The 143,866-nt window shown below is 47.6% G+C and overlaps 2 protein-coding genes across 2 annotated transcripts; one reads left to right on the plus strand and one right to left on the minus strand.

Annotated features, from left to right (window-relative positions):
• The first annotated feature begins 3,976 nt into the window (after positions 1-3,976).
• Positions 3,977-62,940, plus strand: Cdhr3 (cadherin related family member 3). Its single transcript, XM_041658686.1, has 20 exons — positions 3,977-4,022; positions 10,032-10,231; positions 13,701-13,866; positions 16,600-16,697; positions 24,255-24,349; positions 25,002-25,106; positions 27,667-27,815; positions 30,473-30,662; positions 38,755-38,926; positions 39,831-39,933; positions 44,416-44,514; positions 47,530-47,756; positions 50,364-50,535; positions 52,474-52,724; positions 55,250-55,431; positions 57,701-57,714; positions 59,027-59,058; positions 60,653-60,701; positions 62,179-62,309; positions 62,559-62,940. Exons 1-19 carry the CDS (start codon positions 3,977-3,979, stop codon positions 62,304-62,306), a joined length of 2,478 nt encoding a protein of 825 aa, XP_041514620.1. The 3' UTR covers positions 62,307-62,309; positions 62,559-62,940.
• Positions 62,941-122,514: 59,574 nt separating this feature from the next.
• Positions 122,515-143,353, minus strand: Sypl1 (synaptophysin like 1). Its single transcript, XM_041658752.1, has 5 exons — positions 143,197-143,353; positions 134,003-134,127; positions 131,280-131,487; positions 124,720-124,911; positions 122,515-123,541 (listed from the first exon to the last, which is right to left on the minus strand). The coding sequence occupies exons 1-5, from the start codon at positions 143,263-143,265 to the stop codon at positions 123,407-123,409; spliced, it is 729 nt and encodes a 242-aa protein (XP_041514686.1). The 5' UTR covers positions 143,266-143,353; the 3' UTR covers positions 122,515-123,406.
• Positions 143,354-143,866: the final 513 nt, after the last annotated feature.

Raw genomic sequence — 143,866 nt, forward strand, 5'->3', positions numbered from 1 at the left:
AAATCACTCTGAGGCAGAGCTAACATAAACTGTCCTTTTTCACAAGCTTCTTCCATTTCTTTTGGTTACAGTGACTTTAAAGTAACTAATAACAGACATGACACCCTGCTCAGTTGCTCATATGCAGTGAGCTATACCAGAGTAATGGTTGTCTGTCTGCATGGATGAATGGATCATATAAGCATGCGCCAGTGGACGGATGTGTGCACCAAAGGATGGATGCATGCACCAAAGGATGGATGAATGCATTGATGGATGCATGCATGCATTAAAAGATGGATGCAAGCACCAATGGATAGATGCACAGATGGGTGCATGCATGCATGGATGCATGGATGCATGGATGCATGGATGATGGAAGAACAGTGCTTCCATCATCTGGCCAAGCAATTTTCGTCTGTTTTTTTTTTTTTTTCCTGCTTTAACCTTATCATGTATAAAGGGGACACAGTAGGTAATCAAATTCTGGTAAATGAAAAAATAAACATCAAGAAGAAGAAGAGGAAGAGGAAGAAGAAAAGGAAGAGAGAAATGGAAGCGGGTGTAGGCATGGTTGATGCGGTGTGGATGTTAGAACACGAGGCCATGCTTCACTCCTGCCTGCCGCTACACACCAATTGTGTACTGTCCCTGTTACAGTGTGGTCCTGGGAGACACCAAGTCAAGGTCCTGCAACGGCAAACCCTACACGTCCTGCCCTAGGGTCCACATTACTGGAAGCCAGAGTTCCAAGCTGGACGGAGAGGCATGCATGTCCCATAACTAAAAAGGTAAGGAGGTTCACTGTCATCTAGACCTCACACCCTCAAAATCGTTAAAGGAGCAGAACAATTGAACGTTCTCCACACAGCTTCAATTTCTCCCTTTCTATTTCCTTCAAGTCCATATAGATTTCAGGAGAAAAATGTGTTCCAGGTTCTGAGTCAAATATCAGAAGGCAACACTACTAACACACCGGACATCGAGCTACTCCAGGGAACTCCCTTGAAAAACCCCAAGGCCTGACCAGTGTGGGGCCAGCCCGAACTCACAGAAGGCTCCCTGCCCCCCCCCCCCAAAGTTCTGGCCCAAGACTACGAGGTCCCTCGTTCATCTTCCTGTGGAGACAGATTTTAGAGACTGAAATAGCTCTGCACCCTGGAATCCAGATACAAGACAGCAAGGCCCTCAGGGTTCTTTGTAGCTGTTGTGACTTCTGAGCAGGTGGGGGCCTCCATTTGAACCTTATACTTTTAGAAGGGGCAAGGCCTGGCAATGGCGTCCACTCTGGGACTGAAAACAGAGCTGTGTACATGAGAAAACAAGCAAACACACAGCCCCTTCCCAAATGTGGCCCCCATGCCTCAGGAAAGCTGGATGGAGGAGGGGGAACCGGAACCGACACGAACTCAGTGTAACAGGGCAGCATTAAAACACTGTAGCCAGGCTGAAAATTAAACAGATGTGAGTTTCTTTAATTCAAAGCCTTAATTATTCTGACGTTTTCCATAACTTAATCTGAGCCATCACTTCAGCTTTAATTATGCATAATGAAACGGATTATTTACAGTAACTAACATGACAGGGAAAACCGAGGAGTGAGAATTAGTAACTTGGTGACTGTCGTGGATTCTTCCTTTCAGTCGGCCTGGGAATGCTGCACGCCCACTATGCTTCCCTTGCTGGCCTAGCAGGTGTCCCCCTGGGGTGAGCCACTGTTGGAAGATGTGCTAAGAGCAGCTCCCTTCCCTGTCCCATTCCCCACTGCAGTAACAGTGGACAGCAGGTCCTACTTCCCCGGATCTACAGGTAGGCATAAGTGGAACCGAGATACAAAAGGTCACACAGCAGAGCCTGTGATTTTCGCCACTTAGCTACTTCAAACAGAAGCTATCCAGCATTCCGAATCTTCCTCTTTATCCAGGAAAAGTTAACTAAAGGGCAACGTGGTTTGATATTTTAGCAGAAAAGGGAAGGATCAGATTCTCATGCTCTTGTGAAATGGGCCTGAAAGCCCGTAGGCCGCCCTGGGGCCATAGAGGAGACTGTAGTGGGAGTGAGGACTGTAAGCCAGGGCAGTGACCCAGAGGACCCCTGGAGACTATGCAGGGAGAGGAGCCAGCTTTGCTGTCCTGGGCTTCTGAGGAGAGTCCTGACTGGCAGTGCATCGGAGGGGGTCACCTGTCTCTGAGCCTTGACTTCCTGTGGCCCAGGAGGGATTCATTGAACAGCTCCCACTCAGTGGACTGAAATGCTCCCAGTCCCCCTCTCCTCGATACTTCGACAGACGTCTGTTACACTGTCTGTTTCCCCCTCCCTCCCTAGCCTTCTCTCTCTCATCTGGTTTTGGGGCAGTGTCTTCCTCTGTAACCCCTGCTATCTCCACCCTCACTATGTAGCCCAGGTTGGCAATCCTCCTGCCTGAGCACTGGAATTGCTCTTGTCCCTTAGCACATTGCTTTCTGTCCCCCAGTTATCCATGTCAGCATCATTCGGGCTCCGGACAAATCTAAATTCAACTTAAGTCTCATCTCCTGCCACCCTTCACTCCCTGGACGGTGCAGCTGACTGCACAGCTCCTGCCACCTCCTCTCTGCCCTACAGGTTGGGGAAGAGGGTTGGGCAGAGAGGAGGGACAAGGGACCAGGCCCTTCCTCTACCTGCCTGCTCAGTCTGTCATCTATTCTGACTCCTTCAGGCTGACCCATCTGCATGAAGGTTTGCCTGTTCTTCAGGACCCCTGGGATTTTCCAAACCACTTCCATCCCTGAGAGACGGTTTGGCCAACCCCTCCACATCTGGGGCTGCTGGGCTACCCTTCCCCAGGAGCAGACAGACACCTGTTGTGGGGAAATAAATGGATGGAGGAGATAGTACTTCCACTGACCCAATTACTCTCTTACTGCTCCTCAGTCATCTTCCCCAAGCCTACTATGACCCATTTTTTTTTTTTTTCTGAGTGATGGTGGAGCCAGGATGTGATAATTCACCCACCTCTCTTTGTGCCTTGCCATGATGCTTCCACAGTCATGGGAATCTTGTAAAGGAACACACCACTCCCAAGTGGGCAGAAGCTCAACTCCAGTATTCCTCAGCCAGCCTGTGGACTGCGGAAGGGCCTGCGGTGGCAAATGGTGTCTGAGATAGTTAACCTCGTACGCTCACCTCCGGGGATGTTTGTGAGCTAGTTTCTAAATTGCTTCATTGAGGTGGGACGATCTACCTTAATTATGGATGGTGCCATTACACAGGCTGGGGTTGCAGATTAGATAAAAGGGAGTCAGCCAGCTGAGCGCCAGCGGTCCTCGCATGCTGTCTGACTGCAGCCGCGGCGCACCAGCTGCCTGAGGTTGCTCCTAAGCCCCCCCTCCCCAGAAGACCATTCCCTCCACCTGTGAGACAAGACCAGCCTGTCCTGCCTTGAGCTGCTTGTGCCAGGTTTTTGTTATGGCAACAGGCAAAGTAACTAACCGGTGTCAAGGGCCACTTCGCTTCACGGAGACACTGGGTCCCAGCTCTTAGCGACTGTCTGAGTCTCAGGGAGTTCCAGGTCTGAGTCCTTCTCATCTCAATCCAGTCAGTAGAGACCCCTCATGTGCAGCTCCGATTGGGCAAATGACAGCAGGCCTGGTTGGTTACAGGGAGGTTGAGACCACTGTGTTCATGACAGGGACATGCAGCCACTATCTCAATGTGTCCCTTTTGCTCTTCTGACTTCTCTTGAGCTCTCTGTGGAGACATCGGGATGAGGACTTTGGGGACAGACCTTAGGCTAGTAGCTGGCCTGTGGGACAGCAGGTTATCACACACGTAGGTCATCAAAGAACAAACAGACAACAGTGTTTAGCGTCTCCTTTAGTTACCACCAAGGCCTGTTTGACTCTCTGCCTGGCAACCAAGTCATGAGGGGAAGGAAGATTGTGGTGTCTGGAATAGAAGTGGGTTAGAAAGCTGGATGAAGATCCTGGACAGCCACACACACAGGGACCCATCCAATATGCAGGGGGCAGTTATTGTCCTTGCTGTCCTGGGAGTCACCTCAGGTAGGAGCTCTGTGCACTCTGAAGCCTTGCTTGGCCTGCTTGCATTGCTGGACACCATTTCGTGAGGATGCCCCCAAAGAGGACTTGGCCACTGTGAGGCTGCACTCCTGTGAGGGTTTCTCGGCTATGAGGGGCAACAGGCAGGCACTTTGGGGTTGCCAGCATCTTGGGGCCAGGAGTTCTGGAGCAGATGTGCTTAGAGGTAGCTGGTTTGGGGTGGCCTGCTCCATGGGGCCAGGGGTCCTGGAGTGGATACACTTAGAAGCAGTTGGCTTGGGGTGGCCTGCACCCTGGGGCCAGGGGTCCTGGAGTGGATGCACTTAGCAGCAGCTGGTTTGGAGTGGCCTGCACCCTGGGGTTCAGTTAGAGAACCACAGCAGAACCCAGGCTTGTCCAAGCCTCACTCTGTTGTGTCTGGCCTGAGCAAGGAGTCTTTCTGAGAACTAAGGTTGGGAAGGGCTTCTCAGAGCCCAGCTGTGTCTGGACATCAAGTCAGTTTTTGTGACAGTTTTCCTTCAAGGCATTAACTTGGCAAGTCATCCTTCCCGGAAACAGATATGGAGGGGCAACTGTCTCCCCAGGAGCAAAGGCTAGTCTTGATAGGCCCAAGACTGTACCTGACACTTCCTATATTCTCTCTTCCCCATTCAAGAGCTTCAAGAATCTTGGGTTATTATTTTTTTAAAGATGTATTTTTTAATTTTATTTTTTATTTATTTATCTATTAAAGATTTCTGCCTCCTCCCTGCCATCACCTCCCATTTCCCTCCCCCTCCCCCAATCAAGTCCCCCTCCCTCGTCAGCCCGAAGAGCAATCAGGGTTCCCTGCCCTGTGGGAAGTCCAAGGACCACCCACCTCCATCCAGGTCTAGTAAGGTGAGCATCCAAACTGCCTAGGCTCCCACAAAGCCAGTAACAACCTAGATGCCCTTCAATGGAAGAATGGATGAAGAAAGTATGGAATATACACATATTAGAGTACTACTCAGCAGTAAAAAACAATGACTTCTTGAATTTTGCATGCAAATGGATGGAAATAGAAAACACTATCCTGAGTGAGGTAAGCCAGACCCAAAAAGAGGAACATGGGATGTACTCACTCATATTTGGTTTCTAGCCATAAATAAAGGACATTGAGCCTATAATTCATAATCCTAGAGAAGCTAAATAAGAAGGTGAACCCAAAGAAAAACATATAGGCATCCTCCTGAATATTAACCTTCATCAGGCAATGAAAGGAGACATGTATTTATTTTTATGTGTGTTGGTATTGTGTGAGGGTGTCAGGTTCCCTGGAACTGGAGCTACAGATAGCCATGAGCTGCCATATTAGGTGCTGGGAATTGAACCCAGGTCCCCCAGAAGAGCAGCAAGTGCTCCCAACCCCTAAGCCATCCCTCCAGGCCCCATGAAGCTTGTATCTTTTTTTTTTTTTTTTTTGGATTTTTTTTGTGACAAGGTTTCTCTGTAGCTTTGGTGCCTGTCCGGGAACTAGCTCTTATAGACCAGGCTAGCTTCAAACTCTCACAGAGTCTTGTATCATTTTTAAAGAATACTTTCAGTTTGGGTTATTGAAATTAAGACTTTTAAATTAAATATTATATTCTGAGTAAGTAATAGATGCATGATAAATGGAATTTGTTCACGTTAACTTAGGGATAATTTGCAACTTTGATGAGTTATGTACGCGAAACAGTGAGAGAAGGGCCTGGAACGGAAGTGCTTAGCAAGGGTACTGTGACGGTTTGTGCCTGCGTCCCCTAACCAGAGTTCTGACATCTGCTCAAATATTTCTTTGCTTCACTCACGGGGAGGTTAGCTTCCCTTATGTGGGTATTTACATTCAGATCTCAGTATTTGTGGGTAGCTATTTTTTTTCTTTACATTTGTAAATAAAATCTTTTCTTTTCGCTGACTGTCATCCAACGTGTGGATGCCGGTTAGTGCTTCGTCTCACCATCTGTCTAATGGTTTCCCCTTGGATTCGAATATGTGGGAGCAAAGACAGTGAACATGGGGAGCCCTCTGCTCTGATGGCTCCGTGTGCCATTTCTTTCTCTTACCGAACTGCCAGCCTGTCCTTGCTGACCATTTACAGCTAATGAGAAGAGTGCTCACTCCTGCTTCTGTACCCCAAGGCAGGATGCTGGCTGGCTTTTGGTGTCAGGCAGAAATGTTTTCTCCATTTAGGAGATGGTTTTATCTGGATTATTAGTTCTAAATCAAAATGGATTTTTAAATCAAAATGCTTTTCCAAGATCCATAAAAATGAACATTTGGTTTTCTTCTTTTATCTGCTAATAAAAAAAAATTACTGGGCTTCCTCATATTGAGCCCGCTTCCCCCTGAGGCTTTAGCCCGTGGAGGGCAGACCTACAGAGTTAAAGTAGGCCATGAACAGTCCAGGTGCTTACTTGAGGTAAACATTTGAAGGTTCCCCAGAAATACAAGTTTCTGAGCTATAACTGTTTGTGTTGAGGTTACGTGGGATTCGAAGAGCAGCTTCTGTTCGAACCCTGTCACTTGGAACGCTGTCAGCAGGTGTGTGGGATAAACAGGTTGCACTGTTTGCGAGAACTTGGGTCCTTGGGATTGCCTACGGAAATCTCTCTGGCCTAACAGACTACACACCAAACACTTGTTTCCCACCTCGGCCAAGTCCTAGCTTTTTGATGGACTTCTATGATGTGGTGTGTTTATGTCTCATCTTTTTGTCTGAGTCTGAGACTCTGGGTCACCCCAGAACTGCAGAGGCCTGGGGGATTCTGGGTGTGAGAGCAAACATTGCGCACCACCTTCAGCACAGAGGAATATGAACGCAGCCTCAAAGAAGCCAAACAGCCTCCTCTTCTAGGTCTCAAGTCCTAGGTTTCTACAAGGCCCCTGTTAGGCCCTGACACCCCCAGGTCCCTCCTTTTTGCTCTGGTTCTTCACAGACCCTGGAATGGCTCTTGCCTCTGTGTGTTTTCCCTGCCAACAACTCAGCACAATGCCCACGTGTTCAACATGCTCTAAGGATCTGTCCCATCTCTGCAGCTACAATGTCAGCTTATCCCCGTCAGGTTTCACACATCTCTTAGCGCCCTGTGGGTCTCCACGATCACAAAGGCATCCACTGTGTCCTGAATTGAGTTGCTCGTCATCTCTTCGGAGTCCGCCGCACGTGCGTCTGTGTCTTTCACATTTACTGGTGAACTGTCAGCAAATGTGGAGCTCAGATCTCCTACCTACCTCACGTCTGTGCTTGACACAGCCTCCTCCCATTCTCCTACCAAGATGAGGGAAAGTGAAAGCTTCTGTTTGGGAAGCGATCACGTGACATTCTGACAATGGCTCACGAAGGAAATCCCCAGAGAGCGGAAATGAGACAAGCGCTTGGCTTGACTGTATCCACGGGGAAGAGTTGAGACCAAAGTCTTTGCTCTTCACAAGCACCCAAGGACCACATGTTCTTCACCAGCCAGAAAATGAAGGACCCAGCAGAGGGCCTTCTTGAACCCGAGGTGTATGGAAGCTGTTTATACTTTTAGAAGCCTCCTCTAGGACACTAGCGTTTGTGCTACCCCACAGCATAGTGCTGGGGAGTAAGGGACTTCCTTGGAGTCCAGAATCTGATGTGAACATAAAACAGCACCAGGCTGCTGGACCAAAGTTTTTCCATGAGCACCAGACAGAGGCAATCATGGGGGTCGTGAGAAAGGTCCCTGATCTCGTCCGCTGGGTTCAAATCTCTGCTGGAAAAGAGGCAGCCTTCAGTGTGATGTGTCTCCTTTGTGGTTTTGCTCTATAGCATTTCCCCCCTGAAACAAACTGTAGCATTGTAGATCTTGTCATTAGGCTCTTGGGGGTGATTAGCAGTCATTTGGGTAGCTCCAGCACCACAACAGAGTTGACACTGGAGTCTCACAGAAGACCGGGGTCCAGTTCAGTCACAGGGTTACGCAGGAGTGAAGCCAAAGGTTCCCTGTTTCAGGTCTCTGTCCCACAGAGCAGTTCCCCCCCCCCCCCCCGCCCTCTGTGGCTGATGGAGAAGATGAAGGACAACTCGTTTGTGTGTTTGTCATTCGTGCACATGTGGTGGGGGTGTGTCCCAGAATGCTCAGGACACTAGAGAGCTTACTCTGCAAAGTGGTCCTCTGACCTCCACATGCCAGGTCTCACCTCCCACCTCGGCGTGGGTTCTGGGGAATGAGCTCAGGTCGTCAGGCCATCTTTACCCATGGATCCCATCTTACTGTCCCTGAAGGAGTTTTTGCTGATAGTTTCAGGTGAGGGCAGACTGAGTCTCAGAATCAGAGCTATACTTTGAAGAAACTGGTCGTGTTCTACCACATGGTGTTGGGGGCCCAGGGTAGTCAGCTTCCTGTCAGTAACTGAAGCGAGGAAGGCTTTAACTGTCTCAACACTAGATCTCAGGAGGAGGCTCCAGAAGCCCATTCCCAGAAAGGCTATAATTCATGGAAAACAAGCGCTCCATGTGTCAAGATGCTGCAGCCGGCTCTGTGTCTGCCAATCCATCTTCACCTGCCTCTTCTTTGTCCATGTGTTAGATGCCAGCAAATCTAATTTGATTCTTATTAAGACACATGTGAAAGCCAAAGTCCATTAAAGCCTCTTTCCTGCTCGCCAGACTCCAAAAGAACCTTCTGGAAGGCCAGCCTCAGGATGGAAATGAGGTGTCTTGGGGAGAAGGGTTAGCTTTGAGCCTCTGACCTTTTTGCTACAGCTTGGCTGGTCACCTCTGGACACATCACGTTGAGCTGGGTGCCTTGGGAAATCCATCAGCCTTACCTGAGGGAACTGAGGGACCTGAGGGATGAGGATTAATACTCTGAGCACTGCATCTCACTAATGTACCACTTCAGCACGCAGACCCTGGCCACTGGATTATTGCAATTGCTACCATGGTGACTACTTCTCTGTTGGCAGGGGATCATGGGGAACGGGGCACTGACAGACATTGTACCACAGCTATCTTTATTGTCGGTATCTCCTGTGAATGCTTCCAAGCTTTTTATTTCATTTGCATGATCTTGGCACGTGACCTTATTCTGAGAAGAGGTCACCAGAAGGACAGGGCACCTCTTACAGGAAGTAGACTGCCACACTAGGCCTAGTTTGAGCATATCTGGGACCACAAAGCCAACCTCCACAGTGACACACTTCCTCCAACAAGGCCACACCTCCTAATAGTGCTACTCCCTATGGGCCAAGCATTCAAATACGAGTCTATGGGGGCCATTCCTATGCAAACCATCACACCGCCCAAGCTCACTATAGTTAGCAAGATTATAAAAATATGAGATAATACAGCCTCTGTAGTGGTCAAGTTTGTCACGGTATCATGGGGACCTTAGAATGTCCCTAGTCTTTTCTGGGTGAAGTATGTGCCCCCTTTAATGATAAAATTCCATATCTCTGGTGAAGTCCAAAGTGATCCATGTGCCCTCCTGACTCTCTCATTTTCTCCTCTGAAATCAGTATTAATCACACTGACTGATCATCCACAGGAAGCCCCAGAACAGCCTCCAGCAACAAACCATCGATTGCCCTTGACATTGGTAACAGCTGAGGAGAAATCCCCCATGATTCTCCAGTCATGCATACTCAATTCTCACATGACCTCATAAATCCAACATTGCCCCAAGAAGTAAAACAAACTTCCAGAATCTTCTGGGCCCCTGCAAGAGAGAAGGCGTCATCACCGTGCTAAGGCCTGCAAGAGAGACGGTGATGTCATCACCACACTAAGGCCTTTAAGTGTTTCCTTTCCTGGCTCTTCACAAGGCTGGGAGGGAGGAGGGAGAACTGGAGCCTTTGTTCCCCCTCGGCAGCGGATTTCATGGCTGCTTGGGCTGGCTGTCTCCTTGGCTCCCAGAAGACTTCACATTTTTGCTTTGCAGTGCCTGGAAAGCATTCGGTCTTGGGGATGACCAGTTCCCTTTGTTGCCAAGAAATGAAAGCCACAGCTGTGTGTTTATGTCTCCTTGTCTCTGTTTAAACCTGCAGGGGAGGCCCTGCACCTGATCCACCTGCCCGCCACTAGCACCGTGGCAGAGAATGCGCCACCTGCGACTTTGGTGCATGAGTTTTCTGTGAATTTATCAGTGTCGTTGTCGCCTGTGATGCCAGGATTTCCCATGGTCGTCAACCCAAGCCCCTTCACTGAGGCCTTCAGGGTGAACAGACTATCGGGGACCGACTTCGAGGTGAGCAGCCTCTGGCTCTTGCTCCCCATCTGCAAAGCAATTCCAGAAACCCTTTCCTCCACCACTGCTCTCAGTTCCCTTCTGCCAAGGGATCCCAGACCGGCTGTGCTTTGGCCTTTCCTTCCCTTCTTCAGCAGTCACAAAGTAACACATTCTGGCCTCATGTTTTAGTGGGTGGTAGTGTGCACGGGCTGACCCTTTTCTTTGGAAGGGAGGAGGTGAATCTTGACATTTTGGGTTCTGGTGACCTTGAACCTAGGGAGTCTACTCTGCTGTGATGCTGTGACTTTTTAGGGGACATTCTGAAAGAACAAGTATTTCTAATATGAAAGACACGCCCCATGTGTAAGCAGAAGTCTCAGTGTCTAGAGCTGCAATGTGCGTGTTTGCTCACAGACTTGAGGGTCATGCCACGGTTGCTCTCTTGTCTAGTCTGCCATTTGAGTCTTTCCCAAAGTTCTCACTTCCCCCTAGGGAGAGCCAACCTGAAGACATCTTTAGGATCCAGGGTCTGGACTTGCTGGCCTTCAGAATTCTCCTCCCCAGCCTCCTGAAGGTAGAGTCAGCTCCGCTGTGGGTCCCTGTGGTCCCTGTGAGACACACTGGGATTAGGCCTGCCTGATCCAGACTCAGTTGTTTCCATGAGGTGTACACCGGTATTCCTAAATGTAGCTCATCCTGCACCCCTAGGGGAGTTTCAGAGAAGCAGGAAGATCAGGGGCCCACAGCTGCCTTGTAGAACCCAGGCCCTGGGGCCAGAGCCCAGCGTCTCTCTACTCAGGGGTGGGTTCAGCAATCTCCCCCCATCATCCCACCATAGTTCTCGGTACCAGACGCTGGCTCCAAGACTCAGCTGCCCTGCCTATGTATTCTCGATGCCTGGCCTGCTCTTGGCTGCCAGTCTGCTCCCCTAAGCCCTGCCAACGCTTACACTCACAGACTGCATCCCACACTCCTGACGCCACTGAAGTTGACTCACACACTCCTGCTCTTGAAGTCATCAAGGTACCGTGGTTGTAGCTTTAACATTGTCTCTGTCCAGAGATAAGGAAAATGAAGCACAGTGAGGCTGAGTGCTTGGCCCTAGCTTGCACAGCCAATATGTACCTGAGTTGTGACTGGAGACCAGGTCGTCTTATTTAATAAAACAAAAACCACATATTTATTGAGCTATTAATTCACGATTAGAACCCAGTACTGCCAAGCAGAGAGTCTCCTCAACCTTAAAGGGCTAGTCATGCCCCCCCCCCCCCCCCCCCCCGTGGGGATTGTGACTCCAAGGACAGCTCTGAGCCTCCCAGGCAGGGGAGGAACAACAGGTAGGGCCCAGCAGCAGCAGCCTAGGAGCTCTCCAAGGTCCTGTGGAGACCGTGCCTGCCTCTCTAGCCTCCCAGGCCTTAGTCTGACGCTGCTCTTTTCTTGTTAACTGTTCCGAGCGCTATGGACCCAAACTCTGCTCAGCTTCGTTCAGGATGAAGCCAATGGCCACATACACAGAGTCAAACTTATTGCTTCACTCCAGAATTCTGCAGCCCAACTGAAGCTCCCCACTCCCACCCAGTTCCCTTCCCTGAACACATGAAGTGGAGCGTGGAGCGATGTTCACCAACCTACAGCTGCCGTGACAAGTAAAATACCAAAAACAGCTCAGCAAGAGGTAGATCCATAAGCATTTGTAAATGCTGGTGAGACCAGACAGTTTTTCCATTTGTGTTAGCAGCCGCATGATCCCTTGGTTCTAAGATGGGTACTTGCTTCCTACGGAGTGCCCCAGCTAGTTCCCAAGGAGAGGGAAGCTGCAGTAGGTGATGTGGAAGGAAAAGATCCATCTAACAGGATGCAGAGAAGGCGCCAGGCTGAGCAGGAAGCAGGTGGATAAAGGAGGAGGACTGGATTGTCTACAGGCCAGCTGGATGCGTGCTCCCCACCAGTTTCTGCTACCCAGGGGTCAAGTCAACCTTTGCACAAGGTTCTTACTGCCAGATGGTGTTGATCACAACCCCCAAATCAGCTCACTCAAGCTTCTCAGTGGCCTTGTGAAGCAGGTGTTATTGTTATCTTCATGTCACAGATGGGGAAACTGAGGCATGGAAAACCACTTAACAGGAAACTGAACTTTGAAGTCAGTCAATTGGCTCACAGTCCCTGCTTATGGTGTGCTATTCTGCCTCCTCATCCATAGACAGAACAGATGGCCCGGCTCTGATTAACTATACACAGACGGGCTCTCTGAAGACGCCAGACGACCTCTTCCCTTTCTACCCTCACCTGTCCTGTCTTCCACATTCACACCTGTGGCTACCACCTCTTCTTATAACCGGTCTAGATCTCACAAGGTCAAACCTGATATGTGCCACCTCCTCCATGCAGCCCTCTCTAAACAGAGACAGCCTTCAACAAAGTCCTCTCCCTCCTGGTCCTCACCTCTGCTACAAAGTGTCAGCTGCTCGCCTAGCACAGGGATGGCTCCCTGAGTTATAATCACGTGGGAACAAAAGCAGAAGGGAAAGCAACTCCCCTGAGGCACACCGAAGTCCAGCAGAGCCAAGGACCAGAGCCGAGTACTTTCATCACAGGATGCAATTGTCCCGGTATCAGCTGCCAAAGCTCTGGAAGAAAGACCGTCCTTCAGCTAGGGTTAGAGTGCGCTGGTACAGGAGTAGCCTAGTGTGTGTGAGGTTCTGGGTTCAATCCCCAGTAATGTGAACAAAACGAGAGAGATGGGGACAGAGAGGAGAGGGGGAGGGAAGATGGAGGTGGAGAAGACAGGAAAGAAAGAGGTTAATCTTGGAAGTCGGCTCACTCTGACATCTCCTCCTGTAGCAGCATGCCGTAGACTGGGTAACTTATAAAGAAAGTGATTTTTTTCCTGTTCTGGAGACCGGGAGTCCAAAGTCAAGATGCTGGTATCTGACCAGGGCCCTCTAGCTGCAGAAGAGTGTGGCCAACACACCATGGTGAGGGGACAAGGGAGAGAGTGGGGTGGTTAAACAAGAAAAGCAGCTTGGCTCTGTAACCCACTCTCGTATAAAGCATTGAGAATGTTCACCACCCACCGCCTCTAACCGGTTAGCTCACACCAGCATGATACAACACCAGTCATTCCTTTCCAATGGGGACATTTTAGGGGACAATTAAACCACAGTGATGCCCCTGGGCTTGTAGGAGTTGTGTCCAGGGTAGCTAGGGGCCTGTCTACAGTCTAGTGCTAAGTGTGGTAGGTTTTAAAATTCCGAGATTTTCCCTCTCCAGTTCATCGCACCAGAATGTCTCCAGAAGAGTTTTCTTTCCTAAGAAAAGCAGCATCACCCACAGGAGCGCCTTCTGGGGCTTATGTCGGAAGGACTAAGGCTGCCCTGTCAGAGGAGTGGGCCCTTCTGAAAGTGAGGATGGTGACCAGGAGCAGGTGGCTCCCTTCCTAGTCAGAGCCCCTTGCAAACAAACACAGGAGCCTCATATTCTGTTTCAGGTTGTCACCAGTGGGAAGGAACAACTAGACTTCGAAACAGGACCCAAAGTATTCGATTTGCAGATTTATGTGAAGGATGATGCCGGTGTCACAGACTTGCAGGTCCTGACTGTCCAGGTGACAGATGTGAACGAACCGCCTCAGTTTCAAGGCAACTTGGCGCAAGGTGAGACATACCCAGACAGTGGCATCAGAGAGGACCCTGCCGGACAGAGTCAAGCAGAGCAAGCAGCGATTTCTCAGAAAAGGCAGCTGCCTAACAAGCAGGGAAAAATGAAATTTCTTCCCCAACACACAGTCACGACATCCAGCAGCTTTTAGAGCCTTGTGTCTGTCTGTCTGTCTGTCTGTCTGTCTGTCTCTGTCTCTCTGTCTCTCTGTCTCTCTGTCTCTCTCTCTCTCTCTCTCTCTCTCTCTGAGTCCTGGGAAGAATGCTGAATGCAGGCCCCTCAAAATGAAACCTTTTAGCTGATCCTGGGCTCAGCCCATCAGAGTTTGCCACCTTCCTGCAGCCATTGCCCAGCTGTCTTCTTGTACATCATGGACTCTCTGGACACGATACTCTGGGCCTGCCTGGGAGACGGTGGGGATGCCCTAAGGATGGAAATCTGGGGACATAGCTTGGCGGTAGAACGCTTACATCACACGCATCATGCCGTGAGTTCAATCGCCAACATCATAGAAAAGGAGACAAGGGGTGATGGTTTGGCTGAACAGGGAGAGCCCCTCACTATGCAGGCCCGGCAGCCTGTTTCCATACACAGCACAGACCTCCAAGTGGAAGAAGAGCTGATCAGCAGAGCTGTTCCTGATCTTCACACACATGCTGTGGTGAGCTCACAAACACATGACACACACAGACACCGATCAAAAACCTAATAACAATAAAAATAAAGAAGATGGAAATAGGGAATTTCCCATCAGATCACCCCAACGTGCTGGCTGTGTGCAGTGAGCTCTCAGAACAACGAGAACCCCAAGTCCATTATTTCTCCTGGGCTCTCCCTGAACTCACAGCTCAGACATCATCTGTTTACCCAATGTCTCTTGGCAACTGAAGGGCTTCTTAGCAATCCTCTCAAACCAAACTCTTTACCCTCCAACCCACCCTTCTCTGTGTCCTAACCCCACCCTTCTCTGTGTCCTCACCCCTACCCCACCCTCCTCTGAGTCCTCACCCCTACCCCACCCTTCTCTGAGTCCTCACCCCTACCCCACCCTTCTCTGAGTCCTCACCCCTACCCCACCCTCCTCTGTGTTCTCACCCCTACCCCACCCTCCTCTGTGTCCTCACCCCTACCCCACCCTTCTCTGTGTCCTTACCCCTACCCCACCCTTCTCTGAGTCCTCACCCCTACCCCACCCTTCTCTGTGTCCTCACCCCTACCCCACCCTTCTGAGTCCTCACCCCTACCCCACCCTCCTCTGTGTTCTCACCCCTACCCCACCCTTCTCTGTGTCCTCACCCCTACCCCACCCTTCTCTGTGTCCTCACCCCTACCCCACCCTTCTCTGTGTCCTCACCCCTACCCCACCCTTCTCTGTGTTCTCACCCCTACCCTACCCTCCTCTGTGTTCTCACCCCTACCCCACCCTTCTCTGTGTCCTCACCACTACCCCACCCTCCTCTAAGTCCTCACCCCTACCCCACCCTTCTCTGTGTCCTCACCCCTACCCCACCCTTCTCTGTGTCCTCACCCTTCACCCCACCCTCCTCTGAGTCCTCACCCCTACCCCACCCTTCTCTGTGTCCTAACCACTACCCCACCCTTCTCTGTGTTCTCACCCCCACTCCACCCTCCTCTGAGTCCTCACCCCTACCCCACCCTCCTCTGTGTTCTCACCCCCACTCCACCCTCCTCTGAGTCCTCACCCCTACCCCACCCTCCTCTGAGTCCTCACCCCTACCCCACCCTTCTCTGTGTTCTCACCCCTACCCCACCCTCCTCTGAGTCCTCACCACTACCCCACCCTTCTCTGTGTTCTCACCCCCACTCCACCCTCCTCTGAGTCCTCACCCCTACCCCACCCTCCTCTGTGTTCTCACCCCCACTCCACCCTCCTCTGAGTCCTCACCCCTACCCCACCCTTCTCTGTGTTCTCACCTCACCCCACCCTCCTCTGAGTCCTCACCCCTACCCCACCCTCCTCTGAGTCTTCACCCCTACCCCACCCTTCTCTGTGTCCTCACCCCTACCCCACCCTCCTCTGAGTCCTCACCCCTACCCCACCCTTCTCTGTGTTCTCACCTCACCCCACCCTCCTCTGAGTCCTCACCCCTACCCCACCCTTCTCTGTGTCTTCACCCCTACCCCACCCTCCTCTGTGTCCTCACCCCTACCCCACCCTTCTCTGTGTTCTCACCCCTACCCCACCCTTCTCTGTGTCCTCACCACTACCCCACCCTTCTCTGTGTTCTCACCTCACCCCACCCTCCTCTGAGTCCTCACCCCTACCCCACCCTTCTCTGTGTCTTCACCCCTACCCCACCCTCCTCTGTGTCCTCACCCCTACCCCACCCTTGTCTTCATACCCGTTGCCTTCTGCTGGTGTCCATGTGTGTTTCACAGGTCACTTTAACATAAAAAGATAGATCTGAATGTAACTATCAATCACACTGGAGGCACTAGAGTGACTCCCAGCTTCCCTCTCATCCTGGTCCTCTTTCCCACTAACAACAGTCCGGGTCACCTCCCAGTGGAGGAGTTACTGAAGGTGTGACACCTAGCATTGTGTAATCTCCAACAGCTTGGCTCAGGCCGTCTCTCTCTGGGTCTTATCTTGGCTGATCTCTGTCCCATGATGCTTCATTGGTTCCCTTTAGTTACAGTGTCTGGAAGGCCGGGGGTTCGAGTTCCCTATCTGATGAGACACTCTTATTCCCTTTGACTTGGAACAGGTTTAAACCTCTATGTAATAGAAAGAACGAATCCTGGATTCATCTACCAGGTGGAGGCCTTTGACCCAGAGGACACAAGCCAGAACATACCCCTCAGTGTAAGTACCCTAAGCTGCCCCTGTGCACACCAGCTTTGGGGCAGAAGCCTGACGGCCAAGCCTGTCAGGTGGGTAGCGGGGTCAGCACCGGGATGTACTGCCACTTCCAAGGTCCAGCCAGGGCTCTGTGCGTGGCTCTTTTTGATCTGGGACAACTCTCAACCTTGTTGAGCTCCTGTGCTTCCTGAGTGACAGCGAAAGCAGGAGAGCGGTTGGCACAGGCAGGGGAGGTCATGTGAGAGGCTGCATGTGAAGCCACCCGGCCCAGGCCAGGCTGAGCTGGCAGCATTCCCTTTCAAGATGATGCAAAGTCATCCTGCTATTTTGAACACAAGCACAAAAGGTACACCCCCAAACCAGACAGTGACGTCCTTCCTAAGAGACAGCCGAGCTTGCAACAAAGACGTTTTCCTTTTCAAGGGAAAATCAAGTCTCAGGGATTTTCGGTGCAGACAGGGACTGGGGAGACTGTTGCCTCCCCATCTAGTCTGAGAAGGCTGAGAGCTCCTTGCTCCCACTTAAAATCCTTCCCTCTTGGAACTGGGTCTTTTGGTCCCAGCAACCCCAGGTGAAGCCTGTTAGCCGTTCCTGGAAAAAGTGCCTTGTTTTGCTTTGCTGAGGCTGAATTTGCCCTGCAGCTGCCTGGACCAGCCTGGAGGAAAACAGGAAGGTTTACCAAAAGCACAGGTGCCCAGCTGCCGACCCCGCCCTCTAGAGAAGAGCACTCTGAAATGGGGCAGTCAGGCTGTCAGCAACACTGGCAGGAAACGGCAGCTAATGACCACGCAGGTGGGATTTTTAAGAGGATGAGAAGGGAGGTCTGTGTTAGAATGGGCTAGGATGCGATGGTAAAGGAGGGGACAGGGAGAAGAGGAAGGGGGCAAGAGAAAGGGGGAAGGGGTGTTTGTCCTGGAGAGAGAGGAGACAGACGTAGCCCATAGCAAATGGCAGCTTATAAAGGTTAAGGGGGAAACCCCGTGTTAGGGTAAGGTGCTTAATTTTATTTGGGCGTGTTCATCAGGTGAACCAAATGGGGTTTTTGATTGCTGAGCTTTGGAAGTCAGCCTTTCAGGAGAATTAAGTGGCCAAATAAGGAGCAGACCTTGGTGGCTAGCTTTAGGAATGGATCTAATGGTTTTTAGCCAGGCGGGGGCGGGGGGGGGACAGTGGGGAGCAAGGTCTGCCAGAGCCGCATGCTCTGGTGGACGAGTGACACTTCGGAAGTGATACACAGACTGTGTAAACGGGGATGCCTCCAGAAGCTGCGACCTTTGCTCCTTCGTTGAGTCCTTTTAAAAGAAACTTGATCAGCACCAAATTGTATGTTGTTTCAATCACGCTTGTCCATTACAGTACTGCCCTGTGCAACCGGAGATCAATGCTGCATATGTGTTTCCCAGTGTTTTCATGAAGTCAGGTGGCGTTAATCACTGTTAGATCACAGACCCTCTATCTCTCTGTCACAGAAATCAGGTCACACAGCCCTGCAGTCTGTCCCTTAGGACAAAGAACCGGCAGGAACCTGCAGTGCTGCAGCCCAGCCCCTCCCATCCCCTCCGCTGTCCAGGACTGAACCAGTACCTGCCTCCCGGAATATAGGCTAAGTGACAAGGGGAACTTCCCACCGTTCCCTAGAAACCCAGGGCTCAGAAAGGTCACTTTGTTATATGGATTCGAAGGTTCTTTCCTTCAGGATTCTTGTCACACTAAACACAGCAAATGTCTCTCCTAAGGAAACTATTCTTTGGAACTTGAAGGGAGGACACTCCTCTCCTGCAAGGCCCTGCCATGCTGCCTACTGTAACCTCCCACACTCATGCTCCCCACCACACACACACTCACGCACGCGCGCGCGCACACACACACACACACACTGTGACTGAAAGCTGTGCTTCCTGATATAACTCCTCTGTCAATTCCTCTATTCAGGCCTGTCCTTCTGTTCTTTCTCTCTAAGTTAGCGTAGTTACAATATAGCTCAATTCAATATGTATAACATACCATCAAATGACATATGAGATAATTATTCACTTTCCCCACGATCTTAAAACATGGTGTACGCTTTACTCCTGGGCTCACCCATTAGACCAGCCCCATTTCAGATGCTCGGTGGTGACGGTGACACAGGGTGATGGCTGGTGGGGTGCCCAGGCTCATATCTTGATATAGTTAGATTCCCAGGGGTTCTTCCTGGATTCTGATGAGGACACGGGTGGCTGGGATCCAGAGGCTGCACATGAAAGGAAAGATGCTGTTCCTGGGAGCTTTTTTCTGGTACCCACTCTGCTTTTTTCCCACCTGCTGAAGAAGGCTTGTGAGAGACCCCATTCCCACGCCTCCTCCATCCCGCTCCTTGCCAACAGCCCCTTGGCTGCAGCTGAGGCTCCTTGGAGACTCTGAGGATACTTATAGATTTTGCACCTGGAGACAAAGTGATCTAGTGTAGAACCCCTCCATCAGAGGGTTTTCTCAGACCTTTCCATTAAGGAAGGCCTTTTGCATTAAAGGAAGTGTGCTTTGTCCTCACCAGGGCAGATGAAGGGTTAAATTAAAAGGGCAATAACCTCACTGCTAGGAGAACATCAGAACATCCTGACTTATATCTTCCTGCTTATGATGGTGGGAGGAGTCTAGCCGTTCCTTTATTCTAGGAATCCTCTATGCCAAATGGACACGATGAAGGTCATGGATAGACAGCATATTTTGTTTTTTTGTTTTCCTGTTTACTGTTAGTGTGTGGGAAGGTCGGAGAACAACTTTATGGAACGGGCACTTTCTCCCCGTCAGGGGATCAAACCCAGATTGCCAGGCTTCTTTGTCATTGTATGTCGTGTGGAAGGCACCATTACCTGCTCAGTGCTGAGCCATCTTGCTGGCCCCTCAATGTTCCCTGCCTTTGCCATCCCCACCCCAGTCATTGGAACTGGGGTCTTCACACACTCCAGCAAGCATTCTGTCGCAGAGGTACAGCCTCAGCCCCTTTCAGACTGGGTCTTGTTATGTAACCCAGGTTGGTCTCCTGAAATCTAGTTGTTCTGCCTCAACCTTTTGAATGCTGGGATTACAGGCAGCTGTGTAATAGTCTCCTTGGCCATCGAAACCTCCCATCCTGCTGGAAGCTCCTTATAGGGCCAGGAAGTCCCTGAAACCTACCGGATTTAGGTCCATCCCTGACAGCGTAAGCAGTAAAAGCCGAGAGTCCCTCTCAGACAGAAGGAACCAGAACTGCAGGGAAGACTCTGGGGTGAGCCATGCCAAGAAGACAGACAAACGGAAGTGCAAAGCCTAGAGACAAGCCCAGCTGCCTGAAAGAGGACTAGACTCACGGAGGCTCTTGGAAAGGACACTCTCCAACCTTTGAACTGCCTGTAGGCTCCGTAGTCCCTGGCTTCTGTGATCTGTCACTTCTGCTGGGGTGGGCTTTGGTGATGCAGTTGTCTTCGAGTCTTTTCTGCTGCTATCAGTAACCCCTCGCTCATCACCCCCCAAACAACCCCTGGGCTCACCGAGTTGGACTTTGGGGGTACCCATGCTTTGGCCTGTTGGGGATTCCCTATCTGGGGTGCGCAGGCATGTACCACACCTCCCCCGGGAAAGTTCTGTCACACAACACAGGCGTGTCCCATCATCTAGTTCTGGCTAGAACTTCCTGGTCCTGTAGCAGCCCCTTTGCTTCTGTTTGAGAAAAGGAACTAAAGCTTTGCTTGGGAACTGCACTGGGTACCTGGGACTTTCTTCCCTGTTCCAGAAGTTCTGCTACGTGCTCTACCCTTTCCTTCCTGACAGTTTTCCCACCACATGCTCCCCTTCAACACATCCTGCGTGTGCACTTCGGAATCACCCCTTGAAGTCACAGCCAAAGGCATTCTACTCCAGGTCTTTTCATGAGGCTCACAGAAGGAAAAGCCCTCAGGTTTGGTTGGTTGATTCCAGAATCAACCACGCTTCTTCTGGGCAGACCCTCCAATGGACTGAGATCATTGCCCTTAAGACTGGCAGAGCCTGGATCACAGAGACAGAACTCAGATGCCTGTGGCATTCCTACCACAGAAGGGACAACAATCGGAGCTGCAGCTTTAGCAGTGAGGTGGACATTAGTAAAATCAGCTGTGTGCGCTGGGGATGCAGCTCCCTTGGTTAAGGTGTTTGCCTAACGTACACAAAGCCCTGGGTTCAATTCTTAGGATGCCAAGAAAGGTTGGAGGCCAGCCTGGGATATGTGAAACGCTGTCTCTAAAAACAACAGCTACAGAACTCCCAATACACAAACTTGTCCATGTCTCTTCAAAACATTTAAGTGATGCCATACACACTTAGCTCTTCCACACAGGCAGAAGCCAGGGTAGGCTATAGTAAGCAGCTTTTTATTGGTCTTTTTCCTTCTGTCAAGGCTTTCTTCCTTCTCCCTCCCTCCCCGGCACCACCACCTACCACCCCAAGGGCTGGATGGGAGTAGCATAGTAAGAAAGAGAAAAAGGAATTGGTAGGAATGTTTGTTTGTTTCAAAAGATTCAGCTTAAACAGAGAAATCTAACTGACATACTACATTGTACTTCTAACCACCATAGCCTGAATGGGAGATTCTGGTCTGTGTGCTTCTCCTCTGGGTGAGGCTACAGGGTCCTGAATTCAGGCTTTAAAAAGTTTGGGCACCCTGGACTTGGGAGAAAGTGGGTTCTCGCTTCCCTCTGGAAACTGGCTCCCCGTGGGATGGATGCCCTGTTCTCTAGGACAGAAGGCTGAATTCACATTGATTTTTGTAGGATGGCTAGGAATGGCTGCGGAAGACACCAAGGTTATATTGCCAGCTTCTGCCATACTGTAGAAAGAAGCCGAGGGGAGGTTGCTGGCCCCCAGGGAGCTGACATTCCTGCAAACTGGGCCATTTCATCTTCCCTCTGCCTATACGAAAAACACTCTGCAGAGTGAATGGGAGGAAGGATGGGCCCCGTGTCTTCCAAAAGGAAGCTTTTGTGACCAAGGGCAAACAGGAACCACCGGGAGCCCTCAAACAGAACTGTGGGAGGTGGGAAGGGACGTTCCCAGAGGAAAGCAGAGAGCTTGTCTAACGAGCATTCGTTAGCTGAATTGATCTGATGACTCAGGACTTTTCTCAGCCAGGACTGGGGCAGAGGGGGCTGCGGTGCCTTTTCATTCTATTTAGTTTCTGTTTTCCAAGAATGAATATCAGGGGAGAGCTTTGATTAAACAAGCCTTTATAAAGGAGGCGAGGATGCCAGGTTTTAGAGAAAGCCTTACTGAGTCGCTGGCAAGGGGCCACCTGACACAATGTTTCTAGTCTACGGATATTATCTCTTTTCTGAGAACAAAACTGCCTGTGCATGAACAAAGTGAGGAGATGGAAGGAGAAGAAATTAGCTTAGCACCAATTGTACATATGTTCACATATATGTAAAGATTGGATTCCAGGAAAGCAGTGTAATGGAAATGAAGACAATTCTCACGCCCTCAGTGTTTGCTCCCCAAACCAGTTCTATCTGTTGCTGTTTCTTTGGCTTTTTCTTTCCTACAGCAGTTACTGAGACCGTAGGCTGAACTCAAGATCTCACTGCCAAATATACCATTGCTGCTTAAACAGACTCACAAAATGTTTGGCCCGATATTGTTGTTTTAAGACTTTTGAGGCTACCATGACTGACTTTTTGAGATAGGGTCTCATTTTGTACTGCAGGCTGCCCTGGAATCTGTGGCCATGCCCCCGGCTCTACCTCACAAGTGCGGGGATTACAGGCACAGAACACGGTACTCCGCTTGTTTAGGATTTTCCAGAGAAGGGATTGTTGGTTGGTCTCTTGTCAGAGAGAGATTGGAAGTCTTTGGATACTTAACAAAGACTCTCTGAATGCCCACATGAGGCAGCTTCTGTTACAGAGCTTACTCCATTCTTTTTAAGGTGCTGCAGAGCTGGGAATTAAACTCAGGGCCTTGTACACATGATGACTTGACTTGGTCATGGTGTCTCTTCACAGCAATAGAACAGGGACTAAGACAGACATCCTGAAGTTTCCTTCATGCAGGCTCTGTTGCTGTTATCCTGCACAAACTTACAGGGAATGGTGGAGCCAGGAGTCAAATCCAGAAGGCCTCTTCCAGAATCTCAAACATAATTTACAATCCCAGTGTGTGACTTTTATATCCCAACTGTGTCTGAGAGATTTTGGTTCCTACCATTGCCTCTATTGACCTCTCTTGGAATCCCTCATCTGCAACACTCTGTTCCCTCAGAGTCGATTTGCCATGGCTGTATCCCAAGATTCCCTCTGCTTAGAACCAGATAAGTAGATTTGTCTCCCAGAGCCTTACAAGACACACACAGAGAACCCCTGGCTCTGGTGCTTATAGTAAAGGTCTCCACAAGTCCCTAAAACCTTGTTCTTCTATTGTGCCCAGCTTGAGCCTCTGGTTACTGATACAGGAGAACTTCCTGCAGGGAGGACTCAGCCCAAAGACATAGGATTGCTCTGCGTGTGGGCAGCTTACGACCCAACCTGTTGCTGCTCAGGCAAAGAACTGGAGCTATGGCAGGGGCTTGCAAAGGTGTGTCTATAAGGGCCAGGGGATGTAGTCCTGAGAGAAGGTCACAGAGGAGAGCTCACAGGCATTTCCCAACTGGGCAGGAGACCCATAAATGAACACTAAGAGGTTGTTGTTAAGTAAACCCCATGTCTAAAATACTGTGCTGTCGTTAGCTAACAAGGCTGGTCGATCTGTGTGACAGCATGGATCTGTGGGCAACTCACACCGACCACACTTGATCTCTTCTGGACTCAGAAGCTAAACAGTTGACAGGAGACGGAAATAAGAACACAGGACTGCCATTGGATGAGCACATCATTTTGAGATTTTAGAAAGTGTGTGTTTGCACAGAAAGACCAGGAATGAATCCATCCAAATGATGAGAAATCACATGCGGATTTCAGTTAGTCACTTTTTAATGTTTTTATGTCTTCCCAATTTTTGTGTAAAAGTATAATCGCTACAACTAGAAAGAGATTATTGCACAACAAACAGAAAGTAAACGCTTCTCAGACTTTGTTTAAAGACTCTATATTGGCTCCAGAGGAGACTCTAATCTATTTTCTGGCCACTCTTCTCTAGCCCTAGCAACTCTGCAGTGGCCACAAACCATGTCTTTGGTTGGAGACATTGGCTGTGTGTCTTTGATCCTAGGCTTTGGGGGCTGTGGTTCTGGTTCCAAACCCTCCACTAATCCTCTCTCATCTAAGGCCTTGGGGATACACCACCTCTCATCTTAGCAAGCAAGAGTAAAACCTTTTAACCCACGAGCCCTTTGCAGTAAAGGGATATGAACCATGTTCTTGTTGCCCTTCATGTTTAACAATGTGCTTTCTCGTTCCGTCATCCTGATGGCAAAGCATGGAGCCACGGGTGTGGTCCCTGGGTGACTGGCAGTGGGAGGATGAGAACATGTTTCCAGCCCTTCTTCTGCATTCCGTTCTCTTGCTTCCTTGACTCCATACTCCAAGCAAGGAAGCTATCTTGACAAACACCATCGGACTTTCCCTTGTTTTACAGTATTTCCTCATCTCTCCTTCAAAAAACTTCAGGGTGTCTGCGGATGGCACCCTCTTCTCTACCACAGAACTGGACTTTGAAGCAGGACACAAGAGGTAACCTTTCCAACTACCTTCCCTGGAGAATGACTGTGTGTAACCCAAGGAAAAATAAAGGAATAGCCAGACACAAACACAAGGTGGCGGGTCCCCACGCAGCCTGGGGTGCGGCTAGGACCTCAGCTTCAGCAGGGCCAAAACCATGGTGTAGGGGAGGGCATGCCCAGAGCTGGGGGCACAGGGTCGTGAGGGCAGCATCTGGACCACTGATAGTCAGAGTGTATGACGAGAAGTCAGGCTTTGAGGTGGAAGCCACAGGCCTTGGGAAAGCCAGGGGAGGCTCCCAGCTAGACGAGCCAAGAGGACTGGAATGGTTGTTGGGGATAGGGTGTGGCTCTGTGGTGGAGTCCTTGTCTAGTGTAGTGAATGAGTTAAAATGGGAGCCTCAATTCCTGGAGAGTAGAAAAGATCCATTGCAGGGACATTGTAATGCGGAGAATATGACTTGGCTGGCTTTGACTCCAGAATGAGGAATGAGGGAGTGAGCCCCTTGGCCAGAGCTGGAAGGCAGCCCGGTAGCCTTTGAAGGTGCCTAAGAAGCAGGCGGCTGGAGAGGGGGCCCGCTCGCCTCCCTCCTTCCACTGCGTTTGCTTCCTCTGTGGCTGTGTCAGCAAGCCTGTCTCTTGCACTTGGAATGTTCCCCTGACAGCTTCAGTCTCCTCGTGGGAGTGAGAGACAGCGGGAACCTGACCGCCTCCACAGCGCTCCGGGTGACCATTGTGAACATCAACGACGAGATCCCACGCTTTACCAGGTAGGCCCGAGGGCCCGAGGACAGGGCTCAGAGAGTCTGCTGCCATAGCTGTCTGATTGCTCTGGCCTAGCCGAGAGATGAGACACAGAACTCTCCAGGGTCCTTCATGCCTCTTGGCCCCCTCTTCCCCCTTTGCTCGCCACACCTCCTGACCCCCCACATTTATTCACATGCACCATGGGACTGCGGGCATGGTGGAAAGAGGGGCAGCGGCTGAGCACAGTGCTCCCTCTGAGTCCGTGTACAAACGCAGAAGATGAATACAAGGCTTGGTTAATAGCGTTCCCAGTGTCAATAATAGAACCTAGAAGCCCATGATGGTATCTTAAGGCCGCTGGCGTAGCAGTTTCTTCTTGGCTTGGTGAGCCCAGAAAGACATTTTGCTGTGGCTGCCACATTTCTCAGGAAGGTGAGAGGGGAATTAGAGGCGGCAGATGCCCTGCAGAGCCGCCTTGCTCTCTGCTACCCTGAGTGGGCACAGGCCCCAGCCACAGGGAAACAGCGCCATCGTGTGCTCGGAGGTCAGCAGCATTAATGGCTGCGAACAAATTACAGCACAAGCTACTCTCCAAACCCAAAGGCAGGGCACAGTTATCTTTTGTCCAATGAAAGCAAAACTAGAGCTGGAAAGGTGGCGCAGCGGTTAAGAGGACGTATTGCTCTTACGGAGGTCTAGAGTTCTGTTTCTCCGTACCCAGCACCTGCCCTGGGCAGCTCACACTGGTCCATTACTTCAGTCCCAGGGGATGAACACTCTCTCCCAGCCTTCTCCGGCGCCTGCACTCACGTGTTTACATACACACAGAGACATATGCATAATAAAATAGACCTTTGAAACTATTAAAAATAGCTGGGCAGTGGTGGTGCATGCCTTTAATCCCAGCACACCGGAGACAGAGGCAGGCAGATCTCTGTGAGTTTGAGGTCAGCCTGGTCTACAGAGTGAGTTCCAGGAAAACCAGGGCTACATAGAGAAACCCTGTCTCAAAAATAACCAATATATACACATATACATATATACTTATATAATATTTATTATTACATACAATATATTATGTATTATATCTAGTAATCATATATTTGCATTTATCTATTTCTATATATTTACATATTTATATATTATATATATGTTATATATGTATATGATAGAATGAAAATATTTGAAACAGCCACAAGCATAAAAGTAAGGTGGAGCACTTGCAAACGTATTTTAAGAGGGCTGGAAAATAGGTTCCGTACATAAAGTGCTCACTGTGTTCAATCCCTAGAACCCACGCAGAAAAGCCAGGTGTGCTTGCACACTCACAACCCTAGTGCTGGGGAGACAGAGACAGATAAATCTGGGGTTCACTGGCCAGCCAGCCAAGCCTCCTTGTTTGTGAAAGGCCCTGTCTCCTCTGCCTCTGCCTACTTCTGTCTCACACTCTGAGAAGGGAGATGGCAAGTGAGAAAGAGACCATGAGGGCTCACTCAGTGGGACACCAGACAGCGAGGCCCGCACACTGGAGTGACTTCTTAGGCAAAACAAGCTTACTCCTCCCCAACAATGGGGTACTTGGTGGGAGACCACCCCCCATGGATGCTGTTTGAGCCCAGGTCTTGGGGAATAGCCCATGGGGTACGCTAAGATGAAGGCCTGGGTTCAGATTGTTTGTGCTTCTCTTGAGTTCAGCCCCAGGCTCTGTCTTGTGTCTGCTTCCTCTGGTCCATCTTGTGGGATAGCAGTGATGAGGTGGGGGCAGCAGAGTGGTCAGAGCCCTCGACATGAGAGAGCAGCATTTAGAGCTGAGACCAGGTCTCGCTTCAAGGAGGGACCACAAGGGGAAATGGCACCTTAGGAAACAGGGCTCTGCCACGCTGAAATGATCTCACTACTGGCCTTTTACAAACGCATGGGGGTCTGAGAAACGTGGGTACGTTGGGCCCTTGGAATTCTATTATACACAGTAACCCTTCGGGAACAGTGCCATGGCCGTGTGACTGCCAGGGGCGCCTCAGTTGAGAGAGCTAACCTGGGGATGATCGCCACCTGGAAAGATGCCCACGTTCGGTGTGGAAATGTTGTATCCGCGGGCAAAAGAAGAAATAAACAAAAATCGGAGATGCTAGAATAGGCAGCATTGGGCTTCTGGCAGGTTCCACAGGTTGGATTCCCCAGGGTGGAGTCATGCGCAGTGAGGAAACCTGCGGTCCTGAACGTCGCTCCCGGATGGGTTCTTTAAAAGGATCCAGACAAACGGGGAGGAGAGACGCTGACTGGGTGGCTGTATCTTTATGTGAGGGGGTGTTAAAGATAGAGGGCATCAGGCAGGTAGTCAGTGGCTGTGCCTGTGTAAATTGCCGCAGAAGCAGCAGCCTGGCACGCCTCTGCACTCGCAAGGATTTGATCTTTGGAAATACAGACGCCAGTCACCCTCTTTTCAGCCGCTGTGTTCTCTGCATGTTGATGCTACTCAAGCAATGCGGTGCTATATTTAGCACACCCCAAAATACCTACAGCCCAGTCCGCACCCTCCCCTTCCCCTGCAAATTAGCCACGTCTGCAGTGTTTTTGTTCCAGCCCGAGGAGAGAATACTCCATCCCAGAGGAAGTGCGTCCAGGAACCATCGTGGCAAACATCACGGCAGAGGATCCTGATGACGAGGGCGTTCCTGGCCACCTCCTCTACAGCATCACTACCATCAGCAGCTACTTTGCCATAGACCAGCGTGAGTCATCCACAGCATCCTATCCTGTAGCGGCTAATGCAGCTGCTGGAGTGGTTGGTAATGCTGTCTTCCTCTCTGGCACTTGGCCTGCCGTTCTCTCCATGTTCAGCCTTCGTTGTCAGGGAAAGGATATATGAAAGGCAACCAGCCAAGATCGTGGCGTCTGAGCAGGGCTGACTGTGAACAGCTAGCTGGGTCACCTGTCACCTTTATGGAGGGGGGTGATTTTTTTTTTCTTCACTGCCATTAAGATTAAGATTGAAATCCCTATAAATAGAATTTATATATCTCCATCTATGTGGAAATGAAGACTAAAGGATACAAGGGAAATGTATTTTATATTTTTTTTTGTTTATTTTGAGACGAGGTTTCTCTGTGTAGCCCTGGCTGTCCTAGAACTCGCTTTGTGGACCAGGCTGGCCTTGAACTCAGAGATCTGCCTTAGTGCTGAGATTTAAAGGTGTGTGCCACCACTGCACAGTGCCTTTTTTTTCTGCAAGGCTTGGTATGCTGCTCTGTCTGAGCTATGATTTGCTATGAACCAACTCAGGACAATCCTCCTGCTTAAGCTTCTTGTTTACTGGAGTGACAGACATTAACCACTAGTCCTGTCTGGAAAACTGAATTTCTATACCATTTGATGAGAAAGTAAAGGAGTAATTATGATTGGGGAACCAAGTGTCTAAAGCTGGTGTTCGATGTCTCTGCCCTTCTAGATGGTGACACTTACCAATCTCTGGGCAAATCTCTCGAGTGAAGGCCTGATGGCTTTCTCTTGGGGAGGACAGAATGAGGGGAGAGAGGCCCCCCTGCTTCCCCTGTTACCTCAGATTTCAGGGTGCTCTGTGTGAGCCCCCTCGCTCCCTGGAAGGCGCCTGTAAAGATGCTTGATCTCCTGCCCTGTGCACACATTTCTGAGGATGCAGAGTGGTATGAAATAAAGTGAAGGCAGATGTGTAATGTCAATGTCTTCAGTAGTTGCATTAAAAAATGAAATTACAGCCAGACAGTGGTGGCGCACGCCTTCAATCCCAACACTCGGGAAGCAAAGACAGGCAGATCTCTGTGAGTTCTGGAACAGCCTCGTCTACAGAGTAAGTTCCAGGACAGGCTCCAGAGCTACAGAGAAAAGCCCTGTCTTGAAAAACTGAAAAATAAACAAGTAAATAAATAAATAATAAAATCACTCTTTAGATCCAAAATATTGTAATTACAGCATGATTGATATTTAAAAGCAGTTGAGATAGTTTATATTATTTTGTTTGGAAGCTTGCGTATTTTATACTTTGAGCACATCTCAGTCCAGACTGGCCCCATTTGGGGGTTAAACAGCTTCATGTGGCTAATGGCGGTGCACTGGACAAAGTTGGTAGATCATTGGCGCTCGTGTTCCTGCACCAGCAGCCTGCGCAGAGCATGAGCTTCCTCTCCTCCGGAACAGCCACCTCACTGAGACTTTGTCCTCACTAGGTGTCATGCTGAGCAGCTGCACGTATCCTTCCCAGGCACTTACACAACCCAACGCACTAACGTGGTTTACAAAGGAAAACCAAGGGCTTGAGGGAGACCTAGACAGACAGGTTCAGTGAATTTTCCCAAGAGCCCCAGCTCACAGAAGGACTTGGAAGTCCACGCCAGATGATTCTAGAGTCTGTCCTCTTAGCCACTATACAAACCCATCTCCATTTATCCAGGCCACATCAGACCTTTGGACTTCACTTTAAATAATGCCTTTGTGGAAACCAGCATCAGACTATCCCAGACCAGGTATCACTGGCCCTATAAGCTTTTGAGTACACCTAGTCTGAGCCTGGTGATGAGCATGCAAAGCCAGCACCTGGGATCTATGTCTGGAAACTTCTGAAAGCTTTTGATATTGACAACCTCACAGAGCTAAGAGTGTAGTGATAGATGATCTTAGGTGAAAATTCTGTTCACTCTGGTGTTGCAAAAATTAACCTTTACAAGCACGCACACAACCATGCATGCACGTACGTGCGCGCGCGCACACACACACACAGCAGACACACACACACACACACAGCAGACACACACTAGTGCTGGGGATTGAACCAAGGATGCTTTCCATGCCAGGCTGACACTCTGTCTCAGAGTTAAATTCTTGCCTCCCCCTTTTTTTGAGTATTTATATTAAAACTGGTTCCAAGTAATAAAAATGAAAGCAAATCAAGCTAAACATGAAACTGGGGAAAGGAAGAGAAGAAGAAAAGCGAACGGGCAACAGAGGAGAGGGGAGACACATCTCATCAGAAGGAGTCAAGTGATCAGGGCCGAGGAGGGGTGTGAGCCAGTGCTGCCCCAAGGATCTGGGCTTTCACTTGTAGCTCCAGCGGTAGCCTCACTCCTTCTCAAAGTGTGTTTCTTAGCAACAGATTCTCCAATAATTGAAGTCAGTTACCCACCTGTTCAGTCAGCTGTGGACAGTGCTGTACCCATGGCTCAACCCTGGACAGCAGGGTCAGGTCAGGTGTCCAATAATGTCAAATAGAGAAGCACACATCCTTTTACAGAAAGACATGTCTATATAAGGCTATACCCAGGGTAAACCAGCCATCATTCTAGAACCGTCATTCCTGTGCTCCCCATGTTCCTTGTGCCTTTGTCCTTCATTTGACCTCTAACCTCTGCCTTCTTAGTGACTGGGACAATCCAAGTGGCCCAAAGGCTAGATCGAGATGCAGGTGAACTGAGACAGAATCCCATCGTTTCTCTGGAGGTTCTGGTGAGGGACAGACCCTCTGGGGGTCAGGAGAACCGTATCCAGATAACCTTCACTGTGGAAGACATCAATGACAACCCTGCAACCTGCAGCAAGCTCACCTTCAGGTACTGGTGTTGAAATGTGTTACCTCTTGGGTGGCCCTCGATCTCTGGCTTCTCTGACCTAGGATAGCATCAGGGAAATGACTCTTGACAAGCAGGTTCGAGTGTCCCATTTTATTCAGAGGTCTTTTCTTATTCTTTTCCCTTCCTCTTTCATTCCATCCCTCTTCACTACTTTTCCTCTTTCTAAGTGTGCTTACAGTTAATTTTCATTTCATCCCTTTGGCACCAAGGGTCCTCTCTGGACTGTGTCTTGTCTTTATTTATTGCCCGCAGAGGTGAGAAAGTGCTGTTAGTGGTTGTAATGGAGTCAGGATTGCTAACGAGGATCTCCCAGAGATACCCATAGTAAATAATATGAATAAACCAAACTAAGTACTGGGGTAAAGCAAAGGAAAGCATCTAATTCATCTTCCATAGCTTAATAAATGAGAGGGAAATACAGATGCATGTGGGACATGAATTATTTTATATATGTATATATATATGGGTGTGTGTGTGCGCGTGTATATGTGTATGTATATATATATGGGTGTGTGTGCGTGTATGTGTGTATGTATATATATGGGTGTGTGTATGTGTGTATGTATATATACATGGGTGGGTGTGTGCATGTATGTGTGTATGTATATATATATGGGTGTGTGTGTATGTGTGTATGTATATATATGGGTGGGTGTGTGCGTGTATGTGTGTATGTATATATATATGGGTGTGTGTGTATGTGTGTATGTATATATATATATATGGGTGTGTGTGCGTGTATGTATGTATATATATATATATATATATATATGGGAGTGTGTGTGCGTGTATGTGTGTATGTATTGCTCTTTGACTCTAATTAATTCACAATAATTTTAAAATAAAGTCCTCTAATAATGACTTATTTTTATTTTATGTGTGTTAGTATTTGACCTGCATACATGTCTGTGTACTGCATGTATATTTGGTGCCTGTAGAACTCAGAAAAGGGCATCAGATCCCCCAGAACTGGAGTTATGGAGAGTTAGTTATGATCCGCAGAGGTGTTAGGAGATGAACCCAGGTCCTCTGGAGGAGCAGCAAACTGCTCGTACATGCTGACCATCTCTTCAGCCCCACAAAGTCCTTTTTGATTCTGGGTTACTATGCTTTCTTTTTCTTAAACCATAGTATTGTCTTTTTTTGCTGTTTTGACAAAAGCCACAAGATTGGGAATTTGTCCACAATAGCTTCAGGTCTGTGGTTTTCATGTTAGCCAGTCTTTGGAAGTCTGAATGGGGGCAGTGTTGGGGTGGGGTGTGCATTAGCAATGACCTTTGTGGGCTGAGTCCCGCGTCCAAGGTAGGGCTGGAAATCAGAACTGATCTCTGTGTTGATGACCCTATAGACAAAGGCTCTTGGGTTGTCTTGACTGGGTTTTCAAGTTTGCTCCAGGTGGCTTTGAACAGACCCAGTACAGAGCATGGCCATGCAAAAGATGAAGAGTCCCAGACAAAGACCATCCCGGGTGAGCGATAGCTGTCAAGTTCACGTGTTATGGTTATGAGCAGCTCCCGACTTCTACCGCTTGCCTGCTCTGCTCAGTGTTCGAGGGTCAGTGTGACGACTTCGAGTCTGTTCTAACACATCCCAGATCCACCATGCACCTTGCCCTATTCCCTGGAAGTCAGCCTTCTTTCACCTTCTAAAGGGTCCGTCCCTGTAAGGCATCCCTCTGCGCACAGCACTCTCTGGCCCTCAGTTTCAGTTTTAGGGTCTTCTCTCTCCACTGGTACTTTCCAGTCTCTTGTAGCAAGGATGCTCAATTCTGTTTTTCTCCCCCCCGCTTTCTCTGTGTAACTCTGTAGATCAGGTTGGCCTTGAACTCACAGAGATCTGCCTCCCGAGTGCTGGGATTAAGGGTGTGCACCACCACAACTGACTGCTCCACTCTTATTAACCCCGAGAGATGTGTCGGCCTTGCAATTCCTACACACACCAATACACCCACCCCTTTGTAATCATCTCTTTACTAAATCTAGAATCATCCTTATCTGCCATCTACTTCTTGCTGAGTCCTGGTTGACGCAGTCACAGGCTGGACCATGTTGTAGACTGCTATCCAAACTTGTGCATTCCAGATGCTCAGTCTCTTTGATGGGCAGGGATGGGTGCCACAGACAGTTAGGATGTGACTTTCACAACACCACAGGCACAGTCTAAACCCCATCTGCTACCGGAATGGCCCTGTAGATGGAGCAGAGCTCTGCTGAACCACTCACGTCCCTTGGAAATCTCCATTAATGCTGGCCCTCTGCAGCCGCCCCAGTAAGTCCTGGAAACGTCTCTTTATCCCAAATCTTCAGGCTCTTTGTTACTGCACACGGAGGGGTATCAGTGTCTGGAGCAGACTGTGCTGTCTCAAGTCTCTTTGTTTGTTTTCTCCTTTGCTCGTATCTGTTCATCGAATGTTCTGGCTTCTGTGGTCTAAAGTCCCCTGAGGTGGTAGGGCAAATTACCCAGTGAAATCACATTTCGAATGTCGCCGGTCCTCCAGTCCAGGCAAGCCCACAGAGAGTCCTGCTCTTGATTTTCTCTCTAAATTAGCCCCGAAGTCCATCACACGAAGCCAGTAACTGTGCTAATTATATTCATGTCTGAAGATAATTCTAAATAATGCAGTCGCCACCTCCAGGCTTCTCCAAAGATGATAACTTCTGTGGGGGGCGGGGGAGGGCTGTTGAAGGCTGAGAGGAATTGTAAGTGAGGTGGGTCCTTGAGAGGCTCCTTCCTTTGAGCTCTAAAGTGGAAATCTTCAAGAGCTCAGCCTGCATGTCCACGACGCCCGAACATACAGACCTGTGGTACTGAAAGCCCTGTCCGTGTATCTGCCATCCCATCCTTCATCCATTCTCCATCCCAGCCATCACAACCCCAAGCATAAAAGCCAAACAAAACCCCAGGACAAGGAGAAAGGAACCACATAGTCTCTGACATTTACACTAGAGCACTGTGTCTTGACGCGTCTACAGATGGGCTGGAGGGTGGGAGGGCTGGGTGCCAGCATTCATGAAGAGCAGCTGCGTGGTAGCTGGAGGCTCAGAGGCTGTGGGTGGGTGGGGCAGGACAGCCTGGAGAAGGAGGTCCTTTCAGACGCCCCCATCTTTGCACCGGGAGGCTGCGGCGTTCCCAGATTGATGATGGATGGGCCCAGGGCTCCAGTGGAGGCATCGAAGGCGGCGAGATGGTCTCTGGTCAGGCTGTAAATTGTCTAGCCCTTGGCTGGAACTGCTTTGCAAGCTGTTCATGAACAGGAGGCGGATCCAGAAAGCTGCTGGGCAAGCCACCTTTGCGGTGAGGGCCTCAGTCTTCTGTTGGCTGTGAAGGAGAAAAGCAGCTTTCCTTAGAGGCAGGGATTGACAAATGAGGGGGAGTGGCTTTCCAAGAAACAAGAAAAAGGGGGGGATATCAAGTGTTGGGGAAAAATGAAAAGAGCGTGTCAAAACTGTTGATGTAGCTTACGGTGATTGCCTAACGTGCAACAGGCCCTGGGTTAGATCTTCAGCAGCACATGCATGCACGCGCGCGCGCGCACACACACACACACACACACACAGAGGGAGGGGGCAGACAGACAAACAGACAGACAGACAGAACTGTGCACTCTGGTACCAGGATCCTGAATTGCTCAGACGACCCTCTCTACCAGATCCGCAGTACTTTAATCAATGCTCCACAAACATCCATGGTTTAGATAAAATTATATTATTGATGGTGTTATGGGGAGCTCACTCAGGCATAGTGTACAGACAATTGGAAGTCTCTATTCTAGCGTCTAGGACCACACCCAAGCGCTTAGGAACCTGGGTGGAACCCCAAGTGTCCAGAACACGGGGCTTTTAAAAGCAGACTCCACATCCGGCATCTCGAGGGCTTCCCAGAAGTAAAGCAGTCTTAGCAGACGCTAAGGTAAGTTAGCTAGGACATCCTGACCCTGGGTTCCAAGAATAGAGTTGGGTAGGTTCCCACGGGGTTCTTCTTCAAGGAGACCAGATTCCAGTTAAACCTGGGATGGCCTCAGCAAGAATACAAGATGGAGGAACCTCTGCACTGTCTTCCCCCATCACGTTCCCCACTGGTTCTATGGCATGAGTAGTGCAGTTGAGGATGTAGGGTCCCTCTGTTAGCCCAATCGGGTTAAGAATCACGGTCTGGCTAATTCTGACAGTAAGGTGATCAGCCTTGGTGACCAGGTGACCAAAGACTGATAGCCAATTATCTGATCTATGCCTCCCTTTTCCCCTTTCTTTGAGGTTCTCCCTGGACATGGCAAAGTTTTCTATAATTAAACATAATTGGTCGGGATAGAAACAGCAGATTTCCCCTAAAGTCATACATAATCCTCTCCATTTCATCAAGAGAAGATGTAAGCCACTTCAGCTACGGAGTCTGCTTGCTTCTCTAGTCTTGACTTGAGGCCTCTTGTCCTCGTCCACTTGTTCAGTCAATTTTCTCAAGTTTTTATCACTGATTGTGAGGACTAAAGTTCCTATGACTGTCGCCCAGGCAATACTGGCCCCAGTCAAGAGCAGGACAAGGATGGGAGCAGCTTGTTTTTTCCACTGCAGCCTGGGTCCTTGTTAATGTGTGTACTTCCTCCCCATTCTATAGGCACACCTGGGGCAGGGTGCACATGAGGACACAGAGGAGGGACCTGGTGTGTTGGGATGCCTGAGGAGACACGTTTAGTTAAACCATTGGTACATGCCCACCAACTGGTCTCAGGGGCCACAAAGTTTGGCTGCTGATGGAAGAATTGACCTGGAGAGTGGACTAGCAAGCGCTGGAGTAAAGTGAGGTTTCTCCATCAAAAGTCCCGGACTCCAGGCAGGTTCCAGCTCCCTGCATGTCCCCCAGTATCAGCTTACACTGTTCCTAGTTGGAGTTGTTTGTATTTGCTGGGGGACCGATGGTCTAGTTGGTGACTAGCCCTGTGTAGTAAGGGGTTGAGGGTTCAGCACAGTCAGCAATACTGACCCATTCCATCAGATAAACTGTAAATCTTGTCAAGGGTAGAGAGTACAGAAGGGGGATCCCACCCGTGCCAATGGGGCCTAGTGTGGTAGTGCTGTTGGTGCTGGCTGCAGCCAATCTCACAGAGGGAATGTTGGTTGCAGTTGACTTCTTTCTCTTAAACTATTGGGACCCATCAGTCTGGGGTCTGAAGAGGTGGCCTCCCCAAAAGGTAAACATTTCCTGGGTCTGTTTTGGTAGCAAAATAGAGTCTTACTTTCCAGGTTCTTCCAGTGTCCCACAGAACGTAGTCGTCCCAATGCTGACTACAATATTTCAGAATTATGGTTATGGGATTGCAGGTCCCTATCATGCAGTGTTTGAGAGGTCCCCTCTTTGTGTGTGTGTGTGTGTGTGTGTGTGTGTGTGTGTGTGTGTTCGTTCTTTGGACACAGATAGAACTGGGTTTCCTGTTTTTCTCTCTATACAACCATTGCTTCTGTAGTTTAACCAAGTTCCATAAACGGGTGTAAAGAACAAAGGTCTATATGGAACTGGGGTTGTAGCTGATTGATGATCAATTTTCTGTGCCTGTTATTCTTAATTCTCCAGCCCAGAGAGGGCCCAGTGAGAGTTGTGGGCTCCTGTCCCCTACAGAGAAAGGAAAAGGATGAATGCAGTGTTCTGGGTTAGTGATCTCAGGTCATTCTTCTACTGAAAGGGTCTGAAGTCACATGACGGCCACCTGTCCATCATCTTTGACAGCCTTCTTTAATTGGGAGGGGTGGATCCACGGAATGACTCCAGCCACATTCACAGCTTGGGTGGTGGGGACATGTGGGCAGAGAGTCCCTTCCAGGCTGGTTCCAGAGTCTGTGTGGGGATCCTCTTTGTCCAAACAGAGTGTCCTGGGTCCTGGGTAGAACTGGTAGGCACAGCAGGATTCCTTCGCTGCCTGGTCTGTGGCCTGGCACCCCACCGGCAAAGCCACAAGGGCTTGGGAAGGGAATGATTAGACGTTTCTGCCTGGGGAATCGCTCAGAGCCTGAGGAGGGTGGGAGGTGGGCTCCCGAACACAATTTTGGAATATTTTTGGGTTTGTTTTTGTTTTTCGGGTTTTTGTTTGTTTGGTTGGTTGATTGTTTTGGTTTTTCGAGACAGGGTTTCTCTATGTAACAGCTCTGGCTGTCTTGGAACTTGTTCTGTATACTGGGCTGGCATTGAAGTCACAGAGATTCACCTGCCTCGACCTCCCAAGTGCTGGGATTAAAGGCGCGTGCCACTATCACCCAGCTTTTCCCAAACATGATCTTAAAAGGAGTGAGCCCCTCTGGCAAGCAGCCCTGAGCAGGGCAAAGGAGAGGAGATGGCCGGGTTTTCACCAGTTTCAGGACCAGTTTGCTCAGTCTCCTTTAGAGTTCTTTTCAGCCTTCCTCTCTACCTGACCTCTGTGTCTTATGTGCACAATATAGTTTCCAGTTCATGTCTAATACCTTTGTCAGATTTTGAGACACTTTGGCCACGAAGGGCAGGCCATTGTCCTACCCCTAGTTTCGGGGTAGGACATTTCCAGAAGAAGTTTCTTAGTGACTGTTGGGGCCGTCTCTGTTTGGGTGGGACAGGCCTCCAATCATCTCAAGAAGGTGTCTACAAACACCAGCAAATAGTTATTGCCTAAAACAGTTGGCCTGATTTCAGTAAAGTCCAGCTCCTTGTGTTCCCCATGTCCACTTCCTGGATCCTCAATCCCTTGTGGAATCTTCCTTCCCCCTTTGGGGTTTACCTGAGCACAGGTGGCATCTACACGTGGTGACATCATCAGGCTTCTCTAATTTGGGATATAATAATCGGATCTGAGGAATTCAGAAGGTTTTGTGTATCACTAGGTGGATAGTTAATGGGATTCTGTAACCAGTCACCTCCAGAGTCACAGAAAGGATGGGTCTGTTGTCTGGGGGCATCCGATGTCCTTGTTGGGATTCTGTAACCAGTCACCTCCAGAGCCACAGAAAGGATGGGTCTGTCGTCCGGGGCATCCGATATCCTTGTTGATCCTCTTTGGCTACTTCTCATTTTCACCTGGGATGTATTTTGGCTGTATTTTGGTTGGTCTTGTAAGCTGGGCTCCCACTGGGCTACGAAGACTTGGTTCAGACTTAAAGTTTGCAGTGATCTTAGCACAGACCATGAAAAATCATGTCCGGAGGCTTGAACTTCCTTTGTTAAGCCTTGAGCCCCCTCCAAGCTTCTCTGTGGTTTCTGTAAGATGAGGACAAGAGTGGAAACCTCTTGGAGATGCAGAAATTTTATTTTGTAAAGGGCTCAGGATGAAACAGCACACAATTACTATCTAATAAGTGGTTGAAGAATGAATGAGTACATCCATGGCATCGCACAGTGTAGGCAGAAACAGACTGGCAGATATGTTTTCTGCCAGGGTGGCCTTGTGGAGACACAGGGACACGTGTCTTCTCTTCAGGAAGCAGATGCTGTTACTGGCCACAGCCTAACACAATCCTTGCTCCACAGTTGCTGATCCCAAGTTCATTTTTTTAGCTGTCACAAGAAAAGACTGTCGAATGTAGAGGAATACACTTTGGTAGTGAGAGACTCTGGGCCTTTACTCTATGGTACTCTGAGGGGCCGCTGGAGATCTGGGGGTCACACTGGAGATCTGGGGGAGGGCCATTCCAGTAGCGGGTGCAATGCCCTGGGACTAGCGTCTTGGTGACCTGTGTTAGGGTCATCAGGAACATCCCACTCCGGTGGGGAGGAGCATGAACCAGGAGCTGCTGAGGGCAGGAAGGAAACGTAGGAGCGGGTGAGAAGAGTCCTGCCGTCCTAAGGTGAGGTGGTGACTGAATAGCCGAGCTTTTCGGTTCTCAGGAGCAGGCTGCTGTGTTCTGACAGGGGCAGGATGCCACTGCTAGCTGCTATATTAGAAGCGGTCCGCAAGGACTCCAGGGCAGAAGCGGCGAGGGCAGCGAGGAGGATGCTGCCACAGCCAAGGACTTGTGGACTGAATACAAAGTTGAGGTATCTAGCCTCGGCCTCGGTGAGAGGGCCGATTCAGTCGCCGTTTGTTAGGAGAAAATATTGAATTCTATCTTTTTGCCAGCATTATGTTGACGGAAAACGCAGCCAACGGAACGTTGCTCTTGGACCTGAACAAGTTCTGCTTTGATGACGACAGTGAAGCTCCGAACAACAAATTCAACTTCACCACGCCATCTGGAGCAGGGAGCAGCGGCAGATTCTCACAGCGTCCAGCTGGCTCCGGGAGAATTGTGGTCAGTTCATGGTCATTGGCTCATTAAAGGGACGCTGGGGAAGCTGGTTCAACATGCCTGGTGCTTCTGCTACCCTGCAGAGAGAAATCTGCAAGGCGCCTCCTCTCAGAGCCGACCTCCTCTCAGAGCGGCCTTAAACTGACAGACTCAGTCGTGGCTGTGTGTTCCCGGCCGCCCTTTATTTCACTCAGGCTTCAGCATCCTTCATTACCCAGAGCCAGGCTGGGGCCTGAGGATGTCGCCTGCCTGCTAACTGAGCTGTTACAGACATGGCGGTGCCCTCTGTGCGCACGCTCTGCTGTTGTTCGAGTGCTCGCTCCTCAAATGAGGCGCCAGGGGGAGAGACCAGCCCAGGCCATCCTGAGAGATTCTGCATCACAGAACCACAGAGACCCCAGAGTTCCGCAGAGGCGGAACTGGACGGACGGGCATGAAGGGCGGGCTTCAGCAGTTGTGTGGCTTCTGTTCACACAGGTCACCTGCTGTAGGCAGGGATAAAACAGCGAAAACGAAGGCCGTGTTAAGGGTCCTGAGCGGGTGTGTCCAGCAGACCCTGGGGTTGCCACCACCTTCCTCCTCAGCCTTTTCTACTTCCCATCTCAAACTGTCTTCAATCCCTTAAAAAGTCATGGGTCATTTTAAAAAAAAAAAACTAATTTTGATTTTGGGGAGATACTTTTTTTTCAGTTTCCTAATTCATAGCCACCGTTTAAGATGTAGAAACCACTGAAGAATGTCATTACATAGGAGTGAACACTGTCAACATTTTGATACATTTTTCTTTTCTATGTGGTTTTATGTTTCTACACATATATGTACATCTATGTTAAATAGGGAAATAGATTGTCAGCTCAAAAACAGTACTGTTTATCCTGTGAGATCTATTTTCTCTGTTCTGACCTAGTTAACTGCTGATCTAGATTGTGAAAACCCAAGCAACATAGCAGCTGGCAATGCATACAAGGTGATAATCCAGCTGCAGGATGTCGCCCCTCCGTACTATAAAAGCAAGTACCCTTTTTTATTTGTTTTTATGAGCTATTCATTTTTTTCTGCTCCCCTCCCTTCTTCCCTTCCCTTCTATCCTCCCCCAAGGTCCCCATGCTCCCAGTTTACTCAGGGGATCTTGTCTTTTCCTACTTCCCATGTAGATTAGATCCATGTATGTCTCTCTTAGGGTCCTCTTTGTTGTCCTGTGTGCTAGATTCATCTCAGTCAGCAGTTTGGTGAAGTAATTTTTGGGGGGTGTTAACAGAAACCTTTCAGGGGGTCTTGTTCCATCAAATCATATTAGTCTGGAAGCAATCCACAGGTTCTCATCCTCCGAGGAAACAAAGATGAACCTCTTTTCCAAAGCAACATATCCATAGACTCAAACTTTGAAGTCAAGAAACCTTTAAAACATATAAGTTGGTTTAGCTTAGCAGTCCCCAGAATCAAATGTCTCTCTCTGCAGTCAAAAAAATTCAAAGAAAACGCAACGATACGCATAATCTAGACCCTCTGTGTGTATTCCATCTTTACATGGCTTATTTGTCTTTACTTCTTTTAATCTATGGCTGTCTGTACTCTGTTTCTTTAAAGACTATCTTTTTTTAAAAAACCATTTACTTTTTTTTTTTTTATAACTGTCTATACCCTTTTTCTTTTCTCTCCCAAGCCTACGTACATTTATTCAACACTGACCCGTTCAGAGGTCTTTTCCATCTGACTCTATCTTTTTTGTATGTCTGTAATTATTTTCTGACCAGAAGCACTTCTTAAGAATCTAAGCTGCGGCATTGCTAGGGTATACACATCCCTGCCTGCTTGCTCTGCCCAGTCCAACATGGTGGAAGTCCGTTAGTGCCTGAGACCGCTAGATGGGAGTCGTCCTCACCACCTCAACTCTGATAACCAGTTGGCCCACGCTGCTACCAAGTAACTGTGCACGATCCACAAACCCCATTTAAATGTTCCATAGCTGGACCTCCAGAAAGCGTCAGAGTTCACACGAGCAGCACAGCCAAGAAAGCCGGCATTTCAAAGCAGCACAGCTTTTTTTTTTTTCTGCTACTGCTAAGTCAGGAAAATCTCTCTTAAAGGAGCCATGCCTCTGCTTGCTTCTAGCAAACAGAACCCACCCAAGAAAATGCCGCTACCAAACCATGCTTAACTCTGTTCTTTTGTGTCTAGAATTCCTTTTTAAGCTTTCTCAGGTTTTAAGTGATTTTAGTTGGACACACTGGCACGCCAATTTGCTGTAAGGAGGCCGCTTGTTTGCTTCACCACACAGAAACTATATTATTTAAATCACTACTTGGCCCATTAGCTCTAGCTTCTTATTGGCTAACTCTTACATCTTAATTTAACCCATTTCTTATAATCTGTGCATTGCTACAAGGCTGTGGCTTATTGGGTAAAGTTCTGGCATCTGTCTCCAGTGGAGCTACATGGCTTCTCTTTGACTCTGCCTCCTTTCTCCCAGCATTCAGTTTAGTTTTCCCCGCCTGCCTCTGTTCCCTGTGCAGGCCCAAGACAGTTTCTTCATTAGCCAATGGTACTCACAGCATACAGAGAAGAATCCCACATCAGTCCCATTTATTAATTGTTTCTTTCAGTGTCTGTGCTACTGGGGTTATATTTAGGATGTGGTAGACTGTGCCAATGCATTCAAATGTTCTTCCCACTTTCTCGTCTATGAGGTTTAGTGTGGCTGGCTTTATGTTGAGGTCTTTGATCCATTTGGACTTGAATTTTGTGCATGGCAATAGATATGGATCTATTTTCATTCTTGTTTTTTTTTTTGGGGGGGGATTTTTGAGACAGGGTTTCTCTGTAGCTTTTGGTTCCTGTCCTGGAACTAGCTCTTCTAGACCAGGCTGGCCTCAAACTCACAGAGATCTGCCTGCCTCTGCCTCCCGAGTGCTGGGATTAAAGGCATGTGCCACCACCGCCTGGATATCTATTTTCATTCTTTTAAATGTTGATATTGAGTTATGCCAGCACCATCTGTTGAATATGCTTTATTTTTTCCATCTAATATTTTTTGTTTCTTTGTCAAAAATCAGGTGTTCGTAGGTGTGTGTGGATTGATATCTGGGTCTTCGATTCGGTTCCATTGGTCCTCCTGTCTGTTTTTATGCCAATACCTACCCAAGAGCATAGAAGCTCTTTCCATTTTCTAACCAACATTTCCACTTGTTTGGTTAGATTTACTTCAAGATATTTTATGTTATTTATGATATTTATGTTATTAGTGGAGGGTGATGTTTCTCTGATTTCTTTCTCAGCCCGTTTATCATCTGTGTAAAGCAGGGCTACTGATTTATTAGAGTTAATCTTGTATCCTGCTACATTACTGAAGGTGTTTATGAGTTGTAGAAGTTCCTTGGTAGAAATTTTGGGGTCCCTTATATAAACTATCATATTATCAGAAATAGTGAGAGTCTGACTTCGTATTTTCTAATTTGTATCCCCTTGTTCTTTTGTTCTCTGCTTATTGTACTAGCTAGGACCTCAACTACTATATTGAATAGATATGGAAATATTAGAAAACCTTGTCTTGTTCCTGATTTCAATGGGATCACTGTGCGTTTCTCTCCATTTAGTTTGATGTTGGCTGTTGGCTTGCTGTGTATTGCCTTAATTATGTTTAGGTATGGTTCTTGTATCCCTGCTCTCTCCAAGATCTTTATCATGAAGGGACGTTTTATTTTGTCAAAGGTTTTTTCAGTATCTAATGAGATGATCATGTAAATTTTTTTCAGTTTGTTAGTATGGTGGATTATCTTGACAGATTTTCATATGTTGAACCATACCTGCATCTCTGGGATGAAGCCAACTTGATCATGGTGGATAATTTTTCTGATTTGTTCTTGGATTTGGTTTGCCAGTATTTTATTGAGTATTTTTGCATCAATGTTTATGAGGGAGATTGGTCTGTAATTCTCTTTCTTAGTAATGTCTTTGTGTGGTTTGGGTATCAGGGTAATTGGAGCCTCATAAAAAGAGTTTGGCAATATTCCATCTGTTTCTATTGTGTGGAACAGTTTGAGGGATATTGGTATTAGTTCTCCTTTGAAAATCTTGTAGAATTCTGAGCTGAAACCATCTGGTCCTGGGCTTTTTTTTGGTTTGGAAACTTTTGATGACTGTTTCTATTTCTTTAGCAGTTATAGGTCTATTTAATTTGCTTATCTAGTCTTGTCTTACTTTTGGTAAGAGATATTTATCCAGAAAATTGTTCATTTCTTTTAAGTTTTTCAATTTTGTGAAGTACAGGTTTTTGAAATATGACTCTGGATTCTCTGGATTTCCTCTATGTCTTTTGTTATGACCCCCTTTTCATTTCTGATTTTTTTTAATTTGGATGTTCTCTCTCTGCCTTTTGGTTAGTTTGGATAAAGGTTTGTTCATTTTGTTGATTTTCTTAAACTCTGTATCATTGATTCTTTGTATTGTTTTCTTTGTTTCTATTTTTTTTTATTTCAGCCCTCAATTTGTTTATTTCCTGCCATCTAGTCCTCCTGGGTGAGTTTGCTTCTTTTTGTTCTAGAGTTTTCAGGTGTTGCGTTAACACACTAGTATGGGATTTTTTTTTCCAGCTTTTTTATGCAGGCATTTAGTGCTATGACTATTTCTCTTAACACTGCTTTCATTGTGTCCCATAAATCTGAGTTATGTTGTGTGGTCATTTTCATTGAGTTTTAGGAAGTCTTTGATTTCTTAGTGCCCTTTTGACTTGTTTCATAGGGCGTCTCCCTTGGGCATCAATGATTGAACTGCATTAGGCAGGTCTAGGTACTGGGCACAGGGGCTCCTGTTACATCCACCAATCAGGCTCCAGCATCTACTTCCTCTGGTGGGGGCTGAATCCTGTCCTTTCCACCTTTCTACTTTCCACACAGCTTCACTTTTTCCAATGATTTCTCAGAAAGTGCAAATACCAACACTTAACTACATTGGATGTGTGCTGTAGCTGTCAAGTTCACGTTTAAACTCTTGGGTTTGGCACACAAGCACTTCCAAGATCTGCATAGCTTGCTAGCTGTTCCTCCCAACCCTTCCCACTCAACTTCCCTTTTCTTCAACTGTCAATGCCAATCACTGCAGCTGCCCTGAGAGAATAACAAAGTTTTATACCTTAGAGTTTTTACATATTGCTAGAACTCTCCCTCCTGTTCTATACTACTCCCCCTTCCATACTATCCCCACACTTTACTGTCCTCCATTCCACTCTGTCCTATCCACACTGTCCCTATTCCACACTCTCCCTATTCTACACTGTTCACTTACTGTGTATTTTCACAATGACCCATCTTCCTCTCTTTGTCCATCTCAGGCTTTTCTCGAGCTTTCTCCTTCAGGTTCAACAGTGACTTGTATTTGTGTTTCTGAGAACCTACTGCTAACTGTGCCTCAGCCCACACTTACATGATGCTTTCTAATGCCCACTGAACAGATGGGTACAGGTTGTGATGGAAATTTAATTCTGTTTCCTTTTTTAGATAACATCTACATTTTCATTCTAACAAGCCCAGAAAATGAATTTCCTCTCATCTTTGATAGACCATCTTATGTGTTTGATGTGTCAGAAACAAGACCAGGTGGGTAAGGGCCAAATCACAGTCATAGCATCTTGCCAGGCTTTATCTGACTTCAGTCTCTACAGGTGCATAGCTCTTGGCAGAGATCGCCAGAAGGTTTTCACACATTCTTTGATGATTTGTGTGATTGCATCCTTCCTTCCTTGCTTACTTCCCTCCCTCCCTCCCTCCCTCCCTCTTTTCTTCCCTCTCTTCCCCAACTGTCTCTTGCTCTATTTTCTCTCTCTTTCTTGAATTGCTCTTGCTAGTACAGAGACCTCCAGGTTAGTCATGGATCCTGAAAACCTGCTTAAACTGCATTTCTCTGAATGCCCGGATTGCTTCCTTGCTGTCTGCCTGGTTTTCTGCTAATCCTCCATGCTGTAGATGATGTTTCTTCTTGGTCTCCTCTGTGATTTTTGACCGACTTGCTCAGGGAGTTGGAATTTTCAGGTCGTAAAAAGACTCCCCACTTCTCTAGTTCCTTTCTTTAAAGACAAAACAGAGCATCATTCTCTTCTTGAGTTCTCTGGCAGTCTTATTTTCTCCTTTATAATGATATTTTGATTTTTATGGTCTATTCTTCCATTAAGAAAAGATTCCCAAGCCAGGCGGTGGTGGCGCATGCCTGTAATCCCAGCACTCGGGAGGCAGAGGCAGGCGGATCTCTGTGAGTTCGAGGCCAGCCTGGTCTACAAATGGAGTTCCAGGACAGGCTCCAAAGCTACAGAGAAACCCTGTCTCGAAAAACCAAAAAAAAAAAAAAAAAAGAAAAAAAAGAAAAAAGAAAAAAAAGAAAAGATTCCCATGACTGACATGGTGATGATACATGCCTGTAATCCTAGCACTTGGTAGGTGAAGGAATGAGAAACAGTAGTTCAGAACCATCTGCTATGGTATAGCAAGTGCAGGGTCAGCCTGGACCACGTGAGATCCTGTCAGAAAACACACACACACTCATACACAGAGGGTATGATAGGTAGGTAGTTGGTAGATAAGTAGGTAGGTAGGTAGGTAGGTAGATAGATAGATAGATGAATGGATAGATAGATGATAGATGAATAGATAGATAGATACATAGATACATAGATAGATACATACATAGGTAGATACATACATACATAGATAGATACATGGATAGATAGATAGATAAATAGATAGATGATAGATGAATGGATAGATAGATAGATGATAGATAGATAGATAGATAGATAGATAGATAATAGATACATAGATAGATGATAGATATAGAAACTGAGAACATGAGAGAGGATGAGAACGTTCCTGATCCCTGTTTCAGTTTCTCCTCATCTCTCCTGACTTGAAGGTACAAAGAGTTGTTTTTCTGTTATCTGGCATATACTATTAGATCTAATAGGTCCTCCCTAGCTATGTACCTTGAGATCATGGGTATTTCTTCTACAATAAAAAACCAAATCAAATCAGAGCACCCACCCCATTATTCCTATCTATTTTATTCTCATGACTGTCTCTGTTTTCAGATGTTAGTTTCAAAACAAAACACAAGAAGATGGTCCAGGGAGCACAGTGTTAGCTCCTTACAGGGAGCACAGTTAACTCCTTATAGGGAGCACTATTAGCTCCTTACAGGGAGCACAGTGTTAGCTCCTTATAGGTAACACAGTTAGTGCTTTACAGGGAGCACAGTTAGCTCCTTATAGGTAACACAGTTAGTGCTTTACAGGGAGCACAGTTTTTAGCTCCATACAGTGAACACAATTTGCTCCTTACAGGAAACACAGTTAACTCCTTATAGGGAGCACTGTTAGCTCCTTGCAGAAAGCACAGTTAACTGCTTATGGGAAGCACAGTTGACTCTGAACACAGTTGGCTCCTTACAGGGAGCACTGTTAGCTCCTTGCAGGGAACACAGCTCCTTATAGAGAGCACAGTTAGCTCCTTATAGGGAGCACAGTTAGCTCCTTACAGGGAGCACTGTTAGCTCCTTACAGGGAGAACTGTTAGCTCCTTATAGAGAGCACAGTTAGCTCCTTACAGGGAGCACTGTTAGCTCCTTACAGGGAGCACAGTTAGCTCCTGATAGAGAGCATAGTTAGCTCCTTGCAGGGAACACAGTTAGCTCCTTACAGGGAGAACTGTTAGCTCCTTATGGGAAGCACTGTTAGCTCCCTGCAGGGAACACAGTTAGCTTCTTACATATTGCCTTGTGTAGTCTGTATGTTCAACAGGACCAAACACTTCACATATCCCCTGGCCTCAGTACTGTGGTTTGGCCGTCTTCCCTGGGTCACACACTTGGTGCTGGCCTGTAGAGCTGAGCGACAAGGTCTCTGACTCACAGGAGCGGAATTTATGGAAAAGGACTTCTGCAAAACAAGCTACCCAGAACCCCAACAGCCCTACCAGCACTTGTAAGATAAGCAGAAATAGCAGAATTTAAACATCTATACTCAGTATTCGTCAATTGCTATATTCTTTTTTAATATTTATTTTATTTTATGTGCATGAATGTTTTGGCTGTATGCATGTATGTGTATATGTATATTCTGTGAGTGTCCGGTGCCTACAGAGGCCAGAAGGGGGCGTCAGATCTCCCCAAACTGTAGTTACAAAGGGCTGCAAACCACCATGTGGGTGCTGAAAATCAAATCCATGTCCCCTGAAAGAGCAACAGGTGCTGTTGACCACTGAGCCACCTCTCCAGCCCAAGTGTGAACTCATTATAGAAAATTTGAAAAATGCAAGAGACTTTTAGATAGCACTATTGCTGAAAGTTGGGTGTGGGGATATGCGTGCTGGTTCTCTTCATTTATGGGGGTGATGTAATGGGTGCCTTTGAGCTTCTAGGGTGTGAATTCCCTCTCCTACCTCGAGCCCGGCTTGGACTACTGGCCCACTTACTCGCTGGGTGCTTGTTTACATTATTTGAATTCAATAGAATTGAATATGTAAGATATGCAGGCTTCTGACAACTAGGAAGCCTCCAGAAGTCTGGCTACGGCAGCGAGGATGCCTCCCCCTCAAGTCGGTATTAATCATTCTTTATTCCTGCAGCTAGAACCCCCGTTGGGCGCGTGCGAGCCACTGACGCAGACTTCCCCCAAAGGAGCGTGGTGTATTCCATATCCAGCGGAGGGGCCAGCCTCCGGCACCCAAACATATTTTGGATTAATCCCAAGACAGGAGAAATCCAGCTAGTAACTAAAGCTGACCATGAAACCACTGCCGTCTACACTCTCACAGTCGAGGCCGCCAACGGCGAGGACACAAGCTCAGCCACTGTGAGTTGGGGTGTTGGGTCTCTCCATCTCACACCCCAGCCCTAGCTGGTTGGCTCAGGCTGGCCCTGGCGCGCTCAGCATGTGGCTACAGCACGATGGGGCGATGAAGGAGTGGTTCCCAGGACATAAAGATCACAGTTTTCTTTAAGGCTCACATCTGTGAGTGACCGAGAGAAGTGTTAATACTGATGGCAAGACGCTGGCGTGTCTGCTGAACCCACAAAGCCACCTTGTGGGACAAATATCCTCCTGGTGCCCTGTAAATCTTTCTTTGTCTTCTATGGTTGGTGGTAAATGGCAAGCTGCCAAGGTGGGTTGGTTTTGTAGCTCTTAATCTCTTCCCGAAGCGGTGCTGCCTGTTTCTGCCCCACCCCCGTGCTCACCAGATGGGGCAGATATTACAGGATGTTGTGGCTCACCCTTGTGCCACGGTGGTACAGTCGCTGACTCTGGCTACCGAGGAAGTAAAGAGCGGGACCCTGACTCCTGGTTCTTGGGGTTTGGGGGGTTGTTTGTTTTTGTTTATTGAGACTGGGGTTCTCTGTGTAATCGCCCTCACTGCTCCAGAACTCACTCTGTGTAGCAGGCTGGCCTTGAACTCAGAGATCCACCTGTCTCTGCCTCTGGAGGGGAAAAAGGCCTGTGCCGGCCAGGCGGTGGTGGGAGCGCCTTTAATCCCAGTACTCAGGAAGCAGAGGCAGGCGAATCTCTGTGAGTTCAAGGCCAATAAGTCTACAAGAGCTAGTTCCAGGACTACAGAAACACTCCCCACCCCCGTCTCAAAACAAACAAACAACAAAAACAAAAGCCCTCACTGCCTGGCAGTAATATGTGTTTTAGACAATGCTCACTCAGATATCGAGAGTCAAGAAGCAAGAAGACAGGCCAGGGTCCCATAGTGCTTTCGAGAATGTCCCCTTAATGACCTGTGAACCTCCCACGAGGTGCTACCTCCCACAGGTTCCACACTCCACCGCGGTGCCAGACTGGGCACAAGCCTTTGGCACATGGACCTGAGAGGGACCCAGGTCTGTTTGCAGATGCCTGCTGCTACATTGCTGCTCAGTGTTCCATGCTGAGACTCTCACTGAATGCCGATTCTCAGTGCACAGTCTGTGGGACCTGAGTTCCCATACCACACCCGGCACGTTTCTCAGGGGCACCGCGCTGCACTGCGGGGTGAGTGTGGGGAGGGCCCGAAGGCCGCATGACAGCCATGAAGATCCATTAGTGAAGAGAAAAGGCTTGAGGGAAGCGGCTTGGCTGGCAGCTGCGTGGTAGGGACAACAACTGGCGTGCAGGGAGGAGAATGAATTCATTTCTTAGCCACGCTCCAGGCAAGGCTTATCTCTATGACCCTAGTTCTGCGGGAAGTCACGTGATAAACCAGTGCCCAAGTCGTTCGCTTCCTCTAGCGACTTGCTCTGAATTAATGGGATGAAGCTCTCAGTGATGCTCGAGGTTCCGGATTGCTGGCCAGGAGAGTTGGAGATAATTGCGGTGTTTGTTAGGTTGTATTTTTTTTCTTCTTTCATTTTTTTAAAGAGAAAAATAAATAATGGACTCCAATCTGGGAGCTAACGAAAATGAACATTTCAATTTATTCCAGGTCTCAGAAATAGCTGAAATCCCTAAATTTCCAAAGCAGAATGAATAAGACTCAAATTTCATAAGCCTTTAGGAAGGGTGACGAGCCAAAACGATCATGCAGGTCTCTTCCAGGACTGACACCGAGAGCCTGCGCTGGCGGGAATCCCAGTCGGTTCACTAGGCAATGGGTTGCCGGCCTAGCTTGGGGAGAGTCAGCTGAGAACTCAGAGTAGTTATAACCGCCCAGGCTACGGGTGAGACCTGGCAAAATCAGGGCTTCAACTCCATTGCCCTGTGTCTTAGACATGGCTGCCTAGTATCGTCAGCTGAGGAACATAACAGAAAGTGCCTGGGCCGCCCCCCCACAAGTGGGCCCAAGAAAGTGGATCCAGGCATGAGAACCATTGTGATGGACACAAAAATGAGAGACTGGTTTCAGGTTCCCAGGGCACAGTGCCTAAGTAAATAGATGGGCTCCCCTAAGCCCATGGCCATTGTGGTCTTTGGGAGCATGTGTGTTGAAGAATGATATTTGCATGTCTGCACTCTACATGCAAACACATACACCTGCACATGAGTGCACACAACAGAGACTCTAACAGCAATGAACAGGGTTTGGAGTGAGATAGAAGAACCCTGAAAGCTTAGCCTGCCCCTAAGTAGGGTGTCAATCACCTGCCGTCGCTCGGCCACCTGTTCTCATCTGTGGATGGGGAGCTATCACATTCTCGCTCCCACGCGAGGCTAGATAAGCAAATTCACGCAGGTTGTGAATCCCACACAGTGAGCGCTCACTAAGAGTAACTGTCTGGGGCCAACAGCATGGCTCGGTAGGTAAAGGGACCTGCTGCCAAACCTGAACACTTGGGTTTGACCCCTGGGATCCCCATGGTGAAAGGAAAGAACTGGCAACCACAAGCTGCCCACACAGAGCGCGCGCGCGCGCACACACACACACACACACACACACACTGAATAGAATGTAGGAACATTTTAACCACCTTCCGGCTCTTCTAGGTTACCGTAAACATCCTTGGAGAAAATGATGAAAAGCCAATATGTACCCCTAATTTTTACTTCATGGCCATCCCAGTGGATCTGAAAGTTGGCACAAACATTCAGAATTTCAAGTTGACGTGTACCGACCTGGATTCTAGCCCCAGATCTTTCCGATACTCCATTGGCTCAGGTACTATACTTGGTATCAACAGTTCTGGGCTATCCAGGGAGGAACAGGACAGTGGGTTGTGGCTCCCACACTGATGTGGGCACAGCGTGGGTGTGTGAGGAAGGAGGGCCGAGGGATACAAGGGTCCCTGTGTTTCCTGGTGTTCCATCTGCTTCTCTGCCCCACCTAGTTCTCCCAGAAACCCCCACAATCAGACTTACGCCCACATGGCTATTCCAAGGCCCCAGGAAGTATAAATCCTTCTAATGGATTACTCTCCCCAAATTCCCAGAAAATCATGAGTGTAATTTTTAAAATTTATTTTAGTTCATCTCCTCACCACCTCTTCTCCTGAAGAACCTGTCATGGGGGAAGGGAATCCCAGGCCTCTCTCAGGATAAAAATAGATTAGATGCATTTTGAAACGTGTCCTCGGGAATATTCTCCTCCATTCATCTCCTTCCTTTAAAAATGTGCCGTTGTGGGAAGGAGGGGAAAAGAGCACCTCTCAATGGAAACAAAACCAGAATAGCTCATCTAATGAGGTGCTGGGGCCAGAGATTTAAACCCAAACATGCAGAGCAGTTCCACAGGAAAACCTGAAAATCCATCTCGGCTGCCTGCTGAGTCTGGCAGAGCAGTGGGAAGCCTCTGAACCACCATGCCACAAAACCCAGGGGCAAACGCTGCCTGGAGACCACAGCCGCTGAGAGCGGAAATAATCCATACTGAGAGTCCCGAGGACCTTCGGAGCCCTTTACTGCTGAGGGCATAAAAACTGCATCATCTGCTCCATTTGCTGCTTCTCAGTCAGCAGTGAGTCTGGAGACAGCAGAGGACAAGCAAGAGTCACAGTCGGGCTCCCAGCCTCCCTGCCCCAGGAGCCTGGAGCGTCAAGTTGTGGGCCCCAACAGCACTATGTGTGTGTGTGTGTGTCTCTGTCTATGTGTCTGTGTGTATCTGTGTGTCTGTGTGTGTGTGTGTGTGTGTGTCTCTGTCTATGTGTCTGTGTGTATCTGTGTGTCTGGGTGTGCCTGTGTGTATATCTCTGTGTGTGTCTGTGTGTATCTGTGTGTCTGTGTGTGCCTGTGTGTGTATCTCTGTGTGTGTCTCTGTGTCTGTGTGTGTCTCTGTCTATGTGTCTGTGTGTATCTGTGTGTGTCTGTGTGCGTCTGTGTGTATCTGTGTGTCTCTATGTGTGTGTCTGTGTCTTTGTCTGTGTGTATCCGTGTGTGTCTGTGTCTGTGTCTCTGTCTCTGTGTGTGTCTCCGTCTATGTGTCTGTGTGTATCTCTCTGTGTGTGTCTGTGTGTATCTGTGTGTTTGTGTGTATCTGTGTATGTGTCTGTGTGTGTATCTCTCTGTGTGTGTCTGTGTGTATCTGTGTGTTTGTGTGTATCTGTGTATGTGTCTGTGTGTGTCTCTGTGTGTATCTGTGTGTGTCTGTGTGAGTCTGTGTGTGTGTCTCTGTGTGTGTGTGTGTGTGTGTGTGTGTGTGTGTGTGTAGAGGGAGAATTCCCAAGGACCTGGTCCTGAAGTCCTTGCAACTTCAGGAGGTGCCTTCCTTTAGGGGACTTCGAGATTCCCTGTCACCAGTGATGCTAAACAGCTCCACAAAAGGCATAGGATGAACCTGGCCCATGGTTGGGGTGCAGCTCACTCCAGACGCACTGGCCTCAGCAGACTTCTATATGTGCTACATCACCATTAAATAAATATCAGCTGCCATATGATCAGGACGTACCAGGATGCCTAACTCTCTTCCTGGTGGCCCTTGGACAGGGGTGCTGGGGTTCTCTTTCCAGTCCATCCTCACTTGTAGGACATCACAGCTCCGACCCAGTTACATAAAAAATAAAGTGTGAACATTAGAGGAAATAAAACAAATGTGTTTTCTTCTTACCTTTATTTTATCTCTTTTTCTCTCTTTGACCAACTCTCTTGGGTGAAATCTCACTAGGCAACGTCAACAGCCATTTCACCCTCTCTCCCAGTGCTGGCTCGAACATCACACGCCTGCTGCTGGCGTCCCCCTTCAACTATGCTGGTGGCCTCGATGAGATCTGGGACTACAGGCTGCTCATCTACATTACTGATGACAACTTGCTGTCTGGCAGGACAAAAGCCGAGGCTCTTGTCGAAACAGGGACAGTGACGCTCAGTGTTAAAGTCACTCCTCACCCGACCTCGATTGTCACCACAGTACCCAGGGTAAGGATCCGGGGACCTGTAATCTCCAGCCATAGCCTGGGCGTTTATAGCAATGGAACCCTTGACCCCGGAGTGTGGGGCATTTGTTGGTTAGTAGATGGAAATCTGTGTAAGAGCTTGGACGCGTAGAGTCGCTGGCCACTCACACTAGAGAGGAGCATGTCAGTGTGAGCTGTAGTAGAGCAAGTAGTGACCGTTGTGGTAAAGACGGTTTCACTGTAGGAAAACACCTGGGGTCAGCAACTCCAATTGCAAAAGGTTTTAGCTCATAGTTTCCAATATTTCAGACCATAGGCTATGGGCCTATGATGAGGGAGAGGAAGGCAGGGAAGCTGAGGGAGTTCAGGGCAGAGGCTGAGGGAGAGCAGGGCAGAGGGACTGAGGAAGAGCAGGGCAGAGGGGCTGAGGGAGAGCAGGGCAGAAGGGCTGAGGAAGAGCAGGGCAGGGAGGGGCACTGGAGGGTAAAGAGGAACATCATTGCAAAAAAGGTGTACTTCCCCCTCTTCTCCCCGCCTCCTCACACATCCCCCTCCTCATAGAAAACTGCCTATGAATAGGTGGTCATCTGCTTCTCAGGGTCTTGCTAATCACTGTGATGTTCACCCCTCTGTTACTGCAGTCAGTGGACCCCAGTGAGCTGGGTGGCGGTGGTGGCACACACCTTTAATCCCAGCACTCAGGCGTCAGAGGCAGGAGAGTCTCTAAGAGTTTGAGGGTAACCTGGTCTACAGAGCAAATTTCAGGACAACACAGAGATTTCTTTTGCATAGCAGTGACCAGAACACCATACAGAACAACTTAAGGAGAACAAAGACTCAGAAGACTTTGCTGCCTAGCTCTGTGCATTTGAATGTGGTGGAGGAGGCCCCTCATGTCATGACTTACAAGAAACAGAGAGGTGGGAGGGGACCACAAGCCAGGTATAACCAGGCACGCTCAGTGACCCTGTAGCTAGGCCTCCTTGAATTTCCAGAAGCTCCCAAAATAGTGCCACCATCGTGGAGGGCAACAACACATGAGCCTGTGGGCTTCGTTTTTAAGTTATCCAACTAAAGTTTCCTGGATGTTTTATATGTGCTCATGTGTATACACCTCCATGTCCACGTGTGCACCACACGCATGCAGATGCCTGCCAAGGCCAGAGGAGGCCTGATGTGGGTGCTGGGAACCAAACCTGGGCCCCTCTTCAAAGCAGTGAGGGCTCTTAATAACTATCCGTCTCTCCTGGCTCTCCTTTTGAGATTTTTATGGCTATTAGTTTGTTTGGTTAGGGATTGTATGTGTGCATGCATGTGTGTATGTGTGCATGCATGCATGTGTGGTGTGTGTATGTGTGTGTGCATGCATGTGTGTGCGTATATGTGTGTGTGAATGTGTGTGTGTGCGTGTGCATGTGTGTGGTGTATGCATGTGTGTATGTGTGTATATGCATGTGTGTTTTATGTGTGCATGTGTGTATGCATGTGTGTGCATTTGTCTGTGTATGTGTGTATATGTGTGTGCATGTGTGTATGTGTGTGCGTGCATGTGTGTGTGCATGCATGCATGTGAATGTGTTTGTGTGCATGAATGCGTGTGCATGTGTGTATGTGTGTGTGTGTGTGTGTGCATGTGTGTGCGTGCATGTGTGTGAATGTGTGTGTGCGTGTCCATGTGAGGGGTGTATGCATGTGTGTATGTGTGTGCATGCATGTGTATGTGTGTGTGCATGAATTTGTGTGTACGTGTGTGTGTGCATGTGTGTGTATATGCCCCACATGTGTGCCACAGCTCACCTATGGAAGTCAGAGGACAACCTGTATGCATCTGTGTCATCTTGTACCAGGTGCGGTCTAGGCATCAACCCTAGGTCATCAGGCTCGGCAGTACACTCTTTGTCACTGACCCTGCGGGGGGTGTCACACTCAAGCCATAGCAAACCCTAGGGACTTTCACTCTGGGATGAGCTGGCAGACTTATCCTTAGGAAGGAATTGCTCAGTCTCTTAGGTTTACAGCGTAACCCACCGTGACATTTCCAATTCTGAGATCTCTATGACTTGTTTGTTATCTGTCTCCCACTCTAGGAAGCAGAACTTAGTCTCCCTGTGATCAGAGCCCACTCATCTGGCAGTGGCAGCTGTGTCGAGTGAACACTGAAAATCCTACAAGGTGTTAGAAACAAAAAACAAAACAAAAAAAAACAGCTTTCATGGCTCCTGCCTTCCCAGCGAGAGACAATGGCTAAATTAGTCCCTGGATTGTGCTGAGCTGTAGCTGAGAAGTAGCTAGTGGACCATTTCGGCTCTGAGGAGGGGAAAGAGACAGACAGTGCGCTGAAGTCAGGAACTGATCTGTAGTTCACTAATTGTTCTGAGTTTTGATCCAGTGGAAGGAAGGTAAACAAGGGGAGGGAGTAGCAGGAACTATGAGCACACAAATGCCCGCCTTTGCAGGACAGGAGCCGAGCAGCCTAAACATCGCACACAGGATGCTGAATGTCAAAGATGCTCCCACCCTGCTCACTCTCCCCCTCTGTCCTTCAAGCCCAGGATCACCTACCAGATCCTCAGGGAAAACACATACTCTTCATCAGCATGGTACGTGCCATTCATCATCACTCTGGGCACCATGGTGCTTGTGGGGCTGCTGGGGTCCCTGATGGTCCTGCTGGCCAAAGCCGTCTACAGACATTGCTCCTCCATGACCAGGAAGGACAAGAAACACCTGTAAGTTCTGGTGGGCTGGGGGGCTCTCCTGTTTTTTGTTTGTTTGTTTGTTGTACGGAGCAGGGTACCAGGCTTCAAGGAGAGACTAGGAGATAACGGGAAGGAATTCCAGCTGCTCTTGGGCCTGGGGTACCCACACTGTAACCTGTAGGGCCAAGACAATGGCTGGCTGTTTGACTTCCTCTGGCAATTTACCCTGGCCCCGGTGGGATCTCGAGAAAGTGGACCGTCACCCTCCTAGTGACCTCGCCCTGGATAAAGCCCCATTGTGGGTAGCAGTGGAATAAATATAGGAGGGGTACCTATGGGAAGGCATGAAATTCAAGGAAACAGCCACAAGGAAAAGCAGATTAGGAAATTAAGCTTTGGGTACCAGTGACATTAGACTTCATCTCCCACCCTCTTGGAAACACACTGTTGGCATGTCAGGTTTCTCTCCTCCCTGCTTGCACTCCTGTGTGTCACAGACTTCTTGGCCTAGGTTCATTCTCAGCAGCTCTCATAGCCAGAGCTTAACGGCTGTGAACCTGGTTTTGGGCACTACTCAAGTTTCAGGTTCAAACCTGTGCTCTGTCGCTCTCTGGGCACCTGAATTTGGGCACAGGAGAACTCTCTTGACATCAGTGACCTTCTCTGTAAAGCCAACCAACAAGTTAAACAGAGAGAGCACTGGGTAGTGTTCCTGACCCCAGTAAAGATGCTTTTAAATTTGTCGCAGTGTTAACTTCAGAGCACCCAGGGAGCTCAGAATTCTAAACCCCAAATTTAACCAGATGACCAAACGTCCTGGGAGCTGGATGCACTGACTTTCAGGGCCTCTCAGCAACAAAAAGGGATGACTGGTTAGGTTCCAATGCCTCTTAAGAGTATTTGAATAATAACTATAACCATCAAGTAATGTTGAGTGTCAGTGTGCAAGATGCCATAAAAGAAACACTGTAGCTTAAAGATGAGTATCGCATTCCACTGTATTTATTGGGGGAAATTTGTTCTCTTGACAACCTAGACTTCAGGCAAGAAATCCTTGAGCATCTGCTGAAATTTATAGACATCTTTGTATTCTAGTTACAAATTGACTTTGAGAAAAACAGAAAAAAAAAAAACCCTGTTTCTAAAGGTGTCGTATTTAAGCACCTAAGGATGATGGTGTCTCATTGAGATTTGGGTGGACATTCTTTTTTTTTTAATATTTATTTGTTTATTATTTATTATGTATACAGTATTCTGGTGCCAGAAGAGGGCACCAGACCTCATAACAGATGGTTGTGAGCCACCATGTGGTTGCTGGGAATTGAACTCAGGACCTTTGGAAGAGCAGGCAATGCTCTTAACCTCTGAGCCATCTCTCCAGCCCTGGGTGGACATTCTTAAAGGATGTAAGCCAGACGGGGGAGGCACAGGCCTCTAATCCCAGCACTCAGGAGGCAGAGGTAGGTGGATCTCTATGAGTTAGAGGCCAGCCTGGTCTACAGAGTTGCAGAGCGAGTTCCAGGATAGCCAAGGCTACACAGAGAAACCCTGCTTCAGAAAACTAAAAAAGAAAAAAAAAGCCAAATCTCTTACCTCTCGAGAGGTAAGCACTGCAAGTTACATGCAAATTATAACTAAATGGTAAAATGGTAAGTACGTATCTTGAACCTGGTTGCTCCTACTACGATTCTAAATCAAGTTTTCAGCATGGCCCAACCTACAAGAGAAAACAGCTAGAAATTCAGACTCAGGCCCAGACTTGTATACAAGTCTCTGAAAGTTAGTTGTACCATGTGACAGCCAACACTTATCAAATAGTGAGGAATAAAATTAGAATCATTGAATCCAAGGTTGTAGGAGAAGGGCATTAGAGACCCAGTCCAGCTCTTCCATGTTAAAGGAAATGGAAGTTAATTGTTGCCCTCCAACCTCCCTGCTGTGAGCCAAGTTCTCTGCTCCCAAGGCTACTGGGGAGAAGAACGGGCAAAGAACGAGCTGGTGGTCCCCTGGGCTGGTTCTGCCTTCCTTGGAGTCGCCGTATTTCCTGGAGTTGTATGAAACAATATCTTCAAACTCCTAGACCCTCTATAATTCCAGGCTATCACTTGCCAAACTGCGGTTTAGAGCAGGGCTGGTAGTCAAAACTTTTGGCCCCATCCCCAGCTTGTTTTCAAAGCGTAGTCCCTGAATCCCAAGGAACCCAGACCCTGTGTTACATGTATGCAGAGTCCATGTTACCAAGTGTGCACATTTGTGTAGAATTCTTTCCGGTCAACTAATGCCCATCCTTTCCCCACAGGACAAAGAAGGAAGGTATGTACAGTGCATGCTCTCTTGGTTTGTTTGCTGTTCAATGCTTGCTCTGTTATACCGTAAAAGGCTTAAATTTGGGTTTAGTCGGGGAATGAGGAAGCAGAGGGCATCTATGCTGGAGCAGGGAAGGGCAGGGCACAGGGTACCCACTCATTTGGCCTTGCCTGTTTTCTGCATGTGTGCATCTACTCAACTCAGTTTAGTGGTCTAGGTGCGTCTCCATGGAAACCAGTCCATCCACAGTAGGGACCTCTCCATGTGCTACGCATGCCCAGCACTTCCTGACTGCTGCCTGCAGACAGGGTGACAGGCCCCAAGGACCGTGAGCGCTCTGTCTTGAACAAGTGCCACTTCTGAAGGAGCAGCGACACTTTATTCTCAGATTGTAAAGGATTTGATCATTTTTTTCCAGAAAATTCATTAGGTCCTACTAATTAATTGCTAAATTGAGCAAGATCTTCTGAGGGCCTCGGGTCCAAGGAGAGATCTGTCTCGCTCCAGTCCTGGCCAAGAGTTGCCACCTTAAGGCTACTCCAATCGATGGGGAGAGACAGGACATAACACTGGAAATTCCGTGCATTTTAAGCAGTGTTTGCTGAGGTCACTCTGCCCATGGAGGTGTGTTATATGCAGAGTATGAATAGCAGGGTTCAGGTTTTGGCTATAATGGTTATTGATCACTCGGAAAGAAACATCTCTATGGAAACGTCATAGATTGCCTCCAATCCTGTTCTTTTTAAACAGATTTGTTCATTTTATTATGTGTGACGGTTGCCCTGCATGTGTATAGGTGCCCTGTATGCATGCTCAATGCCCTCAGAAACCAGAAAAGGACACTGGAGTCCCTGGAACTGAAGTAATGGATGGTCTTGATCTACCATGCAGGTGCTGGGAATTGAACCTGGGTCCTTTGCATGAGCAACACATGCTCTTACCACTGAGCCGTCTCTCCAGCCCCAAACTCGGTTACTTTTTAACCAGGATGTAGGGAATTAATGTCAAAAATCCCTTGTTATGAACACAAAATTTCTTTTTCTTATCTCTAAATCCATTTGGGAGCTAACTTCCTAGGACCCATATTAATAATCCGGGAAAACATTTTAAAAATTAAATCGTGTGCTGTGCATAAGTGTGTAGTTTTCTAAGAAAACTGAAAGCCCTGTCATCAAATGGGTCTGCAGGGGGAAAAGTCCTTTGCTGTGTTGTCTGTAAGGCTGAAATCAAAGTTTGCTAGGGAATCCACTGTGGGGTGGGACTTTGGGTCCGGCAGCATCTAAGGGGCTGCAATGCTGTTCTGTTCTCTTCCCTGCAGACAGGAAGGCTGTGAAGAGGGAGGCCGTGGTGGTGAGTGTGGTCAGCCACAGGAACTTCACCTGGGTGCTGGGTGGTGGTGTCCTGTCTCTGCTCCACACAGAGCCCAGGCCCTGGAGCTGCTGGAGCTGTGCTGCTGCCTTCTGGGAGAGGCTCATGCATCTGACCACTGACACAGCTCACTGCATGGCCAGCTCCTGATAGGATTCCTTCCCTCACTGAGCATGTCTGCAGATGCATTTGCTCTGGGTTTCATAAATATTGAATAGTGGTGTTTATTATCCGTTCCAGCTCTCCACAAGCATGCACTGGGGGAGCAGAGCTTAAAGGCGGAGTGGTGCTGCCGCATTCTGCAGGATTTAATTTTTCTTGACTTTTCCACAACCTTGCAAGGGAGTGATAGAGACAATACACAACTTGCATCTGGGTTTGGTGCTACCCTTCCCCCCCCCCTTAGCCACATAACCCGAGGATACCCAAGCCTTTGGGAGCCTTAGATTCCTCACCATGAAATGGGAAGGAGGACAATGGCTGGGGAAATCTCCCTATGTGAAGTGCTCATCCTGGCTAGAACCACATCCTCACCATCTTACTTCACTATCACCATGATACAACACCAAGGCAACTTCAAGGGGTTTATCTGGGGCTCACAGTTCCAGAGGATTCAAGTCCATGACCATCACGGTGGGGAGCATGGCAGCAGGCAAGCAATGATAACACTGGAGCAGTAGCTGAGAACTTACATCTTTGGATACAGCCACGGGGGAGAGAGAGTAGGAGGAAGGGAATGGATGAGTTTCTGATGCCCAGTGACACATCTCCGCCAACAAGGCCACACCCCCTCATCCTTCCCAAACAGTTCTGCCAAGTGAGGACCAAGTAATCAAACACAGAAGACTGTGGGGGCTTCCCATTTGGTCAGGACATTCATCTTACTTTTGTTTTCTCTTACTGAGCCTGATACACTCACTGAAAAGAGCTAAAACTTGATACCTTCCCTGATCTCCTCTGTTTCCCCTTGATTAACCTTATTTATGATGTAAGTATGCATTTTGAGGGGTCAGTGGAGCTAAAGGCAGACCCTTGCTTTACACTCAACACCTGAGTGCATCTGTGGTGCTCTGAGATGCTGTAAGTCTTAGACCAAGGCACTTAGCATTTTGACTCTCGCTTTCACACAGTTAAACAGCATCTTCTCAGGACTCTTTCCTAACCCGCAGGTCCCACAGCATCCGACACCTCTGCTATCATAGCCTCGTGTCTTCAGCGTAGCCCGTTTGTCAGTGACAAACTATGGAGACAGACAGAGCTGTCTGGGCCACGGTGGTGTCCCTAACGTGTGGCCCACTGCCTGTTGAATTAATCGGTGTCCCAAAGCGTGAGCCAGGAAAGCCAGGTGTAAATGCCTGCAGTCCCAGCAGTCAGCAAGAGCAAGGGGTTGAGAGCAGACGTGGCTATACACCCAGCTCAAGACTAACCTGGGCTTAACCTTGTCTGGAAAAAAGGTGATAAACGAATAAAACAAAATAGCGAAAGAAGCCACAAGCAAGGACCACAACCGTGAGGGTGGGTGGCCTTGCCCAGGGACATCCGCAACATTGTGCCTGAAACAGTCTCTTTTCCTTAGCAATCTGTCCAGATGAATACTGTCTTTGATGGAGAAGCCACAGACCCAGGTAACCAAACGCCACCTGTGAGGATGCTTTGTGCTCTGGGACAGGAGTTGGGAAGTGTCCACTGGTTTGGCACCTTGGCCACGTGGTCTGTAGTGTGAGGCTGACCCTTTTAAGTTCTAACATGGCTAAGCTGGGTGTTGGGTGCAGCGGGGAGGGGTGGGGGAGCGCGGCGGGTGCTGAGTTCAGCGGGCGGTGGGGGGGCGCGACAGGTCCTGGGTGCAGCGGGGCGGTGGGGGGGCGCGACGGGTCCTGGGTGCAGCGGGGCGCTGGGAGGGGGCGCGGCTGGTGCTGGGTGCAATGGGGCGGCGCGTGGGGGGATCACAGACGTGCAGACCCAGATCTCCCATGATACCTCAGGACCCCCACCTGCCGCTGCTCTCCAGGGTGTGATTTCTTCCCTCCACTGCCTGTTTACAAAACCAATTTAGGAAACCAGTGAAAAAGGCCTATGTCCCCTGCCCACTGATTCTCTCTCACCTCCGGTCTTCCCGACATGCTTCTAGTACCGACTTATTAGGAGCAGAAATGGCAAGTTTGGCTCCTCCATCCCCAGATCATGGCCAAGGACTTCTTGGTTGACGTGATGAACATAAGGTGAAACTGGCCTCCAGAGCTCTCATTGCCTCCTGAAATCGGCTCCAGATTCAGCTCCTTTACACACACACCTCGCTTACAAAGCTCAATTATAGACGTGAATAAAGGGAGGGGAAGGAAACTCAGGAGGCAAGTGCGCTGGCTCCCCGCCACCCTCCTATACAAACGGCTCCAGTCCTCAGAAGGAGGAGGCTCCTCTCCAGTGAGAAGCTGCCACTGTTGGAATTAGATTTCCCTCTATTATTAGGTACTTGTTACCATAATGTGCCCACATTAGCATAAGTGCTGGTGGGATCCGGGCTTGCCCCAAACCGAAGCTTACAAGGAAAAAAAACCAAGGAAGCCTTGAGCCATTCTGTGCTAGAGAGAAGAAAGGGGGAACCAACACCTCCAACACAATGAAAATGGTTGCCTCTCCTCATTCCCAGCAAGACCAGATCAGTGTCTACACTCTCTGCCAGCCTGGCATAAATAAAAATCAAAGGCTCTCCGCCCTTACTTAGCGAATTCCTTTGTATGGCGAATCCAAGGGTCTTTTAAAACAAAACAAATCAGATCCTCGTGGGTAACCCCATTAGAAGTCAAACCCACTTTATGTGATAGACACAAGGAACTTGGAATTTCCATGGTCCCCTCATCTCGTAAGTGAGATGGTGAAGAGTCCGCCAACCTTTCCATCCCGAGAGACACTGTGTCCCAGCCTCTGGGGGAGAGGCAGGCCTCAGAAGACTGTCTGGGTGCCTCACAAGCATCTTTCCGTCACGGGGGTCACATCAGCTGGCCTCCCTCATTCTTCCCCAATCATCAGAACAGAGCGGGGGGAAATGAGAGCAAGCGGAATTGTTTTTTTGTTTTATACAATTGCTGTATTATCTACCCTTAGTGACTGGGGAAATCTATGAATTCAACTCAAGAACTGGCGCCAGGAGGTGGAAAGGCCCATTAACCCAACTGCCCAACTGGCCGGAGCCCGGTCCCCAGCCCGGAGGCACAGTTGCAGGAGGGCAATAGCAGGTGTGTGTTGCCAGTGTCTCCTGAGGGACAGGGGCAATCCTGTGTGTGGTGGGGGTGGGGGAACGCCTCGCCTTCAGTTTCACAGGGGCGGTAATGGGTTTTGGCGCAAGGGCAAAAACGTGACAGAAGGAATTCAGACACCCAGGGTCCTGAGTGGGGTGACTGGCAAGATAGTTTAAATATTTCTGAAATGGGATTTGATCACACAGTGGCCTTGTTCTGAAATAGCCCGGAAATTTTTTCCTCTAGGTTCGTGTCTACCTGTGCCCTTCGGTTGAGAGTGCTGACCTGTGCAGGCCAAGTCGCCCCTATGTGCTCTGTGCAATGGCTGCCAGGACACCCTTTCAGCTCAGCCTCACAGTGCATTACACCCGTCCTTGTGTTCACTGACGCTCAACGCTGTACACGTGTGTGAGAGACCACGAGGGGCTTTTGAAAGACATAGATGGACACAGTGAGCCAGTCATTTGGGAAGAAGGAATACGACGTCGTTATTTTACTTTAATTTTATTTAGGTGAATCTTGCATTTGACAAACCATGCAGATCTGATGTAGTAATATGAGCTGCGGGGCTGCGTCCCCAGCACCCCAGCCGCCCGCATGGCTAGCTTATGCCCGAAATAACAACACACAAACTGCATTCATTTAAACACTGCTTGGCCCTTTAGCCCTAGCCCTTACTGGCTAATTCTGTTATCCCGATCAACCCATCTCTAATAATCGGTGAGCACCGGTCTTACCGGGAAAGGTTCACCATGTCTAACCTGGCGGCTTGCTTCATGGCGTCTGTCTGCTCGGGAGCGGGAGCATGGCATCTCTCTCAGGCGTCTGCTCCAGAGAGGAGAGCTGTCGAGACTGACTTCACTTCCTCTTCCTCCCAGCATTTTGTTCTGTTTACTCCACCCACAGGGCCAAGCAGTTTCTTTATTGCTTAACCAATGAAATCAACAGATTGATATATGACACTCCCACATCAATCTGAGGAGCTGCCCACCCTGTTAATATAAAGGCTTCTCCCAGAGACAATTACTGTCCTCTTTAACATTGTAGATTAGTTTTGCCTTTGAAAAACTCATAAAAATGGCTTTTCTCTCTGAGTATCGTGTTTGGGGCACCACCATGCCACTCACAACACTAATCCAGTTCTCTGTCTGGTGCCCTTGTCTGACTTTGCCCCAGTTGGATGAGGCAGAGCCATGTTGTGGTAGCTCCAGGGTACACCTGTACTTACTGAGGATCCTTAGTCAAAAAGTAGTGGAGATGCCCAAGTGGAGAGCCAGCCTCAGGTGACCAGACCATCGCAATGTCACTACATCCCCACGTGGCTCTTCTGTGGATAAATCCCATGGCCAATGGACTTTTTAATGGACCCCAATAAAGAGTCAAGTAGAGAGGGAAAGGAGACTCAGAATACCAGACTTTCCTGTGTGACACCTGCATAGGGGCCAAGCTGTGACACTTGCTTTAAGGCAGTAAGCCAGCTCAGAAGATGAGTAGCTCCCAGGGCGCTTGGTGTGGTGGTGAGCGCTTCCTCAGGAGGTGCAGTGATCGCATCAGTCGGAGCTGTGGAGAAAGAGATGGAGCTAGAGACAGTCTCTTAGCGTACAAGGATATTTGTGCTGCACCTTTTAGAAATTAATTGCTTTAGCTGGAATATGGAACAATGGATTTCCACACTGCACAGGGTGAAGCAGGAGGACACTGACTTTGAGGGCAGCCTGGGCTAAACTGTGAATTCAAGCCAGCCTGTGCTAAAGTGTCGGTCTCTGTCTTAAAAACAAACCAAACCAAAGAAGCCACAGTTGAGCCTGACATTCCATGCATATGTGTCCTTGTCCTTTGCTTCACTTTATCCCTTGTCCTTCCCCTCCAAAACTACCCTAGTCCTTCCTCCCCTCAAACTTTTTTCTTATCACATGGATGCTTTTGAGACCTGAATGAGGGAATGAGGGCTGGAGGAAGTAGGCACGAGCCAGAGTAGTATCTGAAAAAAAGTCCTGGAACTGCAGCGGCGTTAAAGGTGGGGAGAAATTAAAGTTGGGGTGGAGGGATTTTCGAGCATGGATCAAAGCACTGGACTGCCCATCAGTACATTTTCAGGATGCCTTTGTGTTGGGCAATCGGGAGTGGCTACCACAGCAGGTAGCAAGCTCTCAGGAAACATTTGTAGGACTGGGCTGAATTAGGTCGATCGAGGTTCATCTTTTACCCACATGTGGAAGTCACAGCTTTTCTGTCTAGGTGGAGACAAACAGCCCCATAATCACCTCACTGCCAGCAAATGTCTACCAAGTACTTGGCGCTATTCTGAGCTGCAAAGACGTAGCTCAGACGTAGCAGCGAACAACACAGTGTCCTTTGTGTTCTAGGGAGGGGTCAGAACATTTAAGTAAATGATGGCCGGGTTATATAGAAAAGTAGCTCTGGCCCACAGCCTTTCCAGAAAAGTTAGCCACCTCCTCAGGCCAGGAAGCTGAATATCAGGGGGTGCCCCCTCGCCGTTGGCCATCACAGTCTAGGCTGCTAAGAAACAATGGTCCCCAGATGGTTCTAACTTAACCAATCAAAGAAAAGCAAAGACACCAGTGACAGACATCTTCCACTTTCGACTACCCTACCCACAGCTTCTCCAGGGCAGCTGCCTCTCACCAAGGCAACCTGAAGAAACCTTTCCGTTCCCATTACAGAGTGGTCAACTCCTTGCACGGTCTTTGCTGCTCCCTTGAGACTTCATCTTTGTTTGCTTCTGCTGAGATGATGAGGAAACATTTGATATATAAATGTGGTTAAAACATTTACGCAGCCTATGGATGATATGTTAATGGTAGTACATGCCCTTGAGGAAAATAAGCAGGCACTGTAGTGGACCCGGAGGACTACTCTAAGCAGATGCTCAGGGAAGGCCCCCACAGTGTGGGGAGACTCCGACAGTGGAAGTGTGGGTCGGACATTCAGATATCTGAGAAGAACCTTACAGACAGAGAGCAACAGGACAAGGGCAAGGCACGGGGTACAAGAATGCCCCCCTTATTGTGTACCAGAGCCGCTTAGATAGAGATCCTTAACTGATAGTCACGACCCAGCCAAACCCACCAGAAACCACTGCCCTGCCATCAGGAACTCCTGAGGGTCTCGTGCTCAGAGCAGCTGCAAGCATTACAAGTTGTTTACCAGAAATTCAGGATCTGGGGGGTTCACAGCTCCCAACAGGCAGGTATGTCCATCTGTCTGCCTGGGTGTTGGGGACATGATGTCATAGGGATGCAAGGAGGAGCACTCATGGTGAGGGCCTTGTGGACTGTTATCGTGGCCTTACCTTCTATTCCAAATGTAACAGTGTTGTGAGAGTAGACTTAGGAGATCAGGGGCAGAAGCAGAGTGAGAAGACAGTGTTGGCTTGGGCTCAGCAGCGGAAACGGGTGCTGAAAATCTTGCAACTCTGGTTTTGAAGTCTTGGGTAAGAATAAGTCCTCGATTTTCCTGGGCCCTTTTCCTGTGTCTGGCAAAGGATCTCAGTGGAGTAGGCTGCTCCCTTGGTGAAATCTTCCCAGGTTACACAACCACTTCCCTTGAGGGCAATGGCTGGCATCTAACCGCCATAGCCGTTGCTCTTGGGGGTGTATTAGCAGAGCAGGAAGCCCTCAGAGTTTCTGCCACACTGGATTTCCTCCCAAGATTCTAAACAATGCTACCAAGAAGCAGAGAGATGAGCTTAGAAGGACTTCTTGGTCAGAATTCTATACCTGTCTGCATGAGACACTACAGGCTCCTTACTCAACCCAAGTACGTTGTGTGTTGGATCAGCTCAGTGCAGAAAAGCCTGCCTCCCACCAAGGACCTGAGTTACAAGACATGCTTGCTTTCCGCATGTCTCCACATAAGTTCTTTGGGAATTAGTACTCCCCATCCTCCATCTCCATGGGCACAAAGCAAAATGGTCACTCCTGGTTGGGGGTCTGGAAAACCCAGAATTCTTTCCTAGAAGTCTTGAGACCAAGGGAAGCAAGGTTGCTCACAAGCTCAGTCATCTTTCTGCGTGGTTTCTGGAGTAGGAAGCCGGCCCAAGCACGGGCTATACCCAGCCGCCCAACCCTGGACCTCCGCAGACTCAAGCCTTTAGGTTGCTGTGAGACAGCCTGTGGCTGCTCTGCCACCCTCGGAGCTGGCACAGCTCACGGAGGGCAGCTGGTTAATCTGATTTGTAGGCAAAGCTCACAAGGGCTCCACGCCTGCACTGCCCATCTCACTTGCTCCTCCAGTCAGAGCACGCTCCAGCTGGCGTGCGAAGAGGCCCTTTTTAAAGTAACAGTTTTATTGTGGCTTAATTCAAGTACCGTAGTTTTCAGTGTGATTTACTGTGTTTGCATGGTTGTGCAATTAGCACCAGGCTTTAACTCCCAAATATTTTCTCGTACTTATGAACAGTCATCGTCTGTCCCCGGGCACCAACACCTGCCAATCATCCTCCTGTCTTAGGGATTTGCCTGTTAAGATATTTCATATAAATGGAAAACCCTACACGATCCGTTTCCGTCATGCGTATTTCGCTTAGCGTATTTCCAAGGTCCAGGCACTTTTTAGGAATATCAGTACATCTCTACTTTTACTGGCTACCTAATACTTGTATGTACCACATATTTTAGCCATTCATTAATTGGTCGGTATGATATAGTGGATATGGCTCCCATGAGCATGCCCGACAAGCTTTTTGTGGACACAGCTCTCCCTTCTTTGGGGTACATACCTAAGGATGGGATTAATGGGGCATACAGCAACTCGAACCTTTACGAGACGCCGCAAGACAAGATTGCTCCCACACTAGCTGCTCCACCTCCCACTCCCCCCAGCAGAGCATAAAGGTTCGTAAGCATTTTGAACAGATAGGTGAGGAGTTGTCAGCCCAGTTACAGAGTGTGGCATTTGGTCCTTCCAATACTCCGTCCACGCAGCTCGAGGGGCTCGACCCGGTCTGGGGAACTGAGTCTAGAGTACTCTGCTCAGCCTAGAAGAGTCCTAGCCACTGCCTGGCTTGGTCGAGAGCAGTCTGCAGACCTGTCTGGGCAAACCTCTGGGTTGCGGTGGCTAAGGGCTCTACCCTCTGTCCGCCTGATCGCTGACCCTCACAGCCTTCTCCGCGTGGGGTCTGAGGGCCATCTCTTTAGTACAGATGAGAAACGGAAGATTGGAGAAAGTGCTCAGGAGCTGCAGAGCCAGGGAGCCAGCTGATCAGCTGAGCTGTGTTCCATCCCGCCTCCCCCCCCCCCCCCAATAGAGGAAGGGCTCGGCTGTGCAGGACTTCGATTGCTGCCCAGTCCTGCACTTTGCTTTGGTGTGTGAAAAGGAAATGAGGGTTTTTTTTTTCCCCTCAGTTTTATTCCTACTCTTACAATGTTCCCCAGGCCTAAGGGGAGCAGTCACTCGTGTCGGCCAGCAGGGGCGCTGTCCTCCTTTTGCCCCTTTGCCTCCACGGTCTGCTCCAGACCGGCTTCTAGGAAAGTCTTTCCGGCTTGGTCACTCTCCGTTTTGGCACAGGAGGTTCCAGGGCCTGTGGTCCCAACACAGGCAGAGAGCAGCTTCAGGCACCCGTGGTCAGGACTTGCCAGGAAACCGCAGCAGCTACGTGGTTGCTGGAAACCAGGAAACGCTCTCCAAACCTGCAGCTCCACCCCCAAGTGGCCTTTTCCAGGAAAGCTGCAGGACAGTTACCATGGCCTCTTGCCAAGCACGCTTTGGCTGTTGATGGAGGCGGCTCCCAGCTGGGCTATCTGCAAGTTAATCATATCCACAAGTTAATCAGTGCCGGCAGAAGTAAAGGGGTTCTAACCAGCCACAGCCCTAAGGACACCCCAGGATTCTGGTCTTTAACAGTATCTTTCGACAGGTTCAGAAGTGTAGTAATATGGCGGCAGGGCTGCGTCCCCAGCACCCCTGCTGCCTGCTCGGCTAGCTTATGCCCCGAAATAATTACACGGACACTGTATTCTTTTAAACACTGCTTGGCCCTTTAGCTCTAGCACTTACAGGCTAATTCTCACATCCCAATCAACCCATCTCTAATAATCGGTGAGCACCGGTCTTACCGGGAAAGGTTCACCATGTCTAACCTGGCGGCTTGCTTCATGGCGTCTGTCTGCTCGGGAGCGGGAGCATGGCATCTCTCTCAGGCGTCTGCTCCAGAGAGGAGAGCTGTCGAGTCTGAGCTCACTTCCTCTTCCTCCCAGCGTTCTGTTCTGTTTACTCCTCCCACCTATCTTCTAACCAATAAAATGGGCCAAGGCAGTTCCTTTATTAGCCAATGACCTTCCTCCATCATTTCCCCTTTTTCTGTTTAAACAAAAAAAAAAAAGGCTTTAACTTTAACTCCATCACAGAAGAATGCAGGTTCCGTAGTAGGTGTTGTTGTCTGACTGTGCACGTCAGCGTGTTCATGTGACGGTCCCTGTGGTAATAATTTCAATCACCTGCCGGAATACCTGGGCGCCTTCGGATTGATCTTCTGTTTAGTGTGGGCACCTGCAGGCCCTATCTACTAGAGAATCCAGGCTTAGAAAAGACTAGCAGGGGTTCTCAACCTGTGGGTCGTGAGCCCTTTGGGGGTCGCATTTCAGATATCCTGCATATCATATATTCATAACAGTAGCAAAACTACAGTTATGAAGTAGCAGCAAGACAATTTTATGGCTGGGGGAGAGGGGAAAGCACGGCCCAAGGAGCTGTATTAAAGGGTCACAGCATTAGAAGGTTGAGACCCGCTGGGCCAGGGGCCTCCCAGCCGGAAAGTAGCGGAGGATCTGAGGGGGCAGCAGGGAGGGTGTCAGAAGAGCAGCCACGAGCTCTGTTCTGGGTGTCCTGAAAGTCCTAAGGGTTGAAGGGGTCTTTGACTGGGCTAGGTCACCAGTGTCACTGACAGAGAGACAGAGATACAAGGGGAATGAAGAGGAAGAAAGATGGGGAGGAGAGTCGGGAGGCAGGGTCCTGCTGGGGACAAACAATCTCCCCCACACCCCACCTGCCCCACCCCACCCCTCCAGGCTTGGAGCGGGGCTGCAGGAGCAAGCACAACTTTTCTTCTCTCAAGCAGGGCCAACAAAGGGCAGCTGAATCACAGGATTTCTCAAGAAATAAAAATTCCTAGCACACCCCTGGGGCCTTGGAGAGAAAAACTGACAAGGTGTTGATTGAAAACAGACCTAGTGGATGGGAAGTTGGGTCTCCGTGGAAGGCCTGGCTCTCGCAGGTTCACAGCGACACCTAGTGGTCTTCGCGGGAACCGGCCACCCCCTCGGAAATTGCGAAGCTGGAAGGGTCACAGGGAGATTGATAGACAACATGCCACACTCCCGGCATTCACCCAGGAGCTGTGTATGCCTGGCACCGCTGAGATGTCCTGCAGTGGTCATTATCTCCTCTAGCCTTCGTCTTATCGTCTATTAAATATAACTAAGTGTACTTGAGGGTGACACCAGTGGATTTTTCCACCAGGAGATGCTCTATTGTTGGATTATGTGTGCAAAAAATAGAATAATCGCCGGGCGATGGTGGCGCACGCCTTTAATCCCAGCACTCGGGAGGCAGAGGCAGGTGGATCTCTGTGAGTTCGAGACCAGCCTGGTCTACAGAGCTAGTTCCAGGACAGGCTCCAAAGCCACAGAGAAACCCTGTCTCGAAAAACAAAACAAAAAAAACAAAAAAAAACAAAAAAAAATAGAATAATCATGCTTTCATATCAGATGAGAGACCTCTGCTTACAGAGCAGAGCTGCTTTCAAAGTAATAGCGTGTAAATGAGTCTGTCCCCTGCCTTGCTTCCTCTCACCCCACTTATGCTCCCGCTAATCTGAAGGCGTCACGGGGGGGTGGGGGGGCAGGATATGTCCAGTGTCAGCCCAGCAACATTGCTGCTACTCAGTGAGCAATGCCTTCACTGTGGGGCCTTGGCTTCTGATGAAGCAGTTCACAGACCTAAGAGAAAAGTCAAGTCGGTGAGTCTCCGGGGAGGAGCTGCAGCACCACGAGCTCCCTGGAGAATTTATCCAACTAGGGAGGTCCTCGCCAGTTCTCATTCACAGCTGGGGGCTGCTTCTTTGGTTGTCACAGGCCAGAGCAGCATTCCTGCTGGGGACAAACGATCTCCCCCACAACCCACCTGCCCCACCCAGAGTGCGGCACACCCGTGCTCCGGGACCCACTGGGGACCTGTCTTTGTGACGAAAGTAGGAGCCTCTGTCAGCCTCTCTCGCTGAGAGGAAATACCTGCATGCCACACTTCATTCAAGTTTTGTTAACAATTGTGCTAACTATGCTCTTTTATCTCCCTAGACGTAGGCTCTCGTGCTCCCTGGTAGGTCACTTTGAGAACAACCAGCCTTGGCTCAATTACTCGGTGTCTCCACAGGGAGGAAGAGATAGACAGCCGGGCGATGGTGGCGCACGCCTTTAATCCCAGCACTCGGGAGGCAGAGGCAGGCGGATCTCTGTGAGTTCGAGACCAGCCTGGTCTACAGAGCTAATTCCAGAACAGGCTCCAAAGCCACAGAGAAACCCTGTCTCGAAAAACCAAAAAAAAAAAAAAAAAAAAAAAAAAAAAAAAAAAAAAAAAAAAGAAAGAAAAGAAAAAAAGAGAGATAGACAGCTTGGCCTTTCAGGACAGCAGAGTGGACTTGGGTCTTCCGGATGCTACCTCAGCAGCTTTTTGATAGCGTTTCCTAACCTGGGAAATGTACCACTGTTGTAGTTTGGATAAGCCCACCCAAGGTCCATATGGTGATGGCATGCCCCACCTCCAGGGTGACACAGTTGAGAGGCAGTGGAACCATTAGAAAGTGGGGTCTGGTGAGAGGTGTCGAGGTTCTTAGAGATTTGTCCTTGTGGGGTATTGTGGGACAACCTCTTTCTGTGCACGCCAAGCCTACTCTCCACACCCCCTCACACACCCCATGCAAGTAGTTTTCTCTGCCATTTCCATCTGGCACACCCACAGGAAACCCAAAGCAATGAGTCTTCCCTGTCCTGGTCTGGGCCTTCTGAAACTATAAACCAAAGCAAGTCTTTTATCTTCACAAGTGAATTGTTTCCGGTGTTTCATTACAGTAACAGAAACCTGGTGAATGCAGCTACATTATAGGTGGTATCTAACTGGGGCTCTGTTATGTGGGGAGGCCCTGGTCATGTGATCCAAGCTGCATGCATCGATGGGGCATCATGAGACTTCAGTCTGGAAGAGAAGAAAGCAAGGGACAGATTCAACATTGGATCATGTCTCAGTGATGGAGGTACGGTGTGACAATGGAATGGGGATACTCATGGCAGTATGCAAAAAAGGCCTGTAGCCGGATGTCACCAGAAGCTGGGCAATGCTCACCAGATGTGTGGGAAGCAGGGCACCGCTCACCAGATGGGCAGGAAGCTGAGCACTGCTCACCAGATGTGCGGGAAGCTGGGCACTGCTCAGCAGGTGGGTGGGAAGCTGAGCACTGCTCACCAGATATATGGGAAGCTGGGCACTGCTCACCAGATGTGCGGGAAGCAGAGTGTTGCTCACCAGATGTATGGGAAGCTGGGCACTGCTCACCAGATGTGCGGGAAGCTGTGTACAGCTCTCCAGATGTTTGGGAAGCAGGGCACCGCTCTCCAGATGTGCAGGAAGCTGGGCACTGCTCACCAGGTGGGTGGGAAGCTGAGCACTGCTCACCAGATGTATGGAAGCTGAGTGTTGCTCACCAGATGTATGGGAAGCTGGGTACTGTTCACCAGATGTGCGGGAAGCTGAGTGTTGCTCACCAGATGTATGGGAAGCTGGGCACTGCTCACCAGATGTGCAGGAAGCTGTGTACAACTCTCCAGATGTGCGGGAAGCAGGGCACCGCTCTCCAGATGTGCGGGAAGCTGGGCACTGCTCACCAGATGTGCGGGAAGCTGGGCACCACTCACCAGATGTGCGGGAAGCTGGGCACTACTCAGCAGATGAACGGGAAGCTGAGCGCTGCTCGTGGACTTAAAGTTTAATTTTTACTCTGAGTCCTGTGGAGACAATGTCAGCTGTTAATATGCTTTCATAAATATGATCTCTATTTAAATCAATCAGAGGGAGACTTCCATGTCTGTAAGACCCTCAACTAATAAATTCACTGTGAAAGTTAAACTCCACAGTGACCGGGGCTAGGAAGCTGTGCCTAGCATGCACAGAGCTCCGTGTGGGCACGTGAGTGGGCACGTGAGTGTGCACGTGTGCTGGAGTATGTGTGTTAAACTCCACAGTGACTGGGGTTAGGAAGCTGTGCCTAGCATGCACAGAGCTCTGTGTGGGCACGTGAGTGTGCACATGTGCTGGAGTATGTGTGTATATGCACACAGACACACACACACAACAATTAAAAATGATTTGGTGGTAAAGACAGTCCAAGCACCTACCTGTTTGAGGTGGATTTGTGATTGCTACCTGTTCATTATCTCTGAGGCAACAACCACATTCTACATCCGGCCCTGTGTACCTGTGGGGCTGACAACGGCTGGATCTACAACTAAGAACATGGCCTTCACCAGGTGGTCCAGGTGCCTGCCCCTCCCCAGCTCTGATACATTTCCCAAGGGGAACAAATGGAACCAGGCTGCTAATCTAGAAAGTCAGTATTGATGACTCTGTGGACTGTGGGAAGGGGCTGCCAGCCAGAGAGAAGCCACAGCTGGGAGAGCTGTAAGGGATGAATGGTTCCTGAGTGATGTCGAGCACGTGTGTCCCGCATTATTGAGGTTGGGTCTGGCCTTAGGTCACTTCCCAGTTGTGGAAATCACTGAATTCCTTTGTCAGTTCACCCGAGTTTGTTTCTGTTCCTTGAAACCAGAAGGTTCTGATGAATATGGTGGCACATGTTCAAATACTAGATTTTTTGTTTTGTTTTTTTTTGTTTTGTTTTGTTTTTTGTTTTTTTTTTTTTTTTTTTTTTTGCTTTTTCGAGACAGGGTTTCTCTGTGGTTTTGGAGCCTGTCCTGGAACTAGCTCTTGTAGACCAGGCTGGTCTCAAACTCACAGAGATCCGCCTGCCTCTGCCTCCCGAGTGCTGGGATTAAAGGTGTGCACCACTACTTTTTGGCAGTTTTTTAAAGGAATTAAATTACACAGCTTACTGTAACACTCACTTGGCTACTCTTTCAGCCTACGCCTTCATTGGAAGATAACTGGTATGGGCCTGCTCCAGGTTGAATGGGATTTGCCACCTCTGAAATTTTTGTTGGAACTTGATTGTTGGCATGTTGGGAGGTAGGGCCTCAGAGGAAGTGTTTGAGCCTTAGAGAGCAGAGACCTCATGGATGGGCCAATGCTCTAACTGAGGGAGTCTGGTCCGTGCTCTAACTGAGGGAGTCTGGTCCGTGATCTAACTACTGAGGGAGTCTGGTCCCTGCTCTAACTACTGAGGGAGTCTGGTCCCTGCTCTAACTACTGAGGGAGTCTGGTCCCTGCTCTAACTACTGAGGGAGTCTGGTCCGTGCTCTAACTACTGGAGGAGTCTGGTCCCTGCTCTAACTACTGGAGGAGTCTGGTCCCTGCTCTAACTACTGGAGGAGTCTGGTCCCTGCTCTAACTACTGAGGGAGTCTGGTCCCTGCTCTAACTACTGGAGGAGTCTGGTCCCTGCTCTAACTACTGAGGGAGTCTGGTCCCTGCTCTAACTGAGCGAGTCTGGTCCCTGCTCTAACTACTGAGGGAGTCTGGTCCCTGCTCTAACTACTGAGGGAGTCTGGTCCGTGCTCTAACTACAGAGGGAGTCTGGTCCCTGCTCTAACTACAGAGGGAGTCTGGTCCCTGCTCTAACTACTGGAGGAGTCTGGTCCCTGCTCTAACTACTGAGGGAGTCTGGTCCGTGCTCTAACTACTGGAGGAGTCTGGTCCCTGCTCTAACTACTGAGGGAGTCTGGTCCGTGCTCTAACTACTGGAGGAGTCTGGTCCCTGCTCTAACTGAGGGAGTCTGGTCCCTGCTCTAACTACTGGAGGAGTCTGGTCCCTGCTCTAACTACTGAGGGAGTCTGGTCCCTGCTCTAACTACTGGAGGAGTCTGGTCCCTGCTCTAACTACTGAGGGAGTCTGGTCCCTGCTCTAACTACTGAGGGAGTCTGGTCCCTGCTCTAACTACTGGAGGAGTCTGGTCCGTGCTCCCTGTCTTCTGCATGCATCCACTTTCCCTTCTGCTTTCCTCCATGAAGTGAAGATCAAGGCCTCACCAGAAGCCAAGCAGATGCCAGCTTGTACCTATCGTAAATTCTCACCTCCGGAACTCTGAGCTACATAAACGTCCTCCCATCAGCAATGGCTCACCTCAGTACAATGGCAGCCCAAGGACTGAGAGAAGCCCCAACCGTTCTCTCTTCTGTTCTAACGCCCTCAGAAATGTGGCCGTGTTGGCACACTCTTGTCCCTGCAAATCTGCCGCCTTCCTGTGGTATAAACTTTGGGGATTCTGCCATCCTTCATGTGGCACTCCCCACAACTCTCTGTCTGACAAACGCTGTTGTAACAATATATGCCTCCGTTGGAGCAGCAGGTCCGTGTTTCACCTCAAGCACAGTGTGGTACCCACCTGGGACAGGTAGGCTGCCAGACACGGCGCACAGACCCTGGGGTTCACAGCTGCCGTGGTTCTGAGGCACCAGCATGTCTCAATGCCTGCATTTCTCACTGGGCTCTTTTCTCTACATATCCATGGCTCCTCTCTGCTGCCGACCGACTCATTTGCTGTTTATTCTTAAAATCAATTTCCTCAGAGGAAAAGGTCATTTGATTTCTCTAACTGAAATCTCTCATTTAGATCAGAATTGCCTGAGATGGAGCCCAGAATGTAGACAGAGGCTGCTCGTCCAGACCCAAAATAATCACACAAAAATTATATTATTTGCAATACTGGTTGGTCAATACCTTAAGCGTTTTGTTAACTAAGTCTTATTTCTTAAATTAACCCATTTTTATTAATCTGTGTATCGCCACGTGGTTGTGGCTTACTGGTAAGGTTTTGTTCAGTGTCTGTCTATGACCTATGAGAACAGGTCATCTGCAGGGTAAAATTTCATTCTCTCTATATATGTTTATATCTCTATATATGTTTATATCTACTACCCAGTAGAATTATAGACTCACTTAAAAATCAAATCTGGTTTTAGAGTTGGACATGGCTATCCTTTTCTAAATCCATGCATGTTAAAACAAAGTTCAGATTTTCTGTCTCATGTCAGGAGCCATCTGGTATGGGACAGAAAGAAGAAATATTTAGTAAAAATTTACTTTTCTCCAACCTATTTTGTCTATATCCTATCTTTTGTTGAACATACAATAATGTTTAAGTGTTTCACAATCAATAGATTTTTTTCCTGCAGTAATCTTTGAAGTTTCCAGGAAGAAGATGGGGGCCCCACAACAATGACTCCACCTGGTTGATATGATGTCATGACGCTGGTAGCACTACTATAAGACCTGTTTGGGGTACCAGCTGCTCAAGATAGTTCCAATTTGGTTAGTTCAGGCCAGAACTCAAAATAAGAGCTTCAGAAAAACCCTATCGACTACTCAGAGATTATTTGCAATTATAGTAGACAGTAATGTTGAAATTTAACCATCAATTTAGTTTTACATGATCCCATAAAAAATGACAGCTGAAAATAGTTCTAGAAGACAATGTCCCCTCTCCCAATAGAGTTTGTCCTCAGAGTTAAGGACATCAATTGGGGTTTATTATAACTGGTATAGGGTTGGGGGTTGGAGTGGAAATTTTGTAGGCTCAGGGATCTCACAAAAAAAGAGGAAATGAATGAAATAATAGGTAATTAGTGTGAGTTTACTCACATTAATAATAATAATAATAATGAGTAATAGAGTGAATACTTCTAAGCTATTATTTATAGACAATTTACATTGGTATAGAGTCTCATATATTATACAAATTCAAGTTATATTTGTTAAATTGAATATGCTCCTATTTCTATTTATAATGTTTGTACACCTATGCAAAGTTATTTTGTCAGATTGTACGCGTGCATGTTTCTACCTCTTTTAAGACATTTTGCATATTGATACAATTTTAGGATATATTTATCATATTGCCTATACATTTCTACCTCTGATGAAGATACTTATACAATGTTTACATTTTGAGGTCATTGTTCTCATTTGCTACACAGTTGCTTAAAGATTGTTTATTCTGCTATGAAGTCTTAGTCTTTAAGTTATATAGGTATTAAGTATCTGGATCTTTTTGAGCCCACCCTGGAGCTCACTTTGTAGACCAGGATGGCCTCAAACTCACAGAGATCATCCTGTTTCTTCCTCCCAAGTGTTGGGATTAAAGGCGTTCACCACCACCGCCTGGTCTGGTGTCCAATTTTATTGTCTCAGAAGCCAACAGGTGGAACTGGTTTCTGATCTCTGAGTGACTTTTAGGGACGAGGAAGTGCTAGACATGCGTGGACCTCAATAGGCCTTGGAAACGCAGAACAAGCATCACTGTCTCACTGTGGGACTGGTGGTCTCTAATGGGCATGGGGCGTGGCAATGAGGGTTAAGCAGTCTCCACTTGACAGGCTGGGTAAAGCAATATCTGCCCTGTACTCTTCCTCTGTGGTTGAGGGTAGGGCTCTGGGGATCCACTGCTGCCCTTGGTCTTGTCTGTTTATATTCTGTAGTGTTGCACCTAACCTCAAAGGCAGCGTGAGGACTTATATCTCCAAGCCAAAATGCCTGTAAAATTCCTAGGAGGCTCTGCCAGGGAGACCTGTCTGGGCTCATCCCTGTGGAGGTGTGGGAAGTGCAGCTATTGGCCTAGTGTGTGAGCTTCTTAATGACCTGGAAGACATGCCCATCGCCCTGTTTATAAGATAAAACCCTTAACCACCAGGGTTGGCAGTCAGGGGAAATCTGATAAGGGGGCAGGCTGTATCAAAGGTCCCCATTGCTTGTCTGAATTTCCCCAGAGGGACAGTGTTAAGACATCTGGTTACTTCATTCCCTGGGGGAGTGCGTCAAAGTTAACTCCTTCCTGAACTTAAAGGATCCTCTACAGCCCAGGTTATAACTTTGCAAACCCATGACTCGTCTCTCCAGAGCTGTAGCATCTTAATTTGGGAATAATTTATTTAGTCCACTTGCTTTTGGAGATTTGTTTCATTTCCCCCATGAAAGGAGTATCACAGGGGCTGGAGAGATGGTTCTGAGACTAAGAGCACGTTTTTGCTCTTGTAGAGGACCAGGGTTTGGTTCCCAGCACCCACACGGAAGCTCACAACCACCTGGAACTTCAGTTCCAAAGTACCCAATGCCCTATTCTGGCTTCCTCCGGCACACATGTGGTGTACATATATATATGTGCAGGCAAAATGCTCACAAACACACATCTAAAATAAATCTTTAAGAGAGCGTCTGTCACAAATGATGCTTTTCTTGCTCTCTCTCTGTATGCATGTGTTGTGGGATAATGTTTGTGTACTGTGAAGATGTGTCTCTGCCATGGCACCTTCTGATTGGTTTAGTAAAGAGCTGAATGGCGAATAGGTAGGCAGGAGAGGATAGGCGGGGCAAGAAGATAGGAACTCTGGAAAGAAGAGAGGAAGGATTTGTCAGCAAGACGCAAGCCAAGAGTGTTGGAGTCAGACGTACAGCATGGAGGAGAGGTAATGAGCCACGTGGCAGGATGTAGATTATAATATAAATGGGTTAATTTGTTATAAGAGCTAGTTGGGAACAAACCTAAGCTAGAACCCAGCTTTCATACTTAATAGGAAGTCTCCAGGTCTTATTTGAGAGCTGGTGGTGCAAAGAAAGCTCAAGTACATGTGTGCATGTGGGTGTGTTCATTTGTGTATAAGTGTGTGGGTGTATATGTGTGTATGTGAGTGTGTTCATATGTGAATATGTGTGTGTGTGTGTGTGTGTGTGTATGTGTGAACTCCAGAGGACATTTTTCTTCAGGTACCTACCTTGGTTTTTGAGACAGGGTCTTTCACAAGTCCACAAATTGCTTAGTAAATTAGTTTGCCTAGCCAACAAGCCCTGAATTGCACACACAACCACATCTGGCTTTTGAAAATTGAACTCAGATCCCAGTGTTTGCAAGGCAAGCAATTTCCTGTGTTATCTCACTAGGCCAAAATGTGGTTTTAGTCTGGGTAAGCAACCCCAAGATGACCTGCTGCCACTCTGGAGAAGACAGGGCTGAATGAAGGAGTGGACCTGACCCTTCCTTGGCACGCTTGACGAAAGCTGACTCTGCTATTATTAACCTGGCAGCAGTAGGTGGGGGCTGTTTCCTCCTGTGTGAAGGGAGGTAGGAATAAGACGTCTGCAAGATAGTTCTGTGCACATCCAGTGAGGTTCTGTCCATGAGAAGTCCACAGGAATCAGCCACTGCTTTCCCCTGACTGGGGGATGCTTTGTCCTCCAGTTCCCGCCTTCTGCCAATAGGTACTTCAGGTCAAGCATCACTGGTTCCAAAGAAAGCAGCCAGGAGAACAGCTGGAGTGAACCATCTGGACAAGGGCCATTTATAGAGGACAAAGTGCATGAAGTGCAGACTGGCTGCCCGGTGTCACTGGGCACCATGCTTACAACTCCTGGGATGACATGGAGAGCCCTCCACTCCCCCTCCCTGCCTAGCTACCCTGCACTGTTGCCTAGCTCTGAGAAAGTGACTCATCAAGACAGGTCCTTTACCCAGGCTGTGGGAGAACTAACCCACAAATCAGCCAGACTTTGGTTAGCTTGGTGAGGTAAGAGACTGGCAAATGGTTAAGATCTGTATCTGACAGATCCGGGGCTTGGGGACTCACGGAGAAAGTTGATGCAAGCTTGCCTTTCAGACTGCCAGGCTGCATAGAGCACATCTAATCCTGCAACTGGAACAGAATTTAGAGAGAACCTCCCCCCCTCCCCCCGGAGTGCTCAGTTTAGGATGGACTCTGAGATCATTGGCCTAACTCCTTGTTACATAGACAAGGAAAAAGTCAGAGAGAACCACATCCCCCCCACTGATGGCAAGCAGTTCCAGGGCCAAGATCTGGAGCTATCTCAGGCAGGGTTTCTATTTCTACAACTAAACACCATGTCCTAAAGCAGCTCAGGGAGGAAAGGGTTTATTTGCCTTACACTTCCACATCATAGTTCATTAAAAAGGCAGTCAGGGTACGAACTCAACCAGGGCAAGAACCTGAAGGCAGGGGCTGATGCAGAGGCCATGGAGGGGAGCTGCTTACTGGCTTGTTCATCATGGCTTGCTCAGCCTGCTTTTTTTTTTAAATGTTTATTTTATTTATTTATTATGTATACAATATTCTGTCTGTGTGTATGCCTGCAGGCCAGAAGAGGGCACCAGACCCCATTACAGATGGTTGTGAGCCACCATGTGGTTGCTGGGAATTGAACTCAGGACCTTTGGAAGAGCAGGCAATGCTCTTAACCTCTGAGCCATCTCTCCAGCCCCCTCAGCCTGCTTTCTTATAGAACCCAGGACCACCATCCCAGGGATGGCACCACCCACAATGGGCTGGGACCTCCCCCACCAATCACTAATTAAGAAAATGCTGACCAGTTGGTGGTGGTGCACGCCTTTAATCCCAACACTTGGGAGGCAGAAACAGGAGGATCTCTCTTGGGTTCAAGGCCAGCCTGGTCTACAGAGTGAGCTCCAGACAACACAGGGAAACCCTGTCTCAGAGAGAGAGGGGGAGGGGGGAGAGAGAGAGAATATGCCATAAGATTTGCCTGCAGCCCGCTCTTATGAAGGCATTTTCTCAACTGAGGTTTCCTCCTCTCTGATGAGTCCACCTGTGCCAAGCTGACATGAAACTAGCCAGCAGAGACCTCTGTTCTGCCTGCAGTTGTTTGGGATTCATTGCACTGAAAGCCTAATGAACAGATTTTGCTTGCTGGTGTCTTATCTGGTGTCCCCACTACGCACACAGCTTCAGGAATCTTGTTTGGCCTCAGAAAGGGGATAAAGCCTGAGTGGTGGTCCTAGCTTTCTGTTGCCCAAGGAGCCTTCAGGAATCTCTGCAGCTCCAGAATCCAGACTCTCTGTTTGGATGGGAATCTTTCAGCCCTGGGGATGAGTCCACACAGGCTCGGCTGAGGGTTTCCTTGGCTTGTTCTGGGTTCCCCAGAGGATGCCAAAGAGGTGGGTCATAACTGGTGGAGCCTCAAAGCCTCTGGTTTTATTCTACGAGAATGGCTGATCAAGGCATGCTCCAGAATGGAGCGTTCCTTGTGCCACGTGATGCGCAGGGCAGCTGGCTCTCCCTTGTCCTTAGCCCAGTGCCTGGCAAGTGGTCCCCAGGACAAGGAAGGGAACACTTTATGAAGAAGCAGGTACTAAAAGGAAGCAGGGGGTCTCCCTGACAGGGTGACTGCCCCGTGCCCACCCCAGGCACTATGCCAGCTGCCCATGCCTTGGGTTTTCTCTTGGACTTCCTCTAGGTGGCAGGGTATTGCCAGCAGGTACTTTGGAGGAGACATGGCTCATGTGCACCCATTTGTAAGAGACACCTCTGTTCAGCCACACTACAAAAGCATCTTGTTGACTTACTCAGTGTCTGTGAAATTCATATTCAAACTAACAGGATGGGGGCGTTTACACCACCTAGCAAGGCATGGAAACGGATGACGATCTGGGTACCAGATGTTTGTCTCACCTACATAAAATAAGATAAAGTGAGGAGACCACTGTGGGACAATGGCCCAGCTCACCACTATTCAGCTTTTCTTATTCTCATTTCATCTTGGGACTTGCCACAGTCCCACCCCACCAACGTCCAATCCGTAGCCCATGTTATATAATATTGTAGAATTTTCTTACATCTATAAAGCAACTCAAAACGACCCCACTTGAAAGACTAGATCAGACGTGGTTCTGACCCCACCCTGCGTGAGCCGGGAAGTCTGGCACAGCAGAATCATCCGTGCGTCATTCAGCCCAGAGATGCAAGGCCAGGGGAAACACGGGCGTCCAGAAGGAGGTCTGGGGAATTCCACAGAAGAGGCCTTGTGCAAGGAAGGGGACGGGAGATCCGTTCCAGTCTGTGTCCCTGGCTCAGCCCCCACTTTCCCCCACAAGTCACAGTCCCCAAGCACAGCCACCCCATGTGACCTCGGCACACTTGCCATCATTGCCCACTTTGCCTAGGAGTCGGTCTCTGTGCTGTCTTGCCTTTTAAAGCAGGTTTGTGTCTCCTGGAAGCCAGGGACTGGAGAGTAACTAACATTCCCCTGCTTCAAGGTAAACACCCCTCTCTTCACACCAAGCGAATGCTTCTGAGTATGTGTGCGTTGTTGCACGAATAATAAGAACCCAGAGTCAGACACTGGGGTTCAACATGAACATCAGAAAAGCAAAGCAGCCAGCCACTGGCTCTTTCCTCTCAGACCGAAATGGGCATTCCTGCCTCCACTAGTATGGCTGTTTTGCATTCTGATCCTTGGGCAAGCTTTGTTTATTAAAACACAAATAATATACGACTATGTTACAAAGCGGTCACACTAGTCAGCCATACAGGTCAGGCAGTGGTGGCACACACCTTTAATCCCTGCAGCCACATTAGTTAGCTATAGAGACCAGGCGGTGGTGGTGCACGCCTTTAATCCTAGCACTAGAGAGGAATAGAAAATGGAAGGAGAGAGTTCTCGTGCTCAGGCTCAGTCTGAGGATTCCTGGAGGCAGGATCACCTGTTTCAGTCTGAGGCAGAGGTAAGAGCCAGTGGCTGGCAACTTCGCTTTACTAGTCTTCATCTTGAACCCCAATATCTGTCTCTGGGTTTTTATTATGCATGATACAGTGTGTAGCCTATATTCCTGGGAAAATAAGCCTTTTTATGATCCGACTAAGTGGGCAGGAGAATCATCCTCCCAACATCTTCCCAGGCCATCACTGAATATCGAATGTAAGGTTAAGATGGCTGGTAGTTAGAGACTGGCATTTATAAGCCTCTCTCTGGGCTTCATCTAATTCTGTAGTGGCATTTCAATGGTACTTTAATAAATAAAGACTGCCTGAAGATCTGAGAGTAAAACAGCCCCACTGGTCAGTCTCACAGACCAGGTTATAATCCCAGTAGCCACACGAGTAGCCATAGAAACCAGGCGGTGCACGCATTTAATCCCGAGCCTACAAAGGAATATAAAATGAGGGAAGACAGCTCTCAGGCACAGCACAGTCTCATTCTGAGATTCTTAAAGGCAGGGTCATCATTGCAGGCTGAGGTTGAGGTAAGAGCCAGTGGCTGGCTGTTTTGCTTTTCACATCTTCAGGTTGAACCCCAAATCCTGACCCTGAGCTTTTATTAATCATGCTTCACTTGGCGCCCAACTTTTTGAGGTATGAATTCACGAAAATGCCGTTTGCCTGAAGCTTTTTAGCCACTAGCCCAGGTCAGAGTCTCAGAATGACACTGTGTCTGAGAGCTGTCTCCTCCCATCTTATCATCCTCTCTAGGGCTGGGATTAAGGGGGTGCACCACTACCACCTGGTTTCTATGGCAAGCTAGTGTGGCTACTGGGATTAAAGGTGTGTGTCACCACTGCCTGGTCTGTAAGGCTGACCAGTGAGGCTGTTTGACTCTCTGATCTTCAGGCAAGCTTTATTTATTAAAATACAAATAAAATGTCACTACAAGTGTAAGACCACATAGGCTGGACGGCAGAGTGGCTGGGGACATTTGCAACCATCACCTTCTAGACCTGAGGTGCATTTTGCTTTCTTTCATGTTCAGGTTAAAGGCATGAGCTTGTATCACCAAGAAAATAATTATTAGGATGAAAAAGACATGGATAGAGGATATAGAGATTGAAGGCCGGGTATGGCCTGGACCACCTTGTCTCATTGGCACTCTGTCTGCCCTGGTACCACCATGAAGTTGCCAGTGCTTCTCAAGGCCACTCAGTAAAGAATCACACAGAGGCACAGGGCTGAGAGCAACGCGTAAGCAAGGTCATTTAAAAACGACCAGAGATAAAGACCTTCTCTTCTCAGTACTCACCACGGCAATGCCTGTCCAACTTTTTACCATGAACCACTTTAAGAAATACATGCCGCGTCATATGCCAGGCCAGTCTTGGATATAAGAACACGTACGGATAGAAGTACACACTTGGCCAGATGTTATGGACGATACTATATGTCGTGTGTGAACCTTAAAATCCTTTCTATTCTACTCTGTCCAAGAGGATGTTTGCAAATTTACATCCTGTTCATGACTAGCAAGCGAAACACTGAGAAAGCAAGCAGAAGACAGAGGGAAGGGAGAGAGAGGATGCACACACGGAGAAGTCAGTCGACTTCTTTGGTTGCGTCTGGGTGCTCATTCACGGGTCCAGAGTCAACGTTTTCATCGTCCATCTGCTCCAGCCTGCCTCCAGTCCTAAAGTTCCACCTTCTGCCGTAGGATTTGCAGACCGGTTTGCTGGTCTTTTTTGTTCTGGGGCCTGTGAACAAAGAATGATTTTAAACAGAACCAAAGGGGAATAATTTTTACAACGAATGAAAGTCAAGCAAAACACACATTTCTGCATCCACACACACTGGCTCACAGCACACCTCCTTTGTGTATGGTGGCTGCTCTCCCACAGTGGCTGAGCCCAGATGTTGCTTTTGAGTAGCATGGTCCACAAAGCCTAGAATAGTTATCCTACCCCAACATAAGGAAGGAGTCTGTGTATCTCCTGTCTGTCTCCTGGGTCAGGATGAGCTGACCTGAAATGATCTAGGTAGAGAGTGGGTGTGATGAGAACATCTAATTTTCTAGAGCCTTCTTTGGCCAGTAGAGGCATCCAGTGACGCTGCCATATAGTGAGCTGCTGTAACCTCAGAGATGGGTAAGTTAGTTGATCTCCCACAGGCCCTGCTTCCCTCTCAAGCACCATGTGACCCGGTCCAAGGAGACTAATGGATGAGGACTCAGAGAGTACTGTTGGGAGCAGTGAGCCCCCAGATCCTGAATTTCCTGTGATCCCCCGATCTGAGTGCCTACAGCTGCTCTGAGCACAAGACCTTCAGGAGTTCCTGATGGCAGGAGAGTGGTTTCTGGTGGGTTTGGCTGGGGCATGGCTATCTCTATATAATCTGCCCCTGAACACAATAAAGGGGGCATTCTTGGGGAATTCAAGGATGACCCGTGTTGCTGTCTCTCTGTCTGTGTATTTTAACCTCCAGCCCCCTTGCCCAAGGCTCGGTAACTGGGTTCAAGCACACCAAGCGCAGACACGGGGCGCGGTGTGCGGCAGTCTATGGCCTTGGACAAACTCATCAGCACCAGGAACTGGAGAGGTGGCTTGGTGGTTAGGAGCACTCTCTGCCCCTCTAGGGGACCCAGGTCCATTCCCAGCACCCACATGGAGGCTCACAATTGTCTGTAACTCCAGTTCCAAGGGGCCTGAGTCTCTTCTGGCCTCCATGGGCACCAGGCACAGGCTTGTTGCACAGACATATATAAAAGCAAAACACCCCCACAGATAAAACTGTTGTAAAAACCAACAAAACAAATGGACACTCCCCAACTGGACTCTGACCATCAGTCTTTGCCTCCTCTCTCTCGCTACCAACTTTTTCCTCATCTCCCTTCTCATTGGCCCCCGTCATCTTTTTGTCAGTTTGTATAAGACGGGTCATTATTTTCTAGCAAAGTATAAAGGCAGGTAAATTATTAAACTATTAATGAACACGCTCCTCTGAGTTCCCACACCCCACGTCTCCTCAAATTCCCTTCCACCCTAAGGAAGTAGCTAGACTGTCCTAGGCTCTTCTTTCATGAAGCAAGGGTGTGGGGAGTGAGGAATGAGGAGTGGGGAGTGAGGGGTGGGTGTGTGGAGTGAGGGGTGGGTGTGTGGGAGTGAGGGGTGGGAGTGAGGGGTGGGTGTGTGGAGTGAGGGGTGGGTGTGTGGAGTGAGGGGTGGGTGTGTGGAGTGAGGGGTGGGTGTGGGGAGTGAGGGGTGGGTGTGTGGAGTGAGGGGTGGGTGTGTGGAGTGAGGGGTGGGTGTGTGGGAGTGAGGGGTGGGTGTGTGGAGTGAGTGTGGGGAGTGTGGAGTGAGGGGTGGGTGTGTGGAGTGAGTGTGGGGAGTGTGGAGTGAGGGGTGGGTGTGTGGGAGTGAGGGGTGGGTGTGTGGAGTGAGTGTGGGAGTGAGGGGTGGGTGTGTGGAGTGAGTGTGGGAGTGAGGGGTGGGTGTGGGGAGTGAGGGGTGGGTGTGGGGAGTGAGGGGTGGGTGTGTGGAGTGAGGGGTGGGTGTGTGGAGTGAGGGGTGGGTGTGTGGAGTGAGTGTGGGGAGTGTGGAGTGAGGGGTGAGGAGTGTGGAGTGAGGAGTGGATGTGGGGAGTGAGGGGTGGGTGTGTGGAGTGAGGGGTGGGTGTCGGGAGTGGGTGTGGGGAGTGAGGAGTGGGTGTGGGAGTGAGGAGTGGGTGTGGGGAGTGAGGAGTGGGTGTGGGGAGTGAGGAGTGGGTGTGGGGAGTGAGGGGTGGGTGTGTGGAGTGAGGGGTGGGTGTGTGGAGTGAGGGGTGGGTGTGTGGAGTGAGGGGTGGGTGTCGGGAGTGGGTGTGGGGAGTGAGGGGTGGGTGTGTGGAGTGAGGGGTGGGTGTGGGGAGTGAGGGGTGGGTGTGGGGAGTGTGGAGTACAGAGAGAGGCACCCCAAGACTCTCAACAGAAACTGCTTCCAGGGAACATGAGTGCACAGAATGAGTCTTCCCTATCCTGCATCTCTCTGATAAGGATTGGACAGGAGGTGGTTCTCAGGGAAGACGGTCTGTGGTGGAGGATGGACACCTCAAAGCCACACTATACAGTCAGCCCTCACTAAAGCTAGCTCATGTCTGGTGACAGGCCACAGCCAGCACTTGCCTGGGTGACTTCCTAGCCTCCAGCTGGGCTCCGTGCCATCTGGCGTGCCCCTGCGGTTTCCCCACATCTGAGTCAGACCAGGAGCTAGAGAAAGGCATGGGTGTTTAGTAAACATGGTGAGGACCATGTCCTCAGTTAGCACAGATCCTGTCACTGGGTTGCCCCTGGGCAGTCAGGCTGGTGGCAGTCCCCGGGCAGGGTGCATGTTCCTGGGTACCAGGCTGGTCGCAGTCCCCGGGGCAGGGCGCATGTTCCTGGGTGCCAGGCTGGTCGCAGTCCCCGGGCAGGGTGCATGTTCCTGGGTGTTCACGTATGTTGGATATACTATGATGGAATCTGGGGCTGATGGAGGATGAGAAAGAATGCATGCAGAGCTATTGGCAGACAGACGTCAGAAATGATCCCCATTACGGTGACAAGAGTCTGTGCCCAGTGTCCAGCCACTTAGCTCTCTCTCTCTCTCTCTGTGTGCATGGAAAAGGCCGAACCTGATGCTGGCCTTGCTCTTGAGCTGATGGGCTCTGGGATAGAGATTTCCTGCCTTTTCTGCATTATTCCCGGTTTAGGGTGGGACACAGGCAAGGCGGCCTTTCCTTTACTCTTTCCAGACTGCTGGCCCCAGGACCCTCAGGAGGTGGTGGGGGACTGCAGAAAGTGCCCTCTGACTCGGGGATAAGGGCCAGGCCTCTTTCCTTTCCTGAGGTAGGGCTTAAAGGCTAGGCCTGTATGTCATATACAGACTTTCAGCTCCATCACAGACGACTGCTTTGTCTCATTTATTTTCTCCTGTTTGAAGTTAGGCAGCTAGAATTTGAAATGGAAATTCATGCAAATATATGTAAATTAGGTCACTCCCAGATTAACTAAGGTGGGGGGAATCTGGTGCTGTAGCAAACGCCATCTGTTCCCTCTCTATTCTTTCCATATCTGAACTCCACCCTCCCCTTTTTCAATCAACTTTGAAACTTGTTTCCTGGGGCTAAGAGATCTTTCGAAGGAGGGAATCCAATCACCTACGTTTCTCAGCCGAGCTGTTCCACACTCTGCTTTGGGAGGAAGGAGAGTCAACTCTGCACCACGCCCCACCTGCAGCTCCCCCTTCCTCCTGCTTTTCTGTCCTAACCCCCTCTCTCCTTTTCGTTATCAGCTGAGGTCTTCTCATCAGCCCAGAAGCCCTTCTGTGGCAGATGGAACCACAAGGTCTGGGAGTAGTTGTGATTCCTGCAGGTCTGAGGCCACTTTGGAGTCTGCACGTGTGCGTTGGCTGAGGACTCAATGTCCACAACAACACCTCCTGTCCCCTCCCCAGGGGTGAGTCACACCTGCCTGGGAACAGTGCTCTGGGCAGGACAGGCAGCTAGGATGTCTGCAGACCGAGGAGGCATCTCCCGCAGCCTTTAGCTTCCTTTTGCCCACCAAGGCTCTCTGTGTGGTGGACGAGGGGCTGCCTGGCTCCTGCCTTCAGGGCTGCTCTATTCCTTAAGGGAAAGGGAGGTTTCCTAGCTATCCAATAGTCCTTCCGTGAAGCAGAGCCACCGCTGACTCCCCAATGAGTAACAAGTGGTAGGTCTTTCTCATGCTGTTTGTCGTTGAGATTTTTGAGGTGGCTTGTGATTACATCAAAACTTAATGAGAGCGACTCAGATGCTCCGTAATCATCAAACTCCCCCCAAAATTGCCTCAAGTTAAAAAGAAATCCTTAATGTACTTCTGTGATATTTTCTAAATATTAGGCCAAATGAAAATAAAACCATCTTCACTAAAATTTGTTTTTCTTGACTCATAATATGCCTGTACAAAATGGGCTTGCATAAAATAGACCTCCAAGAAAGGAACAGTTCAAGCGAAGGCCCCAAGGCAGCTGGGGTCGAGTATAAAGGGAATTGGCAGTGGGCCCCTGAGCTTGAGTTCCAGTCAAGCTGCAATTTCAGAATGGAAGCAGAAGGTGGCGCCGTGACGCCCTTCATGGGCATTGTGGGCCCCCACGGGCTGCTGGTGACGCATCTCACTTCTGCAAAATTGGGACCTTTAGAGTCAGAACTGGGACAATTCTGGAACTGCCTTCATCAATGGCTTAGCTTTGTGAGGTGATGGTGCCGGTATCTCACCTCCATGACTCTGGGGCTCCCCGGAGTATCAGATGCGCTTTGGGGGTGGGGAGGAGTCTGTGTAATAGTTTAACTGTGGAAGGCAACCTTAGCGGGTTGGAGCCAAGGGGCACCACAGAGTCACAGCATGCGACAGAGTTCACGGGAAAAGTTCGGGGAAGGGGTGGTGCAAAGGCGGCCTCTGAGCAAGAGCAGAAAGAAATGGGGGCGGCGGAGGGGCGAGAAGGGCTTACCTTTTATAAGGGAGTGTTCTTCTTACTCAGTTGTCTGAATTGGCTGCTGCTGCTGACCCTGTCCTGCTAGGTCCCCGAAAGCAGGCCAGTGTAAATGCCCGGACGGGGCGGGATGGAGGGGGGGGGGTAGAGGGGCTCCAAGGCTTTCCCTTCACGGGGATTTGTTCCCCTCCTCCCAAATGGTGAAAGACCTTCTGACTCCAACCAGTGTCCCCATTTTGATGGGTCTTTCTTATAGTCTGGGCCACATCCACATCAGGGCCACTAAGGTCCTAGAGTCGGAAGCCCTGAGCTATCTCAGTGGGAAACCCCAGAGAAAGCACACTGCTAGGCCTGACAAGACCGTGGTGCCCTTCAAGAGGAGAGTGTTTTGGGGGTGGCCAGCACACAACCACACACTCCTCTGTCTCCAGCCTGGAGAAGCTAACATGCCTCCTCCCGACTTCTAGATCTGATGGTTTCCAATCATTTGGCTGCACCTATGTAAGACACAGCTGCATTTTAACATGGTCCCTAAATTCACGGTTACTTTGTTCACTGACAAGTTTCTACCCATTGGTTAAAACTATGTAATTAGTTCTCTATAAATCCAGTATATCTTACAGTCTACAACAAGTCTAATATAATGGGGGGGGGGATAAGGGTCTGTTAAATATTCTGAGCTAGATAGGAAAGTTTATATATAAAATGGTTAGAACCACTGCCCGTGGGGGTGGGGGGACGGACAGAGAACAGTGTGGAGGAGTTCGGTGGTCTCTGGGGAAGGGAAATACATGGTGTGCAGGAAGCTGAGGTGGGCCAACACACAGCAGGAAGGCAGAAGTGAGGGTGTGGGACTAGCCAAGTGGAACCCAAAGAGAAACCAAGGCTGACTCCTTTGATGAGGCACAATGCAAATTTATACTTCAGTTTCTTCTAAATGCAGTATACAAAAAAAGAAAGAAGGAAGGAATAGAGAGAGGAGAGAGAGAGGAAAAGCCTTCCCTGGCCCCACCCCAACCTTGCCTTAGACCCGGATTTAGAACCCAAGCAGCGGGCTGGAGAGATGGCTCAGAGGTTAAGAGCATTGCCTGCTCTTCCAAAGGTCCTGAGTTCAATTCCCAGCAACCACATGGTGGCTCACAACCATCTGTAATGAGGTCTGGTGCCCTCTTCTGGCCTGCAGGCATACACACAGACAGAATATTGTATACATAATAAATAAATAAATATTAAAAAAAAAATAGAACCCAAGCAGCAGCACCCAGCTCAGGGGGTTAGACCTCAGGTGGGCCGTCCTCCACCCCTCCCTCCAGGGTCCTTAAAAATCAGACTGCCTAGAAAGTCAGAGACTGAAGGGTCACCTGACTTCTCTCCGGTTAAGCTTAAGAACGTCCCCAAGACCTGGCTCAAAGGCCAGAGCGCTGGCATATTTATCAAGTGTTTTCTGGCAGTTAAGAGGCAGAACAGGAAAATCAGGCCAGGGCAGGTGTCTGGAACCTTCCTGGGAGCAGGCCGGCCATTACGAGCTCAGAGCTGCCGGGCGAGTTTACACCTCTGCAGGATTCTGACCTGGTGGGTGTGGACCTGTTGGGGGGGGGGGGGGGGAGCAGGGTTCCGCTCCACAAGTTGCTTCTCTTTCAAGCCCAGCCCAACTGTGGCTCCTTTGTCCACAGTGTTCTGGGCCGGTCTTCTCAGTTTGGAGATTTACCCTGGGAGACACGGGCTAACACAGTGTCACAATGCCCTGCTTTGTGATCTTGACAGGAAGATTTGTCATGAGCTGGGAGATTGGTCCCTGGCAGATCCTGGCATGTGGTGAACAGCTGTGTGTGGGCCACTGTATTCAGAGGACGTCCCATCTGATACAGCAGCTGGGCTGCCGCCATCTCCCCGTGGGTGCCTGCGGCCTTGGATGTAGAGCCCAAGCTGAGGTTGTTGGTGCTCGTGGTAGTTGCTTGGAGCTGGGGGCTTGAAACCAGACTATAGTGGAGATTTACTCCAGTTTACAGGAGCAGGGTCCCCACGATTGTGTATAGCCCTTCTGTAGTCTTGCTAGTAATGGGGAACAATGTGACATATTTAGGGACTGCCCATCCTGTCTTGGAACACAGTGGGGATCCATCTGCAGAAAATGGAATAAAGCCCATCTTTGATTGTGGGGTTGGGAGTTTCTTTTCTCTCCGTAGTTAACTGACAATTTCACACACGTATATAATGTGTTCCAATCGTGTTCACCACCTCCATTGCTTGTACACGGGAGGCAGAGGCAGGCAAGAGCTCTGTGAGTCTGAGGCCAGCCTGTTCTACACAGGATGGCCAGGAAGACGCTATCTCAACAGAACAACTATACATCACAAGTCACTGAATACTTATAACTTCACCTATATTAAAATTTAGAATCTTGGTTCATTGGAGAATCTGAAGAAAAAAAAAAACCCTAAGAGATAAGCCATAAACTAGGGGGAAAAAAGGTATGTGTTCTGCCCAGATCACAGAGTCCCCCAAAAAACAGCTAAAAGCAAAGAGCCTTTATTCTTATATGAGTTTGTGAACTCAGACTCGTGTGCCCAACATACTGGAGTAATCGGAGAGCTCGTTGGGTTTTTATAGTAGCAAAGGTGGGGGTGAGAGATTTCTAAGGTTCAGGACCCCTGATTGACATTTGTCTAGGGGCGTCCTGGTGAAAAGCGAAAGGGTGTGTGCTGGCAGGTGATCCTGTCTACAATGGTTGGAATTTCCTTTGGCTGGTCTGTTCCTGGGTGGTACCTGGGTGGTCTCAGCTTGTGGTCCAGGTATTGCCTTAGGGTAATCTACTGAGATTCGGGACTCTATCGAGCTTGTCAGGGCTGGGTCACACAGTGTGTATGACGGACGAATGATGGGAGGCCTAGAAACAGAGCACATGGAGTCATGGAATCCTGACGGTAAAGACAGAGCTGGGGAGGGGGTAACCCAAATCCCAAAAACCCTGGAATGTGGATGGGTGTTTTACAGACAGGAGAACATGAGGGCCGTGGATGCAGGAAGGTGATGAATAAGTCTGTTGGTGCCCAGGAAGCTGCAAACAAACACTATGAGGACCCATCTCCTGAGTCCAGGCCCCGCGTGTCCCTAGGCCGAGCCCACCATCCCCCCAGTGTGTCCTAGGCCGAGCCCACCAACTCCCCAGTGTGTCCCTAGGCTGAGCCCATCCCCCCAGTGTGTCCCTAGGCCGAGCCCACCATCTCCCCAGTGTGTCCTAGGCCGAGCCCACCATCCCCCCAGTGTGTCCTAGGCTGAGCCCACCAACTCCCCAGTGTGTCCCTAGGCTGAGCCCATCCCCCCAGTGTGTCCCTAGGCCGAGCCCACCATCCCCCCAGTGTGTCCTAGGCCGAGCCCACCATCCCCCCAGTGTGTCCTAGGCCGAGCCCACCATCCCCCCAGTGTGTCCTAGGCCGAGCCCACCATCCCCCCAGTGTGTCCTAGGCCGAGCCCACCATCCCCCCAGTGTGTCCTAGGCTGAGCCCACCATCCCCCCAGTGTGTCCTAGGCTGAGCCCACCATCCCCCCAGTGTGTCCTAGGCCGAGCCCACCATCCCCCCAGTGTGTCCTTAGGCTGAGCCCACCATCCCCCCAGTGTGTCCTAGGCCGAGCCCACCATCCCCCCAGTGTGTCCTAGGCCGAGCCCACCATCCCCCCAGTGTGTCCCTAGGCTGAGCCCACCATCCCCCCAGTGTGTCCTAGGCTGAGCCCACCATCCCCCAGTGTGTCCTAGGCTGAGCCCATCCCCCCAGTGTGTCCCTAGGCTGAGCCCACCATCCCCCCCAGTGTGTTAGTCCTCCCTCTGTTTCTCTGTTTCACTCTGCAAACCAAGCTCTTGCTGAGCACCAGACGGTGGGAAGGAGGACACAACAGTGAGCAAGGCAGCCTTACAGCCCTGGCCTCCTGGAGATTGTGTTCCAGCTGCGGTGAGGAACAAAGCAATGACAGTACAGAGACTTGAGGAGAAGGCCCAAGTGTCTGAGTGGCCACAGCTCTGAAAACAGCACAGTTGGCTGAGCACTCACCAAGACTGGACACTAACGGAGCAGCTATGGGGCTCGCTCAAACCGCACTATTATGATGTCATAGAAGAGGCGCAGAGACCTCCCACCACCCCCGTCTCCTAGGAAATGGAATTAGATAGAAATCTCCATGCTTAGTCCCATGTCCCCACCAAATCTCATAGTAAAGTTTAATCGCTATCTTAGCCTACTGTATTAGAGGCGCGGTGTCTCCAATAAGAATGGCCCACATAGGCTCATCTATTCATAATGCTTAGTCACCAGGATGTGGCGCTGTTTGAACAGATTAAAGGGATTGGGAGGTGTGGCCTTGTCGGAGGAGGAAATGTGTCTCTGGGGGTGGGGTTTGAGGCTTCAAAAGCCCATGCCAAGGCCAGGGTTTCTCTCTTCCTGCTGTTTGCAGATCCAGATATAGAATTCTCAAGGCTCACTGCCATGGCAATAATGGACTAAACCCCTGAAACTGTAAGTCAGCCACAGTTAAATGCTTTCTTTTATAAGAGCTGCCGTGGCCATGGTGTCTCTTTACAGCAATAGAACAGAGACTAAGACAGGCGGTAACACGACTCCTCCTAGGATGCCGGAATGAGTCTGAATGAGTCTGAAGTGGCCACTGTCGCCCTGCTCTGCAGAGGTTTTGTCTGTCCTGGGTACACCTATCTGACCTGGTCCTGTCCAAAGATGCCTGGGAGTGGCTTTTCAGACCTGTTAGACCCCTGCTAGGTGTGAGGGTCTGCCATGGTGGACTTGGGGCCTGACCTGACAGAGAACACGGGGCCAGAGGTGCGTCTGGAGGCAAACTCTCGAGTACATCTCCTAGCGCACGCGGGTGCAGCGCGCATGCACCAGCAAAGGCTACGTGTCTTGGAGTACAGACACTACCCCGGCAGCCCTTGCATGCTGCTTCCCCAGAGTAGAGTCTTCAGCACGGTGCAAGAGCGGTATTTCCATGTTTCTCCTGTGCCAAAAGTGACAGGAAGCTAAACACAGGTACAGAACGCATTGCTGAAATTCCACGAGACAATGGAGCTTGGTTCTTCCAGCTCGCCTGCCGTGGAAGAATACCAAGACACCAGTAAGTCATGTGGCCTCAGGGGAGCTGCCACACCTCTCTCAGGCTCACTGTCTTTGCCTATAAAATCAAGCTAAGATCTGCTTTTCTGCCTCTGGAATTTTAGTGAGGATCATAAGAAGCAATGCTTCTAAGCGTGTCCTGTAAACCCTAAGGTGACCTTGCCAGTGACCAAATACTCAAATCCTACCAGAGCAGGACACCCCAGAGCTTGTTCAGGTGAGGGCAAGCTGAGGCTGAAACTCCTGCTCCTGAGAGCAGGTCACACACAGTTGTCTTTCTTCTATGATACAGAAGCATTCTTAGGATTAATGGGAGGCCTGAAAAATGATTTGATGGTAGAAGGGTGTCTGCTATGCAAACCCAGTGACCTGAGTTCAATCCTTAGGATCCAGTAAAAAATGACAGGATAGAACTGATCCCACAAAGTTGTCCTGAGATCTATGCGTGTGCGCACATGCACACACATACACACACGTGCTTACACGCTCACACCCTCATGCATCCACCACGGCATGCATACCTCCCCAACACATAACATTCACACACCCAATACTCATAGGCAAATAACTTTTTAAAGATTAATGTGTTTCCTTAGAAGGTTTTTGTAGTGACTGCTCCACCCAATCCTTCCCTTCCTCCCCTGGCTGAGAGGCTGAGGGTCTAAGAGGAGCTGGAGAGCCAGTGTGGAGAAAACAGGTGTCCTCAGGGTTGGATCACAGATCCAGGGCTCATGCCATGCTGTGCTCAAACAGCCTCGCTGCAAACATCACCCTGTAGGTCAGCTGGGACACCAGCTGCAGCAGAAGGCCTCTCCCAGGGACAAGTGTGGAACTCAGCAGGTGCTTTGTTCACCCTACAGTGAATGCTGTGAACCTCCCCCCCCCCCCCCCAGGCTCCACAGGCTTCTCTTCCTGGGAGGGATTTCAGTTGCTGGGTTGAAGGAAACTCCGATTTGTTGGCCTCCCTCCTGCTTGCCATATGCCGCTGTGTTTAATCGTCCCATCAGCTCCATGGAGAATTAACCATACTTTATAAACACAAAAGCTGAGACTTAGAGAGCCTCAGCCTCTAACCAGGCCTGCAGACTGCAGGCAGCAGCAGGGCTTCCATTGGAACTTGGATTTGCTGGGCCCCACATCGCATTCCCTGACAAGGTTCATTACGAAGCAGGTCATGGGTGCCCCCTAACTACATGTCCTGGCCCTATGCTGGGGCAGGGAGAGAATGAGATACCCGGAAGAGAGAATATGACCAGGGAAGCCCACAGCTGGGGACTCCAGTTCTCCCTACACACTCTGAAGCCAGGTGGGGCCTGGAGTAAGAGCCACGAACATTTTGATGGCCTGGCAGCTACTCTGGCTGAAAAGGTCAGCTTAGTTAGACTAGAAGGACCGTGTGAGCCACACTTCAGATCAGTTCCTCGGTGGCCAGAGGGTCCTGTGCTTGTGCTAATGTTGAAGAGGTTGTTTAGCTCACTCAAGGCTTGACTCCTCCCCCAAGGCTCTTTCTACCCCCACCATCAGGCATGAGTTGTGGGGCCGGTGGTTCTGGCCAGCAAAGGTAAAGACAGGGCTCAGAGCTGCTGCTCTCCCTCCAGCATCTGCTTGGTTCTCCCACGCCAAAGCTACTGACTGCTTCTGGCCTCCCATCCAGCAGCAGGCCAGCACACAGCACCCTTCCCTTCTTTTCCTTTCTGTGAAAGAGAACACAGCCCGGGGCTTGCTTACTGGACATGCATCATACCCACCCTTCACTGGACTGGAAGGCATGTCCTCCTGGGAGGCCCCTGTCCACGGAACGTGTGGTCATCCATGCTGAGCCTCCTTGTCTAGTTCTACTCTGTGTTCCTTCCCTGCAGTTACCACCCTACCAGGACCCTTGGTCCTTCAGTCAGAGCAACTTTGTGACTGTCTGCCATACCATCGAGGGAAAACGAGTTCGTTTTGGTCAAGAGAATGAAGTCTCGTAGTGGGGATCCAGCATTGCAAGCTACTCAAGACAGAAACAAGAGATTTGGGTCAGACAGTTCTGATCTATCTTCCACGGGGCTACCCCTAGGAAGATGGGCTCACTTTAAGCCATGCTAAATGGATAGGTGGAGCAATTAATGAGATGCTTTTCTTTCTTTCCCAGAATTCCCTCCCATTAGGACCATCCCTACTGGGTGGCACTACCCACCTAGCAACCTTTTCTTAGTCTTTGCTCTGTCTCATGGTTTTGGTTTGCTTGTTTTTCACGGTCCTTTTTTGGTACTTTGGGCTTTCTTACTTCTCCTAAAGCCTTCTTCCCCGCCATGCGCTCTTCCTCCAATGTCTGATCTCCACGCCAGTGTAACCGAAACAATATAACTTTTTTTCCTTCTCCATTCTCCTCCTATGAGCAGCAGCTGCATACACTCACTGCCTGTCTGTCCTGGGGTTCGCTTTTAAACACTAATGATGCCCTAGAGATTCTGCTGGAGTCTGTTCATGAGACTAAGACCCCCCAAGGGGATCCTGAGTTCCAGGAATAACCTGGCACCCCGGTAGTACTCCAGCTTTGGACTCAATCCCTTCCTTTCACAAAGAGTTGGCTTCTAGGCTTGTTACTCTGCTTAGAATAAGCGTTGGCTTTGATTGACGTTCAAACTCTTCCCTGCCTTTTAATTATTTAATTGGCAGAGAAGGCAACCTCGGTTCCTGAACCCTCCATGGCAACACCTCCAAGGATTCAGGATCTAATGCTGGGATTCCAGGAAAGGGTTCCACCAGTCAGTCATAATACCTTGAACTCAAGAAGAGAGCAATCCAGCAGTGGCTTAAAGACATCTTCACCTGGTACACTGAGTTGTGCATAAGCACTGAGTTCGATACCAGGGAATCGAACCTTTTACCTTTGTCCTCAGACCCGCCCTCCCCCTCCAAGGGTTCCCATTAATGCCTAAAATCCAGTGTTCAGGATGAGTGGATTTCTTTCTGGAATAATCTGTGGAATGCTTGCTCTTTCCTCTGAAGGGCTTCCCCAGTCCCACACTGCTCCCTGCTAACTGCAGACTGTGTGGTGTAATACAGAAAATGTTCTTTTACATACTTACTGCTTTCTTTTTCTTTGAGAGAAGGACTCTCCGTGTGGGGCAGTCTGGTCTCACCCAGGATCCCCCTGCTTCAGCCTCTTGAGTGCTGGGATTATTGGTGTCCGTCCACTACCACGCCTGGCTAAGCCTCTTGTTCTCTCTAACGATTCTCAAGACTGTTTCTGTGGAGGCTTTTCTCTTGATGCAGGCGAGCAGGGAGACTGATTAGCCATCCTCCGAGGTCAGAACGCACAGAATCACACTGGCTCTGCCATCAGAGGCCAGGAGGGGTGTGGGCTGCATGACACTAGTGGGGATGTGGGTGCTGCGTGCCGCTATCAGGGTTGGGGAGTGTGGTTGCTCTCTCCAAACCCTCCTGCCTCAGTCTCAAGCTGGCCTTTGCTCTTCAGCCCTCCTGCTAAGCAGCAGCTCAGACATACTTAGCACTGAACTGAAGGGCCGCAAGTACATGAGATCATGTTCTAGCTCTGCCGTGTGTGTCTGGCTGGGCTATCCACCTCTCTGAACGTCTGACCTGTGTCTCTGTGTACAGGTTAAGGTAAAATGACTGTGATCTGCCTCGTGAGCACCCAGCACATAGCAATTTCCTAATCAATGACAACTCGCCCTTCTGAAGCCTGTGGCGCCTGAGAAGAAGTCCGGTGTTAGGAAACTGAACATGTACTGGCAGCGTCGCCATGGAGATGAGAATCATTTGGGAAAAGCGTAGAACGGGAAACATGGAATAGAAGCTCTTTGCAGAAACTAGGTGAGTCCCTTGTAGAAGCTAACTCGATTCGGGAAATAACCAGGCTAGCTTAAAGATAAAGCAACTATATTTTTATTTATTGTAAGGGGAAACGCATGAAACCGGACCAAGAAGTCCAAGCTCAGCTGTGTGGCAAGGGAACCACAGAGAGAGAGAACCTGAACCGTGCTCCCGTTTTTCTCCAGGTCCCAGAAAGCCACACCCTAATTTGATCCCTCTTCTTAAAGATAATTGGTTAACAAGGCTTCCCCATCAGTCCGTCCTTCTTCTGTGTTCTGGTGAGTAATGACCACAGGGAAGTGGAAACCTTTCCCACATATGATACAGGAAAGTCATTTCCTTCACATGGGGCCGCGTGGGGCTCACCGTCACTTCCCGAGTACATTGCTGGCTTCCTGTATCAATGCCCTAGCTCATCTCCTTCCTTGTTAAGAATGCAAACCCAGGGACTGGGGAGTTCAGAGTTCAAGGCCAGCCTGGCCTGCCCAGCGAGCTCCAGAACAGACTTCTCTTTGGGGTTCTGTGAACTGCAGGACTGAGATACACACTTCTGGTGATGTATACTCGGGCCCTGGCTCCAGCAACAGATCCCTTTTCCTTGGATCTGCGCCAAGCAATGCTTGCAAGAGAATGGCCTTCCTGGCCTTACGTGTAGTGTGAAGACAAACGGTTCCCTATTTAACATTCTGCCCCCCTCCCCGTCAAGCTCCCACTTGTTGTTAGTCAAACAAACAGCCGTCTGTGACCCCTTTTCATGGTGTTCCACATCCCACCAATCATCAGGCCTTGTCAGTAAGCACCCTTTAATATTCATTCATATATGCAATATATGTATGCACATATAGAATTGATGTGGCTTCCACTCGTGGGAACCGGTTCTCTGCTTTAAACCGTCTTGGCACCAAGCCCGCATACCTGGTGAGCCATCTCGCCAGTCCTCAACCAACATTCTTCACAGCTTTAACGTGAAGTCACGTCTGCTCTAATGACCTACACAGACTGCGTCATTTTTCCTGATCACCCCAACCTCCTGCCCCATCTGCCAGACTCGCATGGTCCACTCACCCACCACTAACATCGCTGACCTTTAAAGGCCCCAAAGGACCCACAGACTTTCCAGGTTTGACATGGTCTGTGGCCAGGTACAAACCACGCCTGTCTGTCCTGCTGGCTCACTGGCTTGACTAGGATCTGTTCTAGAGGGAGCTGCTGCAGTGTCTGATGGAATTAGCCATCGTATGGGGAAACAGACACGTGAAAACACACGCGGTATAAGTGACAGAGGATGCTTCGTTACACGGGATGGCGAAGAGCCATCAACCTAATGAGTATGAGATTGCTGGCTCCATCCTGGGCTCAGCATGGCTGCAGTCACTCAGTTCTCCTGGCAGTTCTGGAGCAGGACCAGGTCTCTGCGCCACTGCACAGGCTTTTTCCTCTGCCCACAGGGCACCAGGCCACCCTGGGAAAGGTCCGAGTTTGCCTGGCTGCAGGCGATTAAGTCAGTCTATCATCTCGTGGTGGTTTCCAGGAGACAGAGAATCTGAGTAAGAAGAAGTAATGGCAGCAAGAATTATAGCGATTTAATACTGTTTTCTGAGCCCAGGTTATCCAACACTAGGGTTCAGGAAGATAGCAGAAATGGAAATAAGGTATCTGAGGGCACACACTTTTGAACCTGGCACTCAGGAGGCAGAGGTAGGCAGATCTCTGGGAGTCTGAGGCCAGCTGAGTGGACATACCAAAATCTAGGCCACCCAGTCTACAAAAATAGCAAATAATAAAAATAAAGACTTGAGACCACACAGTCTCTCTCTCTCTTTTGATGGTGGTCGTCCGAATGACAGCATTTACAGACTTCTGGGTGCTGACTGAGGCCTTCATAGCAGAAAAAGCGAGCGCCACACTACGAATCTGCTCAGGGCATGGTAGGGAGACCGAGAGAATTCAACAGATGGATGGCAGGGCTAAATTCTGAAGCCGTGGCAGAGAGCAAAGGGCTGTGGGAACCCCGGGAGGAGGAAGCCAGTGAGCTTCAAGTTTTCATCAGAAAACTAATATTGGTCTTGGAATGAACACAGCATAAGGGGAAGGGCGGACAAGGGAATGAGGCAGAGCCTCTTAAGATTCGAATTTCACAAAGCAATGTGTCACTCTCTCCCACCCTCAAAACAATGTGACACACACACACACACACACACACCCTGCCCCCCAAGGAGAAGTGGTGTCCTACTGAGGAGCCAGGCTTAGCTGTGGGAGGAGGGCAGCTTCTGTGGGGCATTGTATAGCCAGAAATGAGAAGAGAGGATGTCCGGGGGGAACTGGGGGACATTTCCTGAGGTGGGGCTGGCCAGGTGCTCATCGTCCAGGCCTAACACCCGGCAGCAGCAAACCGAATCCATCCTGGGCTGAACACAAGTCCGGAATTCCCCCAAGCCTGCTGGCCACGCCCAACGGGCAGAATTCCGGATCAGAGGTTGTCAACGTACTGCTGGCTCACAGAGCAATTTCTGAAGCCCAGGGGTCAGCGGTATCTGTTTGGAGTTAAGACGAGCATGATCTCATCTTAACTCCAGCCACGGGCGGGGCAGGCATATCCCAAACTCTGGCCTGTGAGCGCGTCAGGTTCTGGGAGTAGGGGACAGTGAAGGCGGCCCCACACAACAGCGCTGGCTTGGAGCCCATCTCTCTCAGTTTTGCATCTGGCAGGGAAGTTGGTCAGGTAGGAATGCGGCCAGGTCACACAAGGGCTCGCTCCAGCTTCCGTCACCGTCACCAGTTCCGGGCACCTTCCCTCTGCAGCACCTCTCTCCCAGCAGACCCACATCTAGGTGGGCTTGTTCCTCCCAGCTGGACTGAGGACCCCCAGGAGAGAGACGTTCCTTTCTCGTCCGCGGTGCACCAGGAGCTCCGCTCACTTGGGTGAAATTAAGGACGGAAGAGTGAACACGCCTAGCCTGGGGGGGGAACGGCTAGTGTACAGTGTGAGCTTAGCCGGGCCCTCTTCAGAAAAGGAAGGGGTGTCATAATGGCAAGGGGACTTACTTACATTTAAAATTAAAAAAAAAAATCAAAAAACCAAAAACAACAAAAGCTAAGCATTTCATTTACAAATCTGGGGGAAACTAAGGAGATTATCCTGTTTTCCTTCTGTAGCATCTCTTCAAAGGCTCGCCCCACCCTCGCTGCCCTCCCAAACTTGTCCACCCCAGTTTGAGAAGCTGCACTGACCCATGCGACTTATCCCTCCCTGTCCCAATTTTGGCGGGGCCTTCATGGGGTCCTGGGGCCAAGGAGAGGCTCATGGCAGGTTCCTCTGAACATCTGCCTTCCGCTGTCAGGCAAGGAGTTACCTGTCTAGGAGAACGGGGAAGAGAGATGAGGGCGGTCTAGAGGTAGTCACTAGCCCTGCCGCCGGTCCTGCCCCCTCATGCCTGGACGCTTTGAACACTGCTGTGCTGACTACAGAAAACAGGAAGTATAGTGCACGCCAGACAGTCCTGAGAGGATTTCTGAGCCGTTCAGTGAGCTGGTATTGGATGATGGAGCTATCATAGCAAATAAAGGCATGCTCTACCAAAGAGCTCTTGCCCAGGGACACCTCAGAGACGCACAGGTTCCTCTGACCGCTTTGGAAACTGCCTGTGTGCTGTAAAAACAAGCGTGTTTCCTCTTGGGCAACAAGGGAAGCTTAACTGCCAGGAATGGAAGCTGGGGAGTCTCCCCTCCCTGGAGACCAGCAGGGTCACACACCCACCTGACAGGGGTTCCATTAAAGGGAAAGCAGCCTTGGGTTTGTGGAAGGCATTGATTCCTGTTTAAGCACAAAGGTAAACAGCTCGGGGGTGGGGTGTCACAGAGATCGTGTATCTTCTTGCTGAGGGCAGACAGGAGCTTTGGCCTGGGGCCCAAACTTTTTGTCCTTGATAAACACATTTTACAGGTTGTTGGCAGGGGCAGCCAACCTTAATCAAGCAACCAGGCCGATTTCAGAGCTTCCTCCTGCTTCTGAAAAAGTACAAGATAAGATTTTCAGAGCGACTTCTTTCTGTATCATGAGAGACGGCCAGAGGCCGGCGAGGAGAGCCTGGAGCTGGACTTCAGGGGTACACTGCCTTCCAGAAAGGCAGGCCCAGGGTGCAGCCAGCCCACTCACAAGCGCTGTTTACAGTTCTGAATCCTAACAGGGCTCTTGAGGATTTGAGGATTTGTCTACATGTCATTAACTCACTCGTTGGAGCAGCTGTGCACAGAAAATTTCAAGATGACGCCTGGGGAGTGGCAGCCGGACAGAATGTTCACCCAGACACAAACAAGAAGAGCCTTCAAAACGCTAGCGTGAAGTAATGAATGGGGACAAGCACCAGATCATCAGCCATCTTAGAGAACATGTCCAGCCCTTCACGGACTAGGTGATTAATACTTCAGTGGCTGCTCAGGCTCACTCATCACCACGAAAATCTAGTAATCTCCACACAGGGCAAATTGCCCTAAAACAGATTTCTGTAAAATGGGCTTGGTTCTTTCTTTTCATTGTGAGAACAAATGTTCACCTCTGGAGTTGCTTTCCTGATCAGGGCATCGGCATTAAACACATCGTATTTGACTGGATGTTTTCCATCAGAGCCCCGTGCTCTTAACAGTGAGCCCGTACTCCGAGAGCTGTGTGCACCGGTGGCTGGCCTCCTGCTGCTGCTACCCATGGCCTTGGCATGGCCCACAGGCCCTTATCCTAGCCCTGAGGTTGGCAGGTCTCAGTCTTGAATTCACATATTTGGAAGCATAGGAGAAACACAGAGAAATGAGTTTTCTTTGGAACTTTATGTGTAGTCTTTACTTTTTTACAGCGCCTAGTGACTACCAGGAGAGGAAGAGCTTGGCTAAGGGTCTCACTTCTCAAACACTTCCATGAATCATACTATCATATTCAGAGTCTGAGGCAGGAGGATCCTGAGTTCTGGGACAGTCTGGGCTAAACATGGAGACTGTTTTAAACAAGAGAACCCCAAACAAAACGAAACCCTACTTTTATCTATTTATTTGACTCTTTCTCGGTTAAACTGCCTTCTGTGTTGCGGGGTGGGAAATGAAGGGTGTGTAGCATAAATTTTGGTAAGCAATCGTACAGAAGAAAAGATCTGAAACCCGTGACAGTACGCACGTGGTCTGAACCAAACGTTAGCCCTCAGGTGAACATTTACTCCGCGGTATTTTCTACCCCTAGGATGTAGATGAGCGGCTTGAAATTCAACTTTGAACAAATGGAAACCCACCCTTAGGAGGCTTACATGGCATTGCTTCTGTTGTTGTTTGTTTCCTGAAGTTCAGAGGAAGGTTTTCTAACTCTCAAGCGTCACGGGGTTCACGCAGTGAGAACTCAGCCCCTCATACTTCAGAACTGCAACACTTCATGCTGCATTGGAAAGCCATGAAAGCGGGCTCGTGCCAGGTTTAAGGCGCCGTGTTTGGGTAGAGGGATTAAGGGGAGATTCTGTTAAGGTTCTCACGGTCATACGCTTTTTAGGAAATGCTCTGAAGTGTGCAGAACACCGCGGATAACATTCTCGATGGATGGTACGCTGTCCGCTAGTCCACACATGGGCCTGATGCCTTTATACCACTCTCCTGTGACAAATGGCCACAGTGAGGCTAATACCCAGCCGGGGGGTCAGCACCACTTTATCTCAACAACAACAGCCTCTACTCTGTCCACAAGAAGGGCTTGTCTCCTGTGGACAGGGAGGGAGTGGGCGTGGCTTGTCTCTTAAAGGGACAGAGCAGACCGTTACAAACTACACTGACCCATCTGTCTGTCTCACATCAGCCCCTCTCCTTCTACTCTGGTGCTTGGCATCCACTGCATTTAAAAAAATGAATATACAGGTTAGGTAAATGGCACATGCCTATAACAGTTCTCAGGAGGCTGAGGCAGGAGGGCCACAAGGTCTGGGCCAGGTATGGCCATCTCAAACAAACAAAGTAATTTTTAACATTTAGAAAATGGACCCACTGGGGATGAGAAGATGTTTTTGTATTGCATTGCCTCGGCAGAGAGAGAACCTGACTTCATTCCCTGAGCCCACATTTAAAAGGCATCACGGTGACACACACATGCAGGGAAACAAGCAAGCGGTCTCCGTTAATAGAGCTCTGTTAACGAAGGGCTTAGATGGCCCCTGCAGTTCTCGTGTGCAATTCAGGGGGAAACACAGGGACTGGGAAGGTTCCAAGTGCTCACCTAGCTTCTCACGGCTTCTAATTTGACATCACAGACTCCAGTTCTTTTGCTAGTTTTTAGTTCCCCTGCTGCAGATTCAGTTGCTTCCAGACGGCTGGGCCTGCTGGTCAACCAGGACTTTGAGTCCATCACTGAAGGCAGAAGCACTCTTTCGTTGTTTTCCCACAGGGCTTCAGGCCTCGTCTTTTTAAGTAAATACATATCCCATAGCTCTCACATGGTGCCGCCCCTGGACATCTCTGATGCGTGCGCTCTCACCTCTGCGCCTTTGCCTTGCCTTTCCCTCTGCCCAGACTCTCCCCTGTTCCATAAGCGCACGACCAAACAGCTTTGCTCTCTCTTGAACTGTCCACCCTTTCAAAGAGTCTTGCCTTGGCCTTCCATCTCATCAAAATACTGAAATTCAAACCACTTGGTCCTCTCCTGTGGCTCTTGTGTAGGCAATCCCAGCTGCTGTGAGCTCATGACTTAGTGACCCTGTCATGCCCAGAGGACAGCTCCTCTCTGCTCCTCCCTGACCTCTGGCTCTTAAAAGCTTCCCATGCCTTCCTCAGAGATGGTCCCTGAGCTGTAGGGGAGGGGATGCAATGTCCCCGTCTGGGGCTGATGACTCCACTAACAACTTATTCTCTGCACTTTGACCAGGCGTGAGTTTCTGCATTATCCACTGTCCACTGCACGAAGAAACTTTTGTGATAAAGTCCGAGACCCACACTGATCTAGGGATACAGAGATAGAGATTTAGAGGGAAGTTTGACATTATGTTTATTTAGTAAAATAATAATATAATTATTATAATAGTAATAGGCTCACTCTGAGGTCTTTGAACTCCCCAACCATGTGTCTTGGAAGGCGTGAGTTTCAGGCATCCTCCTGTAGATTGGTCCTTAAATCCCATAAAGAGAGAGCACGTGTTTATCCTATAACGCTCATGCTGCCATTGCTCCCCAGGGCATATGATATCATCCCTGTCATTGTAGCTCACGGGGTTCACAGTTGGGTCAGACTGTTGGTGACTTTCCCCTCACATTGGCTTATAGAACACCTTCTGGTTCTATGAAATCTCATTGGCATAGAGAAGTGTCCTCATCAGCACCAGCTGGATTTTCCCCATGTTCTATGACCAAAGTGTGTGTTGTTTTTATGCCAGTACCATACTGTTTTTGTTACTACGGCTCTGCAGTATAGTTTACGATCAGGTATTGTGACGATTGCTTTGTGCATTTGGCATCTTTTGTGTTCCATACAAATTGCAGGGGGTTTTGGTTGTTTGTTTCTACTTTTGTGACGAGCTTCATTGAAGTTTTCATGGGAATTGTATTAAATCTGCAGATTTCTTTAGACAATATAGTCATTGTCACAATATTAATTCTGCCCGTCTATGAACATGGAAGGTCTTTCCATTTTCTAGTGTTTTCAATTACTTTAGCATCTTAAATATTTCACTGTAGAGGTGTTTTACTTCCTCGATTGGATTAATTAGATAAAAAATAAAAGCTAGCGTGAATGATTTTTCGCTTGATCTACTTCCCAGCAGGTTCATTATTGGTATATAGAAACACTACTCATTTTTATGCATTGATCTTATATCTTGTTACTTCCTTCAAGGTGTTTATCAAGGCTAAGAGCTTTCTTATGGAGTGTTTAGGGTCTTTTATAATATCGGATCATGTTGTCTGCAATAGGGGCAATTTAACTTCTTCCTTTCCTGTTTATCTACCTTATAGCTGCTACTTTTATCTGCTACTCTAGCTAATACTTCAAATTCTGCACTGAACAATAGCGTCTCATCCCTGTGCAGAGGACATGCATTCAGTTTCCTCCTGTTAAGCACAATGTCAGCCCAAGGTTTGCCTACACAGGCTTATAGTTCTGAGATGTATCACTCCTATTCCTTCCTTGTTTCCTTGGGAGCTTTTATCAAACACCGTAGAGGCATTTTCTGCAGCTCTTGAGATGATCATGTGATTTCTGCCTTGGAGACTATTTCTGTGCTGTATTACGCTTATTGATTTACATATTTTGAACCTTCTGTGCTTCTCTGGAATAAAAACTACTTGGCTGTGGCGTGAGATTTTCTTAATGCCTTCTTGAATTCGGTGTGCAAGAATCTTTTAAAAGACTTATTTATTTATTATGTACACAGTGTTCTATCCGCATGTCTGCCTGCACACCAGAAGAGGGCATCAGATCTAATTATAGATGGCCGTGAGTCACCATGTGGTTGCTAGAGATTTCAGGACCTCTGAAACAGCCGTCAATGCTCTTAACCTCGGTGCCATATTGTCAGGCCCAGATTGAAAGAATCTTATTGAGAATTTCTGGGTCTATTTATCAAGGAAATTGATCGACAGTTTTATTTGTTGTGCCCTTCTCTGGTACTGGTATTTCAGGAATACCAGCTTTGTAGAGAGAGCTTGACCATGCCCTTCCCTTTCTACTTATGGAGCAGTGAGAGAGGCTTTACTAGCATTTGACAACAAATCTATCGGGTCCTGCATCATTTTTTGTTGAGAGACATTTTGTTATTGTTTATGTCTTGTTGCTTGTTAATGGACCAAATGAAGTTGTTAACATCCTGATTTAATTTTGGTAGGTCATATGTACCTAGATATTTATCCATTTCTTCTAGATTTTCTGTTTTTGAAGTATGTTTTCAAAACACCCCCTACTGATCCTCTGAATTTCCTTGGAACCTTCTGCAATCTCTCCTTTTTCTTTTTCTTATGCAATTTTATTAGTTTGGATTTTTCTTCTCCTTTGGAGTTTGTTGGATTTGTTTCTTTTTTCAAATAGCTCTTTGATTGATTCTGTGTGTTAGTCTCTTAGTTGCTATTTAATAATTTTCTGCTGTGAATTAAATTTTATAATTTTTTATTATTATTTTATGAGTGTGGGTGTTTTGCCTACATCTATATCTGTGCATCAAGTGTATGCCTGGTGCCCACAGAGACTAGGAGAGGATGTTGGATCCCTTGGAACTTGAGTTATAGACAGTTGTGAGCCACCATGTGGGTACTGGGACTCAAACTCGGGTCCTTTGGAAGAGTGACCAATATTTTCAACCACTGAACCATCTCTCCTGCCCTCTGCTCTGATTTCTGTTATTTTTTTTGCTGTCTGCTTTTGTGTTTGATACCCTGAGGCCTCTCATTACCGCAATGAAGGTACCCACTACTGGTGTATTGGGACCCACATGATCTTCTATGCTATTAGTGGCTGTTTTATGAAATTGGGAGCACCAACATTTAGTGTGTATACTCAACGATTGTGATATTTTTGTGATGGATTACTTGAGCACAGCTGCTAAGTGTCTTTCCTGTGATTTATGCTGGTGTTGAGCCTGCCTGGGGCAGGTGCTCCTTGTCTGTCAGAACTATCTTGGTAGCTGTTCCTCTTTGTACATCAGAGTACCCTCTTGGCCACACCTGGTTTTACAGTCTGACAGTCAGGCAGATCATCCCAATGCAATGGTCTGAATAGGAATGACCCTCACAGACTTGAATGCTTGGTCGTCAGGGAATGGTACTACTTGAGAAGGATTAGGAGGTGTGGTCTTGTTGGAATAAGTGATACACTTGTTGGAGGAAGTGTATCACTGGGGGTGGGCTTGGAGGTTTCAAAAGCCTAAGCCAGGCCCAGTGGCTCTCTCTTCCCGCTGCCTGTGGATCAGCTATTTCTCTAGCACCATGTCTGCCTGAGAGCTGCTGTTCTCCCAGTCACAATGACAACAGACTAAACATCTGAAACCGAAAGCCAGCCCCCAGTTATTTATTTTGACAGCTGCTGCAGAGATGCAGCCAAGGCTGTGGGTGAAACATTCCACTGGAGCTTCAGAACTCAGACTTTGTAGCAGAGAATGGCACCTAGGAGTTCCATTTACTCCTCCAGGACCTCGAGCACAGGGCTGTCAGACTGGTGCCCCTCACCCTCTCCCACCTCTGCTCTACACAGCAGTCTCATGCCTGACTCTCAGCCTGGGGCGCTGGCACACTAGGCTCAGTCTCCATGACTTGTGGTTCTTCCCTATGGTCTGGTCCCCAGGGTACCTCGCTTTCCTACAATAGAGTCTCTTTTAAAATACATTTACACGATGGAGTACTACACAGCAGAAAAAAATAACGACATCTTGAATTTTGCAGAAAAATAGATGGAGCTAGAAAACATTATTTTGAGTGAGGTAACCCAGACACAGAAAGACAATTATCACCTGTACTCACTCATAAGTGGTTTTAAAACAAAAAGCAAAGAAAACCAGCCCACAAATCACAATCCCAGAAAATTTAGACAATGAGGACACTAAGAGAGACTGACAGATCTAATCTACATGGGAAGTAGAAAAAGACAAGATCTCCTGAGTAAATTGGAAGCATGGGGACCTTGGGGGAGGGTTGATGAAGAGGGGAGAAGTAGGGAGGGGAGCAGAGAAAAATGTAGAGCTCAATAAAAATCAACAAAATAAAAAAGTTAAAGAAATGGTTCCTGGCCCTGTTCTCCGAGTCATATAGAGAGGCACTACAGGATTCTTCCTCACCTCTGGGCGAAGAAATTATGATCTCACCAAAACCTGCACCTTTTGGTTTCTGCTTGCCCTCCCCCTGCCCGGGAGCTGCACGGTGGGGGTGTGGTTAGCTGGTCTCACGTTTCAGTGTGTGGTGTAGTTTTACACTCTGCTAACTTTCCATTTCTAAAGCCCTTCCTTTCTTTCCCCTTGGGGCAGTCTGTTTTCTCCTCATCTGATTCCTTTGCCAGCTTCCACAGTGGCAGCTTCTAGTCCACAGCCTTTCTAGAAGTCTCTTAGAATAATCGCTTGTGTAGTTTGGCTTGTCTCCCCTCCCACAATCTCTCTAAGCTCATCTTGGGTCTCCTGCTTGGACACTTGTTATCTATTAACAGTAATAGCTCAGTGTCTCCTTTTGCAGAGTTTTTATTGTTTTCTCGTCCCGTTGTGTTGGCTAGGATCTCCAGAACGATCCTCTTCCCAGAATCAGCATCATGGCTCTAGGCAAGCTCCATCCCAGCTGTTAGATTTGGAGACAGGGCCTCACGATAGCCTACTTTGAACTTCAGATCCTCAAGCCTCCACCTCCCACGTGCTGGGCTTCACAAGTGTCTCCCATGCTTGGTAGCCTTTTAATGCAAATCTCTACTTCTCACCTCCTGACTACTGAATCTGTATGTCACATCCCTGCTCATTCTCACGGGATGATCTTGCTCATTTTCAGAACAGCTGCAATGAAAGAGAGCATTCTTTGCCACTACATCTAAGCAACTTCCTCAAAACTTCTGTTTTTGGCAGATCTGGGAAATGGCTCATTGGGCATGTGGATCTCAATCCTCACACTCATGAGGAACAGCCGGGTGCAGTAGAGATTAGTAGTAGATTGTGAGGCCAGCACGAGGGAAGCAGAGGCTGGAAGGATCTGTGGGGCTTGCTGTCCAGACAACCAGAAGGAATCAGTGAACTTCAGTTTCAGAGAATGACTGAGGAGGAAGATACAGGACATCCACCATCTGCCCTCCACACACATTCACACAGACATGCCCCTTCTCAGACGCACAGGCACACACGTGCACAGACATCCACCATCTGCCCTCCACACACATTCACACAGACATGCCCCTTCTCAGACACACAGGCACACACGTGTACACACACACAGGCACGACTGTCCTCGTGTGTGCTTTCCCTTGGGTTCAGGATCCCCGCCTGTCCTCCTCCCTGGCTCTGCAATCCTTCCTTTCCTTCCCGTACCAGCAAGGATTTTCCAGTTCTCTGCCTCCCCCACCGCAGAGCGCCTCTGAAGGACTGCCCACATCTGCTCACACCATCCTCACCCAGACTATTCTTCCTGTGCTACTCTAGACCATTGCTCCTAAAATTCCTCTGAAATTGCCTTTGCTGAGGATAATATCCAACACGTTGTCAGACAAATGTGGTGGTTCTTACCCTTAGTCCTGTTAGTGCTCACTGTCGTGGCAGCAGATGGCAGAGCTGACCTCTGGGCCATGTGAGGAGGGTCTAAATGCCAAGTGGACTACTTCACTAATTTTTTTTCAATACAGTAAGACAGTTAGCTAATAAGATACAAATAACTTTCTGTTATTGGCCAAAAAAAAAAAAAGCCTTCATTGCTAATTCAGAATTTATAGTGTGTTAGAAGAAACAGGGTATGTGTGGGATGTATGTGCATGTAAGGCAAGAGCTGTTGGCTTGCACAGGTCAACACACTTCCCTTCAATGAGGGTCCTCAAGGTGGGAGAGAGAGCTAAACTGAATGGCACTTTGGATTGGTCTAATAAAGAGCTGAATGGCTTATAGCAATTCAGGAGAAAGGACGGGCGGGGCTGAGAGGCAGAGAGAATAAATAGGAGTAGAAATCTGGGATAGCAGAGGAAGGAGGAGAAAGGACACCAGGGGCCAACCACCCAGCCACACAGCCAGTCACAGAGTAAGAAGGGTATATAGAACAGAGAAAGCTAAAAGACCAGAGGTAAAAGGTAGATGGGGTAATTTAAGAAAAGCTGGCTAGCAACAAGCCAAGCTAAGGCCGGGCATTTACAAATAAGAACAAGCCTCCATATGATTTATTTAAGGAGCTGGGTGGTGGGTCCCCCTAAAGAGTCAGAGTAAAAACACAGCTACGCAGTACAGTCTGCTTCTCAACCCTGTTCCATAGGGAGCTTCACAGACATTCAGCATCATGATTCAGGATGTGGTATCTGGCCTGAATGTGCAGGCTAAGTGGGCTGGACTGGGGGTCCAGAAGTACTTCTGCTTTGGGAATGATGGGGATGCCACGTTCTCTCAAGCTTAACTCGAGACCCAATTTATAAAGCGAGGGAATTGAATCTTCCAGGGCTGACATTCTGCACTCAATTTACACTTATTTCTTTTTTTTTTAAAGATTTATTTATTTATTATGTATACAACATTCTGCCTCCATGTATGCCCACACGCCAGAAGAGGGCACCAGACCTCATTACAGATGGTTGGGAGCCACCATGTGGTTGCTGGGAATTGAACTCAGGACCTCTGGAAGAGCAGACAGTGCTCTTAACCACTGAGCCATCTCTCCAGCCCCCTACACTTATTTCTTATGTATTGCATAAACCCAGCAGCATGAAGACAAATTCTGGTTTACAGTGAAACTGCACACGGACCATTTTGCCACTTGAAATCCTGGAAAAGGAGATTTTGTGCCAAAACTCTTTCCACACTTAGATGGTTTTTCCAGGAGATTTATGCCAAGCACGGGAAAACCAAGACTGAGAGGCAAAGACACACTTTCCTTCCCAAGTCTTCCTCTGCTTGCTAAGTGTGCAGTCTGGCAGAAACTTTCCTCAGCAAAAAGAGGAAGAACTTGTTCCCAAAAGTCAGAGAAGCGATACATTTCCTTACTTCTCCCACTGAGGGGAAAAAGCCATTATATATCAAGAAATACAAATCTCTAGAGGTAGAGAGGTGGAGGAGTCCTGGGGTCTTTCTTTTCTATTGCTGTCTTGATGACTAAGGGAACGCCATCTTACGCTCCGCATCCATCTTGGCACCTGCTAGCTGTCTCTCTCTAACTCCAGTCCCGGGGTGATAAGTTCTACTCCTTGACCCCCACCAACACATGTCCAGTTGTGACCATTTACTTATGACATGACTGCTTTTTGTTGGCTTCTGTAACCTGCTTATGTAGACATTCACCTTGACCACCTAATTTTGGCAGAGCAGCACTGCTCTTGGCTTGCTTGTGAAGATACTCAAGGTTTTAAATCTCCATCTCTCATACCTCTTCATGTAGTAGTTTCTAATTTGCCTGAGAGATTGCTGTCCTGCCAGCAGAATCAATAAACTTAGCTAATTATAACCTGGAATGAGTCTGTGGTCTTCTCGGGGGGGGGGGGGGGGTCCTCAAACTCCATAACACTGTGAAGAGACACAATGATGAAGGCATTTAATTGGTGGTTCGTTTGCAGTGTCAGAGGGTGAATCTATGACCACATGACAGGGAGCAAGGCAGCAAGCAGGCAGGCATGGTGCTGGAGCGGTAGGTGAGCTCACATCCTGAGCAGCAAGCTGAAAGCAGAGACAGAATGACCCAGTATGGCATGGCTTTTGAAATCTCCAAGCCCCCAGTGACACACCTCCTCCCACAAGTCCACACTTCCCATTTTCCCCACACTGTTCCACTAACTGGGGACCAAGCACACAAACATATGGGCCTATGGCCATTCTCTTTCAAACCACACCTGGCCAGGGACCTTGGGAGCCAAGGTCTGAATTTTTGCTTTGTCTCATAAATTCTAAACTTGAAGCTGAAGAAGCTGGCAACCCCTATCTTAGGGTTTTTGTTTTTCTGTGTGAAGAGACAGACATCATGAGCATAGCAATTCTTACAAAGGAAAACATTTAATTGGGGTGGCTTGCTTACAATCCAGAGGTTCAATCCGTTATCATCATGGCAGGGAATATGGTGGCATGGTATGGTGCGAGCTACACCTTGATCAGAAGATGACAGGAAGTGGACTTAGTGTCACACTGAGGGAAGCTAGAGCAAAAGAGACTTCAAAGGCTGCCCACACAATGACACACTTCCTCCAACAGGGCCACGCCTCCTCCAAGACTACACCTCGTAATAGTGTCACTCCCTTTGGCGGTCATTTTCTTTCAAACCACCACAGGTCCTCTCCCAAAAGTGGACTCTCTAGCAAAGGATGGAGACAGGGACAGCCAGGCAAGCCCGAGAACCCACCCACTGCAGTCATACTACAGGGAGAACCTGCTCTTACTGACTCATAAATGAGTGGAGGTCATATATACACCAGGCTGTGCTGGGGTCCCTTCCTCTACTGGAGGAGTGGAGCCACAGGAGGCCTATTGAAGTAAGGAACAACCTGCAGTCTCAGTGTCATCCTCAAACGTTCGGGTTATAACTGACAGTCCTCTCCAGTCTGCAGGCCACAGTGCCTGTGACGTCAGAATTACCTAGTAAGCCTGGCCAACCAATCACATAACATGCTTACCAAGCAATGCTTGAAGCAGAGGGAAAACAGAGCCTCAGCAAAGAAACAGAAAATATGGAGAAGCCAATGAAAATTTCAGAAATGAAAACATACCGAACCCCCGTTGATGGATTCGGCAACAAAATCAATGACTTGGGAGAGACTAGAAATTGTCCAATTTCTAAAGAGGAAATAGATTTGAAGTGAGTATGTCTCAGAGACCCGTGGGATTCTAGCCAAAAATCTCACAATCATGTTAAAGCCCTATAAGGACAGGAGAAAAAGAAGTACCAGGACAGGGCTCCAAACCCACCAAATCTTGCTAAAGATACCTCTGCTCCAGATTCAAGAAATGGAGCCAAACCTAAAGTCAGGTGGCTTATTCTCAGTGTTATCAACTTACTGTATCCTTATTTTATCAAAAATTGAAAAGATTTAAACTGCACAATAAGTAACCTGGTGTACCCTGCAAATGGAGTATTCCCCTTCACGCTCACCAAATACAAGGCACGAGACCCTTCTCAGCAGGGGCGCATTCAGAGAAAAGCATGAGAAGATAATCTCTTCATTATGCAAATGTCAGAATGTATTGACACAAACCTGACGTGTGACACTGTACACACAGCCTACGTGGTCAGTCATAGGTGTGGTCTGTCACTGATGGTTACACAAACCTGGTGTGTGACACTGTACACACAGCCTACGTGGTCTGTCAGTCATAGGTGTGGTCTGTTACTGATGGTTACGCCATGTGGTAAGTAACGGTGGTTAAAATTATGACTTATAACTAGGTCCCCAGAAACTCAGGGAATCTCAGGAGACTGGACGTAGCAGAGATCACAACACTGTCACTTCAGTAGATAAAAAAAATGATGAAGTCCCATATGCTTGGAAACTACTAATTGTAGAATTGTGATTTAAAAAATTGGGGGCTGAGAAGTGGGCTCAGCTGCTTAGAATACTTGCCGCTTTTACAAAGGACATGGGTTCAGTCCATGTCCAGGACATAATATACCCATGTGGGTATACCACACACTTGGTACACATACATACACACAGGCAAATACTCTTATTGAAACTTTTTCCACATAAAATTAAAAACAAATCTTTGAAAGAATTGTGATAGGGAGCTATGATAAAATGATGATAGCAGGAAACTACACTTTGAACTATGATTCAACACTGTGCCAAACTTGTGGGACAAAGTGGGAAGTTGTGGAAATTTAAAAATCTCGAACGTATATGTTAAGAGGAGAAGACAGGTTGAAAAATCAATGTGCTAAGCACCATTCCACATTAGAGGGAGAAGAAAAGTAGACCGAAGAACTAAAGGAGACGACAGGAAGAGTTACAGAAAACAGATATAAGCTAGCAAGGTCAAGCGGCCTATTGTAAGCCTGCAAACCGATGACAAAACGGATCAGGGGAAAATAAGGCTCAAAAATAATAGCCATGAAAGGAACATCGCTGCAGATGTTAGAAATACAACCAAGGACAAGAACTTGGTGCTAATACAGGTGAACACTCACGATGAATCGTCCTGCGATCACAAGGAGGATGGCATCAGCAACCCAGAAACTATTTCCCCATGAAGTGAACTTCAGGTCACAGCAGAAGACTAGTGAACCCCATTACATAGGTCAAGGAACAGAAACATCCCAATCGTAAACAAATTATCCCAGAATGACAAATAAGCAAACACTTCTTGGCTCATGGCGTGGGCCAGGGGCAGCAACAGACACGAAGGAACAGTATCGGATTATTCTAGAACAAGTCACTGGGTTTACTGCCTAGTTACAATAGAAAGAAACAGCAAAACAGTGATTCTACAGACATACTATGAACACGGTGTGTAAGGCGGGGTGCACGCAGTGACAGAGCATTTGCCTGGGATGCTTGTGACCCAGGATCCAAACTCAAGACTGAAAAAGGAAAACAAAAAGAAAACTGTTCAAGCTCATTCACTCACTCACAAGCAAACAAATTAAAACCAGTACGAAATCACATATTCACCAAATTAGCAAAAATTAACCAGGAAATAATGACACCCCTCATCCAACGGAGGGAAGTGTGCTGTCATAACTATTTTGAGAACTGTTTGGCAATCCTAATGTTTCTACAGCCCAGCGATCCCTCTGTATTGCTTCACAGCAGCAGAAGCTTCCGACAACTCAGATCCTGTCAATAGGATAGATCCATGAATGACAACATATTTATGATGAAACACCATCTGTGAGGGCCAACAACACAGCTACATCCATCAACATACATTTTTAAAAGCAGCAAATGAAATGACTTTTAAAGATGAATTTCCGAAGTCAACAGTCACCCATGTGTTGAGGAGCAGAAGCTACAAGGGCAGTGACGGACACACCATTCGGACACTGGCAAGGCCAGCCTGAGAACTGGACATTCATGTTCTCATGTATTTTTACGGATTTTGTTTATGTGCACACACAGAGGCCAGAAGAGGGCGATGAATCCCCCAGAGCTGGAGTCACAGGCAGTTTTGAGTTGTTCAACATGGATGCTGGGAACCCAATGTGGGTCCTCTGTAAGAGCAAGACTCTTCAGACTGAGCCCTCTGAAGTCATCATTATAAAGTTATACATATTCTAAAACAAAATTATTTTGTATAATAGGACATTTTGTCACCCTTAAAATACCAAATCTTTACCCTAAGAACTTTGAAATGCTGCCTTATGTGGAAATACTCTCTGCAGATGTGATGAAGGATTTACCCAATAGTCTATGATGCCAACTGTCTTTAAGAGAAAGGGAATGGAGGGAAATTGCATCATTCTAATAATGCTAATTTTAAAAAGGACCAAAGTAAACTGGGCATAGTGCTACAGGCCTGTAAGCTCAGCACCCAGGAGCTCAACAGGAAGAGGCTGCTGAAAGCCAGCCTGAGTTACAGTAAATTTCAGGCTGGTCTGGACTAAATAGCAAGCCCCTAACAAAAAACCCAGGAGGAACAAAGGGAGATTTACACACACATGTAAGGTGATGTGAAGAGTAGTGGACATTGGGGTAGCGTGGCTGCTAGCCCTGGAAGTCAGGGACCACATGAAAGAAAAGGGGGAGTCTTCCCTGGTTCTGTGTGGAGTGCGAGCTTCCTGACACCTTTAATTCAGAAGAAAACAGGCTTTACCCTCTTGGTTTCAAACCTGTGAGAGAACAAACTCCTGTTTTAATCCAGTTTGTGATTTGTTCCAGCAGTTCGGGCAACTAGTGTGCATGGTGAAGAATGGGTAAGAGAGGTCACAGGCAGAATCCCGGAAGTGTGTGGGTGTCCTGAGGGCCCAGCAGCACTCAGCAGTCTTCAAGCAGAGCACAGCCGGCATGGTGACGGCTGACTGGGCTTCTGCTTGACAGGCATGGAGGTGCAAAACAGTGGCCTCACACTATGGTATGCCCAGCTGTTGAATCCTCAGCCACAGGGGTGATCCTGTCCCTAAGAATCCTCAGACTGAATGCAATGAGCTCCTGCCTCCTCCTGCCTGTGTTCTCTCTGCCCAGCCATATCCCTTCCTGTCTACATTTCCCTAATGCTGAATTAAAAGCGTGTGAATCCCAAGTACTGGAATTAAAGGTGTGAGCCGCTCTGTTTCTCTTTTAGACTGGAGAAATCTCGTGTAGCCCAGGGTGGCCTTGAACCCTCAGAGATCGGTCTGCCTCTGTCTCGTGAGTGCTGGGATTAAAGGTGTGCCATCACTGCCTGGCCTCTACGGCCGACTAGTGGCTAGTTCCACACTCTCATCTTCAGGCAAGCTTTATTTGTTAAAGCACAAAGTATCACCACAGTGAACAGCTCCAGTCCAATGAAGGAGCAGCTGAGTGGGAGATCTCAGCTGAAAAACTCAGGGTGAAGCGGCTCAGACGTGGTCCCCACGGTGATGAAGATGCTAGTCACATTTTGACGTCTACAGATCACAGCGCCTCCTTTTCAATCAGTTCTGAAATCAACCAATAAGCACAGCAGAATGACTTGGATGAGGCAATTAAATGTTCACAATGGCTTTCTGTTGGCGTGTGGCCAAGCAGCTTAAGACTGCTCTTGGTGAGCTAGCAGAGCTGCGAACGTTTAGGGTGCGCCTCAAAGTAAAGGATCCTCGCAACCTTTTGTCAACAGGATCCGCTGGTTGTCAAGCTTGGCAGCATACCCGCTGTTTGTGGGACTCATTAAAATGCAGATTCCTGGATGTAAAGCGCAAACCGTAAACACCAAAAGGCACCCAGAAGCTTGGATTATTAAAAATTTTATAGACACATCAAAAGTAAATCCATACAAAAATATGGTTAAATCAACAATGCCAAGCACAAGGCAATGAAATCTGTTGTTAGAAAGAAACAGAAAGAACAGCCCAATAGATTTTGCTCTTAGAATTAGAACCACGACGGCACTGTCACACACCTACAAATTCTGAGCATGACCTCTAGCGATGAAGAAACTCGTCTCAGATGCTGTTGGTCCACAACCACTTTGACAGTTTCTCAGGTCAAAATATCTCTACCATGTGATCCAGCTGTTGTTTTTGCTCTTTTGGGGAGGGGGCTGTCACCCAGCTACCAAGCCAATCACATATAATTTTTAATTATGAATGCCCAGCCTTAGCTTGTTTTGTTTCTTACCAGCTTTTATTAAATTATCCCATCTATCTTTGGCCTTGGGGCTTTTATCTTTCTCTGTTCCTGTATACCTTTTCTTTCTTTCATACTCCATGTCTAGCTGTGTAGCTGGGTGGCTGGCCCCTGAAGTCCTTCTTCTCTCCCAGATTCCTTCTCAGATATCCTCTCTGCTTGGCAGCCCCACCTATTCCTCTCTCCTGCCTCGCCCTTTATTAGACCATCAGGTGTTTTAGACAGCACAGTAACACAGCTTCAGAGCTAAACAAATGCCACATAAACAAAAGTAACACACCGTGAAATAACATTCCCTAGCAAGCTGTTCTACTAGCAGTTTCCTTTTTAAAAACTTTACAGAAGAGTACGCCTCCACATGTATACATCAGTGTCCACGGAAGCCAGAATAGCTCCACATGTATACATCAGTGTCCATGGAAGCCAGAATAGCTCCACATGTATACATCAGTGTCCACGGAAGCCAGAATAGCTCCACATGTATACATCAGTGTCCACGGAAGCCAGAATAGCTCCACATGTATACATCAGTGTCCACGGAAGCCAGAATAGCTCCACATGTATACGTCAGTGTCCACGGAAGCCAGAACAGGGCATTGGAACAGTGGCCAGACACCTGATACAAGTGCTGGAAACCGAGGTGTTCTTAACTGTTGAGCCACCTCTCCAGCCCTATGTGTGTGTGTGTGATGGGGAAGTCAGTGTCCTGTATGTAACCGAGGCTGGCCTTTAACCTGATTCTCTTGCCCCTACCTCCTCTATGACAGAATGACAGGCATTTACTATTTACGGAATGTCCAGGTATTTACTATTATAGTATGCACACAGTTTTTTATTAAAATTGTTGTTTGAGACAGTGTCTTACTATGTGTCCTATCCTAGTTACAACTTCCATTGCTGGGATAAAACTCCATGACCAAAAACAACTTGGGGAGGAAATAGTTTATTTGGTTTACACTTCCACATCACTGTTCATCACCAAAAGAAGTGAGGGTAGGAGCCTGGAAAGAGTTGACGGAGAGGCCATGAAGGAGAGCTGCTTACTGGCTTGCTCCCCATGGCTTCCACAGGCTGCTTTGTTACATAACCCAGGACCATCAGCCCTGGGGTGCTCCCACCCACAATGGGCTGGGCCTGCCCCATCAATCACTAAGAAAATGACTTATGACCAGATATTATGGAGACGTTTTCTTAACAGAGGGTCCTCTTCTCTCAAGACTCTAGCTTGTGACAAGCTGACATAAAGCTAGCCAGTACACTTTGTAGCCCTGGCTGATCTTGAACTCACTGTGTACACCAGGCTGGCCTTGAGTTCAGCAAGATCTGCTTAGTCCTGCCTCCTGAGTGTGGAGTCTAAAGGTGTGTGCCACCACTAATACCTTTTACTGTCCTTTTTTGTTTTTTCCCCTTTGTAGTCCAGCCTTTCTTCCAACCCAACATTCTCCTGCCTCAGCCTCCCAAGTGCTGAAGCTGTCGGTGTGTACCACTGAGTCTAGTCAAAGGACCCGTGAACGTTCACAGACGGTCATCAGCCCAGAGTCCAGTCAAAGGACCCGTGAATGTTCACAGACAGTCATCAGCCCAGAATCCAGTCAAAGGACCCGTGAGTGTTCACAGACGGTCATCAGCCCAGAGTCCAGCCAAAGGACCCGTGAGTGTTCACAGACAGTCATCAGCCCAGAATCCAGTCAAAGGACCCGTGAGTGTTCACAGATGGTCATCAGCCCAGAATCCAGTCAAAGGACCCGTGAGTGTTCACAGACGGTCATCAGCCCAGAGTCCAGCCAAAGGACCCGTGAGTGTTCACAGACAGTCATCAGCCCAGAGTCCCAGCAGCCTATTCACCAACAGAGGCACATAGCAATTCTGGTAATTTACACAGAACACTCAAAATAAAAAATAAATATTATGTACTAAGATGAACTCATTTACACAAAATTCTAGAAAATACTCAGAGACAATAGCTGCTGCAGTGTGGGTCAGGGTAGGGGCCACACGGATACTGGTTCATCGTCTGGACGTGGTGAGCGTCACGAATGCATCTCAATATTAAACTGTATACCTCAGACATGCTTATGGACCAACTATAAATGCCCTATTTTTTTTTTTTAAGTTTTTCCAGGTAGGGATTCCTAGCCACTAGCTGTCCTGGAACTTGATCTGTAGACCAGGCTGGCCTCGAACTCAAGAGATCCACCTGCCTCTGCCTCCAAAGTGCTGGGATTAATGGTATGAGCCACTACCGCCTGGCTCTAAATGTTATTCTTATCCAAGCAAAGTCAAACAAATTCCAACATAACAGACTCATATGACCATTCTTACTGTGACTAATTTAATCCAACTAGTATTTTCCACTGAGCTGTCAACTCTACAAAGAAACAACTGATATTAACCAGAGTTTAAGTTACTACAGCATCGGTACACAACAGTATAAATATGTGGTTACAAGTCTGCATTGAAGCCGTTTTCACCATGGCAGGTCAATATTTATTTTCTACTTTTAAAATAGATTTTCTTGACAACTATATAGAGGATGATAATTAAAAAGTTTAGTTTAATTTCCAAACATAATAAAATCATCAATATTTATAGATGATAAACATCAAATACCAGAAAAATTTACATGTTAAGAATTCAAGGTTTGAAAACCTGCCAACTTCTATTAATATCAGTAGGTAAAAATGCACACGTGATGTTTATGTATAACAGTAATAAATAATTATAACTCAGAATATAATCTAATGTAACTATGTAAACAACACAAACACTTTTGAGAAACATAGGAGATATAAGTGCAGAAACATACCATGTTTATAAATACAAAACCGTGGCATTATAAACTTATTAATTCTCCACAAATAGATTTATAAACATAATGCAATTCCATACAAATGCGACCTCACAAAGGTCTTTAGGAACTAGACAAGCTGATCCTAAAATGTATACAAGAATAAATGACTTCACCATGGCCAAACCACTGTGGAAAACTAAAAGCCTTGGGAAGACGGTCACATACCACTGAAATGAACACACACATGACAAAACACAGTAAAAATACAAGTCAGAGAAGGGAGAAGCTACAGCCTATTTAAATGCCGTGGGGTTATACCAAGATGATGTGGGGCACTGGTGACATCCACAGCAAGAAATTCTCACAGAAGAAAACCCCAGCAGCAACAAGCATCCGTCAGAATACTCATTTCTGAGCTATCTGTACCAACTGCATCTCAGAAGGGAAAAGGCTGTTGTTGTAATGCTTTTTTAAATCTGGCAATTGATCAGTATATTATACATTCACGTACTTTTGGAATTATTACATGTTGGGAGCAGTGAGACCCCAGATCCTGAATTTCTTGTAATCCCCTGATCTGAGTGCCTACAGCTGCTCTGAGCACGAGACCTTCAGGAGTTCCTGATGGCAGGAGAGTGGTTTCTGGTGGGTTTGGCTGGGGCGTGGCTATCTCTATATAATCTGCCCCTGAACACAATAAAGGGGGCATTCTTGGGGAATTCAAGGATGACCCGTGTCGCTGTCTCTGTGTGTGTCTGTGTATTTTAACCTCTGCCCCCTTGCCCAAAGCTTGCAAATTGGGTGCCAGTGCACCGAGTGCAGACACGGGGGCGCGGTGGGCGGCAATTACATAAAAATTTCTAATTGTGCCCCAAACATAAAATATGTACCGCTGCCCTTTCCTTTTACAGATTAAAAATCTTTATCAAGTGAACTTTATTTAAAAATAAAAACAAACATTAGTATGAGTCTGTATCTAAAAAGCTGTCTGCGGCTGATCTCTGGGAAGTGGAGGCTTGTATTGAGTTTGTCCTACAAACTGTCTCTGTAATGTTCACTAAGGAGCAGGTGTGGGGGGGCAGGAGTCCTTTCTAAGTTTACTCTGATTTCAGTACACTACCACTTATTCTACTCACCTTATCAATATCTACCACCAAACAAACAGTCACACCTAGGTCTGGTTAAGAGAAATCAAATTGCAAACACGGCAAAGGGAGAGGCTTGTATGCTTGAAGCTCTCTCTTCCTGCTTCCCCAGCCCCCTGCACTCCAGGTAAACAGTCTAGACATAGCTAACATTTAGCGGACTTACCTGCTGAACACGGTTTCACAGCCATTTGCTTTTCGTATGCTTTTTGAGGTCAGTTTAAAAAGACACGAGTGCTTTGCTTGCCTGTGGAAGTCAGAAGACACTGGATCCCCGTGGAGTTATAGGTGGTTAAAAGTTGTCATGTGGATGCTGAGAATCGAAACTGTTCCAATGGAAGAGTGGCTGGTGCCCTCCACCTCTCCAGCCCAAGGTCAGTACTCTTATTTCCGTGTTTTCAGACACAAATGGAGGTAAGAGGGTACTTCTAGTTTGTCAGCTAGTCAATGGCCAAGGTTCTATTAGTTCCAGGGTGGGACGAGAAAAAGAAGGTGGGAGGGAAAGGAGGGGGAAGAGGGGTGGAGGGGAAGGACACACACACGGCACATGGCACACGGCACAGGCGAGGAGGAAATGAGCGTACCTGACTCTCACAGCCCAGCCTGGCCTTGGGACTCCTCAGGTAGCAAGGATGACCTTAAACTAGAGTGCTGACAGAGGCTTGGGCCGCCACAGCTAGATTATGCAGTGAGGGGATTAAAGCCAGGGCCTTGTGTATGTAAGACAAGCAGTCTACCCAGTGGGCTAGATAATAAGCAGCTGCATTATACAGCAATCGCAATCATAATCTTTGCGATTTGCCTGACCAATTAGAAAAAGTGCATCAGGAAACAACTGAAGAGTTACGTTTTCAAATGAGATGACGCCCAAAGCACTGCAGTCTGTTCTGTTCCCGGACAAGCTCTTACTACTGCTGAAGGTCTACCTCCTGCTTAGGAAATCAGGGTGATTCTGCAGTGCTCATCCTGAGGCTGGAGGGCTCTCTGTGACATAACAACCGGGCACTCTTTACTTTAACTTCTTTATTGTTGGCGGTATTAAACACACATTCTTACAGAGCCGCTTTGCCATGAATAAAGCAACAGAAATAGGGCATTTTCTCATGATGTGCTTCACACGCACGCCTCCCTGTAAGAACAGAGCTGAGGAACAAAAGCAGTGTATTCTGAACATACCCCAGTGTGTGGAAGGTCAGCACACAAACATCCAGCTTACGTAGGTTCCTTTATGAGCATAATTCCTTAATCATCTTTTTGTGGAATAAGAATGGATATTAAGAAGTATGAAATCCAAACAGCATTTATTTTCACCATATCAATGTTAAACTCAGGAGAAGCAACTTCATTGACTCAATGTTGAATGTTTCAAAAGTAAAAGGCAACCTTAATTTTTAGTGACCCTATAACCAGGGTCTTGTAGAAGAAGGTAGATTTTTATCCCTTGGCATGAACAAGGACATCAAACAAGGATCACTGAGAATGCCTACATATATAAAGCCACCGTTGGGAACGATGATCTAACATAGCAAGCCTAAGAAACCACCAGAAATAATTGCAACAGAAGCGCCAAGTTAACACCACACATTTGTTAGAATTTCCAAGTCCTTGCTCCTAAGACAATCTTAGTACACGTAATAAGTATAGCAGGTCATTTAGAAAAAATATTTAAAATATATACTCAGTCTCTGCAATTCAAATTTTTTTAACATGAACAATATTCAGATATAAAATTGTACTAATTTTTTTTCTAAATACAAATTATGCAATCAAGGTTTTCTTAAACAAGCCAAGCCTGAGGGATACGATGTGCACAAGCTAAGAGTAGTGTATATTCCAAACTCATTCTTCCTGTGTTATGATATGACATAACTTTTCTGAATGAAGGTTTATGTTAAGGCTTAAGGTGTAAACACTTTAGAAGGTAACTCAGTGAAATTACTGTTCACTTAAAAATAAGTATCATCTCATAACAGGTTCCTGAATGTTCAAACGTACATGTACAAATACATTTACATCTTACATTTCTAGAAAAGGCACGTTTTATATAGAAAAGCAGCAAAATCTTAAACCCACCAATTTACTGAAAAAACCATTACTTTTTATTAGAAACAATAATGCTTCTCAAGATGTTGGCAACAAAGCATAGTACAGCACACATTTCATACAGTATATTTAGTTATATTCCAGAAGGGGGTGGGACGCCTCCTTGGCTGTGGGAAGCTGATGTATTTGATGGACTATGTAAGCTGGTCTCCTTGTACACAAACCAAGCATTTCCTCCCCAAAGTATCATATTCAGAAAGCCAAAGATCTATGAAAGAGGGAAACAAATATAAAAATCGAATGTTTGCTTTAAACTACATACAAATTAGAATAAAAGACAAAGTCTATACATACAGCCCATCGTACAAACTTTGGATGCATAATAATTTATTATACCCAACTAACCTCTAAATCTGTAACATAAAACAACAAGAAATGGCAACCTTTTCTTTCTGCACATAGGCTCCCATTTGAGAAAAACGACTTTAGACTCTGGTACCCAGAGTGAAGAGGGGCAACAGGAAGCTGAGTCTGCACCCGCACGGTTCTCACTTTTCTTCCATTCGGAATGGTTAGAACCTCATTTCCCTCCCTCTTCTGACTGCAGCCAGAAGTGTACTCTCCACACCCTGCACTGACCAACATGCAGGCAGGAATCAGTGAGCCTAACTACCGTATTTAATAAGTATCAGCATCAATGACGGTGACTTAGAAATAAGAGTGGGGTGAGAAGCGGAGGAACTAAGCTTTACCTTTTCTGTGTAAGTGCACTCACAGCACTGCCTGTTGATACAAACTACAAATATCGGCTTTTACATCAGAATTATTATCAAGAACATGGGTAAACTGCTTTATAAAGTAATACTGACTTCATCTTATGGAAAAGTATTTTCTGGCAAGTCTTCCAAAACAGAAAATATTCAAGGTTATTGGCAATTTCAGTTTGATGAACAGTAGAAAAATATTTAATGAATCAGACATATTAAATTTTACAGATTTGAGAAACTTTAAAAATGTCAGTTCTATGTTCTCTAAGTAAACCAGACTTAAGAGAATAGTGCAAAGTCAGAATTGGTTCAAAAGCTGTGTCTCCTCAGAGGAACATTAACACATTTCTCAGCTGTACAACGAAGCTAACAACTGCTTTTCATATTCCTCTCAGAGTAGCTGAGTAACTTCAGATACTGTAGCACAGTGGCTAGCACAAAATTTCAATAAAAGTTACCATTGTTAGTGTCTTTTAGTCTCTAAATCTTGGTTACAGGTCACACTTTTCATATATATATATATGGATATATATATATATATATATATATGGATATATATATATATCCCTAGAACCCACATGTCTCAGTAAGAATCAACTTATTCAGAGATGATTAAAAGTTACTTTCTTCAATGTTGTTCTATTAAATGAAGCACACTGTGCAAGCAACAGATACTTACCACAGACACATTCAGGGATCCCATACTAGTCACAGAGTGGAAATAACACAAGACTTCTGATGGCTGCTGACAATGAGTAAGTTCCTTAATAATATTCTGTCCGGTAGTTAATTTAATATCTGTAAGAGCTTTAGCCCAGGCCGAGGAACTCACCAACCACAAAAAAGTGGCAACAAGAGTAACAATAAAGTCCTAGATCAAAAATAAGCTCCAGTCAGTGAGCAATCAATTTAAAAGCAACACAATTCCTATAAGTAATAAAGAAATCAGGATTATGTTTGATCCCATGGTATCGATGGTCCTCATGATAGACTTTATTTAAAAGGTCGCATTCAGTCTAATCATTGGTGTTTACTATTTCTAGAGCACCATGCCAGAGACACAGTAAGACTTAATCATCTCCTTAGACGTCTACAACTTAGAGTCAACACTTGGGAGGCAGAGGCAGCAGATCCTTGTGCGCTAAGGCCAGCCTGGTCTACAGAGCAAGTGCCAGGACAGGCTCCAAAGCTACAGAGAGAAACCTTGTCTCGAAAAAAAGAGAAGTCTACAACTTAAAATTTTATTATTTCTGAGGCAGGGTTTTGCTAGTCTTGACCTCACAGTAATCGTCCAGACATAATTTTGGCACGTGTGTGCACGCCTACAGGCACACATGGAGAACAGTTCAGACAGGCTGTCTAACCAGCAAGCCCCCAGGATCACCTATCATCTCTGCACATAACACACATGCCCTCGCCCAAATATCACATGCGTGCTGGAAATCTGAACTCAGACCCAGCTCTCACAAGCGTTTCCATCCGCTGAGCCACCGCTCCAGCCCTGAAGTCCAATGCTTATGCAGAAAGGTCAAGTTTTCTAAATTGACACCACAATCTCAGGAATACACTGAGTCCTCCTTTCCCCTACTGAAACGATAAGAACACTTTCTATCATGTTTTTGGTTTGTTTTGTTTTTTGAGACCCAGTCTTGCAATGTAGCATTGGCTGGCCTGGAACTAAGAGATCCAACTGCCTCTGCTTCCTGGGAATTAGAATGCTGGGGACTGAGGGAGCGCTCCCAGACCAGGTGTTTTCCATCCATCATCTTTTATGCAGAAGGCTTTGGCCCAGCTTAGACCTATAAACAACCCTACCATTTCTTCTTTTTCAGTTACCCACTTCACTCCCATCATTACTTGAATTACTTATATTCTAAGTTATAATTCCTTGCATATACAATATAAACCCCTTCCCATGTGCAGTTAAAATTTTCAAGCCTTGTCAAAAATAATTCTCCAAGAGACAGATTACTAAAGTGGTTTAAAAAAAAGAACACAAACCAATCTTAAGTTTAAGAATGTTCATTAGGGGCTAGAAAATGGCTCAATGGTTAAGAGCAGAGGCTGTTATTCCAGAGGACCCAAGTTCAGTTTCCAGCACCCATAGGGTGGCTCATAACTTCCTCTAATTCCAGCTTCTAGGGATCTGATACCCTCTTCTGGTCTCTATGAGCCCTACATGCATGGGGTACACAGATACACATGCAGGCAAAATACCTATATATAGAAAATTTTTAAAAATTATAGAGGCTTTAATTAGGGAAGGGAAGAAGGGAATACGGAAGGAGGGTAAAATAATAGGATGTCTGAAGTTATCAGGAACCATATTATTATGTAACCACATAAAATCAGAGAGAGAGAGAGAGAGAGAGAGAGAGAGAGAGAGAGAGAGAGAGAGAGAATGAGAATATAAATGAAGTTTCCTATTTAGGTCAACAATGTTCCCTCAAGAGACAAGAACCATAGACTTGCTAACAGAAACACCAAGCCCAGGAGTTGGTCAGTGTTGTCCAAGAGACTCCAAACATTACAGGCTATGAGATGCAAGCTGAGTTCCCACTGCTGACAACACTGCATTTCTGACACAGACCCAGAGGACCTGCACTAGGGGAGCAGAGCAGCTGACCTGAAAGGCTCCTCCCTACAGATGAGCTCTCATGGTCCAGTAGGCACCGTGCATACTTCCAACAGTCCTAGTCAGCTCTGCTGTGAACCACAATGACTGCACGGCACGTGTGCACATTAGGGCAGAGACCAAGAGCTGTTAATTGGATGAAAGGCCTCCTCAACAAGAGGGAAGTCGTGCCTGGTACTGGAAGCCTAGGCGACTATCCAGAGCCAGAGAAATGATGGATCTTGACGGTAACCTACAACTGTCACTTGCCTAAATAAACCACTCTAATTCCTAACTACATTCTAATATCTACCTCTAGACCCACAGACATCACAGAAAACCACAACCAATACATTTGTTACACAGCTCCTGCATCCAAGGTTCAGGAATCCTGAGAAGAGGAGACAAGAAGACTATAAGAGCCAGAGGAACAGGAGTTTGCTGTGAGATCATGCCTCCTAGAATGTCAGAGAAACTACATGTCCAAAGATCTGAACAAGGATGACACCAGCAGACGAGCTCTTACGGAAGGAGGGGGCTCAGGTCTCAAGCCGAGACAGGGAGCTCTCGGAGTAGGAACAATCATCTGACTGCTCATTAATTCAAGTGGTCAGTCCTGAAATCATCCACACACAATGTGATACGAGCTGAGCAAGTTCTAGTTATATATTTAGGAAAAAAGTAATAACAATCAAAGAGGCCATGAATTTGAGAAAGAGTAAGGGGGATACAGAGGAGGGGTTGTGATGTAATTATAATTTCAAAAATAAAAAACTACTACAAAAATTTTAAAGACAATGTTCATTTTATTAAAAAAAGATGAAACAGTACCTTTAGAAGTTCAGTTTTCTACTGAATCCTGTTAATTATTACATGCTCAAAAATAAACATGAAGGTTTTAATACTTTAGTTTTTTTTACAGTAATAACAAGACAAAGAAAGAAAGAAAGAGAAAGAAAGAGAAAGAAAGAAAGAAAGAAAGAAAAACCTCCTTATCCAATCTTTTCTGCCAGGGAAATAAAATACTGCCCACTGGACAGGTTTCAAAAACCTAAACACTGAGAGTACAAATCTGTGCAATGTGACGTTTCTCTCAAGTCTCGCCTTATGTGGTCTTCCTGTGAACTAAATGGGAATTTAGTTATAAATAATAGCTTTGATGCTCCTCTACACATATAGGATATCAAGGCATCTGCTCAGGTATGTTAGCAGCAGAAGTCAGCCCCAAACCAGTTCATCCAAACCCAGAAATGAGATCTAAGGCTTATCACTGAAGAATTCTTTAAAAAATAATAAAATTAAATTTTAATTATCTTGGACCAGGGAGATGGTGCAACAGATAAAGGTGCTCGTCACCAAGGCTGACAACCTGAGTTAGATCCATGAAGGAGACAATAGATCATGCAAGCTGTCCTGACCTCCACATGTGCACCACTGTATGCATGTGCACACACGTGTACACAAAAGGAAATGAATGCAAACTTCTTTAAAAGACCTTACTTGTCTCACCAGCCTCCCTTTAACCATACAATGAACAGTATTTGTGCTCAGAGGACAAACTAAGGGCTAACTACACAAGCTCTTCTCCCTGCCTGCTCTGCAGCCGACCCTCTCCTCTGCTCTACTGCTGCACACAGACATTTCCTAAGAACTTCTTATCTTTGGGAAACCTGATAAAAAATGTCACACTAAAAACATTTCCTCCACGACAAAGTAATAGCTTTGACAAAAAATATGTCAGATATCTTAATTTTCAGTTATTTTCTTCCTTTTGAATTCTTGGCTAAAACATCTGTTTTTCTCCTGCTTATGCTTATTTTCTCTGTATGTGTGTGAATATGAGTGCTTGTCTGTAATGTGTGTGTGTGTGCTGGGCTGCACACCTGTACTCAGGTGAGCTCAGCCCCCAGGCTCTCATAGCAAACACTTTACCAATGAGGGCAGCCATCTTCCCAGCCCACAGGCTACGCTCTTGAAATCTGATTTGCTGACACTTAGATTAAGGCATAACATCCACCTATCTCAAAGGGTAGTAACTTTTCTAAACATGGAGCACAAAATAAACTCTGTGGAAAAAAACAGAGTGATTACTGTGGTCCCTCCTCCTAGACTCTGCCACACACCAGACTACGACAGCTGTCCCACCTGAGGTCTGCAATGCAGCAACCTGCAGCTTCTGGGCTCCAACTGGTAAGTTAGTATGATTCATCAAAGATTTTAGAATTTGGAAATCTTTTCTTCTGTGTTTAAATTTTGATATTCCTGACTTGTTGCACCATTAAATCATCTGCTACTTTATACAAAAAAGTACTATATTAAAAAAGAAAACCTAGACTCAAAAATCTGAACCTGAAATACTTAAAATACTTTAGTACAGAATTGAGAATAATGTTAATTAACAACAAACTTGTAACTTGTTATATTTAAAATTTGGGTATATAAAAATTTACTTTTATTATTTTAAATTGTGTGTGTGTTTCTAGGGAGGGTAGGGAAAGTCATTAAAGGGTACTGCATCCCTCTGGAGCCAGAGCTATGGGAAGTTGTGAGCTTCCTAATATGGGGGCTGGGAAATAAACTCAGGCCTTCTAGAAGAACAGTATGTGCTCTTATCTGCTGAGCCATCTCTCCAGCTCCTGAATTTTACTTTTATAAACAAGAAGCACCCATTTTTCTTGGCATGGTAGTACAGACCTGTATTCCCAGCACTTAAGAGCAGAGACAGAAGACCAGAAGGTTTAACATTATCGTTGGCTAGCTAGCAGGGCAGCCTGTCTCAAAAACAACAAAACAACAACAGAAAGTAAGAGCTCATCCTATGTTATACTAGCAAAAACCACTGATGAAACCAACTGTGAAATATCTACATGACCAATAACATCACTCTAATACAGAAAAATACTTCTGAAAAAAATACAGAAAAAACCCAGCTAGATTGTTTTACTTTTATCATAAAGAAAGCACTCTAAAATGCGGTACAATTACACAATGGAGCACTACACAGCAGAAAAAATAATGACATCTTGAATTCTGCAGGAAAATGGATAGAGCTAGAAAACATTATTTTGAGTGAGGTAATCCAGACACAGAAAGACAATTATCACATGTAATCACTCATAGGTGGTTTTCAAACATAAAGCAAAGAAAGCCAGCCTACAAATTACAATCCCAGAGAATTTAGACAACAATGAGGACACTAAGAGAGACTTAATAGATCTAATCTACATGGGAAGTAGAAAAAGACAAGATCTTCTGAGTAAATTGGGAGCATGGGGACCTTGGGGGAGGGTTGATGGAGGGGGGAGAAGTAGGGAGGGGAGCAGAGAAAAATGTAGAGCTCAATAAAAAAAAAAAAAAGCACTCTACAAACTAAATCTTAATACTGACCCAAGTGCAATAATTTTGAAGTTATTGGATAAAATACAAGAAAGGGTTGCTTTATTTAGTAAAAAGGAATGTTTTGGTATAACGAAATACAAAATAAAACAAAACAAAAAACCCTTTACAAATGAAGAATTTTGGCTCTCTTTGAGTTCGAGCCTGGTTTAGTCTCAAGAGCAAGTTCCAGGACAGTCAGGACTACACAGAGAAACACTGTCTTGAAAAACAAAACAAACAAGCAAAAAATTAAAAATATTATCAATATGATCAATCTAGTCACTTTTTAAGGCAAAGCCTGAACTGTCCAAAGCTATAGATTCCTAATCTGTAATGAATAAACACTTCAAAATGTAGTCAAGAGCCACAAATATTTATGGAAACAACCAGCTTTCTTCTGCTTTTCCAGACAGGAAATAGAAAACATACATATGTAAAAAATGATTTTGTTCTTTACTTACCATTTACATTCTATAATCCAAGCAGCAAAAGTTAAAAATAAATTGGTAAGTATAATTTATCTCAAAGCCTTCTTTTTCAGTGCTTTTTTCACAGATACAAATGACTAGCATCATCATAAGACCCTCCACATTGACTTTAAAGTTATTTCTTTATAGTGGAGGTCTGACACAAAACCATGGCTTATCTCTGGACTTGCCCCTGATAATCCAGGAAGGACAGCCTATTCCCTTATTCTTGAAGATTATTTTATTTTTAGATTAGCAGAATCTGAAGCTCTAAGAAAGGTATAAAGATTTCAAGTCCAAATCCTTTGTTGGCATCTCAAAGGATCCGCTGTAACTCGCTGATACCAGGGATAATGAATATAAGAATTATCTGGTCAGAATTTAGCATAAGAGCAGCCATATGCAATGCATGTATAAGGAAGGGGTTGAGTATTGCTAGACAATGTCCTATTTAAAAAAGTCAGATCTGATCTTTGGGCCACACTTTGCTGATAAAGAAAACAGAGCTCACTAAAAAATGATAGTGGCATAAAAGGGGTTTTGAGGAAAGAGAACAAAGATGAGAAGCAGAAATGAGACCTGCAACTCTTCAAATTAAAGACATCAATTTCTCAACTTTTAGCTACTTAAAACTTATGGATTTATCAAATATTCAAGAGCTTTCCAGGTTTATAAAAATTAACCAACTCTCTTAAGAATAAACAGGCTATGAAACTGGACTAAGCTTGATGACTGAGGCAAGCTCTCCTTCACTCCCACAGAGCAGGCACGATCACTTACAATCATGGGCAGCTTGCGGCTCTCCCGGTAGAGGCTGGTGTAGCCCACATAGAGCACCAGGGCAGCCATGCAGTAAAGGAACACGAAGACGGCAAAGGTGACGTAGAACTGCGCAGAGGAGGCGTAGTCGCCTATGAGGACGTATTTTTCCCACGTCACATTACACACGTTGCCACTGGAGTGCGAGCGGAAGGACGCCTGGTTCAACCTATAAAAAATAAATACACAAACCGCTGAACTCCAGCAGAGAAATACTGACATTTCAAAATAAATTCCCAAGTAAACTAAAAACATTCTCTTTTTAAAAAATATTCAAATGCTTAACTAAAACAAAAATTTCATATGACACAGACCCATAAATTTATTCAGCAATAGGTTTATGACAGATTCACTGTAAATGGAGTCCAACAGTCTTAACATTATTTATATTCTAAGAGGCAGAGGTCTGGGCCACTAGTTCTAGGAGAACCAATTATGATCTTCTTCCTTTTTTTTTTTTTAAAAAAGATACAGTCAACCAACCTGGAGGCCCAGTTTTAATTTTTATCTTATGTGTGTGGATGTCTTGCCTGCATCAATGTCTGTGAACCACCTGTGTGCCCATGCCTGCAGAAGTCAGAGGAAGGCATCAGACTCTCTGGAAGTAGAATTCAGACAGTTGTGAGCCATGTATGGGTGCTTGGAATTGAACCTAGGTCCTTGGAAAGAGCAGCCAGGGCTCTTAACTGCTGGGCCATCTCCGCAGCCCACAAATCATATTTAACTCTTCATTAATCAGTTGCTACAGGAAAATTCACTGCCTTACATTTACCCATTTGTAAATCATAAACCCAATTGTCATTAAGGATGACGGTTACTGTAACCAAACGAGTAAGTGGTAGAAAAGGTTAGAAGATTGGTGAGCTCTCAGGATACACAGACCTTTAATGTAATATCTTATTCACGGAGCGCAGCAGTGCAGGCCTTTGGTCTTAGCACACAGGGAACAGAGAGAGGCAGATCTCTACGAGTTCTTGGGCCAGCCTAGTCTACACAGCAAGTTCCTGACCAACAAGAGCTATATAGTGAAATCTTGCCTAAATTTTTTTTATTTATCAAAATATCCTTAAAATATTATACTTCCAATTTATTGGTCTTTGTGAGATATCAAGTAAAGCCAAGCAGAGAAGACTCAGACACGATGTCCCCCACAGACCTTCCAGTGGGAAAGAGACCTGCTGCTGCTTTGTGCCTCTCTAAGTCCTCTAAACGTAAAATACACAGACTTTTATACTTGTGAAATGGTATGCTTTGTGTATGTCTTAAAATGACACAGAACACTATCAGTTCAGGAGCTGCAGAGGCATGCGGAATGTGTGTCTTGATAAACCGAGTTTGCTCACTAACACAACAGTCTCCATTTTCCTCCACTTCTGATCTACTGTCACATGACAGAATGTCAAGACAACGGCCGCTCTCTGCGATCATCTGATCTACCCCCCATCCCCTTGGAACTGCAATGTAGACTGAGGCAGTCCTCCTAGTGCTGACATTAAAGGCATGTGCCACACACATAACTGCCTCGCTGCTATGACTTTAGTATGATAAGTCATATGTAAGCTCCTGTAATGAACACTTGGCTCCCTAGTGATGTCAGCAAGGGCTTTGCTGGAGGAAACAGGGCATTTGGGACATCTTATTTCACCACGAGATGAAGAGCCGCCTTTGCCACAAACTCACTCTGTCTTGATTCTGCCCAAGGTCACGAGGCTGACTTACTACCATGGTACAGCCTCTCGAAACTGTGGGCCAAAGCAGTAATAAATAAACTTCCCCTTTGTATATTTTCTTCATCAGACACCAGAAAAAGTTTGCAGACAGGTGATGTGGGATTCCCATCCACCTGTGAATATATTTTACTGCCATTGGTTAATAAAGAAGCTGTTTTCAGCCAATGGCTTAACAGAGTAAAGTGAGATGGGAAATCCAAACAGATGTAGAGAGAGAGAGTAGGCGGAGTCAGGGAGATGCCTTGTGGCTGCCACAGGAGACAGATGCTCAGAAACCTTGCTGGTGAACCATGAGCCTCGTGATAAAATATAAAATAATAGAAATGGGTTAATTTAAGATGAAAGAGCAAGTTACAAATATGCTTAAGCTATTGGCCAAACAGTATTGCAAATAATATAGTTTCTGTGTGATTATTTTGGATCTGGGTGTCCAGGAACAAACAGTCTCCATCTACAGACAGGCACTGGTCTGTACCACAGTCTAAGTAAAAACTCACAAGTGAAGATCGAAATCCAAATGATTCTACCACCTTCTATGAGCAAATGCTGGAGTATATGTCCCAGTTCACGTGGTGAGAGCTGAGGCAGGCAGGGTCTGCTCCCCAGATCCCCTTGGAATGTCCTCCTGCCTTGGCTTCCCAAGTGCTGTGACTGCAGAGTACAGGCCTTTGCCATTGAGTTCAGACCAGCTGTTAGAAACCCGAGCCACTAAATATGGAGTTAAAAACAGTTGTTTAACAATTAAAAGTTAAGGGCTGGAGAGATGGCTCAGCGGTTAAGAGCATTGCCTGCTTTTCCAAAGGTCCTGAGTTCAATTCCCAGCAACCACATGGTGGCTCACAACCAACTGTATTGAGGTCTGATGCCCTCTTCTGGCCTGCAGACATACACACAGACAGAATATTGTACACATAATAAATAAACATTTAAAAAAACAATTAAAAGATAACTCACCTGAATGGGTAGCCAAAAGCTGCTGTAATCGTCTCATTTGCAACACCTTTAGAAGGACAACTCACTAGAATCTCTGTTTTGCCCTTAAACCCGCCACAGGTGGCAAAAGTAAAGATGGAAGCAAACTACATAAAACGAGACCAAAACACAGAAAAAAGAGAAGCATTACTATACCAAAGTCATTAAAACATAAGGACACTGGTCACTAAATGCTGGCTCACAAGTATTCTAGAAATTACTAGCCGTATGCTGAAAACATTACAAAATGTGAGTCTATTTTCCTGAGTATATAAAATACACCAGCCCATACAATATGAAATTCAGAGAAGACTTTTGGGGTATTGTGGCAGAGGCAGGAGTGCTTTGAGTTCAAGGCCAGCCTGGTCTACATAGATGCAGAGAATTCCAGGACAGACAGATAATAGAGACCCTTTCTCAAAAAAACAAAAACACAAAGCAAAGAAATTCAAATAAGACTCATTTTTCTCTATCAAAATTTTAAACAGGTGTAAAAGGAAGGTGTTTTTGTTTGGGGCTCAAGTAACTGGTATACTGCTGGAAACAAGAAGTTGTATAGAACGAGACTCTTTTCTAACTCATGAATGTGTGAAATATCACTTTCAAGTATTTTTGGGTTTCAATACATATGCTTAAAAATATAATAATGCTTCCTTAATTCTACTTATGAGAGGAAACCCAGAAGCATGTTACGTATCGCTAGAGAGTCACATAAACTAGAATTCATTTATACAATAGGATAAACTTTTAATTGCTAAAATATTAGAGATTATTTAATAACATAGCAACATGCTCATAACATACAGAATGTTTATACAATACATTATCTATGTATCCGCATCTACACACACAAAGACGGTACAACGTAGAAATTTTTACTAAAATTTACATGAAAATTTTAATAGTGATCATCTTTCAGTACAACACAAGATACAAGATTTAATTTCTTTTTGTCTTCTAAATTTTTCCACAACAAAAATACTTTGCTTTGGGTGCTATCATAACTAAAAATTCAGTAATTCAGTAAATGTCAATAGTTCTTATTTTCAAAATACATGTGGGGCCTACCCATCACCTCCTAATCTAGATGACTATCCAATCACCTCTCGGCTGGAGTCTGCACTAACAGCCTCGATTCTGATTCCTTCTTTGCCACACTTCAGAGCCCTGCAGTGTGCACACACGTGTGTGAGCAGACTACCTTCCCTAGCTGAGCCCTGCAGTGTGCACACACGTGTGTGAGCAGACTACCTTCCCTGGCTGAGCCCTGCAGTGTGCACACACGTGTGAGCAGACTACCTTCCCTGGCTGAGCCCTGCAGTGTGCACACACGTGTGTGAGCAGACTACCTTCCCTGGCTGAGCCCTGCAGTGTGCACACACGTGTGTGAGCAGACTACCTTCCCTGGCTGAGCCCTGCAGTGTGCACACACGTGTGAGCAGACTACCTTCCCTGGCTGAGCCCTGCAGTGTGCACACACGTGTGTGAGCAGACTACCTTCCCTGGCTGAGCCCTCGAACACCCTTTACTTCCTTCATGTCTTTAACTCTATTACACTGATTGCTATTTTCCCTTTCCCTTAACTTTCTACACACTTCTTATCTGGGGGCTAGTCACTAAACACCTCCTTCAGGGCCTTCCTTCGCTGTTCCCTCTGCCTGAAACATGTTCACGCCCGCATGTAATCTCAGCAGATCTGTTCTCCTTCATGCCCTCCTCTAACACTAACCCCCTGAGTGCTGGAAGCACAGGCAGGAGCCACTATACCCAGAACGCGTGTCTCCCACGCCACGTGCTAGGGACTGAATCCAAGACCTTGAGCAAGCTATGGCATGTGCTCTTCCACTATACCCTCAACCCCCACCCCACCCCCCACCCCCGGCACATTTTGAAGACTTAAAGGGCATGGGACCAATACAACCAAATGACTGAGCTTGGAAGTGGAACTGTGAAGGCCAGCAGTCATGAGAGAGCCAGAGGCTGGAAGATTAAAATACAGTTCTGGCCAGTAGCTGACAAGAACCTCAGAAGCCCTGAACCTAAAGCCTCTGATTCCTTCCACATAGAAACCATGAGGTAATAAATATCTGTGGTTTTAAGTTGCTGTGCTGGGGCAGTTTACTATCCAGTGATAGATAACCAAATAAAGGGCTAATCAATACATGGCTCAAAGGAGCCACAATCTAAATGAAAAAGCCTTTAAAAAGGAAAACCTGTAACCATGCAGAATTATTTAAGGCACTAACCATAAAACAGTTAATTTCAACTACAGAAGAAAATTTAAAATCAAAAGTCAATTTCTGAATATAGAGCAAGCTACAAAGTAGATGAAATGCTTGTAATAAAAAGTCACAGAACTAGAGAGATGGCTCAGTGGTTAAGCACTGCTCTTCCAGAGGTCCTGAGTTCAATTCCCAGCAACCACATGATGGTTCACAGCTATCAACTGTGGGACCTGATGCCCTCTCTGGCATAAGGCTGTACATGCAGATAGAGCACTCATATACACAGAATAAATAAATAGATGAATAAATTTCTAACAAAAAGGTGCCAAAGATCTAAGGAGACCCTTTCTCATACTGAACCTTCTCTATGAATGCTCACAGCAATACTGTTTATATCCAGGGGAGGAGAAAGAAGCAGGAAAACTGACCGTAGAAGCACACTCTTACAGTGCAAAGGTATAATCAAATGAGATACCCTAGCTACTACCATCCTGGTGCCTGTCCTCTTGCAGTGTCCGCAAACCATTTTTTAAAAGATTTATGTGCATTGAGTCAAGAGTTTTGCTTATATGTGTCTGTGTACCACAGGAGTGCCTGGTGACTCAAGAGGTCAGAACAGGGTGATGGATCCCTGGGAACTGGAACCATGGATGGCTGCGAGCCGCCGCACAGGTGCTAAGAATCAAATCTGGGTCTTTTACAAAAACAAGTGCTTTTAATAGCCGAGACATCTCTCTAGCCCCTCATTCTTAAAAATCAAAACAAAACAAAACACCATAAAGAAAAAAGTTACAAGAACTACAGCTTACCACACCAATATAAAGGAGTTGCAGAAATCTAATGCTGAATTAAAAAAAAAAAACAACAGGTTGTGTAAGATTATACAGAATATGAAAACTTTCAAAAAAGTTTGTTAAAGATAAAGACCACTTTGCAAACGAGGCTGGCCTTCAGCTCACAGAACTGTGTCTTCTGTCTCCAGTTCTATGCTCTGGCTTACACCAGCATATCTAGTCTAGAACCATTTAAAGGATGCGTGTATCACATCTACCACACTTTGGTTAGGCCCTTACTGGTTTTCACTGGACTCACTCAACAAACTTTGGCTGTTTCTAATTTTATTCCAATCAGCACACATCTTCCATTGTGTGGGCTCTAACGCTACAGCATACAATGAAAACAACCACCAGACACCAATGGTTGCTGAACTGTGAACGCTGCCATCTAAACTGTACCATGCTGTAAGTGTAAAACACATAAACTGGGGGTAAGAATGTAGTCAGTCGTTGTCATAGCTCCAGTTTCTATTGCTACAACAAAACACCATGACCAAAAAGCAAGCTGGGAAGGAAAGGGTTTATTCAGCTTACACCTCCACATTGCTGTTCATCACCAAAGGAATCAGGACAGGAACTCAAACAGGGTAGGATCCTGGAGGAAGGGGCTGATGGAGAGGACGTGGAGGATGCTGCTTAGTGGTTTGCTTCTCATGGCTTGCTCAGCTTGCCTTCTTAAAGAACCAGGACCGCCAGCACAGGGAGTGGCACCACCTACCATCAGTAACTTATTAACTTCACCTTTATGGCTAATACAACATTCAATTACTCTGTAATGTATGCTTTTGTTTGCTGTGTTTTACTTTTTGGACAAAGTTACTTTAGAAATGATGTCACACTAATCTGAAATAGCAACCTGATCACGTAGCCTGGCTTAAAGGGAGTCCTCCAATGCTTTTCAGGTCTGTACTAAGAAACAAATTAAACACCTGCCACATTTGTCATGAATGGCATGGCTACTGCAGCCACAACCTTTTCTCCAGACTTAGCTGAACCATGTTCTCTGTCAGGTACTGTTATGACTGACACTCTGAACTTTTACTGCTTCCGGAACATGCCAGGATTTATGCTAAGCTGCATGCATGAATCTCTACCTAATTCACTAACCTGGACCTACAGACACTAGTCTATCCAGCACTAACTAATTCACTGACCTGGACCTACAGACACTAGTCTATCCAGCACTAGCTCTACCACTACAATTTTCCTTGTGCATTTTGTTAATACAGAAATTAGAGAGCATTGTACTATCCTAACAAGTTTTGCTTTCATGCTAGTAATTCTTGTATTCTTTTTACCCAGAAAAAGGAATAAGGTGCACATTTATAATAACTGAAATACTCAAGGTAATTATTTGAGTGACCATACAACCAACACTCTATTTTTATTGTACAGAATGTCTGACCAAGATTAGAAGTTATATACTAGCTGAGAGTGGTGGTGCACACCTTTAACTCTAGCACTTGGGATGCACAAGCAAGAGGATTTCTGAGTTTGAGGCCAGTCTGAGCTACAAAGCAAGTTCCAGGACAGCTTGGGCTATATAAGAGCCTGTTTCAAATAATAAAAGCCCAAACAAACAAAACCCCACCAAAACAGTACGTTATATACTGGCTGCCCACCAGGAAAACCTGACTATGCTAGACTTACATAATTCTTTCAGTATTTATTTTTAAAATGTGAATTTATCATTAAACTTGGGATGCTGCACATAAACCTGGGCGTGCTGCTTTTCCTGAGCACACATGGGAAAGCTGAAGATACCGCAACATCAGAATCACACTCTCACAGAGAAGCAGTCATACAGAAAGGGAGGGACATTAAAAACAGGGCAGGCGCTTTCCAGACTGGCTCGCTCTCTAGGGTCCTGACAATCTGCAGGAAGCATGTTACACCTGGTAAGAATACTATTGTTTTTCCTGAGGTGCTCTGAACACGACGGTCTGTCCCACAGTCTATAGTAAACGACACTAGTTCCTTGTCCTTGTGAAACTCACTTTCCTCCGCTAACCAAGAAGAATGAAAGCACAGACAAGGGATTGATTCTCTCTTCAGCCGAACATCTTAAACATTTTAACTTTCTAAAAATTTATTATTATTAGTTTTTCGAGACAGGGTTTCTCTGTGTAGCTTTGGAGCCTGTCCTGGAACTAGCTCTTGTAGACCAGGCTGGCCTCGAACTCACAGAGATCCACCTGCCCCGCCTCCTGAGTGCTGAGATTAAAGGTGTGCACCACCACTGCCCAGCTACATTTAAACTTCCATTCACATAGTTTTAGAGAGAATTAGAACTTTACTGCTGGGCCTGCACATTAAGAAGGTCATATGTGGATGCAGTGGACTAGCAATGTTCTGAATCATACACCTGGAAGAACAGAGCAATAACCTCACTCATTTTCTCGTTTTTAGTGTTCATATATCCCAGTGTGAGTATCCCTGTCAACAGGTTTATGGAATAAAGTAGCTGTAACCAAATGAGCCTTTACAAAATGGATCGGTGGTCTGAAACTATGTGCTAGGATGTGTAGACTGATAATACATTCACATATAAAAGAACTGGAAGTCACACTGTGAGATAAAAACAGATTCAACTTTATCAAACTAGAATAAAAACTGATTGCAATATAAGGATTTAAAAAATATAAGCTAGCTGTGGTGGTACATATTTATAATTCTAGCACTCAGGGGTTGGGAGCCGAAAGATCAGGATTTCAAGGCCAGAACCAGCTACAAATCAAGTTTGAGGCCAGCCTGGGCTACCTGAGATCCTATCTCAAAGATGTAAGAAAGAAAACAAAATATATGAATGTAAATTTGCCCTAAATGTACATTATGCCTTAAGGTACTATCATTAAAATGTATACCAAAACTACAGATGCATAGAGGGCTTTGTGCAAAAATGCTTGCACTGATAAAATGTTTTCATGTAGGAAAAAACCTGGGGACACCTGATATTTTCGGTAAACTACCTTTTATGTTTTATTATGGAGAACTAGTAGAATTTGTTAACACTTGATAAAATTTGAGTTAAGTAAAAGTTGGTTTTCTTCCTATGTTTCAGGGTATCTGATGCAGGCTCAGAATGTTTTTCTCCCAAGTCTCAGCTGTTAGGTGTGCACTATCTTGGTCATGCCCATGTTCTCAGTCGCACTGTTTGAGGCAGGGTTCTCACTAAACCGGGAACTTCTTACTTCTGCTACATTGGCTGTCTCCATCCCACAGCTCTGAGGTTACAAATGTCTACCTGTTGGGCATCTAAACTCAGGTCCTGGGTTTCTGCAGCAAGCACTTTGCCCATTGAGTCAATTCCCCAGTCTCCGCCTACCTTCTCAAGTGCTCATATCTACATCATACCCCCAGAGGCTTTTACTCTACTCTGTTTCTGGTCCCCAACAATGTTTTTTGTACAGTAAAACATTCATCTCAGCCTGCAGACCCCTGAGAGTTCCCAAGACTCTTAACTTACAAAGGTCAAAATTACTTTTGTAATAACACCAAGACATTAATTATTCTAGTATGTTGACACCTGCACTGATTAAGCAAATGGACTGATGGGTAAAACGGCTGGGCTTTAAAAAATCAGCAGTATTAGCAGCTTGGGGGAAAAAAGTTCACTTAAGAATGTTTGATGTCCAGGCAGTGGTGGTGCATGCCTTTAATTCCAGCCCTCAAGAGGCAGAGATAGGTGAATCTCAAGAGTTTGAGGTCAGCCTGATCTACAGAGGAAGTTTCAGGACAGCCAGAGCCACACAGAGAAACCGTGCTGTGGGAGCTCCTTCAGCCAAACCCCGCCTCAAAAAGTCAAAAGAAAAAAAATGTTGGATGAAGCAGAAAAAAATGATTAAACCCTGAGTCCTAATCTTACTAGTTTAAGAGGCGGAAAACACAAAGATTTTTATTGCACATCTCATGATAATGGCCGGCCCTAGAAAAAGTATTTAAACAAATGAGCTGTGACTGAAACTAGCATTTCATTTTTCTTTCTAACACCACCAACTCTCCTGTGCCCCCAAATACTGTCAACCTTCACTGAGTTCATCACCTTCCCCGACACCCACCCCTTAGCCTACACCAAGGCGGTTTCTGATTTTACTCTTGCTAATGTCTTCAAGCCTCCTGACTACAAAAACAAGACACACGCTTTGGCTCTGATTTTCCCCAAGTGCTCCATAGCACCTGACGTTTCTGAGCATTCTTTACTTGAAATTCTAGCAGTGATGTCAAGATGTTTCTCAACACCCACCCTAACCCTAACCCTTTCCTCTTTGCTGAGCTGTACACTCAACAGTTAGGCTCATATATACCACTGCTGTCAGGACACTGCAGCTTACATTATGTGAAGGGATTGCCAACAATATATCCTGGATAACCATCCAAATATTTCCCCTTCCTCTTAATGACTTGGACAATAAGGCCGTTATCAACCCAAGCCAGAAATATGCTGGTCATCACAAGAATGCTACTTCTCTCTCTATATTTTAGCTTCTCGACCTCCCGATCCTCACAACACATGTTAGGCACAGGTAATCTCTAAAGCAACAGCTCTCTCTCCGTGGCTGGCCATTTTTACACTGTTAACAATGCAATGAATCCCCTGGGCGTAACTGGACACTACCCAATACACAGCCTAACACTTGTACACAAAGGGCCAGTTTTTAAGCCTAAAACCTCAGGAGGATCAAGGGCTTCAAAACCTACCTGTCATAATCATCTAGAACCATACTTTTGCCCAGCATGTCCATGTTCCAACCGAGTACTTCTTACAGTGCCATGCTGCCCCCCACTAGAAAGTCACTGGGCATCCCCACCCAAATGGGCGCATCCGTCCTCCTCCTGCTTGCTTCCTCCACCACACTTCACAAGGAGCTTCAGTACAGAACTTACCATATGGTGTCTATATACTCCACGCCATCCAGAACGATCATTAGCACGGCGCTCAAATAGACAGCCTCAAATATTTGTTGGGTAAATATTCAGCACGCCATTAACACAATACAGTCTTATTACAAAATTACTGCCTGCGTGGTAAAGTCTTCAAACTGAAGATAGCATTTCCTTACATTTAAGGATAATTTCAAAATACAACAACAACATAATCACCCCTACTTCAAAATACATTTAAGTGAAAACCTAAATTATTAAACTGAATTGCAAACTTCAAAGAGACTAAACGTAAGGGATTTTCTCTTGATTTTTTTCTTTACATTTCTTTGATTTCTCGCCTATACTTTGGGGATTAAATTAATAAGTTTCTTATAAACTTAGGTTTGTACAAAAAGTCACGTGTCTTTTGCCACACGCAAGAAACCGGCACCCGTTCCAGTTTTCATAAAACTGGTGGCAAATAGTGTAAATAGAAAAATCAAAGCATCCTCGGAAAACTTGAAGTTCTATGTTAAAACACATGTAGGGAACTGGAATGAATTGTGAAGGAGTTAAACGTTACTGGCTATAAAAACACAACCTGACGGCACACTGGGCAAACAAATGCCAACAGCGTAAGTTAACCATTTTTAAAACCGGCACCGAACTGTATAGTGGGCCACGAAGTGTGTGAGGCAGATCGCAGCGCTCGGTAAACTAACTTCGAGCGCCAAGGTCGAACTAGCAAGTCTCCTTTGATGTTAATGATTGTTTGCCAGGGAAAGGGCTGAGAGCTGACTTTCCAAGCAGGATGTTGCTAGAAGAGAAAACCATCTCGATGTCCTCGGCAGGCAAGGTATTAAATGGGCCGAGCAGCAGGATGCGTGTGGGGCAAAGGGCCTCGCTCAGCGTCCCTGACCCACACACTATTTTTAACCCCGCCAGCGAAGAGCCAGCGCAGGTCGGCTCGGCCGCGGAGGGCGCGGGCCTCCGGGAGCTCGGTTTCGGTTGGACCGCAGCAGGATGTCCGGTCTTCCTTTGCGGCTGGCGGTGGAGCTTGAGAGGAAAGCGAGCCGCTCCCACGCCTCCGCGTCGAAAGGCGGCCGGGACAAGCCACGCGCACCCGCACCTCGACGCCACCGGCCGCCATCTCCGCCCCGCGGCCTGGGAGCGCGGTCCCCGCCTCCCCGCCTCCCCGCAGGGCGCCCCCCGCGCGGGGCCGGCCGGGGTCCGTGTCGCTGGCTGCACTCACCCACTCCAGGATCTTGATGAAGCCGAGCGGCTCCTTGAGCGGGTTGAGGTTGATCTGGAAGGCGGACATCCTCTGAAGGAAAGGAGGGAAGAAAGTCAGGACGCGGGGCGGAGGAGGGGAGCGGCGCTACCGGAGCAGCTCGGCGGCGAGAACGGGAAGGCGGGGCCGGGGGGGGGCAAGGCGTGGCCGAGGGGCGTGGCCGGAGGGTCTGCGGGGCGGGGCGCCCTATGGGGCGTGACCGGAGGGTTTAAGGGGCGGGGCGTCCTATGGGGTGGGGCGTCCGATGGGGAGGAGCCCGATGGTCTACGGGGCGGGGCGCCTTATGGGGCGTGACCGGAGGGTCTGAGGGGCGTGGCCGGGGGCCTGCGCGGGCGGGGCGCCCGATGGGGCGTAAACGGAGGGCCTGCGGGGCGTCCTATGGGGCGGCGCGTCCGATGGGGAGGAGCCCGATGGTCTACGGGGCGGGGCGCCTTATGGGGCGTGGTCTGAGGGCCTGCGGGGCGGGGCCGGAGAGCCCGCGGGGTGGGGCGTCCAACGAGGCGGGGCACGACGGCGGTTGAACGCCAAGGTGGAGCCTGAGAGGGCGAGCCGGGAAAGACGAGGCTACGAGGCGGCTGGGTAGGACTGGCTCCTCCCCCGGCCGCACCTGACTCAGCCCGCTGAGCCGCTG

The sequence above is a fragment of the Microtus oregoni genome, unplaced genomic scaffold (genome assembly GCF_018167655.1).
Source record: "Microtus oregoni isolate MIOR12 unplaced genomic scaffold, Mior012 000009F_ref0000495, whole genome shotgun sequence".
NCBI lineage: Eukaryota > Metazoa > Chordata > Mammalia > Rodentia > Cricetidae > Microtus > Microtus oregoni.

What these genes read in the sequence shown, in the direction of transcription:
- Cdhr3 (XM_041658686.1), top strand. Translation starts at nt 3,977, where the DNA reads ATGCAGGGGGCAGTTATTGTCCTTGCTGTCCTGGGAGTCACCTCAG. An exon ending in TATCGGGGACCGACTTCGAG is followed by an intron (nt 10,232 to 13,700) that starts GTGAGCAGCCTC and finishes ATTCTGTTTCAG; the next exon opens with GTTGTCACCAGTGGGAAGGA. An exon ending in CGCCCCTCCGTACTATAAAA is followed by an intron (nt 39,934 to 44,415) that starts GCAAGTACCCTT and finishes TTCCTTTTTTAG; the next exon opens with ATAACATCTACATTTTCATT.
- Sypl1 (XM_041658752.1), bottom strand. Translation starts at nt 143,265, where the DNA reads ATGTCCGCCTTCCAGATCAACCTCAACCCGCTCAAGGAGCCGCTCGGC. An exon ending in GCCGCAAGCTGCCCATGATT is followed by an intron (nt 124,912 to 131,279) that starts GTAAGTGATCGT and finishes TTTTTGATCTAG; the next exon opens with GACTTTATTGTTACTCTTGT. An exon ending in GATCCCTGAATGTGTCTGTG is followed by an intron (nt 123,542 to 124,719) that starts GTAAGTATCTGT and finishes CCTCTTTCATAG; the next exon opens with ATCTTTGGCTTTCTGAATAT.